This window comes from Zingiber officinale, chromosome 9B (assembly GCF_018446385.1).
Source record: "Zingiber officinale cultivar Zhangliang chromosome 9B, Zo_v1.1, whole genome shotgun sequence".
Lineage (NCBI taxonomy): Eukaryota > Viridiplantae > Streptophyta > Magnoliopsida > Zingiberales > Zingiberaceae > Zingiber > Zingiber officinale.
The window spans coordinates 66,733,461-66,877,639 of NC_056003.1; the positions used below are offsets into that span (position 1 = coordinate 66,733,461).

General features: G+C 40.0%; 1 non-coding gene across 1 annotated transcript; it reads right to left on the reverse strand.

Annotated features, from left to right (window-relative positions):
• Positions 1-8,225: 8,225 nt before the first annotated feature.
• On the reverse strand, positions 8,226-8,331 carry LOC122025824. The gene has a single exon (XR_006123850.1). It is a non-coding gene; the product is annotated as a small nucleolar RNA R71 (small nucleolar RNA).
• Positions 8,332-144,179: the final 135,848 nt, after the last annotated feature.

A 144,179-nucleotide genomic window follows, 5' to 3' on the forward strand; every position in this document is an offset into this window, starting at 1 on the left:
AACCATTGGAATATTCATAATGTAATTAGGTATTAGTTTATCTTGACTAATAAATTACAATAGTACACTCTAAGTATATTGAGTAGGACCATTTTAGGTAAGTTCTTTTTATACTGACTTGATAAAAGAACTAGACCTTAGTTATTATGGAAGTGTGTGCTCTTAATCCTAATATAATAACAAGCACATATATTTGATATTTATTTCTTTAATTTATCAATGGGTGAGATTTAGTTCGATAAATCAATAAACCCGATAAGTTGGGAAATGATATCACTTATAGTGTGTGTTGTTGATTATAGAAGGAATCTGTTCCTAATAATCTAGGTTGAGAATGACCCCAAGAGGAGCTCATAAGGATTGTCATGTTAAACCTTGCAGATGGACTTAGTCCAACATGACAATAAGGTTGAGTGGTACTACTCTTGGACTAAGATATTAATTAAATGAGTTGTCAGTAACTCACTTAATTAGTGGATATTCGCCATCTTAAATACAGGGAGACTAACACACTCATAATAAGAAGGAGCCCAAAAATGTAATTGTTAGCTAGAGCCCTAGAGCCAATCATTTGATGATTGTATTTTGGACTTGTTGTATCATATTATATATAAATAAAGGCATTTGGTTTTTGGTTATTATACTTACTTGTATTGGTGCCAAATAAACTAAGTATAATAACGTCCTTGAGTAGAAGGTTCTTACCTATATCAATCGATTGGTTGAATCGATAGTGAGATGATATAGGGAACACTACTCTTAATCATTCCTAGTCGAGTATTAACATTCAGGGACAATGTTAATGCAATAAGACTAGCATGTAGGTCAACTCGATGACTTGATCTCACAAGTCATGGATATGGAGATATCAAGTTGACACATGGGTATGCATTGGAGAATGTATACTGAATGACCCGCCATGAGAAAGTATCATGGATCGTTATATGAGTGTCATATACTTTCTTATGTGACTATTAGTATGACTACTAGTCCTTGGACCTGAAGTCACCATGGATCCCTACATAAGGAGTTATGTACTTTGGTTTCGTCAAACGTCACCTGTAACTGGGTGGACTATAAAGGCGATTACTGGATATGTAATGAATTATGCAGAGGGATGTGAGTGATGTAGATGAGATCTATCCCTCCCATATGATGGGAGCGACATCGGTATTCTTGATAGAGTTAGACCATGAAGTGCATGGCCATGCCCAAATGAGTCAACATGTGATGTTGAGCTCATTTGATCGAGTGAGTCTACTTGGAGTTCAAGATTTTGATTGATTAGAGGATGACACGGTCTATGCCTCACATTGATCAATCTAGATGTCTAGGATAGAAGGACAATGCCACATATTGTGAGGAGTCACAATTAGTAGTCACAAGGTGATGTTGGATCTCAACATTCTTGTAACTTGGGTAGCAATGATGTATTGCTAGATGCCACTCGTTGCTTATGGTTCTAAAGGTGTTTAGAAACATTGCCAACGTTACAAGAACCTATTGGGTCACACACAAAGAACAAGTGGATGGAGATTAGGTTCATATGATGAACCAATTGGATTAGGTTCATATGATGCACCAAAGATTGGATTCAAATTAGACTTAATGAGTTAGACTCAATTAGATTCAATTGTTGAATGAGTCTAATTTAAATTTGATTCATTGAGTCAATTTATATTAATGAATTGAGATTCATTAAATTCGAATTGACTTGATTCAAAGGTTGGATTTGACTCAACAAGGAAGAGAATTCGTCAATTTTGACTTGACCAAATGGAAGTTGAAACATCAAGTTTGACTTGATGCATTGCCACATCATGAAGGTTGATTCATCCTACATGGCATGACTAACCTTGCCACATCATCTCCACCTCATGAGGTGTGCCACCTCATGGAGGTTACACCTCCCATTCCATTTAATGTGGCCGGCCACATTAAATGAGGGTGTTATGTGTGTGGCCGGCCACACTAAAGGGTGGAGGGGGTTTTCATTTGGTGGCATTCATGTGTGGTAATAGCTTCTTCTTCTTCCTAGCTTATTCCTCCTCTTTGCTTGTTGTTGCCGTGAGTTTTCATGGAAGGAGAAGGTGGTTGAGTGAGTTCCAAGAGAATAAGGAAGAGTGAAGGTCACAAAGGAGGATACTACTTCTTGAGTGTATGAGATTCTTTTTGCATCCTCTCTTTTTCTTCCTTTCAAATCCTACCCGAGAGCCCTAGAAAGTGTTAGCACACTTGTGGTGCTCTCTTCTCCATCCTTGAGTGTTAGAGAACACATCTTGTTCATATGGATATCACTAGAGAGTTGTCTACGTTGACAACTTCGAGATTCGGCGTACCTTGGACGAGCGGGATTTGAGAGGGCAAGCTTCAAAGGTATAACCTTTTCTTCATGTAGATCTAGGTGTAGATCTAAGTTGTAAACTCGTACTCATAAATTTTGCAATATAAACTTCGCACGGATCCAGTGGCCGGGGCTTTTGGGGTTTCCGCGACGCGAAAAAGCGGTTTTCGCGGTCCGAAAAATCCAACAGTGGTATCAGAGCCACGTGCGAAGACGAATACGAGTTTATTTCGTGTTTTATGAAAACTTTTCAGTTCTATAATATTCTGTAAATTTAATATTTTTATAGTTTTTATGGGTATTTTTCTCGTAGAAGCGAAGCACATGTGTTTCGACACTTGTAGGCTTCGACTACCGAGAAGAATTTTCCAAAACGGCCAAGTTTCGCCCCAAAACTTTTTGGGACAGCGGGCTAAGGCGCTGTTAGATCGAAATGGAACCCTCGCGATGGTTAGATCGCGGGTAGGGGCGCTGCCCCTGGCCCCGCAAGGGGATTCTTTCCGCGATTGCGCCCGAAAACCGCTAAACGGAACCGCCGGGAAATTGTACTCGTAAAAAATTGTAAAAATTATAAAAAAATTATAGAAAATTATAGAAATATATAATTTTGAATTATATATTATTTTGTGATAGTCATGTCCCAAAGACCCAATTCGATTGGATAATTCGTGTTGTAATTTATAATACGACCTGCGTGCCGTGGTGTGATGTGCGTGTTGTATTTTATTTTTTATCGCAACCTGTGCGTCGTGCCTTTCTCCTTTATTCTTGTTGTAAATTAGATTTAGACTCGAATGTAACTCGAGTTTCAAAATGTAATGTAAATTTTGAAGCGGTGGAAGGTCCACTCAAGACGGAGTTACGAGGAGGGTGCGAGCAACACTGGGTGGTCAAAAGGAAGGCGCTTGAGAAGCTTTGACCTTAGGTTGACCATCCGATCTTCTCATTGGCTTGAGAAGATCGTAGTAGGGCCATGACATAATCACAAAATTTAGTTAATTACTTGTGTATGTGATGCATGTTTAATTAAGTAATTAATTAGTGCCTAACGATTAAGATTAGATCTAAATCGTGCACAAGATGCACCCTTACGATTAGATTAGATCTACATCGTGTACAAGATGCACCCTATCGATTAGATTAGATCTATATCGTGTATATGATACAACATCGACGTTTAGATTAGATCTAAATCACGTCAACTCTAATGCCTACCGTGCCGTGATACCTACCACTACCTCGATTGCATGCTGTTGTTGAATCTGCCAAAGCAGAGCAACACATACTATCTTGGTAGGGTACGGAGAGACAATCTTGGTCCCGCCTATCAACACATGGGTGAGTACAACTCAATTAGATTGAGTAACTAGTTAACTCGGTTGGATCAAGTACAACTATAGGCATTCTTCCAACGGTTGGAAAGGTAGGACAAAATCACGTTTATATTAATTCTCGGGCGTATTAGCCAAAGCTAACTCGAGTTTTAATATAAATGCGGATTTTGATCCTATAAACAAGAGTTGCATAGAGATGTAATTGGTAATCGTTACCTACCGATCATACTAAGTCTTGGGCGTATTAGCCAAAGCTAACTCAAGGCGTAGTATGATGTGGATCTTGTCCCACATGAATTATAGAATTCAGTGGGAGCATCATTTAGTTAAAGGCCTAATTAAATGATTTAAAAGAATATGATACTTATTTCTGCATTTATTTATGTTGTAGAATTTCCATGACGTCAAACACGAACAACTTCTCTCTGTGTTCTGTCCTTAAGAAGGACAAGCTCAACGGAGCAAATTTCCTGGATTGGTACAGGAACCTGAGAATATTTCTCACCCAAGAACGTAAACTGTACGTTCTGGAGCAGCCCATTCCGGAGGCTCCTCCTGCCACTGCCACGCGAACAGACCGAGATGCTTACAAGAAGCATCAAGATGACGCATTAGATGTGTCCTATCTTATGCTCGTAACCATGAAATCTGAGCTTCAGAAGCAACATGAGTTGATGGGCGCTTACGATATGGTTGAACATCTTTGTCACCTATATCAAGGACAAGCAAGACACTGGAAGAGGAACTCTAAAGAATACCTGGAAGATCTTAAGAAGAAGAGAAATAAGATTTCTACTTCAGGTATACATGTTATAGAAGTCAACCTCTATATTTCTTCATCATGGGTATTAGATACCGGATGAGCTTCGCACATTTGTACTAATGTACAAGCGCTGAGAAATAGCAGGGCATTGACGAAGGGTGAGATAGACCTACGAGTAGGCAATGGAGCACAGGTTGCCGCTGTTGCTGTAGGAACTTATCATCTATCTCTGCCCTCTGGGCTGATACTAGAATTAGATGATTGTTGTTATGTGCCTGCATTAACTAAGAACATTATATCAGTTTCTTGTTTGGACAAGAAAGGTTTCTCGTTTACAATAAAGAACAAATGTTGTTCCGTCTATTTAAAAGATATGTTCTATTGTAGTGCACCTCTGATAAATGGACTCTATATTCTAGATCTTGAAAGCCCTATTTATAACATAAATACCAAGAGGTTCAAGTCAAATGACCTGAACCAAACCTATCTCTGGCACTGTCGCTTAGGTTATATAAATGACACACGCTTATCCCAGCTCCATAAGGATGGTTTGCTGGACTCATTTGATTTTGAATCTTATGAGACGTGCGAGTCATGCCTACTAGGCAAGATGACCAAGACACCCTTTAGTGGGCACAGCGAGAGAGCGACTGATTTGTTAGGACTCATACATAGTGATGTATGCGGCCCTTTCAATGTCACTGCTAGAGGAGGTTATAGATACTTCTTCACATTTACTGATGACTTCAGTAGATACGGTTATGTGTACTTGATGACACATAAGTCTGAATCCATTGAAAAGTTCAAAGAATTCAAGAATGAAGTACAGAACCAGCTTGGCAAGAGTATTAAGATACTTCGATCAGATCGAGGTGGAGAATACCTTAGCCATGAGTTTCGTGACTACCTAGCTGAGTGTGGGATTCTATCCCAACTCACTCCTCCTGGAACACCACAGTGGAATGGTGTATCCGAAAGGAGGAATCGTACCTTATTAGATATGGTACAATATATGATGAGTCACACAGATCTTCCGATATATCTTGGGGCTATGCTTTAGACACGACAGCTTTTAGACTCAACCAAGTTCCATCCAAGGCCGTGATAAAGACACCATATAGGATATGGACTGGGAGAGATGCCCAAGTGTCTTTCATGAGGATTTGGGGTTGTGAGGCTTACGTCCGACGTCAAGTCTCAGACAAATTAGGACCCAAATCCGACAAGTGCTACTTTATTGGATATCCCAAGGAAACTAAGGGATATTACTTCTACATTCCTGATGTGCGTAGATTATATACTCTTTTATGCATGTTTTTACGCACATTTACATACTTTGAGCATGCTTGATCTATGCATTTTTATACTTCCAGCTTTCCTTTTAGCATATTTACTCTTTTGGTTCGGAGATATGCTTTTTGTGCATTTTCTGTACATAGGAGTCGATTTGGTGAAGAATCTACATCTTTGGGCAAGCATTGGAGGAAACAAAGGGAGAAAGCACTGGGCCGTGTACCTCACACGGCCCTGCACTGGTATGGAGCTCGGGCAGTGTGGAGTTTGGCACCAACAGAAGTGGAGAATGACATGGCCGTGTGAACTTCACACGGCCGTGTCAAGATTTGAAGCCAACCAGAGCAGAAGCCTTACATGGCCGTGTGGATCTACACGGCCGTGTGAGGTTTCCAGAGACTAAGCAGGCTGTGGCCGTGTGCACCACACGGCCGTGTAGCATTTCCAGAGACTAAGCAGGCTATGGCCGTGTGCACCACACGGCCGTGTAGCATTTCCAGAGAGCAGAAGGGTCTTTGGCCGTGTGCACCACACGGCCGTGTCGAGGGGCCGTGTGGCGCCCGATTCCCTCCTTTATTTAAACCTTCCTTCATGAATTGAAAGGGGATCTCTCCCCCTTTGGGAGAAGACAAGATTTGGTGGTTTCCTCCCATTCTTGGGAGGATTTCTGGGCGATTCAAGGGGAGTTCTTGGCGATTTCGGCTCCGGAGCGAGGATTGGATCCTAAGACGAAGCTTCTTCGTAGATAAGTTTTCTCTTTTCCCCCTTTTCTTGGTTTCTTGGATTGGGGATTTAAGGAATGCTTATATTCTCTATTTCTTCGAGTTTTCTTCCTCGATTCATGGAGTAGATCTTGTATTCTAGGATGAAGGGAGTATTTGTATGATGGATTGATGTAATCTCTTATGGATTTGCCATTCTCTTGTTTCAATGACATTATCTTGCTTGTATCAATTGGATCTTGAACGATTAAAGATGATTTGTGCTTAATTCTCATTCTTGATTAATTGTTTGAATTTCTTATGGACTTTGTAAAGATAAACTCTCACTCGATTATCCGAGGGATCCACGTGACAGGTGCAAGCCCGTGTAAGGACGTTTGAGAGACAATCTTGAAGAGGAAATAGGAATATTCAAGAGAGTAGGATGGATTTTGTGATTAGTTTCTTGTATCTTGATAGATTGATAAGTCGTGGGCTTCTACGTTGATATCCGAGGAAGGCATAGTAATAGGTGCACTTCTGTGTAAGGACAACATAGGTTCATGTCTAATTAATCCTATTTAGATACATTTCTCAGTCCTTAGCCGGTTGTCTATTGCAAGAGAGAACCGGCAACTTTCTACATGTTTGGCAATTGAGGGATAAGAATTGGTGAACCACTTACATTCGAGAAATCATACAAAGAAACCGAAACTCCTAGAATCTCCCTTTATCATACCCCAAAACACTAAACTCTTGTTAGTTGATCTTTAAGATTAGATTTGTTTACCTTACTTTGCTTTTGAAACGATTGGATAGTTGTTTGGCTAATTCGCATTGAGACATTTCTAGTGCTTATTCCAGTCCCTGTGGATACGATAATCTTTTATATTACTTGCGGCATTTCCGTACACTTGCGGAGAGCGAACAAGTTTTTGGCGCCGTTGCCGGGGACTTCGCTATAACATTAGGAATTATCAATTGAGTTAGACTAAACATAATTTTTCTTTTTTTCTTTTGATTTGCATAGTTATAACTAATTGTTAGAATTCTGTTTTCGTAAGTTTTTCCTTTCTTGAATAACATTCTTGACAACTCTTTTTGTTGGAATTCTAATTCTAATTCTAACTTTGCATTCTTGATTTCTAGTACTCTAATCTAACTTTTCTCTGTTTTCTCTTTTGATCTTGTTTCTTTCTTCTTTTCTTTTGTAAACATATCTTGCAATTTTTAGCATATGAATTATTCTAGACATTTTTTTTTTTCTTTTATCTTTTCTTTCTTGTTTTCATTATGCACTTTCTTTCTTGCAATTTAAATTCTGCATTTGCTTTCTTGCTTTTCATATTGCATTTTATTTCTTGTTTTTGATTCTTGATAATTTTCTTTTTCTTCTTGAATATCCATGAGCACTAACATGTCAAGCAGGACCATGAGAAATTTTTCTACACCCTTTTCTGCAAGATTTTTATCTCCCATTGTGCAACCTCAAATTGAAGTAGAAAGTTTCCAACTAGACCCAGAGATAATTTTCATGATACAAGGTCACAAATTTGGAGGAGAAGTATCAGAAAGTCCTTATCTGCATCTTGAAACATTTTTAGAGATTTGTGATTTGGTGAAATGTGAAGGAGTATCAGCAAATGCAGTTCGATTGATGATATTTCCTTTCAGTATCAAGGATAAAGCAAGGACTTGGCTATATTCTCTCTGTCCTCAAAGCATCACAAGTTGGGAACAATTGGAGAAGCAATTTCTGAATCATTTTTTCCCTCCAAGTAGAACGGTGTATATGAGGAATTGCATAACAAATTTTTCTCAGGCATATGGAGAATCATTATTTGAAGCATGGGATAGATTCAAGAGTCTTCAAAGACAGTGCCCTCATCATGGTTTTGAAAAATGGTTGATTTTGCACATATTCTATGGGGAAATTTCTTTCTCAGACAAGACTTTATTGGATTCATCAGCTGGAGGTTCTTTTATGGACAAAAGTGTAGATGAAGCTTATTCGTTAATTGATCAAGTGACATTGAACCTCCATGAATGGTCGAACAAAAGTTGGATGGAATTTCCCTCAGATATTCAAAAAGTGCAAGCTATAAATGTAAGAGAGCCTGTCAAACAAAATGAAATTCAACCACCTAAAAATGTTGAAATTCACAAGTCACAGAGTGAGGAGTTCAAACATTTGGGGGCAAAGCTTGATAGCATTGTTTCAAAATGGTTTAAAGAAGATCCCCCTCCTACACAGTCAAGATCCAATGAAAAGTGTGATGATGTTGGGTTGAGAAGTGGAAAAAATCATGAAGAACTTCTGAAGAATGACATGTTTAGAATTGAGGAGAAGAATAATAGAAGATCACAAGAACTCAGTTCCATTTCTCTGGGAAGTTCCCAAAGGCCAGAAGTACCTTTCCCTCAACGATTAATCACACCAACATTAGATAAGCAAGTTGGACCTCCTCCAAATGCTCAAAGGGAATTTGGGAAAAAGGGAGTTCAGTCTTTCCCAAGACCTTCACTGAGGGTTCCTTTTCCACAAAGGTTAGTGGGGGTCAATGAAAATAAAGACTTCGGCAAATCCTGTGACACTAATATGGTTGAGTGCATATTTTTGAATATATATGAAGATGAAGATTTTTCAGATGAGGATTTTATTGATAATGCAGTGGTAAATAAGTTTTCAGATCTACCTTAAAATTTTATACGGTGTTATAGTGACATTGAATTTTCAGATGATGAATGTGATGTGGTAGATCAACTTAAAACTGCAAGTGAAGTTATTGATCCTCTTGTTACTGATTCTCCTTTTGAGGACATAGATGTTGGTTTATTTTTTGATGTATGTGTTGATGATGATGATATGGAAGAATGTGTAGGGAGCTGTGTTGTGGAAGCAGCATCTCAAGGATCACCACCTTTGTCAAGACAACCCTTAGAGGTTTTAAGAATTGATCATGTTGTGGAACAATGTGTAGGGACTTATACAGAGCTAGTAGAGTCTCGAGAATCACCATCATTGATATCATCAACACCTAAGCTAGAGCCAGAACCATCATTTGATTCAGAGGAAGTCACATCTACATGTTTAGAAATTTCAGGTATTTCTCAACAAAGTAAGGTTAGTATTTCTTGTGATCTTTTGGAAAACTTTATGGAGGTACCTATAATTGACTTTGTTGGATGTGATTCAGTTTTTATTACTTATTCATCTTATCTTGATATGGTTCTAGCTCTATACTATATAACATGCTTGTGGGAGATTTGTTTTTCTTTTGGATGTGCAGATTTCACATGGGCCAATAATTGGAAGCTCAATCTGAACCGTCTTTGACCACCTGAAAAAATTTCCAAGAAGACGAAGATGGAGAGAGTTATACTTTACTTTGTAGCTCCTTTGATGAAAGCTCCCTCCATAATAAGAGCCCTTGGTAGGAGGGTTCTAAAATATCTTACCCTCCAAGAGCAAGATTTAGATGAATCTAATGAGGTGGTCGAGCTAATGACCTTAAACAAGCGCTTCTTGGGAGGCAACCCAAGTTCATTTTCCTTATTTTCTTTTATGTCTTTAGTTCTCTCTTTATAATAAACATGTATCCTCTACTTAATTTTTCTTGTCTATCTTATTGTTGTAGAATTCAAAGTTGTGGAGGAATGTGAGTATTGGATGGAGGAGTATCTTTAAAAACATGAACGTCAACCATTTGGAGCTCATCACTTGGTAACTTCTTTTAAAATCTCCTCCACATTGTTTTTAGTTTTCATTGGGACAATGAAAAATTTAAGTCTGGGGGGATGCATTAGATGCATTTGATTTGCTTTGTTTGTTTTTGTTTTTGCTTATGTCTTGCATTTTGTTTTGATTTTTTGTGGCATACATCTTGAGAACATCAAAACTTCACTTATATGCTTTCTTGGATTCAAGTGAAATGTTAGCACGATTATTGTCTTGATTCATGATGTTCGAATGATGCTAGTAGTAAACTTTATGTACTTCTTTTCTCTATCTTGGGTAGCATGAAACAAGCCAAGAATCTTATGGTGATGAGTTTTAGTTTTGGTTCAACCTTAAGGATTTTATCTTCACTACACTTGTGCTTGATGCTTGAATAGTTGATGTCATTGAAATAGTCATGATTCATCTTGTTTGCTTAGTACTTGGTTTCCATGGTGATTTCTCAACTTTCATTTTGGTTACTGGATGAGGCTCAAATCATTAAAGCTCATTTGGAAAAATCAAAATATCCCAACATGTGTGCTAAAAATTACATTTGTGAATAAGTTTTGCACAATGCAAACACTTATAAAAAAAAAAGAAATAAGGGATATAAAAAACAGTTGTCATGAGTGGAATCTAGCAAGTCACCCCTTTGAGACCGAGTTAGGTTACTGGGGAAATGACTGTTTAGCTTCTCTTGAGATTGAGCACACCTTTGAGACCTTGGGTTAGTTGAGAAATATGAACCAAGTGAATGGTGAGTAAGTGCCTATCACTGGTTACTTGTCTTTCACTGGAAACACTAGGAATTCAAATTTGATGACGACTTGACTAGGACATGGATTGAAACTTGAAGAGTGTTGAGTTACTTTTACATTGTGCACAGGATTCTTATGCTTGAACCATACTTTACTTGTTTCTATGATCATGCTTTCTAATGAAACTTTTTGATAGAGTTAGGAAAGTGCACTAGGTTTTATGAATGTGTTGTAGAACATATGAATTTAGACTGGGGCATTTTGCTTGAGGACAAGCAAAGGTTTAAGTCTGGGGGTGTGATGTGCGTAGATTATATACTCTTTCTTTTATGCATGTTTTTACGCACATTTACATACTTTGAGCATGCTTGATCTATGCATTTTTATACTTCCAGCTTTCCTTTTAGCATATATAATCTTTTGGTTCGGAGATCTGCTTTTTGTGCATTTTCTGTACACAGTAGTCGATTTGGTGAAGAATCTACATCTTTGGGCAAGCATTGGAGGAAACAAAGGGAGAAAGCACCGGGCCGTGTACCTCACACGGCCCTGCACTGGTATGGAGCTCGGGCCGTGTGGAGTTTGGCACCAACAGAAGTGGAGAATGACATGGCCGTGTGAACTTCACACGACCGTGTCAAGATTTGAAGCCAACCAGAGCAGAAGCCTTACATGGCCGTGTGGATCTACACGGCCGTGTGAGGTTTCCAGAGACTAAGCAGGCTGTGGCCGTGTGCACCACACGGCCGTGTAGCATTTCCAGAGACTAAGCAGGCTGTGGCCGTGTGCACCACACGGCCGTGTAGCATTTCCAGAGAGAAGAAGGGTCTTTGGCCGTGTGCACCACACGGCCGTGCAGCATTGGCAGAGAAGGAACTGGACATGGCCGTGTGGATCTCACACGGCCGTGTCGAGGGGTCGTGTGGCGCCCGATTCCCTCCTCTATTTAAACCTTCCTTCATGAATTGAAAGGGGATCTCTCCCCCTTTGGGAGAAGACAAGATTTGGTGGTTTCCTCCCATTCTTGGGAGGATTTCTGGGCAATTCAAGGGGAGTTCTTGGCGATTTCGGCTCCGGAGCGTGGATTGGATCCGAAGACGAAGCTTCTTCGTAGATAAGTTTTCTCTTTTCCCCCTTTTCTTGGTTTCTTGGATTGGGGATTTAAGGAATGCTTATATTCTCTATTTCTTCGGGTTTTCTTCCTCGATTCATGGAGTAGATCTTGTATTCTAGGATGAAGGGAGTATTTGTATGATGGATTGATGTAATCTCTTATGGATTTGCCATTCTCTTGTTTCAATGACATTATCTTGCTTGTATCAATTGGATCTTGAACGATTAAAGATGATTTGTGCTTAATTCTCATTCTTGATTAATTGTTTGAATTTCTTATGGACTTTGTAAAGATAAACTCTCACTCGATTATCCGAGGGATCCACGTGACAGGTGCAAGCCCGTGTAAGGACGTTTGAGAGACAATCTTGAAGAGGAAATAGGAATATTCAAGAGAGTAGGATGGATTTTGTGATTAGTTTCTTGTATCTTGATAGATTGATAAGTCGTGGGCTTCTACGTTGATATCCGAGGAAGGCATAGTAATAGGTGCACTTCTGTGTAAGGACAACATAGGTTCATGTCTAATTAATCCTATTTAGATACATTTCTCAGTCCTTAGCCGGTTGTCTATTGCAAGAGAGAACCGGCAACTTTCTTCATGTTTGGCAATTGAGGGATAAGAATTAGTGAACCACTTACATTCGAGAAATCATACAAAGAAACCGAAACTCCTAGAATCTCCCTTTATCATACCCCAAAACACTAAACTCTTGTTAGTTGATCTTTAAGATTAGATTTGTTTACCTTACTTTGCTTTTGAAACGATTGGATAGTTGTTTGGCTAATTCGCATTGAGACATTTCTAGTGCTTATTCCAGTCCCTGTGGATACGATAATCTTTTATATTACTTGCGACATTTCCGTACACTTGCGGAGAGCGAACAATTCCCAGTCAGCACAAGGTAGTTGTGGCAAAGACTGGGGTCTTTCTAGAAAGGGACTTTGTTTCTAGAAAGACTAGTGGGAGCACGTTCGATCTTGAAGAAGTTCAAGATGCGAAAAATAGTACTGATGCCTCGATGGAAGTTGAACTGGAACCACAAAGTGTTGTGGATGATGTTGTTCCACAAGGAGTTGAGGAACAACAACCAGTTCAAGTAGACATACCTCTTCGCAGGTCTGATAGGGTACGTCGTCAGCCTGAGAGATACTCATTTCACTTGTCTGACCATGATGACGTTGTGCTCATAGAGGATGAGCCTACCACCTATCAGGAAGCTGTGATGAGACTAGATTCCGAGAAATGGCTAGAGGCCATGAGATCCAAGATGGAATCCATGTACACCAACCAAGTATGGACTTTGGTTGATCCACCAGAAGGGGTAAAACCCATAGGGTGTAAGTGGGTCTTTAAGATAAAGACTGACATGGATGGACTTATCTATAAGGGTCGCTTGGTAGCTAAAGGTTTCAAGCAAATTCATGGTATTAACTATGATGAAACCTTTTCTCCAGTAGCGATGTTTAAGTCCATTCGGATCATGCTTGCTATTGCAGCTTACCACGATTACGAGATCTGGCAAATGGATGTCAAAACCACGTTTCTGAATGGAAACCTACTCGAGGATGTATACATGACACAACCTGAGGGTTTTTGTAGATCCATAGGATACTAGCAGAGTATGCAAGCTGCATAGGTCCATTTATGGACTAAAGCAAGCTTCTCGGAGCTGGAATCTTAGATTCGATGATGCAATCAAACAGTTTGGTTTCATCAAGAACGAAGATGAGCCTTGTGTCTACAAGAAGATTGTAGGGGATATAGTTGTCTTCCTTATATTGTATGTGGATGACATACTACTCATTGGGAAGGACATCCCTATGCTTCAGTTTGTCAAGACCTGGCTAGGGAGTTGCTTCTCAATGAAGGACTTAGGTGAGGCATCCTGCATTCTAGGGATACAGATCTATAGAGATAGATCTAAGAGATTGCTTGGCCTAAGTCAGAGTACATACATTGACAAGGTACTCCTACGGTTTGTCATGCAGAACTCCAAGAAGGGATTTCTGCCGATGTCACATTGCGTGAGTCTTTCGAAGACTCAAGGTCCCTCTTTTAGAGAGGAGAGAGACTGCATGGATCAGATCCCTTATGCCTCAGCCATAGGATCGATCATGTACGCCATGCTATGTACTCGACCTGATGTCTCGTATGCTTTGAGCATGACGAGCAGATACCAGTCAGATCCAGGTGAAAGTCACTAGATAGCGGTCAAGAATATTCTTAAGTACTTAAGAAGGACTAAAGAATATTTCTTGATATATGGAGGCGATGATGAGCTAGCTGTAAAGGGTTACAGTGATGCTAGCTTCCAGACCGACCAGGATGACTATAGATCGCAGTCGGGGTTCGTGTTTTACATTAATTGTGGTGCTGTGAGCTAGAAGAGTTCGAAGCAGGACACAGTAGCTGATTCTACGACAGAGGCCGAGTATATTGCTGCGTCAAAGGCAGCAAAGGAGGCAGTTTGGATTCGCAAGTTCATCACTGAACTTAGGGTGATTCCTAGCATTGCTGACCCTATTGAGCTCTATTGTGACAACAATGGAGCTATAGCACAGGCGAAGGAACCTCGCTCACACCAGTGGACCAAACACATACTACGGCGCTTCCATCTCATTCGAGAGATCATCGAGAGAGGAGATGTGAAGATTTGCAGAGTACCTACAGAGGCTAACATCGCTGATCCCTTGACCAAGGCTTTGGCACAGAGGAAGCATGATGGTCACACTAGGTCATTGGGGCTTAGAGCCTACACTGATTGGCACTAGTGCTAGTGGGAGATTGTTAGCTAGAGCTCTAGAGCCAATCATTTGATGATTGTATTTTCAACTTGTTGTATCATATTCTATATAAATAAAGGCATTTGGTTTTTGGTTATTATACTTACTTGTATTGGTGCCAAATAAACTAAGTATAATAATGTCCTTGAGTAGAAGGTTCTTACCTATATCAATCGATTGGTTGAATCGATAGTGAGATGATATAGGGAACACTACTCTTAATCATTCTAGTCGAGTATTAACATTCAGGGACAATGTTAATGCAATAAGACTAGCATGTAGGTCAACTCGATGACTTGATCTCACAAGTCATGGATATGGAGATATCAAGTTGACACATGGGTATGCATTGGAGAATGTATACTGAATGACGCGCCATGAGAAAGTATCATGGATCGTTATATGAGTGTCATATACTTTCTCATGTGACTATTATTATGACTACTAGTCCTTGGACCTGAAGTCACCATGGATCCCTACATAAGGAGTTATGTACTTTGGTTTCGTCAAACGTCACCCGTAACTGGGTGGGCTATAAAGGCGATTACTGGGTATGTAATGAATTATGCAGAAGGATGTGAGTGATGTAGATGGGATCTATCCCTCCCATATGACGGAAGCGACATCAGTATTCTTGATAGAGTTAGACCACGAAGTGCATGACCATGCCCAAATGAGTCAACATGAGATGTTGAGCTCATTTGATCGAGTGAGTCTACTTGGAGTTCAAGATTTAGATTGATTAGAGGATGACACGGTCTATGCCTCACATTGATCAATCTAGATGTCTAGGATAGAAGGACAATGTCACATATTGTGAGGAGTCACAATTAGTAGTCACAAGGTGATGTTGGATCTCAACATTCTTGTAACTTGGGTAGCAATGATGTATTGCTAGATGCCGCTCATTGCTTATGTTTCTAAAGGAGTTTAGAAACATTGCCAACATTACAAGAACCTATTGGGTCACACACAAAGAACAAGTGGATGGAGATTAGGTTCATATGATGAACCAATTGGATTAGGTTCATATGATGCACCAAAGATTGGATTCAAATTAGACTTATTGAGTTAGACTCAATTAGATTCAATTGTTGAATGAGTCTAATTTAAATTTGATTCATTGAGTCAATTTATATTAATGAATTGAGATTCATTAAATTAAAATTGACTTGATTCAAAGGTTGGATTTGACTAAACAAGGAAGAGAATTGGTCAATTTTGACTTGACCAAATGGAAGTTGAAACATCAAGTTTGACTTGATGCATTGCCACATCATGAAGGTTGACTCATCCTACATGGCATGACTAACCTTGCCACATCATCTCCACCTCATGAGGTGTGCCACCTCATGGAGGTTACACCTCCCATTCCATTTAATGTGGCCGGCCACATTAAATGAGGGAGTTATGTGTGTGGCCGGCCACACTAAAGGGTGGAGGGGGTTTTCATTTGGTGGCATTCATGTGTGGTAATAGCTTCTTCTTCTTCCTAGCTTATTCCTCCTCTTTGCTTGCTGTTGCCGTGAGTTTTCATGGAAGGAGAAGGTGGTTGAGTGAGTTCCAAGAGAATAAGGAAGAGTGAAGGTCACAAAGGAGGATACTACTTCTTGAGTGTATGAGATTCTTTTTGCATCCTCTCTTTTTCTTCCTTTCAAATCCTACCCGAGAGCCCTAGAAAGTGCTAGCACACTTGTAGTGCTCTCTTCTCCATCCTTGAGTGTTAGAGAACACATCTTGTTCGTGTGGATATCACTAGAGAGTTGTCTACGTTGATAACTTCGAGATCCGGCGTACCTTGGATGAGCGGGATTTGCGAGGGCACGCTTCAAAGGTATAACCTTTTCTTCATGTAGATCTAGGAGTAGATCTAAGTTGTAAACTCGTACTCGTAAATTTTGTAATATAAACTTCGCACGGATCCAGTGGCCGGGGCTTTCGGGGTTTTTGCGACGCGAAAAAGCGATTTTCGCGGCCCGAAAAACCCAACAGTAATTTGGGATTTGTGCGGTAGTTCAATAATAGTTCTTTATTGGAATGAATTATTATTGATGAAATTAAGTTATGTGTTCGGGGCGAACACGTGATGCTTAATTTCTTCGGGAGACCAAAACCAATTCCTCCTCTCGGTCCCTATCGTAGCCTCTTGTATATAGAGATTTATACTCACCACATTCCCACCTTCTTACCCAACCAATAGGGGTCGGCCAAGCCAAGCTTGAAGCTCAAGCTTAGGGTCAGCCAAGCCTAAAGGTTGAGCCTTAAGGTGGTCGGCCTATAGCTTGGAGCCCAAGTTTAGGTGGCCGGCCACATCATATTAAAAAGAGATTTTTGTTAAAATTATTTCTTATATGGATATCATGGTTTTAAAAGAGAGTTTAAAATTTAAATCTTTCCTTTTATAGCTTTCTACAAAAGATTAAGAAAAAATTTGAAATCTTTCCTTATTTGAAGATTGAAAGGTAGATTTTAATTTTGAGAAAACTTTCCTTTTTAACCATGTTCATGATTTAAAAGAGAGTTTCAAAATTAAATATTCTCTTTTATAAGTTTCTACAAAAGATTAAGAAAAGATTTGATATCTTTCCTTATTTGTAGATTAAAAGAGATTTTAATTTTTAGAGATAACTTTCTTTTTATCCACATGTTTAAAAGAAAGATTTTAATTTATAAAATTTCCTTTTTACAAACCACCATGAAGGGAAAAATTACTGAATTCATTAATGTTGAAGAAGCTCAGGCTGCACGCAGAAAAGAAGATACTACTTCTTCTCCTGCTCCTGTTAAGGAGAAGGCTCCCGCTCCCGTTCCTCCACCGATGGGGCCTCGAGTAATCCCTCCACCCCATCGTCATACAGAGTATCGTCCATAAGCCATACAGCATGTAGAGATGCAACAAGAAGCACCAAGAAGATGGTGCACTTATCACAAGACCAGCAGTCATCATACAGAAGACTGTTTTGTTTTTAAAAATAAGAAAGCAAATAGGGAGCGTTATCAAAGGCAAAACTACTATCAACAGCAATATCCCAGGCAGCAGAGTCCACTCAAGATAGAATACCGCCCGATAGAACCTCAACAAGGTGTATTACCAAACCCGGCCGGTACAACTCAGGTGCCTGAGAAAATTCAATCGGAGACCATGACAGCCCGACAAGAAGAGAACAGAAGCAATGCCGCTCGGGGTATCATTAATATGATCGCGGGCGGGCCCACTGATGGAGATTCCAACAGGGCCAGGAAGGCACACACAAGAAGACTTGAGATCCATGCTGTGGGATGCAGCATGGAAAGAGCAGGAGAGCCAGAAATCAGTTTTGGGCCCAGAGATCTTGAAGGGGTAGAAATACCCCATGATGATGCGTTAATAATTAAGGCTATGATAAACAATTACACTATTTCCCGTACCTTTATAGACATTGGTAGTTCCGTAAATATTAATTTCAAAAAAGCTTTTGATCAACTACAGATTAACCCAAGCGAACTTCAACAGATGGTGACTTCTTTATATGGATTTACTGGTGATGAGGTACAACTGCTTGGTCAAATAAAGTTGGCCATATCCTTGGGAGAGGAGCCCTTAATGAGAACAAGGAGATCTCATTTCATGGTGGTGGATGCCCCATCCGCCTATAATGTGATACTGGGTCGACCGACCTTAAATGAGTTTAGGGCGGTTGTTTCTACTTTTTGCTAGAAAATTAAATTTTCTGTTGATGACCAGGTCGGGGAAGTACGTGGTGATCAGAAGATGGCTCGTAAGTGTTATGTGGAGATTGTCAGAACTGAAGCTAGTGCTGCCCTAAAAATGCAAAGAATAGAGGTCAATGTCATCCAAGAGAAGTCACCTGTCCTGGTTTATGAGGATAAGGAAGAAGTCCAGATAATACGGGTCGACCTGAAGCTGCCACTTAAGTCACGACCGATCTTGATCCTACGCTGAAGACAGAGCTAGTTCAATGCTTAAAGAAAAACAATGATGTCTTTGCTTGGACGACCAAGGAAGTCACAGGTGTTTCTCCTTCAGTAATGGAACATTCTTTACATGTTTTCCCAGATGCTCGATCTATCATGCAAAGAAAGAGGAATTTCAGTACGGAGCAAAATCAAATCATTAAAGAAGAAGTGACTAAACTGATGGAGGTCGATTACATCAGGGAGGTACAATTCCCTAGCTGGTTAGCTAATGTTGTCCTGGTCTCTAAACCAAGAAATAAATGGAGGGTATGTATTGATTTCCATAATCTTAACAAGGCCTACCCAAAAGATTATTGTCTTTTACCCCGGATCGATCAATTAGTAGATTCCACAGCCGGGTATGAATATATTTCTATGCTGGACACCCATCAAGGCTATCATCAGGTCACTTTTTCTAAATAGGATCAAGAGAAGGGATGTAGAAGAAACTTGTGGGACATTGAGGCAGTATGGTCTCAAGTTGAACCCGGGCAAATGTCTGTTTGGAGCAAAAGGTGCAAAGTTCCTGGGCTATATGGTGTCCGAGCGGGGAATAGAGGCCCACCCAAGCAAAGTTAAAGCACTCTAAAACATGGAGCCACCATGTAATATGAGGGAAGCTCAAAGACTCACTGGCCGGATCATAGCCTTGTCCAGATTCATTTCAAGGTCAGCCGATCGTGGCTTCCATATCTTCAAAATACTCTGGAAGGCTAACAAATTTCAATGGGATGAAGAATGTGACAAAACCTTCCAGGAATTGAAAGATTACTTGTCCACCCTTCCCATGTTGGCTAAGCTAGTAGTAGGAGAAACCCTATGAGTATATTTGTCAGCCAATGAAAATGTTGTAGGCTTTGTGTTAGTTAGACAGGAAAGGAAAGAGCAACAACCTGTATATTTTTCTAGCTATTTATTAAAAGGAGCCAAGTGTAGATATACTACACTCGAAAAGTTGGTCTATGCATTAGTGTTAACTGCCCAGAGGTTGTTTCTATATTTTTTAGCACATGCAATTATTGTATTGACCAAGAGTACTCTCGGGCGGGTGTTGCTTAACCCATAGGCATCTGGTCGGTTGATTAAGTGAACGACCAAACTTAGTGAGTATGACATACAATACCAACCTCACTCGGCCATCAAAGCACAAGCTCTATTAGATGTCATCATAGAAGTTCAAGGTCCTGAGGAAGAGAGTACTTGGAAAGTTTATGTGGATGGATCTTAAACCAGACAAGGTAGTGGAATTGGTATACTCCTTATATCTCCAAGGGATAATAAGCTTCAACTTTCTGTCAGGCTGAATTATAGGGCCACTAATAATGAAGCAGAATATGAAGTATTGATAGTAGGGTTACAGGCCGCTCGGCATGTGGGAGCATCCCGGGTTTATATTTATTCTGACTCTTAGTTAGCAGCCCAACAATTATCAGGTAACTTCGAAATCAATAATGATAGACTCAGGTTATATGCTGAGGCATTTGATAAATTGAAGGCTCAGTTTCAAGAAGTAAATATATAAAAAATTCCTTGATCTGAGAATCAAGTAGCGGATGAATTAGCTAAATTGGCCTCTGTTATAACTGTTGGTGCGGGAAGCATCCGACGATCGAACCTTAGTTTTGATAATGGCAAAGGATTCAAAGTTCAGTTAGTGTGTGATCTAACATGTTTGAATGAGTGTTTCAGGAAAGTCCTAGCTGCAGTTAGGCAGGTGAAAAAATCCTAAGGGGTGGTAACCTTAGGTCCTAGGGGGCGGTAACCCTAGGTGGAGGAAAACCCTAAGGGGCGGTAACCTTAGGTCCTCGGGGGCGGTAACCCTAGGTGGAGAAAAACCCTAGGGGGCGGTAACCCTAGGTCCTAGGGGGGGTAACCCTAGGCGAAAAGTCCAGTCGGTCTGGAGGACCGGACTGGTATCAGGTAAATCTCCTGAGTGGAGTAGGTGAGGACGCGTTCCCCGTAGAGGGAACAGTAGGCGTCGGGTCGACCTAGGATTTCCGGTTGGAAATCCGAAGTCAGACTCGGATAGTCCGAAGACCGTCAACTCTTTTTCACTTATGAATTATCAGATTCTAACATTGTCTTGCAGGGTATGCAATTGCTCGGACTAACCTTGTTTTGCAGGAGAAGCGGCTCCTGGAAAAAGGAGGTCCGAGCGCCCGGGATGGATCCGGGCGCCCGGAACAGGTCCGGGCGCCCGGGACCAACTTTTATCCCCTGCGCGACTTCGCGACGTGGAGCAACCTAGTTGGCTGGCCACGTCACACTCCAGGCGCCCGGAAAGGTCCCAGGCGCCCGGAACCTCATATAAAAGGAGGGTTGAGGTGCAGCCTTAAAGATACAATCTTCTAAGCATTCTCCGTGCGACAAACTGCTAACGTCTTGACTCAGAAGTGCTGCAACGACAACTCGGAGCTTCAGTTTTAGTCTTTTTATTATCGGTACAATATTCTTGTCTGTTTAAATTGTACTTAGCTTGTAATAGCTTTTACGAATTATAGTTGTTGCCCACCGGAAGCGATCAAGGATCGCGGGCCTTCGAGTAGGAGTCGTCACAGGCTCCGAACGAAGTAAATCCTTCGTGTCCACTTTATTTACTTTCCGCTGCGTTATTTCTGAACAAGCTTTTACGATTTCGAAAAACGAAATAGCCACGAGCGCTATTCACCCCCCCTCTAGCGCTTTCGATCCATCAATTGGTATCAGAGCGGGGTCATTTTGAATCGGTGCAACCACCATTCAAAATATTTTTTCGTGGTATTTTTTAGATTTTCGGAGTCGATTAGAATTTAGCCTCATAGCTATATTCTAATTCTTTTTCCCTCGAATCGGTTTTTCTCGGAATTGGTGCAACACCACCCGAGTTCGTGATCCATTTTTTTTCCTTCCGCACTACTAAGCCAGGACCAAGTCCTGGGACATTTTTTTTGGTTGTTTTTCGTTTTAGGTTAATCTGAAATGGCCCTTCAAGAAGGCTACAGTACAGCCCGCCCTCCTCTATTCACCGGCGACGACTTCGGGTACTGGAAGGGTCGGATGGAGGCATATCTCCAGACTCACTTTGAAGTCTGGATGATTGTTAAAATCGGATTCCAACTACCATCTGATAGCGCTGGCAAACCACTACCGTACGAGGACTGGGATGCATCTTTGATCAAGAAGGTGGAAGCTAATGCCAAGGGAACTTGCACCCTCCAGTGTGGCCTATCAAAAGAAGAACTCCACCGCGTCGGCCCCTTCAACAGTGCCAAAGAGTTGTGGGAGAAGCTAATTGAACTTCACAAAGGGACATCCGACACCAAAGTAAGTAAAAGAGACCTAATTTTTAATAAATTATTTAACATCAAATTGCAGGAAGGTGAAACAGCTGCCCAACTCCATGCCCAGATTCAAGATCTGCTCAATGGTCTTCATGCAATTGGACAGAAGGTAGACAACCGAGACATCATAAGGTATTCTCTAAACGCCTTTCCAAGGAACACCTTGTGGGCATCCATGGTAGATGCCTACAAGGTCTCCAAGGACTTATCTACCATTAAACTAGATGAACTTTTTGCAGAACTCAAACTTCATGAACAGACTAATGCACGCCCGACCGAGAAAGGGTTGGCTTTAGTTGCAGGAACAGGGAGATCGCGTGAGTCAAAAATCAAGCGGAGAACCGAACCTGAGTCAGAAGAAGAACCAGATTCGGAAGACGACGATGAACTTACAACCGAGATAGTCAACTTAGTAAAGAAGCTCTGCAAAAAGAAGGGCTTCAACAAAAAGGATATCAGAAAAGCCATCTAGTCTAAAGAAGCCCAACCAAGCTCAAATTAGTAAAGAAGCTCTGCAATCAGAAGGGTCACATCAAGGCAAATTGCCCGAACCAGAAGGATCCAAAGAAACCCAAAAGAAAGAAGGCATTGAAGGCAACATGGGACGAGTCTTCTTCCGAGGAATTCGACGACGAAGAACTAGAACAGATGAACTTTCTCGCCTTGACAGCCCGGGACTACACCAACGGATCCGGAAGTGAGGACGAATCGGAAGCCGAGTCCGAGAGAAGCCACGGATCCGCATCCATTTCCGAAGGACCGAACCCCTCTGTAAGTAAAAATCGTTTATATAGCTTAATTAATTATTTAATGCATAAAGTAGCTAAGTCCAAGATTCGAATCAAATCGCTTCTAAAGGAGGTAACACTCCTTAAAGAAACGCCTAACAATGAATCCTTAACTGATCAAGTTCAGACTGGAACCTCAACTCAAGTTCAAAAACTTGAGGAAGAGAATTCCAATCTGAAAAGTCAGGTAAAGGATTTGAAAACAACCCTAGAATGATTTTCCTTGGGATCCAAGAATCTTGACTTGATTCTTGGAACACAAAGGGCAATCTACAATCGAACTGGACTAGGATATAAAAAGAAATATAAATCTTACCTATCCTTAATAAACAAACCAAATAGTAAATCGGTCCAAGCTTGGGTTGCCAAGTCCAACCTGATCAATCAAGTAGGACTTGGACATTATTGGGTTCCTAAGGATCAAATACATTATCTCGATAAACCTTATCGAGACTATGATCCAGGGGGAGCTAGCAGAAAAACAATTAAAATTAATAATTAAATTTAAATTTCAAAATTCGTAATTTAAAATTCAAGTTCAAAATTCGTAATTAAAATTTAAAATTCAAACTCAAAATTCAAAATTCAAAATTAATTACTAAAACTCAAAATTCAAAATTCGAAATTAATTTAAAACTCAAAATTCAAAATTCAAAATTAATTACTAAAATTCAAAATTCAAAAATTTGAAATTATTAAAATTCAAAATTATTCAAACTTAAAATTTAAAATTCGAAATTAATTTAAAACTCAAAATTCAAAATTCGAAATTAATTACTAAAACTCAAAATTCGAAATTAATTTAAAACTCAAAATTCAAAATTCGAAATTAATTACTAAAATTCAAAATTAAAAAATTTGAAATTATTAAAATTCAAAATTAGTAAAACTCAAAATTCAAAATTCAAAATCAATTCAAAATAGAAGGAGGGTCCAGAATAGCTGACAACTCCGAAACCTATCTACCCGAAATGGGTAAACAAGAGTAAATTACCCGACAGGGTAAGTAAGGATAGATTAAAAGGGTGAGGTTTAACTTGACCCATAGTACTGGTGAAGTTTTTGGATGATTGTACGTTGGGGAAGCTTGGGCATCGCATGTCTAGGAAGATATGGCTTCGACCTGATGCATTTGGCCAAGTGGAACTAACCGAAGCTACCCTTAAATGGATCCTAACTAGTTAGACCAAGGTTTAGTATTAAGTTCAATGGGTAGGACTATTTGGAAAACCTCAAAGGCTTGGTTACTTTAATGAGCTCCTTGTGACTCACCATAGCCCAGAAGTTTATCCAAAGAATGCTTACTTGTTTAACCCAAAGCTAAACCCGAATCTAACATAAAGTTAAACCAAGCCCTAAAAATTGAACTAATTCATCTCACAGAATAATAGGATCCCCTGATTGAAAACATAGATCGGGTGAGATGACTAAGCAAACTAAATTTTAAATGTTACTTAAGTTAAGTTAAATATTTTCAAAATTAAATTAACTTAAACATTTTTTTTAATCAAATCAACTTAAACATTGTTTAATAAATTAACTTAAATATTTTTAAATAAATTAACTTAAACATTTTTAAATAAAATTAAATTAAACATCTTCAAAATTGAACTAATTTAAATATTTCTCAATTAAAATCAAATCGCCAAACAAACCCCCATAGAGTACCCAGATCAGGTAACATGATCCCGGGCGACCGGAATAGGCCCGGGCGCCCGGACTCCCTTATAAATAGGGGGCAGGGGCGCCCCCTACCCTTGCACCTCCAAGTCTTCCTTAAGCTTTTTAGCTTCACTGCGAAGACTTTCAAAATTAAATTTTCCACGGTTGATACAAAGTCGCAACTCAACCGAGGTCGTCAGTTTTAAAATTTCTTACAATGGCTCCTCGGTAAAATTTCTATCCCTTCTTAAATCTTATTCCAAAACTTATAATGCTTGTTTATTTTTAGTATAATATTCGTTTGGAATTTAGGAAGCGTTCTAAATCTGGTGTTGGGTCCTCTATTTTGAAATTTTTTTTGGAATTTTGTTAGAAAATTATTTAAGCTGAAACTTTTTCGAAAATTCGTTAAAGTTAAATTTTTTTTTCTTAAATTAGAAAATTCTTTAAAGTTTGAAAAATTTTGTTAAGCTGCAATTAACTTCTTTAAGTTGAAAATTTTCCTTTGAAATTTTCTTTAAAAAAATTGAATATTTTTCTGGAAAATTTCTGAAGTTCAAAATTGTGTTTCGAAAATTTTTTCTGTGAAAATTTTTGGAAACTCCTCAAAATACACTAAGTTAAAAGAGCTCCTTTTTGCTATATCTCTTTAAGCAAAATCAATTCTAGGGTGTTGCCTTTCACTTGCTCCTTACCTAAGTTAAATTGTTTTCTGCTAAATTCTGTCTTGAAAAGTTAAGTTTTTCAAAACTAGCTCATTTTTGATATATGGCAAAGGGGGAGAGTAGAGAAATTCAAAGAAAATATTTTAAAGGGAGCTTGTATTAAGGGGGAGCTATGGCTATTTAGTAAAAAATTCAAAGAGAATAACTTATATTAAGGGGGAACAATGTTTATGCTTATCTTGCTATCACGCTTATCTTGTTTATTGTGCTTATACATAACTGCATATTTTTTACTTAACATTGAATTTCGGTTGCCATTATCAAAAAGGGGAAGATTATTGGTGCGGGAAGCATCCGACGATCGAACCTTAGTTTTGATAATGACAAAGGATTCAAAGTTAAGTTAGTGTGTGATCTAACATGTTTGAATGAGTGTTTCAGGAAAGTCCTAGCTGCGGTTAGGCAGGTGAAAAAACCCTAAGGGGTGGTAACCTTATGTCCTAGGGGGCGGTAACCCTAGGTGGAGGAAAACCCTAAGGGGCGGTAACCTTAGGTCCTAGGGGGCGGTAACCCTAGGTGGAGAAAAACCCTAGGGGGCGGTAACCCTAGGTCCTAGGGGGGGTAACCCTAGGCGAAAAGTCCAGTCGGTCGGGAGGACTGGACTGACACCAGGTAAATCTCCTGAGTGGAATAGGTGAGGACGCGTTCCCCGTAGAGGGAACAGTAGGCGTCGGGTCGACCTAGGATTTCCGGTTGGAAATCTGAAGTCAAATTCGGACAGTCCGAAGACTGTCAGCTCTTTTTCACTTATGAATTATCAGATTCTAACATTGTCTTGCAGGGTATGCAATTGCTCGGACTAACCTTGTTTTGCAGGAGAAGTGGCTCCTGGAAAAAGGAGGTCCAGGCGCCCGGGATGGATCCGGGCGCCCAGAGGTCCGGGCGCCAGGAACAGGTCCGGGCGCCCGGGACCAACTTTTATCCCCTGCGCGACTTCGCGACGTGGAGCAACCTGGTTGGCTGGCCACGTCACACTCCAGGTGCCTGGAAAGGGTCCAGGCGCCCGGAACCTCATATAAAAGGAGGGTTGAGGTGCAGCCTTAAAGATACAATCTTCTAAGCATTCTCCGTGCGACAAGCTGCTAACGTCTCGACTCAGAAGTGCTGCAACGACAACCCGGAGCTTTAGTTTTAGTCTTTTTTATTGTCGGTACAATATTCTTTTCTTCTTAAATTGTACTTAGCTTGTAATAGCTTTTACGAATTATAGTTGTTGCCCACCTGAAGCGATCAAGGATCGCGGGCCTTCGAGTAGGAGTCGTCACAGGCTCCGAACGAAGTAAATCCTTCGTGTCCACTTTATTTACTTTCCGCTGCGTTATTTATGAACAAGCTTTTATGATTTCGAAAAATGAAATAGCCACGAGAGCTATTCACCCCCCCTCTAGCGCTTTCGATCCATCAATAACACCATGGAGCTTAGATCGACCTGTTGAGCAGACATTGTTAGTATCTTGTATTGAGAGACAGGCTGAAATACAGATACAAGTTGATTGGAAAGCACAAATCATATTATATTTGTAGCAAGGTATTCTTCCTATTGATGCAGAACAAGCAAGAATATTTAAGAAGAGAGTTTCCCAATACACTATGATAGGGGAACAGTTATACAAAAGGGCTTTCTCTAGACCTTTACTTAAATGTATTGAAACAGAAGATATACAATTTATCTTGCAAGAGGTTCATAAGGGCTCATGTGGCAGTTATATAGGAGGAAGATCCTTAGCCCGCAGAATTTTACTAGCAGAATATTTCTGGCCTACTTTACATGAAGATGCTGCCAAATTTGTAAGAACTTGCATTTCTTGTCAGAAACATCAGAATATTCCACATCATCCTACACAATTATTAAGAACCTCTATAGTTTCCTGCCCCTTTGATCAATGGGGCATGGATATAGTTGATCCATTTCCTATGGCAACTGCACAGAGAAGATTTTTATTAGTAGCAGTAGACTATTTCTCTAAATGGGTAGAAGCAGAACCACTTGCTCGGATTACTGAAGATGCAGTTATTAAATTCTTATTGAAAAATATTATTTGTAGATTTGGTATTCCCCATAAATTAGTCTCTGATAATGGAAGGCAGTTTCTTGGAGACAGAATCTTAGATTGGTGTAAAAGCTACGGTATTACTCAAGCATTCACCTCTGTGGCGTATCCACAGAGTAACGGTCAAGCAGAAGTAACCAACAGAGAGATTATAAGAGGTCTAAAAACCAAACTGGATCATGTCAAAGGCAGCTGGGTGGATGAATTGCCTAGTGTTCTTTGGGCATATCATATTACACCCCGAGAAGCTACAGGGATTACTCCCTTCCAACTGATTTATGGAGGAGAAGCTGTAATTCCTATCGAGGTGGGAGTAGAATCCGACAGAAGACAACTATATGATGATGACAATGCAGGTAGACGACTTATGGAGCTAGATTTGATAGAAGAAATTCGAGACAAAGCTACAACTCGTCTTATATCATACCGACAACGAATGAGACAAAATTGTAACAGGAGAGTCATCCTGAGATTCTTTCAAGTGGGGGATCTAGTATGGAAGTGTGCCAAGCCTGCTGGGGATGTTAACAAATTAGCACCATAATGGGAAGGACCCTACAAGGTGGTAGAAAAATTGGTATCAGGCTCATATTATCTCGAAGACACAGAAGGAAGAATTCTCGGGCGCCCATGGAGTGCAAATCATTTACAGCCCTACCGAACTTAACAAGATTATATCGCTCGAGAAATATAGATATCCCTGAATGAGCGGACTAATGCCTCCTCAGTATATTCCAATCACCCAATCGCGTGAAACTTAGCACATCCAAAAGAACAAATCAAGTTTACTTTAAGTAGTTTTCCTTCGTTCGTCCCTACAAACAGATAACAAGTATGCTCATAATTTATATACTTCATTTAATTTGGTAAATACAATGCATGCCAAGTATCGCTCGAAAAATAAACACGGTTTAAATAGCGTGGTGATTACCGGGAAAACATTTTTATTCTGCTCAAGCGGCCGTCAATTGGGAGCTTTAAGGAGTGACCGATCAGGTTTCCTTAAGGAATCTCGAAGACGTTAAACCATCACAAGGTTAGTGAAAGCATTTTTAGTTTCACTCAAATCATAGTCGATCGAGAAATCTCTTGAATAAACCCGGACGGGTCTTCTTGGGAGGAACCGGAGACTTTAAACTAGCATAAACACAGTCGATTGGGAAATCTCTTGAAGTAACCCAGACGGGTCTTCTTGAGAGGAACCAGAGACTTTAAACTAGCATAAACATAGTCGATCGAGAAATCTCTTGAAGTAGCCCGTGTAACACCCATAGGGTTCTTAGAAAAAAAATTTTAGAATAATTTTTATCATGAATAAAAATATGCCTTAGTTAAATTTTTGCTCCTAGCCGAACACTTAAACAAACAAAATAGAAATAAAAATATATATAAGGTCTAGGATTTGAACTCTAGACCTCCCACTAGATGCATGAATAAGATAACCATTAGACCAAGAGTAATTGTGGTTGAAAAGAGAGGGAAACTATAGTTAAAGGTAAAGAGGTAAAAGCTCTTCTCTTGGGAAGAGAAGTTAGAATTGTCTTCTTCCTCTCTAATGAAGAGATGCTCTAGAATATTCTTTTCTTGCTCTCTAATAAGGGATGCATCTAGACAATGTTTTCATTAAGAAGAGAGTAAAGGAAAGGAGGAAGAAAAATATAGTTTTTCCTCCTCCTCTCATGATGAATAAAAGGGAGAAATGAAAAATGAGTTGGCATTTTACTCTCATTCTCTCCGACTCTCTCTTTCACCGTGACTCACCCTCCCTCTCCTCTTCTTGCCGAGACCAAGGAGCAAGGAAGCTCTCCTCTAGGAAGGATTCACAAGCAAGGTTCCCTCCTTAGAGAATTTAGTGAAGGATGTGAGTATCCCCTCACTGCAGTACAAGTAGCTTCGATCGGTTTCAATCGTAAACGTTTTCTTTTGAAATTTTAAAGATGTCTCTCTTGTAAATTTCAGTCAAGGTAAATATGGGTAGTCACTTAGGGCATGATAGAAAAAAAAAAAGAAAAAAAAAGACATACTTACCATATGATTCGGCCAAAATGATTTTTAGGCCTTAAGATTAGAATTTTGGATAGAAATCATGGTAGTTGTACTCCTTCATGATGTATAAAATTTTTTACATGTTGATAACCTAAGCTTTTATGTTTTATATGAAATGAAAACCATGAAGACCCTACTGATATGTTTCGGCCTAAACAAAATAAATGGTTTAGGGTTAGAGTTTTGAACTCAATCATGCTTATTCATGAAGTATAATGCCTTGTATGTGCTTAGATCAAGTTTACATGTTATATGGTTAAGTTTCATGCTTCATATGGAATAAAATGATATGAAACCCTACTGATATATTTCGTCCAAATTGAGATAAATAAGTTAGGGTTAGAATTTTGAATTCAAATAGTCTTATTCATGAAGTATGGTGACTTGTATGTGCTTGTACAATGCCTTGTATGTACTTAGATTAAATTTGCATGTTATATGTTTAAGTTTTATGCTTCATATGGAATAAAATGATATGAAACCCTACTGATATGTTTCGGCCAAATTGAGAAAAATAGGTTAGGGTTAGAGCTTTGAACCCAAATAGGCTTATTCATGAAGTATAATGCCTTGTATATGCTTAGATCAAGTTTGCATGTTATGTGGTTAAGTTTTATGATTCATATGGAACAAAATGATATGAGAACCCTACTGATAGGTTTCGGTCAAATTAAGATAAATGAGTTAGGGTTAGAGTTTTGAACTCAAACATGCGTATTCATGAAAAATAATGTCTTGTATGTGCTTGGAACAAATTTGCATGTTATGTGTTTAAGTTTTTATGCTTCATATGGAATAAAATAATGTGGAAACCTACTGATGTGGTTCGGCCAAGATGGATTAATTGGGTTAGGAAAGAGTTTAAACCTAACTAAACATGCTTATGTATTCCCATGATATGTAGCCTTTGATATATGAGCATATTAAGCTTTCATGCTTCATGATATGATGAAAATATGCCTTATGATATGTTGCATTTCTATGTCTTATGATATGATAGACTTATGACATGATGTGCCATGTTAATGATATGATATGCTAGACTCATGATATGATATGCCATGTTCATGATATGTATGCTAAGTTCATGAGATGATATGCTATGTTTGATGATTTGAAAATAACATGTTATACTTTATGTTATGATAGGACCATGTTATGTTTCATAATGCATGTATGAATGGCTTATGTAAGAGTAAAAGCCTAAAGAGTTGCTTCCCTTAAGTTGGGACCAAGAGCACTCTTCATGTTATGAAAAAGAGTTGCTTCCCTTAAGTTGGGACCAAGAGGACTCTTCATGTTATGAAAAAGAGCTGCTTCCCTTAAGTTGGGATCAAGAGCACTCTACATGCTATGGTAAAGAGCTGCTTCCCTTAAGTTGGGATCAAGAGCTCTCTTCATGATATGACAAGAATTATGACAAGTATGATATGATATGACATGCATGATATTTTACTTTGTAAGGCTTGTACCAAGGGTGGGCTCCATAAGCGCCCCGGGGTCGACGGACTATGAACGGATCTCGTTAAGGGATGGGCTCCTTAGTACGCCCCTAGGTCGACGGACTATGAACGGACCTAGATCCCTAGTAGGTTCGGGGCTAGCTACCCTGTCCTAGGGATTGCGCGCATTTATGTTTACATGTGGTACAAGCCGGGGCCCTTCTCATGTTGATGATATTATGTTCAAGTATATGTATACGATATGTTTTACAAGAAGCATGATGCAGACGTTCATTCCATGATGCATGTTTTGAAAATCATTCTACATCTTGCATCTACATGTTCACATGATATAAAATCCTTACATGAAAATAAAAAGGAGGTATGATATGCTCACCTGACATGATACATGTTTTGATAGGTGTTTCTATGATACGTTTCATGATATGAATTCACATGACATGATAGATTTTCATGAGACATACTTATATGATATGATATGTTATGATGTGTACTTACAAGCTATGACACATTTTATGCCATGCTATGTTATGTTCCTTATATGATAGGAGACGATTATGTTATGTTCTTCCATACCATTTGATGATATGATATGTTTGATTTCATGTGTCACTTTATGTATTATTGTAATTTGGATTTATGAGTAGGAAAGGAGCTCACTAAGCCCTTTGGCTTATAGCTACACGTTTTCCTTGTACTACAGATAAAGGCAAGGAATGGATCAGTTAAAGGGAGCAGCAGGAAAGGCGATAAAGATGTGTGTGGAAGTGCTGGTGGATAGATCTATTTATGCTTTTGGGTTATCTAAGTTATGCATGTGAACAATGTTGGACCTATGCTTATGATAATGTTCAGCTAGTATGATATCCTACTCATGTTATGTTGGTACGTTTGATTTCACATGCCATGTTAAGTGAACTAGATGCATATGGTAGATGTCAAAAAAAAAAATATATAAGTCTTCCGCTGCCATGAATCCATATGCATTAGTAAATGATGTCTATGTTAAGTGACGTCCGTCCCTCTAGGGTAGCCTTAGGGGTACCTGGAAGGGCGGGCGTTACAGCCCGGACGGGTCTTCTTGAGAGGAACCGGAGACTTTAAACTAGCATAAACATAGTCAATCAGGAAATCTCTTGAAGTAGCTCGGACGGGTCTTCTTGAGAGGAATCAGCGACTTTAAACTAGCATAAACATAGTCGATCGAGAAATCTCTCGAAGTAACCCGAACGGGTCTTCTTGAGAGGAACCGGAGACTTTAAACTAGCATAAACATAGTCGATCGAGAAATTTCTTGAAGTAACCCAGACGGGTCTTCTTGAGAGGAACTGGAGACTTTAAACTAGCATAAATATAGTCGATCGGGAAATCTCTTGAAGTAGCCCGAACGGGTCTTCTTGAAAGGAACCGGAGACTTTAAACTAGCATAAACATAGTCGATCGAGAAATCTCTTGAAGTAACCCGGACGGGTCTTCTTTAGAGGAACCGGAGACTTTAAACTAGCATAAACATAGTCGATCGGGAAATCTCTTGAAGTAGCCCGGATAGGTCTTCTTGAAAGGAACCGGAGACTTTAAACTAGCATAAACATAGTCGATCGGGAAATCTCTTGAAGTAGCCTGGTTGGGTCTTCTTGAGAGGAACTGGAGACTTTAAACTAGTATAAACATAGTCAATCGGGAAATCTCTTGAAGTAACCCGGGCGGGTCTTCTTGAGACGAACTGGAGACTTTAAACTAGCATAAACACAATCGATTGGAAAGTCTCTTGAAGTAACTCGGACGGGTCTTCTTAAGAGGAACTGGAGACTTTAAACTATCATTAGCAAAGTCATGCAGGATTGAGTACCTGATCAAAATAGGATAAAGCACTGGACTCTATTGACTCAAATTAATCGGGATTACACGCCCGACTGAAAACTCAAAGGTTGATGAAATTCTTCATATTAAATCTTTCGAAATTATATGCCTGGCCTTGATTCAAAGTCATCCAGATTTCTTTATAAAGATCACTCGGCATTACACTCCCGACCGGGATTCAAAGTTCAAAAGGAATTCTTTGTATATATAATCCTTCAAAATTACATTCCCAATCAGAAGTCATAATCAGATGAAGTTCTTTATCTAAAATCGCTCGAGATTGTACGCCCGACCAAGAACACATAAATCCTATGGAGTTCTTCATATAAAGTTGCTCGGGATTACACGTCCCTCGGAAGCACTGAGGTCTTTGGAATTCTTTATATATAGTCATGCCTGAATGAAGATCAAGGAGTTTATGGAAAGTCTTATTGTTCAAAGCCATATGATCAATTAAGATACCACAAAAGGAAAAGCTTTTGAGCAAGATAGTACTTATTCTCAGGAGATAGCAGCGAGATAATAAAGGTCGGAAAAATAGGTAAGTATAAATTTTTACAAAAATTACAAGTACTTAATTACAAGTCTTTTATCAATACACCATCATGCTCACTTAAATTTGCTTGTCAAATTTTCGGGCAATTCTTTGTTAAGTTTGCGACGGTTTATGAATAGAAAAGGGGGTTCGCGAGATAGATAACCGCCTTCCCTTAATTGCCGAATAACCCTGGTCATGCAATGATTTAAAGTTCCAATGATATGGCAGTCATATTCGCTAGTAATTCCGAGGACCTCAGATAAGTTAAGCGCCTCTCTTTCCTCATGCTCCTTATAACTTTGAAATTCAGTTTGTAGTTTAGCAGGTTGGTGTTTGAAAGTGTTTCTTTCTAATTTAAGCTGCTCTAGTTCCTTTTGGAGTGAGGATATCTCTACATCTTGAGCCTTTCTCTGTTCTTGCTCTTGCAGAAGAGCAAACTCTCTTGAGGTTGCATCTTGAGCCTGCTCAGAAAGAAAGATATTATGAAGCCTCTCCACTTTCTCTAAAACAATGTTCTTATGAGAAACATCTGAAATAGCTTTGTCTTTCAAATCAGTTTCCACCTGGAGGTGGGAGTTTGACTGATCCACTTGTAACTCCAAGGTTTTCCTTTCAAGCTCTTTGTTTTCCAATAACTGCTGACTATGCTGTAGTTCCTTCTTTATAGCCTCTAATTGTTGAGTCTGTAAAGCTATCCTCTCTCATGATTGAGTAAGATCAATATGGAAAGAAGGAAGAGTGGTTTTCAGTGCCTCTACTTGAGCCCTTAATTTGCTATTATCCCTTTCCAAAGTAATAAGTAGCTGGTCTAGATGAAAACTTGAGGCAAAGAACTAAACAAAATAATAACATAGTTAGAGGGAATAATAAGAAGTTAATAACATATAGTTAAAAATGCTTACAGCAGCAGCTTGATGGCTATGACTATCAACGCGACTTGAAATACTCATGCCCTTTAATAGCTCTTAGTTATGTAGCCAAGATTCGGCCAACGGGCCCTGTTGCTGTATAGAGTCGAAAATAGGAGGATCCGAGGTTTGTCCTAATTGAGAGGGCAAACCAAAAGCTTGCCTAAAAAGAGAAGTAGGGACAGAAGGTGAAGGAGGCCGGGTAGAAGTAGAAGGTAGGGAAAGGAGGGGAGTAGTAGAACTGGGGACAACAGAGGAAGAGCTAGATGGAATGGAAGATGGCAAAGCAAGGAGAGTGGAGTTAGTTGTTGTGGCACGAACAGTTGATGGCAATGGACTCGGAGAAGATCCCCTGCAGGGTGTTCTTTTAGCTCGAGGTCCAGAAACTAGGGAAGGTGAGACTAAAGAAAGGGGTTGAGAGGAGGCAGAAGCAGTAGTAGTCATCTGGGAAGCAGAAGTAGCTGAAACAATAATAGAAGAAGAAGGAATAAGCTTACCCGGTCTCATCATATTAAGAGAAATATTGGAGATAATGTGGGTAGGGAGCATTGATGCCTTACCTCTCTCATAAGAAATAGCTAAAGGAGCAATAGGGGTCTGCAGAAAAGTACCAAAGGTATCATGAAAGGGAACCTCTGTAGTAAGCCTGGGCTTCTTGTGTATGGCAACAAAAGGTTGTTCCTCTTCCTCTTCCAGGAAGCAAGAACTTCCGTTGCTTGTTCTTCCTTAGATAACAAACCCAGAGTAGAGGTAGTAGGATTAGCTCGACGAGCCTGTAGCAATTCTTCTCCAAGTTTATTCAAAAAAGATTTGGTCATAGTTGTATTCTTGTACATGAAAGTAGGTAGAAGAGCATCAGCTGAAATATAAGAATTAGGCGTTATTATAGAAAATAATTAACAAATGACTAATAAACATAGTCGAGAATGTCTAAACATACCAAAAGAGACCTCTAAGGGGGTTTCGATGGGGCTTATTCCAAAGGAAAACATTAGACCCTCCACAATCAAGGCCGGTAAGCAAAATTTAGCCCCCTTTAGCTTGGATAAGGCGAAAGAGATAGAGAGATCAGTGAGGAGGTTGTCAGTGTTAGGAACTGGGTGTTGGTGCAACCTTAGGTCAAGGTTGACCTGGTTGACCTGACTCGAGTTGACCTGACTCGAGTTGTATTTTGATGTTTGACGAGAATAGAAAAGTTCTATTATGATGTTTGACGAGAGTAGAAAAGTTGTATTATGATGTTGGACAGAATACAAACTTGGGAGATTATAGGTGCAATCTTTGGTCAAGGTTGACCTGGTTGACCCAAGGTAAGTCGACCTGATTCGGGAAATTCTGGTGAGTGAAGCCAGGTGAAAGTCCTGGTGAGTGAAGCTAGGCAAGGGAAAGTCCTGGTGAGTGAAGCCAGGCAGTTGGAAAGTTCTGGTGAGTGAAGCCAGGCAAGGGAAATCCAGATAGGTTAAGGTTGACCAGACATCTGGTGAAAAGTCCAAGCAGGAAGCTTGGCACGAGAAAAGTCCAAGTATGGAGACTTGGCACGGAAAAGTCCAAGCAGGGAGCTTGGCACGGGAAAAGCCCAAGTATGGAGACTTGGCACGGAAAAGTCCAAGTATGGGGACTTGGCACGGAAAAGTCCAAGCAGGGAGCTTGGCACGGGAAAAGACCAAGCAGGGAGCTTGGCACGGGGAAAAGTCCAAGTATGGAAGCTTGGCATGGGAAGGTCAGAGAGGGCTCGGTAGCTCGTTCTCTGGACCGGACGAAGTCGGAGAGGGCTCGGCAGCTCGTTCTCCGGACTAGGTCAGAGAGGGCTCGGTAGCTCGTTCTCTGGACCGGACGAAGTCGGAGAGGGCTCGGTAGCTCGTTCTCCGTACTAGGTCTGAGAGGGCTCGGTAGCTCATTTTATGGACCGGACGAATTCGGAGAGGGCTCGTTAGCTCGTTCTCCGGACTAGGTAGGGTTTAGGGCTGGGAGCTCTAAACCTGGATCGGTCTGGTGACCGATCCAGTGATACGCTGGTTGACTGATCGGTCTGGTGACCGATCAGTAACCAAACAGTGTGTTTCTATGAATTACCTGATCGGTCTGGTGATCGATCAGAAGCGAAGAAGATCGGGAGAAGAAAGAGGGAGGATCGGTTTGTAGACCGATCCACCTGAGTCCTGATCGGTCCACAGACCGATCAGAGACGAGGCCAACTCTCACAGAGAGTTGGCTGATCGATCTGGGGACCGATCAGCCTAAGGCCTGATCGGTCCCAAGACCGATCAGAACACTCCTGGACCGATCAGGAGTGTGCCTGATCGGTCCAGGCCCTAGCCGTTGCGACACAACGGCTAGTTTATGTGTCTTCTTCTTCGCAGGTTATATATCGAGGTCGAGGGCCTCTACAGTAACAACTCTTCTTTCTCCTAACTGTGATTTGAGCTTTCCTGAGCTCCTCCTTGCTGAAGCTTCGTGTGAGCTTCCCTCGACTGGTTGATCAGCTGCTGTTGGCATCATCCGTGAAGTTGCTGCTTCATCAACAGACTCCAGTCGACGAGAAGAAGGCAAGCAAACTTGCTAGAGTGTATTTACATTCATATTATCCATTGTATCTTGCTTTATTTCTTGTACTCCTTTATTGCTGTTGCAAAAGAGATTGTGGCGAGGTTTCTCCACCCAGAAGGAGTTCATATTAGCCGGTTATCCGGGGTCTCATCCACCGACGGATTGATAGGCTTCGTCCACCTTACAGACACGCCGAGGAGTAGGAGTTTGATCTCCGAACCTCGTTACATCGCTGTGCTTGAGGTTTGATTTCTCCATTTACGTTTCTGTTGTTATTTTTTCGCTGCGCTAACTTGATTTGCAGAAAGAAACGCGAATTTGGGGTCAACTATTCACACCCCCCTCTCTTGCCGCGACCGTCGATCCTAACAAGTGGTATCAGAGCAAGGTCGCTCTTCGTTGGATTAACACTTGGGGGAGCACGAGCTAGAGAATGGATCAACTTGGAGAAGACGTCATGATTCCACCCTTCTACGATTGCGACTACTTCGCGTTTTGGAAGGTAAGAATGAAGTACTTTCTTATGACTAACTTAGTTAATTGGAATTGTGTACAAGTAGGTTTTGTTCCTCCAAGGGATGAAGAAGGAGAAATTCTTGAAAAGAAGAGGTGGACGAAGGAACAAATCCACCAATCCGTAATCAACGATGAGGTAATGAAAATTTTTGAATTCTCATTACCTAACGATATCTTGAGTAAGATAGGTGGTTACAACAATGCCAAGGAATTGTGGAACAACTTGGCCAAGTTCCATGAGGGAAGCTCCAATTCAAGTCATGAAGAGGAGTCAAGTGAGTCAAGTAGCTCACTTCATGGAGGTAAGGAATTAGAAGTTGAGGGCTACTCAACATCTAAGCAAGAGGAGGAGGAGAGTTCTTCTTCAAGATTGGAGCAAGAAGAAGAAGCCTCTACTTCTGGAAGGGATGAAGAAGAAAGCATACAACCATCCTCAACCCTAGGTAACTCAAGCAATTTACTTTCAAGTAAATCACATATAATGTGCTTTGAGTGTAGGGAATTTGGGCATTACAAGAGTAAATGTCCAAAGAGGATTAGGAAGACTCCACCGGCGCCAAAGGTCAAGGAAGCCGGAGTCCCGATACGCAAGGGCAAGGAGCGCGTGGTGTGTTTCCAATGCAAGCAAAGGGGACACTATAGGAGCCAATGTCCGAGGGGGAGGCAATCTCACAAGGACAAGAGACCGAGCACGTCTATAGGGGGAGCTAAGGCAAACCCTAAGGTAATCTCTAAGGTACATTCTTGCAATTCTAGTAGGATGCATGCTAGTAGCCTTATTGCTATTGTCAATAATAATAAGCATGATAACTATAGTAACCGATACACGTGCTTAGGTGTCAAACATGTTAGCCTAGGTAAGGACAATTCTAGAAATGCTAACCCTAGAATTAACTCATCTAAGGCTAAGAAAAACCTAGGTAGGAATCCCAAAACAACTAGACATATGCCTAGGAATACCTCAAAGAAAAATGACAAATTAAAACTTGAGGTATTAGAGAAGGAAAATCAAGTCTTGAGGTCAAGACTTGACACCTTAGAAAAGACCCTTAAGAATTTGGAGAAGTCAACTCTAGGGTCTAAGGGTCAAAAGCAAAAGCCCAAGGACATGAGAGGTTTGAGTCACAAACCTAAGTCTCAAGTGGTCAAGCCCACTTACCATAATGTTCCATTCGATTATGGAACAAGACCTAGGGCTAGGAAGACCTTCACCAAGGTTACAAGGGGAGTCACCCCTAGAGTTGATCTTGATGAGTCCCAAATGACCAAGGCTTTAAAGCCTAGGAGGGTCATTAGGAGGGTTGCTAGGGAAGTCATCCCTAGTGAATATTTAGTGAACCCAATGAGCTCAAATAGGTATTGGGTTCCTAGGAGCGTGATTCTTTCACGCTAGATGGTTTAGGGTGTGCCAACCTTAATTGGATAGGTAGTTAACCTACTCATGGCAAAAGGTGGCACTTTAGGAATGTTCAAGGTGTAATCAAGCCTTGAAAATGAGATTAAGAAATTATTCCTAAGGTGATTAGCATGTGCCAACCATATTCGAGGAATTCTCTAGGGTCAATCTAATTGGCACATAGTGATCTAAAAATCTTTAGTATATGATTTTAGATCTATTACACTTAGGAATATGGAATTTATGGCAAAATGATCAAAATTATCAAAAATGGCAACTAAGGCTAGAATTAGGTATTTTCTATACCTTTATATATTATTTACCATGTATTGTTTGCCATATGCCATGCCATGACATCATATTTAATTTATTATCATTTGAAATGTCATGATAATACTTAGGTTGGCTATATGTCATGCCTTATTTAAGTTTCATACTTTATGCCATGACATCATGACATTGGCACATGTTTTTACTTATGATATCATTATATGCCATGTCATCATCTTTTGCATTTATAATCAATTAATTTGATTTAAGGACAAAAACATAATTTGATATGGAAATCAAATTGTTGTTTAGAAAATGCATGAGAACTTAGCTTAAGATGACCTAAACCCATATCTCACATCAAAATTGACTTGGATGTGTTTGATACATCTTAGATGTGTGTGAGATATTAGGATCATGAGTTAGGATCAAGGTGCATAGTTCATGTACCTAGATGAGCCTAATTCAAAATGGAGGATCATAGGGAAAGCTTGTGTACAAGTCATGTACACTTAGTCCTAAGATTGTGGTCCTAAATTGAATGGTTTAAAATCATTTCAAAATTGATTTGAAAAACCTTGATGAAGCTTTTCTAGTGATAGCATTCATCATTGAGCAAGTTGATACAAAGTTGAGGTAAACTTGAACTATTTCAAAGTTTTTAAACTTTGTATCAAGATTTGAAAATGGAAGTTATTTTCATAGAAAACTATTTTTCCATGATAGTATATGTTATGAGGAATGTATCCTCAAAATTTTATAATTTTTGGAATTTCCTGTAATTTTGTAGGGGTTTCTGAATTTCGGGAGGAAGAAATTTAGAAATCAGACATGTGTGACCGATCAGGAGGTTCCCTGATCGGTCCAGGGGATGCTGGATCGGTCACTGGACCGATCTAGAGAAGTGTGGATCGGTCTGGTGACCGATCCAGTAAAGGCTGGGAGTGCCAAAATGCTGATTTTTGACTGTGTTGTCTGAAATTTCAGCTGAAAGTTAAAACACAGTTTGTGTTTTGGATTTCTAAAGGTTTGAAACTCTCCAAGATATTATTGGTGCAATGGTCAAGGGGGAGTTGACCTTTAGGGGGAGTTTTTACTTATTAGTCAAGGGGGAGTTGACTTTTAGGGGGAGTTTTTACTCTAAAGACTTGAGTGATATGGGATTATCACTAAGTTGATTGTTGACTTTAGTATCAAGGGGGAATTTAAGGGTTTCAATGAAAGGTATGGGACTTTCATTAGGAAGAAACTCTTGACCTTGATTCACTCTTTTTGATGTGTGTCAAAAAGGGGGAGAATGGGAGAGTGTCCGAAGAATATTCAAGGAAGAACATTAGAGTTTGGGGAGAATGTTCAAGAAAGAGCATTGGAAAACCTAAGTTAGGTAATCGGGTTAACCTAACTTGATTATGGTTTTGTCAAACATCAAAAAGGGGGAGATTGTTGGTGCAACCTTAGGTCAAAGTTGACGTGGTTGACCTGACTCGAGTTGACCTGACTCGAGTTGTATTTTGATGTTTGACGAGAATAGAAAAGTTCTATTCTGATGTTTGACGAGAGTAGAAAAGTTGTATTCTGATGTTTGACAGAATACAAACTTGGGAGATTATGGGTGCAATCTTTGGTCAAGGTTGACCTGGTTGACCCAAGGTAAGTCGACCTGATTCAGGAAATCCTGGTGAGTGAAGCCAGGTGAAAGTCCTGGTGAGTGAAGCCAGGCAAGGGAAAGTCCTGGTGAGTGAAGCCAGGTAGTTGGAAAGTTCTGGTGAGTGAAGCCAGGCAAGGGAAATCCAGATAGGTCAAGGTTGACCAGACATCTGGTGAAAAGTCCAAGCAGGGAGCTTGGCACGAGAAAAGTCCAAGTATGGAGACTTGGCACGGAAAAGTCCAAGCAAAGAGCTTGGCATGAGAAAAGCCCAAGTATGGAGACTTGGCACGGAAAAGTCCAAGTATGGAGACTTGGCACGGAAAAGTCCAAGCAGGGAGCTTGGCACGGGAAAAGACCAAGCAGGGAGCTTGGCACGGGGAAAAGTCCAAGTATGGAAGCTTGGCATGGGAAGGTCAGAGAGGGCTCGGTAGCTCGTTCTCTGGACCGGACGAAGTCGGAGAGGGCTCGGCAGCTCGTTCTCCGGACTAGGTCAGAGAGGGCTCGGTAGCTCATTCTCTGGACCGGACGAAGTCGGAGAGGGCTCGGTAGCTCGTTCTCCGGACTAGGTCAGAGAGGGCTCGGTAGCTCGTTCTCTGGACCGGACGAAGTCGGAGAGGGCTCGTTAGCTCGTTCTCCGGACTAGGTAGGGTTTAGGGCTGGGAGCTCTAAACCTGGATCGGTCTGGTGACCGATCCAGTGATACGCTGGTTGACTGATCAGTCTGGTGACCGATCAGTAACCAAATAGTGTGTTTCTGTGAATTACCTGATCGGTCTGGTGACCGATCAGAAGCGAAGAAGATCGGGAGAAGAAAGAGGGAGGATCGGTCTGTGGACCGATCGACCTGAGTCCTGATCGGTCCACAGACCGATCAGAGATGAGGCCAACTCTCACAGAGAGTTGGCTGATCGGTCTGGGGACCGATCAGCCTAAGGCCTGATCGGTCCCAAGACTGATCAGAACACTCCTGGACCGATCAGGAGTGTGCCTGATCGGTCCAGGCCCTAGCCGTTGCGACACAACGGCTAGTTTATGTGTGTTCTTCTTCGCAGGTTATATATCGAGGTCGAGGGCCTCTACAGTAACAACTCTTCTTTCTCCTAACTGCGATTTGAGCTTTGCTGAGCTCCTCCTTGCTGAAGCTTCGTGTGAGCTTCCCTCGACTGGTTGATCAGCTGCTGTTGGCATCATCCGTGAAGTTGCTGCTTCATCAACGGACTCCAGTCGACGAGAAGAAGGCAAGCAAACTTGGTAGAGTGTATTTACATTCATATTATCCATTGTATCTTGCTTTATTTCTTGTACTCCTTTATTACTGTTGCAAAAGAGATTGTGGCGAGGTTTCTCTACCCAGAAGGAGTTCATATTAGCCGGTTATCCGGGGTCTCATCCACCGACGGATTGATAGGCTTCGTCCACCTTACGGACACGCCGAGGAGTAGGAGTTTGATCTCCGAACCTCGTTACATCGCTGTGTTTGAGGTTTGATTTCTCCATTTACGTTTCTGTTTTATTTTTCCGCTGCGCTAACTTGATTTGTAGAAAGAAACGCGAATTTGGGGTCAACTATTCACACCCCCCTCTCTAGCCGTGACCGTCAATCCTAACACTGGGGGGAGATCGTATATCTAGGCAATAGGAAAAGCAGGGGGGTGGTGGTGGAAGGAAGACGCATAAAGAACAATTTGTGACGCCATTCCTCTTGAGGAGGAATCCCACTAAACAAAATAGCTTTAGGGCGAGACCGAAACTTAAAAATACCAAAGTCTACTTGTTGAGGAACGAAGAAATAATGAAAAAGGCGAGGGGATAAAGGGAAATCTAGTAGTTTAGATACCCCAACAAAACCCACAACGATAGAAAAAGATTGAGGAATAAGCTGATTAAGGGGGATATTGAAATAGATACTAACATTAGCGAAAAAGGAATGAAGAGGGAATAAGAAACCTTGTAAAGCTTGAGCCCAGAAGATCGATATACTTTCTAAAGGAGGAAGATGTGGACCATTCTGAGGAGCAGGGCGAACCATATAGGAAGGAAAACCATAGTTCGCTTGCAATTCCACTTCTTCTGAATCGATAAGGTTAGAAGCACACGAAAGAAATCACGTTGGGGAAGGAGTGGCCATGGCTGAATAGCAGAAGGAAGGTGAGCAAAGGAAGAAGAAGGAATAGTCGGGAAGCAGAAGAGAGTGTCTTAAACCTTTGCCCTTCTTCTGTGCCCTATACCAAAAACCCCTAAAAAGATAGAGGAAAACTGGAAAAATAAAAAACATGAAGATCAATAATAATTTGTGAAAAACTTAGGTACAAAAAAGAAGGGGATGTCATAATTGTCATAAACACAATAAAGAAGAGCACACGGAATTATAATTATCATAAAGAGGTGATGCCATCGAAGAAGGGGATCGAATTCAAAAAGAAGGCTAGATCCCAAGGAGAGGGTGATAAGCTTAGCAATCATCCTCAAAAAGTGCGATAGGTTTTTCTCTCTTCACACTTGATTTTTAAAAGATTCAAGGAGGTATGGGAGAAAATCGGTCGGGTATAAGGTCGATCGGGTAGCTTAAGACTACCTATCTGATTAAATAATAGACCTGGATGATTATACCAGATTGGACGAAATCTAGTCAGGTATAAAGTATCGGACGATATTTGTAAAACATAGTGATAAATCGACCGGTTGTAATAGACCAGTCGAGATTGAGGGTATTATAGTGTACTGATTAGAAATTAGAACCTTATTTAAATATAGTTAGCTTATAACAATAGATCGGCAATATTTGACATGCTAGGATAAGGGGAATAAAAGGAAGCCAGTTACGAAAAGGGGATAAATTCAAGAAGGAGGCAGTAAATCACCATAAAAAAAACAAGTTGGATAACAAGGGAAGAATAATTTTAAACATATATATACGAAAAGATAAAAGCATAAAATAAACATATAAACCAAGTGGTCGGGTATATTCATTAACACGAAAAATGTTTTAACACCAGAAATGAACAAGAAGTTTAACTTCACAAAAATAAACCAGTTTCTGATAAGAGTTGTCATAGAAAGTCATAGTTAACTTTACAATAATATAAATTAAAGTAAAAAAGGTTATTCTATAGATAATTGAGGAAACAGATTATCAGGCCTATTATCAATCAACTTGCGTCGGTCCAAGAAGTTAGGAGGAGGATCACGAGATAGGAAGCCTTGCTCCTGTAACTGCTTAATAACTCCCTCGCTCCGGCAGTATAAGCTGCCAAAATAGATTTTACAATCGACCTGTTGAATTCAGTAGATCTAATTAGGGTCGTGGCCCGATCCTTAAAGCGATCATCTTCACCAGCTTTGTAATCAACCAGAGCTGTCTAGGAAGACCTCAATTTAGCATTTTTATGGAGACCTCTGTTTTAGCTGTGTTCAAGGAAGTGTTTAAAGAAGCTATTTCATCATTCTTCAAATGTAGAGCTTTGAGTTTGTCAGCCAAGGTAGACTCGTAATCAGATTTCAGTTTGTTTGTCTCAGCAATCTGCTTCTCTAATTTGGAAGATAATTCAGTGTTGAGGTCCGTAGCCGATTTAAATTGAGACTGAAGGCTCTCAAGCTGGGTTTCATATTGTTTCCTAGATTCTTCTGAAAGTGTGGTAGAGGACATCTCAGCAACTTGTTGTTTCAGCTTCTCGTTCTCATAATATAAGTTATGCATTAGCCGAGCCAGACCCATATTGGTTATCCATTGCTAAGAATATAATAAGGGGCCATAAAATAGTCAAGGATAAATAATAAATAAGTAATAGCAAACATACCTTGGTTTCCTCATGAGAGAATTGATTGATTATCTCGGGAGGGGTAAGCTCTCCAAAGAGAGGGTGAATTTCCTCCCGAGCAGTAGTAAAAGAACCTCCCAGCACTATAGGAAGAACAAGGATAGAAGATGAAGTGGTAGAAAAAGAGGAAGTTGGAATAGAAGGGGGAACGAAAACTAAATAAGAAGAGTAGGAAGGAGGTAAAGACCCAGATTCTGGAATAGATAGGGGAAAAGTAAAAGAAGTACTGCCAGGGGCAGTATTGCTGGAAGAGGAAGAAAAAAAATAAGGGAAGGATAGAGATCAGCCAAAGTAGGCTCAGCAGAAGAAAGGGTAGCCGAAGCAAAACCTTCTAAGAGTAATTCCTCAGCAGGAAGAATGAGTCTCCTTTTAGAGGGGGGAGCTCTAGTGAGTTTGCGTCCCGGGCGTTTGCTAGGGGCAATTTCAGCAAGGGATTTTTCTGAGCTTACAGGGGATGTAAGCTCAGCAACGGGAAGGGAAGTGGCTAGTGAGGAAGCAACAACCACTGATGAAGAAACAGTTGGCAAAGGGACACCAGAAGTTCCTGCCGGAAGAACCTCAAGAACTTCAGGAACCACTTGAGAGCTAGAAGCTTCAACCAGAGGAGCCGAAGCTCCAATTGAAGATGGCAGATTAATTGCAGCAAGAAGTTGTTGCTCTTTAGCATGAAATTCGGCCTCTTCTATACGTAGTTCTTCATCAATCAGAGCAGCATAAAAACCAACCACTACACAAATGGAAGAAAATATTTTAGTTAGTAAAAATTGATAGAAGAAAATAGAACTTTACCTAAGGAGCCGTGTATCTTAAATTTGACCAGGCTCAAACCAAATAGATACAGAAGATCACTCCGTAGCCATTTAGTGATAGAAAGGCGACGACATAGTAACTTTTCATAATAAATGGAAAAAGAAGGGTGAAGATGAAACTCCTTGATATCAGGTAAAGGAGGTAAAGAAGATCTCCAAGCATGGGACAAAGGAATAGGTCCCGGAAACTTTATAAAGAAGAAGCGAGATTTCCAGGCTTTAAGAGAAGAAGGCATATCAGTAAAAAGGGCCATCTTAGTTCGAGATTGGAAAAGAAAAACACCCGGCTCCGCCCCCTTTGGGTAAGAAAATATGAAAAAATTTTGAGGGATAGGAGGAATGTCGAATATACGAAACAACATGTAAGTGCCACACAAATAATGAAAGGCATTAGGTGTAAATTGTTGAAGAGGAAGGTCAAAGTATCGGCTTATATCGATTAGAAAAGGGGGAATGGGAAACCTTAGACCACCTATTAATTGATCTCTGAAGAAAGTTACGCAGTTACAAGGAGGATGGTGGGGACGCTCATCTGGTTTAGGAATTATGATACCATATTCTCTAGGGATTTCGTATTGCCTGCGAATAGCAATCCTAGCATCCTTATTGAAAGAGGATGAAATTTGAACATACCAGGGGGCAATCGCTTATTCAACCATAGATAGAAGTAAGGGTTAATAGAACAACAAGTTACTTACTTAGAGTTAACAGAGAAGATCACTGGAAGACCATGAGCGCGAGGTTTAATCAAAGATTACAGCAAAGAAGAAACGCTAATGTAAGGAAAAAAGGGACAAAGTCGACAAGAAGATGAAGGGTTTAGAGTTTAAAAAATATATAATAACCATTAGATTAGAATACCTTTTTGCAACAGACATCGTTGATTATAGAAGCGTGCAAACGCTGGTGTTACAAAGAAGATGAGAAAAGACACGTGTCATATGACCATAAATGGGCATTTATGATGTACGCGATAAATTGAATCATGTAGGGGTTGGTGGCGCCTCGTCGTGCGCCTCCAACATTCTCTTACCGTTGAAAAGCCAATCATAATCAAAGAAATTCTGGAAAAAGGGTGTAGTTTACTGTGTACAATAAAGAAGGATGGATTGGGTTTGACAGATCCCGGGTCGGAGATAGAAAATAAAAAATAATAAGAGTTAGTCAGGCATGAAGCATTGTCTAAATTAATATAACTGTAAAGGGTAGGTTAACATCAGTCGGGATAATATGTCTATAATAGATAGGATAATATCGACCAGGATAACATGTCTACCATAGATAGGTTAGTATCAGCCATGCCAACTTACAAGAGATAGGCCAATACCGGCTGAGTTAACATGTTTATAAAAGATAGGTTAGTATCAACCAAGGTCAAAAGGGTTTGATTGAGTATAACATATCGATTGCATTTGAGGCATTTAGCCTTATATAGCTCGAAGTATATCATCAGTTAAATAAAAAACAAATAAGCTTTGCATATACTCAATAGGCAAAGCCTGATCGAGCACGTAATATTGCCCAAGCTATGTAACTCAACTAAACATAAACTCATGTCTAGTCAGTCGGCTGACACCTCCTTCGACTAGACTTGAAGGGAAGGCTACTGATATGGGTTAGGTTTAGTAGGTCCCCGGTGAAAAGGGGAAAGGAGATAGTAGAATTACGTAAACATGAATATCGGCCGGGGTAACATGCTTAAGAAAAATAGGTCAATATCGGCCGGGGTAACATGCTTAAGAAAAATAGGTCAATATCGGCCGGGATAATATGCTTAATAAAAATAGGCCAATATCGACCGGGATAATATGTTTAAGGAAAATAGGTCAATATCGGCCGAGATAATATGATTAAGGAAAATAGGTCAATATCGGCCAGTATAAGACCTTAAGAAAGATGGGCCAAGTATCGACCGGGTTTACACATTTAAGATAGATAAACTAAGATTGTTTGAATTAGTACATCTGGATGTATATTAGCATTGGGTAGACTTAAATGATCGCCTAGATGTAAAAAGATACAAGGCCTTACAAGATCTATAGTATATTATCGGACGATTAGGACGTATGTTGAACAATAGTAGTAACACGCACGGACATAACTTAGGTTCACTTCCATCTGATACAAATCATAGTATAAGATCGGACTATCTGTAACATAATAAGAACAGGGTAAGCAAGTATGGATGATAAATATATCTCCATATAGCTTATAAGATAGGGCGAGAACAAATATTTCAAGAATATTCATAAATAGCTTAATGAAAATATCTGTAGTATGTGATTGTATAACAGGTTTGCTAATTTTACGGGAAGAATGTTTCTAGACTCTTCTACAGGCACTAGACGACAAAGAAGGTACATCTGGGGTACAAAAAAAATTCCTTAAAAGCTATTTTCTGCAAGTACATGGCTTACGTCATCTCATAACAAACTCTAACAAATTGGGGCCCACTTCATGACTACGGTGGTTATATGAAGTGGAATAAAAAGGGGAATCCTCTCCGTTGGCCAGGTATGCTTACGCTCACCACACTCACAACTATCCATTACAAACCCTAATTTCAATCACTGTTCATCTTCTTTCTTCCTTCCACACTAAGAGAGATCACTGACTTGAGCGTCGGAGGGCCTAGCCAGGGATTCCCACCTCGGTCTTAGGTCACTGACAATAAATTTGGTTGGTCTCTTGTGTGCAGGAAGTCGTGGAAGCTTCAGATCTTGGTGTTCTTCAGTGGATCCCTCCTTTCATCCTTGAGTCTTCATATAAGGAGGGTGTTCGGTGACTTTATTCTTCTAGATCCACTTTGGTTTTCTCGGATCGGGAGTTCTCAAGTGTTCTTCTTCATCAGCAGTAAGTTCTCTCCCAAACTTTCCATTTTGTCAAACTTCTCAGACAGGATCATCGACCATCCAGAATAGGGCTCTCCCGAACCCAACTTCCGACCTTCGAGTAATCTTTTGCTTCTGCTTCTTGTCCCTCGGAAACACCTCACGTCTCCTTCTTGTCTGCCCACGTACTCTTCTGTAGCACCTCATCCCTCGAACGTACCGAGCTTGTCAGCTCTCTCCTGTGTCATCCTTCTCACTAGTTGCATCTTTCCCATGACTTCCTGTGCTCCTAAGTTCTTGCACACTCAGACATAGGGGCTAAAAACTAACATGACTTAATTTGACTCGGTTGATCACATAAAAACTACGTTGGGGTACTTACAATCTCTCTCTTTTTGATGTGAGCAACCAAAGTTAAGTTAGGGTAAAGAAACATAAAGAAATAATAAGAAGGTAATAAATTTATAAGTCAATAATGTGTAAAAATTAAATTACCCTCCTTCTATACTTAATCTTCCCTTCTCCCCCTTTGATCACAATAAATAAAGTACTTTTTAAAATAACTTTGGATAAGCTAAAATTAAAGTCTAAGGAAAATAAAAAAAATAAAAATTTAAATTTTAAATAGATTTTTAAAAGTTAGTATTTGGATAACTAATTCATAGAAAATTTTCTAATGGATTTTTTAAATAAAGTCTCATAGAAAAAGATTAAATTTGCTAACATAACTCTAACAAATATGATTTTTGTTAAATAAATTTAACGATCAGAATTTTTCTAATAGAAATTTTGACAAACTATTTAAAATATTAGTTAAAATGATTAAATTCTTCACAGTTAGTCAATTAAATATTTTATTTCAGTAATTGGCTTCCAAGCTATGGCGAGACACTATGCCTTCTTGGATATTGGAACAATAACCACTTTCTAGACAAACCTTTTAAAAAAGTTAATATTAAACTTTCTCTTTGGAAACCAAAAAAATAATTAATTTAAGCATGTTTTTAGAATCCAAAATAGGTTCTTTCCTACTGAATTAATTAAAAATTTCTAAGGAATATATTTTCTAGATAATTTTCTAAATTTTCCCTTATAATATTTAAATTATCAATTTAATCCTTTATAGTTCCTGAATGTTGAAGCAGACAAATTTAAATATGTAGAATTTTTAAAATTTTCTATTTGATCCTTTAAATTTGCATTCTCAATTTTTAATTTTTCAAGATCCTCTATTTCTATTTTCAGTTTTTTATTTTCAGTTTTAATCTTGTCGAGATCTTCTAATCAACAAGATATAGCTATGATTGATTTTAACTCTTTATTTTCTTTCTTTAATTTACAGTAATTTTTTGATAATAGTTTTATAAACTGAAATGACTTGTCAGGAGGAAGAGACCATACCTGACTTACCATATCGATCTTGCAATCTGAAACTCCCCCTGAAGTGCTACTTTCTTTCTATGTCACTCTCCCTTCATCGATACTCTCGATGCTCATTTCGGATGAGCTTGCTTCATCTTCATCTTCTTGGTGACTTGCCACTAGCACAAGTCCAGCGAGGGCTTCGATCTCTGACTCGGATGATGTTTCATCCCATGTCACCTTTAGAGTTTTATACTTGTTCTGGGCTGCCTTCTTATTCTGTTCTTTGTCCTTGCCCTTGCCCTTACTCTTTAATTTAGGGCAGTTGTGTTTCACATGCCTTTCTTCATTGCAGTGGTAGCATCTTATCTTTCTATTTCTTTTTGTACCATGTACTTGATTAAATCTTTTAGATTTAAATCTACTTTCCATGAATATCATTTCATCGTCCTTGAGAGAAGATTCAAAATCTCGTTCGCCCATCTTTGCCTTTAAGGCAATATTGTGCTTTGGCTCCTTCTTCAGATCTGCACATCTCATTTAATGGACTTCAAAAGTTGAAAATATTTTTTCTAAAATACTTGATTATAGATCCTTAGATATATAATAAGCATCTACTAATTATGCTCATTTAGTAGTTCTAGGAAATGCGTTAAGCGTGTACCTTAGTGAATCTCAGTTGCTTACTTTTTCTCCGAGATTCGTGAGTTCGGTGATGAGTTGCTTGATTCTTGAGTGGAGGTGTGCGATGGCTTCGCCTTCTTCAAATTGGAGGTTGTTGATCTAGTTTTGAAGCAGGTCCCGTCTCGCTAGTTTTGCCTCCAAGGTCCCTTCGTGTAGTTCCAAGAATTTCTCCCAGAGCTCCTTGGCTGACTCGTAGGCTCTGATACGATTGACTTCTTGAGATGGTAGAACGCTAAACAGATGAAACTCTACTTTATTGTTTGTCACGAATTCGACTTGCTCCTTTTTCGTCCACTGATAATCTTCTTTATCTTTCAAGGCTACAAAACTATATTTCATAATTATTAATAATTCAAAATCTATTTTAAAAAATACCTCCATCTTTTTCTTCCAGCTCATGAATTCCCCCTCAAACTTCGGTGGGTTGATGCTCGGTCTGGCCATCTCATGTGCTTCATTCGACGGTTAGTCCTCCTGAAGTGAACCCGCTCTGATAAAAATTGTAGGACCCTTAGCGGCCGACTAGAGGGAGTGAATAACCCTGAAATGAAAAACAAACCCTCCTCGAGCTTTATAGTTTTATTAAACTAACACTTGCATAAAATAAGTTTAAGAAGTAAACTAAGAGTAGAGGCATGAAGCAGTTACTTGGTTACAACCGGGGAGGTTGTTAATCTAAGGAAGTTGAAAGCTAAGTAAATAATCTCCTTCAGGTGAAGAAGCCTCTTACAACGTTGAGGGCTCACAAACAAGATGTAGAATAAACTAGAAGCATTTACAAATGTTGTTTTGAACCATTGGGACCAAGGCTATATTTATAGCCCTAGTCGGGGTGCCTGGAAGGGGTCCAGATGCCTAAAAGGGGATAAACTTTTATCCCCATCGTAACAGAATGTGCCACGTCGTGTTTTGGATAAAACTTTGGTCCAGGCACTTGGAAGGGTTCCGAGCACCCGGATTAAGTCCGGGCACCCAAGATAGGTCCAGGCACCTCGGACAGGTCCGGGTGCCCTGGACTAGGTCAAGGTGCCCCGGACCAAAAAGTCAACATTTTGTTGACTTTCGGTCCCAATCTTTAGCTCCACTTCCACTCGCATTATGTAACGCCCCGCCCCTTCCTGCTTAAGCTGACGGGGGTTACTTATCATTTCTCCTTAAAACAGCGGAAGTCTTATCTATAGTATAATTTTTTTCTTTAAAACCTTTTCTTTACTTTTCAAATCATCATCACTAACTACCTATCATATGAGTCACATAACATGCTTAACATAAATTTAAACCATAATACTAAAGAGCATGATGAAATGTCACGGAGTCATAAAAGAACGACATAAACATAATTCTTATTAACTAGAAGCAGGTCTTTCTCTTTAGCCGAGTCACTAGTACACACGTCCTTCTTGCCCCCTCCTGCTGCTCCCTTAGTACATCCATTCTTTGCCCTTATCTGTGGTACAAGGAAAGTAAGCTGTGAGCACACAAGGCTCAGTAAGATCCTTTCCTACTCACAAAAATCGTATAGCATAACTAAATCTCCAAGGCATAAAGTATAAATAGAACTCATCATATCATGTATAGAAGCATCATATCATAACATAATCGTAAGGTATCATGGCATATCATAACATGCATCCTACCATAACATACTCATAATCATAGCATATCATATCATGATCATAAAGTTCATCCTAGCATACATAACATAATCATAAGTATTATAGCATATCATGATATAACCATAATGTGCATCCTAGCATAACATAATCATGATCATAGCATATCATAACAAACTCATAAAGTTCATTCTAACATAACATGTCATAAGCATCATGGTATATCGTAACATAATCATAAAGTGTTATGCGAGATGACTTTCAAAAACATGATTCATGCAATAATATATGCAACATGTCCTTTGAAAACTTATTACATACATACTTAAATATAATCATAACATGATTAGGGCCCCGGCTTGTACCACATACATAAATGTGCGCGTCCTATGTAGGTCCAAGGTAGCAAGTCTTGAACCCTACAAGGCATACATACTAGGCCCGTTTCTTAGTCCATCGACCTAGGGGCACTTAGGAGCTCATCCCTAACGAGGCCCGTTTCTTAGTCCATCGACCCCGGGGGCGCTTATGGAGCCCACCCTTGGTACAAGCCATATAAAGTAAAGTAGCATGTCATACATATCATGGTTCTTATTATTTCATGCACATCATATTTCTTATTATATCATACCATATAGAATTTGGGCACACAGCTCATCATAATGGTATGAAAAAATTGAGCACACAGCACATCATAAATACATGCATAGTTTGGGCACACAGCTCATCATAAATAGCATACATAATTTGGGCACACAGCTCATCATAAATATCATGCATAAATTGGGCACACAACTCAACATAAAGGTTACCATCATACATAGATCATAAGTGCACATAATTAAACATAGAAACATAGCAAGTTCTTACCACATCATAAAACATTGCATGTGAGATACATGGAAAATTATATTTAGATTTCTAACCCTAATGTCATATAGTAGCCGAAACATATAGTGTGATTTAGGTAAAAACCCACATACAAGCATGTGAACCCTAAACCAATATCATTTCATATACCATAAAGAAACATCATGAGCATGTTTAGGTAGGGTTCTAGGTTTCCTAAGCTTATATACTCATCATGGCCGAAACTTATCAAGCATTACATTGGGTTAAAATCATCATACAAGCATGTGAAACCTAATCCAATTTCGTAGCAAATATTACAAGGAACATCATGAGCATAATTAGGTTAGGTTCCAAGTTTCCTAGGCCCTTAAACTTGTTGTGGCCGAAACCCTTAAGGCTTGGAACTAGGTTTCAAGTGTCATAAAAGCATGAGAACCTTAAACAACTTTCATAGCAATTATTTCAAGGAACAACATGAGCATAGTTAGGTTAGGTTCTAAGTTTCCAATGCCCTTAAACATGATGTGGCCGAGACTTATAAAACTCAAAGCTAGGGTTCAAGTGTCATAAAAGCATGAGAACCTTAAACAACTTTCATAGCAATTATTTCAAGGAACAACATGAGCATAGTTAGGTTAGGTTCTAAGTTTCCAATGCCCTTAAACATGATGTGGCCGAGACTTATAAAACTCAAAGCTAGGGTTCAGTTGTCATAAAAGCATGAGAACCTTAAACAACTTTCATAGCAATTATTTCAAGGAATAACATGAGCATAGTTAGGTTAGGTTCTAAATTTCCAATGCCCTTAAACATGATGTGGCCGAGACTTATAAAACTCAAAGCTAGGGCTCAAGTGTCATAAAAACATGAGAACCTTAAACAACTTTCATAGCAATTATTTCAAGGAACAACATGAGCATAGTTAGGTTAGGTTCTAAGTTTCCAATGCCCTTAAACATAATGTGGCCGAGACTTATAAAACTCAAAGCTAGGGTTTAAGTGTCATAAAAGCATGAGAACCTTAAACAACTTTCATAGCAATTATTTCAAGGAACAACATGAGCATAGTTAGGTTAGGTTCTAAGTTTCCAATGCCCTTAAACATAATGTGGCCGAGACTTATAATACTTAAAAATAGGGTTCAAGTGTCATAAAAGCATGAGGACCTTAAACAACTTTCATAGCAATTACTTCAAGGGACAACATGAGCATAGTTAGGTTTAACAATTTTTCTAGGCCCCTAATCCTAATCATGGCCGAAATACCTATGAACATGAAATGAAGTTTAAACATCATATGAGCATACCATGTTAACAACTTCCTCATCATGAGGCACATATCATAAAACAAACATAAGAAACATGCTTGGTTTAAGTCTTAGCTTACCTATCTTCTTTATTCATATTTGGCCGAAAGTCTAGGGGTGTGATTCTAAGTTCTAACCAAATATTTTAGTGTATGAACATTAGATAAATCCCTACCATAAGATACGTGTTACAAGAAACGTATTGAGCATGCCAAAATTTAGGTCTTTACATTTCCTAGGTCCTTCTTCTTAGTCTTGTCTTGGCCGAAAATTTCATAAAAGTATCCTAGGCCTTTAGGCAACCAAATCTCATAAAAAGAATACACAAGCTATTGTACCACAGGTGAGGGAAACTTACCTCCTTTCGCTTGTGGTTTTTCTTAAAGAAAAAGGTATCCTAAGTGCCAAGGAAGAAGAGAGCTTCTTCTTCTTGTACCTCCTTTTGCTTCTCTTGCTTGGAAAGTATAGATCTTGAAGGCTTCTTCTCTAAATTTAGTTTTCTTGGAGAGGAACTTAGCTTAGCTTTTGGAATGAGGAGAGGGAAAGGCTCTTGGTTTCGGTGAAGAATGAGGAAGGAGAAAGAAGGAGGAAGAAAAGAAATTTAATCTCTTGTTTTTCTTCTCCCAATCTATTTATTCCTTTGCCAATGAAACATGTCTTCATTCATTCCCTCAACTCCTCTTTTCCCCCACTCCTTTAATTCCCACGAAAAATAGAGAGAGGGAGGGAAGTAGGCAATTTACCTTTTGCTTGCTTCTTCTCTTAACCAAGAGGAAGAGGAGGTAAGCCACTTGATTTTCTCTTGCTCTTTTGTTTAGTTTTCTTTTATTTCCTTCTCACCTTTAACTAAATTTTTCATTCCTTTCTATCCAAATATTATTCATTATCCTAGTGGTTATCATACATAAATTTATCTCCATTATTTGTGGGAGGTTCAAGGTTCAATCCTTGACCTCACCTCTTCTTATTCTATTTTTTTGGTTCCTATTTTCCTTTATCTCTTATCCTTTTTATTTCTATGCTCTAAAGAAAATAATACCCATATACTTAGCTTAAAATTTCGTGGGTGTTACACATTAGTCCAAGTCTTCCTCTCTGGCTCCGCTAGCTTGGATGATCTCGGCCATCCAGAATCGTGCTCACCCGAACCCAACTTCCAGCCTTCGAGCAATCTTCCTCTCCGGCTTCTCGTCCCTTGGAAATGCCCCGCGCCTCCTTCTCGTCTGCCCTCGTACTCTTCCGCAGCACCTCGTCTCTCAGACGTACTGAGCCTGTTGGCTCTCTCCCTTATCGTCCTTCTCACTAGCTGCGTCTTTTGTGTTGGGATTTTTGGGCCGCGAAAACCGCTTTTTCGCATCGCGGAAACCCCGAAACTCCCTAGCCAACGGATCCGTGCGAAGAAAAACCATTCAAAATTACGAGTACGAGTTTCTACCTAGATCTACTCCTAGATCTACATGAAAAAGATTCATTACCCTCGTTGCGTGCCCTTTGCGTTCCCGCTCGTCTCGACGGTGCCGGATCTCGAGAGTGTTAAAGTAGACACTCCCCTAGAAGTATCCACATGAACACGTAGGTGGAGAAAACCACACAAAAGGGTGTGCTAGCACCTTGTGGGGTTCGGCCAAGGAGGAGGAGAGGGAGAAAGGAGGAGAGCACTTGAGGAAGAAGATGGAATAATGCCACTTGAATGAAAATGAATCCAATTCATTCAAAATTGTGGCCGGCCACATTTCCAAAATGTAACCCCCATTCTCATTAAATGTAGCCATTAAAGAGAATGACTTTGTAACCCCCATGAGGTGTAACACTTTGATGATGTGGCACATCATCATTAGTCCTCCTAATGCCAAATCACTAATGATGTGGCAAATAGTCAAGTCAAACTTGACTCTTCCTCTTCCTCTCAAGTCAAGTCAAACTTGACCAAATCTCTCCCATGGTTGATCTAATCTAACCATTTGATTCAAGCCAACTTAATATAATGAATCAAATTCATTTAATTAAATTGATTCAATGAGTCATAATCTAAATTAGACTCATTGAACACATGAATCAACTTGAGTCTAACTCAATTAGCCCAATTAGGATTACTCTTAATCTAATTTGATTCATCAAATGAATCTAATCCTCTTGGTTCATCATATGAACCTAATCTCCATCTAATTATCCTTAGTGTGTGACCCTATAGGTTCTTGTAACGTTGGAAATGCTCCTAAACCCATTTAGGAGCATAAGTAATGAGCGGTATCTAGCAACACATCATTACTACCCAAGTTACAAGAATGTTGAGATCCAACATCACCTTGTGACTACTAATTGTGACTCCTCACAATATATGACAAGTGTCCTTCTATCCTAGACATCTAGATTGATCAATGTGAGGCATAGACCGTGTCATCCTCTGATCAATCTAAATCTTGAACTCCAAGTAGACTCACTAAATCAAATGTGCTCAATATCTCATATTGACTCATTTGAGCATGGCCATGCACTTCGTGGTCTCACTCTATCAAGAATACCGATGTCTCTCCCATCATATAGGAGGGATAGATCCCATCTATATCACTCACATCCCTCCGTATAATTTGTTATATACCCAGTAATCGCCTTTATAGTCCACCCAGTTACGGGTGACGTTTGATGAAACCAAAGTACATAACTCCTTATGTAGGGATCAATGATGACTTCAGGTCTAAGGACTAGTAGTCATACTAATAGCCACATGAGAAAGTATATGACACTCATATAACGATCCATGATACTTTCTCATGGCGGGTCATTCAGTATACATTCTCTAATGCATACCCATGTGTCAACTTGATATCTCTATATCCATGACTTGTGAGATCAAGTCATCGAGTTGACCTACATGCTAGTCTTATTGCTTTAACATTGTCCCTGAATGTTAATACTCGACTAGGAATGATTAAGAGTAGTGTTCCCTATATCATCTCACTATCGATTCAACCAATCGATTGATATAGGTAAGAACCTTCTACTCAAGGACGTTATTATACTTAGTTTATTTGGTACAAATACAAGTAAGTATAATAACCAAAACCAAATGCCTTTATTTATATAGAATATGATACAACAAGTCCAAATTACAATCATCAAATGATTGGCTCTAGGGCTCTAGCTAACAATCTCCCACTAGCACTAGTGCCAATCAGTGTAGGCTCTAAGCCCCAATGACCTAGTGTGACCATCATGCTTCCTCTGTGCCAAAGCCTTGGTCAAGGGATCTGCGATGTTAGCCTCTGTAGGTACTCTGCAAATCTTCACATCTCCTCTCTCGATGATCTCTCGAATGAGATGGAAGCACCGTAGTATGTGTTTGGTCCGCTGGTGTGAGCGAGGTTCCTTCGCCTGTGCTATAGCTCCATTATTGTCACAATAGATCTCAATAGGGTCAGCAATGCTAGGAACCACCCCAAGTTCATTGATGAACTTGTGAATCCTAACTGCCTCCTTTGCTGCCTCTGATGCAGCAATATACTCGGCCTCTGTCGTAGAATCAGCTACTATGTCCTGCTTCGAACTCTTCCAGCTCACAGCACCACCATTAATGCAAAATACAAACCCCGACTGTTATCTATAGTCATCCTGGTCGGTCTGGAAGCTAGCATCACTGTAACCCTTTACAGCTAGCTCATCATTTCCTCTATATATCAAAAAATATTCTTTAGTCCTTCTTAAGTACTTAAGAATATTTTTGACCGCTATCCAGTGACTTTCACCTGGATCTAACTGGTATTTTCTCGTCATGCTCAAAGCATACGAGACATCAGGTCGAGTACATAGCATGGCGTACTTGATAGATCCTATAAATGAGGCATAAGAGATCTGATCTATGCGGTCTCTCTCCTCTCTAGAAGAGGGACCTTTAGTCTTCGAAAGACTCACGCCATGTGACATCGGCAGAAATCCCTTCTTGGAGTTCTGCATGGTAAACCGAAGGAGTACCTTGTCAATATATGTACTCTGACTTAGGCCAAGCAAACTCTTAGATCTATCTCTATAGATCTATATCCCTAGAATGCGGGATGCCTCACCTAAGTCCTTCATTGAGAAACATGTCCCTAGCCAAGTCTTGACAGACTGTAGCAGAGGGATATCTTTCCCAATGAGTAGTATGTCATCCACATACAATTTGAGGAAGACAACTATATCCCCTACAACATTCTTGTAGACACAAGGCTCATCTTCGTTCTTGATAAAACCAAACTGTTTGTTTGCATCATCGAATTGAAGATTCCAGCTCCGAGAAGCTTGCTTTAGTCCATAAATGGACCTATGCAGCTTGCATACTCTGCTATATGCTGTGGATCTACAAAACCCTCAGGTCGTGTCATGTACATATCCTCGAGTAGGTTTCCATTTAGAAACGCGGTTTTGACATCCATCTGCCATATCTCATAGTCATGGTAAGCTGCAATAGCAAGTATGATCCGAATGGACATAAACATCGCTACTGGAGAAAAGGTTTCATCATAGTCAATATCATGAATCTGCTTGAAACTTTTAGCTACCAAGCGACCCTTATAGATAAGTCCATCCATGTCAGTCTTTCTCTTAAAGACCCACTTACACCCTATGGGTTTTATCCCTTCAGGTGGATCAACTAAAGTCCATACTTGGTTGGTGTACATGGATTCCATTTCAGATCTCATGGCCTCTAGCCATTTCTTGGAATCTGGTCTCATCACAGCTTCCTGATAGGTGGTAGGCTCATCCTCTATAAGCACAATGTCATCATTGTCAGACAAGAGAAATGAGTATCTCTCAGGCTGACGACGTACCCTATCAGACCTGCGAAGAGGTATGTCTACTTGAACTGGTTGTTGTTCCTCAACTCCGTGTGGAACAACATCATCCACAACACTTTGTGGTTCCAGTTCAACTTCCATCGAGGCATCAGTGCTATTGTTCGCATCTTGAACTTCTTCAAGATCGAACGTGCTCCAACTAGTCTTTCTAGAAACAAAGTCCCTTTCAAGAAAGACCCTAGTCTTTGCCACAACTACCTTGTGTTGACTGGGAATTTAGAAGTAATATCCCTTAGTTTCCTTGGGATATCCAATAAAGTAGCACTTGTCGGATTTGGGTCCTAATTTGTCCGAGACTTGACATCTAACGTAAGCCTCACAACCCCAAATCCTTATGAAAGACACCTGAGCATCTCTCATAGTCCATATCCTATATGGTGTCTTTATCACGGCCTTGGATGGAACTCAGTTGAGTATAAAAGCTGCCATGTCTAGAGCATAACCCAAAGGTATGTCGGAAGATCTGTGTGACTCATCATAGATCGTACCATCTCTAATAGGGTACGATTCCTCCTTTCGGATACACCATTCCACTGTGGTGTTCCAAGAGGAGTGAGTTGGGATAGAATGCCACACTCAGCTAGGTAGTCACGAAACTCATGGCTAAGGTATTCTCCACCTCGATCTGATCGAAGTATCTTAATACTCTTGCCAAGCTGGTTCTGTACTTCATTCTTGAATTCTTTGAACTTTTCAAAGGATTCTGACTTATGTGTCATCAAGTACACATAACCATATCTACTGAAGTCATCAGTAAATGTGATGAAGTACCTATAACCATCTCTAGCAGCAACATTGAAAGAGCCACATACGTCACTATGTATAAGTCCTAACAAATCAGTCGCTCTTTCGCTGTGCCCACTAAAGGGAGTTTTGGTCATCTTGCTGAGTAGGCATGACTCGCACGTCTCATAAGATTCAAAATCAAATGAGTCGAGCAAACCATCCTTATGGAGCTGGGATAAGCACTTGTCATTTATATAACCTAAGCGACAGTGCCAGAGATAGGTTTGGTTCAGGTCATTTGACTTGAACCTCTTGGTATTTATGTTATAAATAGGGCTTTCAAGATCTAGAATATAGAGTCCATTTATCAGAGGTGCACTACAATAGAACATATCGTTTAAATAGACGGAACAACATTTGTTCTTTATTGTAAACGAGAAACCTTTCTTGTCCAAACAAGAAACTAATATAATGTTCTTAGTTAATGCAGACACATAACAACAATCGACTAACTCTAGTATAAGCCCAGAGGGCAGAGATAAAAAGTAAGTCCCAACAATAACAGCAACAACCCGTGCTCCATTGCCTACTCGTAGGTCCACCTCGCCCTTTGTCAATGCCCTGCTATATCTCAGCGCCTGCACATCAGTACAAATGTGAGAAGCACATCCAGTATCTAATACCCATGATGTAGAAATAGATAGATTGACTTCTATAACATATATACCGGAAGTGGAAGTCTCACTTCGCTTCTTCTTAAGATCCTCCAAGTATACCTTGCAGTTCCTCTTCCAATGCCCGGTCTGACCATAGTGGAAGCAGGTAGCATCCTTGGCGACCCCTCCTTTAGGCTTCAGTGCCTTGCCTTTGCCCTTGGCTTGGGACTTTCCCTTGCCTTTGGGCTTGCCCTTGCCCTTATGTTTCTGAACCATCAGAACAGTGTTGGGCTTAGCCTTCTTAAGGTTCAGCTCAGCAGTTCTCAACATGCTAAGTAGCTCAGGTAGTGGCTTGTCAATCTCATTCATGTTGTAGTTTAGAACGAACTGACTATAGCTATCCGGCAAGGATTGTAAGATCAGGTCAGTGGCCAGCTCTTGGCCAAGTGGGAACCCCAACCTTTGTAGGTTCTCTATGTACCTAATCATTTTGAGTACATATGGGCCTACCGGAGCCCCGTCTGACATCTTGCACTGAAACAGTGCCCTTGAGATCTCAAATCTCTCATGCATCACTTGACCTTGATTCAGTTGACGAAGATGTTCAACCATATCGTAAGCGCCCATTAACTCGTGTTGCTTCTGAAGCTCAGAGTTCATGGTTGCGAGCATTAGACAAGACACATCTAATGCGTCATCTTGATGCTTCTTGAAAGCATCTCGGTCAGCTCGCGGGGCAGTGGTAGGAGGAGCCTCCGGAATGGGCTGCTCCAGAACGTACAGTTTACGTTCTTTGGTGAGAACTATTCTCAAGTTCCTGTACCAGTCCAGGAAATTTGCTCCGTTGAGCTTGCCCTTCTCAAGAATAGATAACAGGGAGAAAGTGTTCGTATTTGACGTCATTGTTATCTACAACAAAAAAATGCAGAAAATAAATATCATATTCTTTAAATCATTTAATTAGGCCTTTAACTAAATGATGCTTCCACTGAATTCTATAATTCATGTGGGACAAGATCCACATCATACTAACCCTTGAGTTAGCTTTGGCTAATATGGCCAAGACTTAGTATGATCGGTAGGTAACGATTTACCAATTACATCTCTATGCAACTCTTGTTTATAGGATCAAAATCCTCATTTATATTAAAACTCAAGCTAGCTTTGGCTAATACGCCCAAGGGTTAATATAAACGTGATTTTGACCTATCTACCAACCATTGGATAATGCCTATAGTTAAACTCGATCCAATTGAGTTAACTAGTTACTCAATCTAATTGAGTTGTACTCACCCATGCGTTGATAGGCGGGACCAAGATTATCCCTCCGTACCCTACCAAGATAGTTTGTGTTGCTCTGCTTTGGCAGATTCAACAACAACATGCGATCGAGGTAGTGGTAGGTATCACGGCATGGTAGGCATTACGAGTTGTCGCGATTTAGATCTAATCTTAACGATGATGCGTATCATATACTCGATAGATCTAATCTAATCGAATGGTGCATCATGTGCACGACTTAGATCTAATCTAATCGTTAGACACTAATTAATTACTTAATTAACAAGCATGCATCACATACACACAAATGCAATTAATTAAATAATTTTGTGATTATGTCATGGCCCTACTACGACCTTCTCAAGCCAATGAGAAGATCAGATGGTCAACCTAAGGTCAACAGCTTCTCAAGCGCCATCCTTTTTGACCACCTTGTGTTGCTCGTGCCTTCCTCGTAACTCCGTCTTGAGTGGACCTTCCACCGCTTCAAAATTTACATTACATTTTGAAACTCGAGTTACATTCGAGTCTAAATCTAATTTACAACCAGAATAGAAATAGGGAGGCATGACGCGCAGGTCGCGTATCAAATACATCACACACAAACACATGACGACACATAGGCCGTATTATAAAGTACAACACAAATTATCCAATCGAATTGGGTCTTTGGGCCATGACAATCACAAAAATAATATATTATTCGAAATTATATATTTCTATAATTTTCTGTAATTTTTCCTATAATTTTTACAATTTTTACGAGTATAATTTCCCAGCGGTTCCATGTAGCGATTTTCGGGCGCAATCGCGGAATGAATCCCCTTGCGGGGCCAGGGGTAGTGCCCCTACCCGTGATCTAACCATCGCGAGGGTTCTTTTGCAATCTAACAGCGCCTTAGCCCGCTGTCCCAAAAAGTTTTGGGGCGAAACTTGGCCGTTTTGGGAAAAACTTCTCGGTAGTCGAAGCCTACAAGTGTAGAAACACTTGTGCTTCGCTTCTACGAGAAAAATACTCATAAAAACCATTAAAAACATAAAATTACAGAAATTCACAGAATGTTTATTTTTCATAAAAACCAAAATAAACTCATATTCATCTTCGCACGTGGCTCTGATACCACTGTTGGGATTTTCGGGCCGCGAAAACCGCTTTTCGCGTCGCGGAAACCCCGAAACTCCCTAGTCAACGGATCCGAGCGAGGAAAAACCATTCGAAATTACAAGTACGAGTTTCTACCTAGATCTACTCCTAGATCTACATGAAAAAGATTCATTACCCTCGTTGCGTGCCCTTTGTGTTCCCGCTCGTCTCGACGGTGCCGGATCTAGAGAGTGTCAAAGTAGACACTCCTCTAGAAGTATCCACACGAACACGTAGGTGGGGAAAATCACACAAAAGGGTGTGCTAGCACCTTGTGTGGTTCGGCCAAGGAGGAGGAGAGGGAGAAAGGAGGAGAGCACTTGAGGAAGAAGATGGAATAATGCCACTTGAATGAAAATGAATCCAATTCTTTCAAAATTGTGGCCGGCCGCATTTCCAAAATGTAACCCCCATTCTCATTAAATGTAGCCATTAAAGAGAATGACTTTGTAACCCCCATGAAGTGGAACACTTTGATGATGTGGCACATCATCATTAGTCCTCCTAATGCCAAATCACTAATGATGTGGCAAATAGTCAAGTCAAACTTGACTCTTCCTCTTCCTCTCAAGTCAAGTCAAACTTGACCAAATCTCTCCCATGGTTGATCTAATCCAACCATTTGATTCAAGCCAACTTAATATAATGAATCAAATTCATTTAATTAAATTGATTCAATGAGTCATAATCTAAATTAGACTCATTGAACACATGAATCAACTTGAGTCTAACTCAAATAGCCCAATTAGGATTACTCTTAATCCAATTTGATTCATCAAATGAATCTAATCCTCTTGGTTCATCATATGAACCTAATCTCCATCTAATTGTCCTTAGTGTGTGACCCTATAGGTTCTTGTAACGTTGGCAATGCCCCTAAACCCATTTAGGAGCATAAGTAATGAGTGGTATCTAGCAACACATCATTACTACCCAAGTTATAAGAATGTTGAGATCCAACATCACCTTGTGACTACTAATTGTGACTCCTCACAATATATGACAAGTGTCCTTCTATCCTAGACATCTAGATTGATCAATGTGAGGCATAGACCGTGTCATCCTCTGATCAATCTAAATATTGAATTCCAAGTAGACTCACTAAATCAAATGAGCTCAATATCTCATATTGACTCATTTGGGCATGGTCATGCACTTCATGATCTCACTCTATCAAGAATACCGATGTCTCTCCCATCATATAGGAGGGATAGATCCCATCTATATCACTCACATCCCTCCGCATAATTTGTTACATACCCAGTAATCGCCTTTATAGTCCACCCAGTTACGGGTGACGTTTGACGAAACCAAAGTACATAACTCCTTATGTAGGGAACAATGGTGACTTCAGGTCTAAGGACTAGTAGTCATACTAATAGCCACATGAGAAAGTATATGACGCTCGTATAACTATCCATGATACTTTCTCATGGCGGGTCATTCAGTATATATTTTCTAATGCATACCCATGTGTCAACTTGATATCTCTATATCCATGACTTGTGAGATCAAGTCATCGAGTTGACCTACATGCTAGTCTTATTGCATTAACATTGTCCCTGAATGTTAATACTCGACTAGGAATGATTAAGAGTAGTGTTCCCTATATCATCTCACTATCAATTCAACCAATCGATTGATATAGGTAAGAACCTTCTACTCAAGGACGTTATTATACTTAGTTTATTTGGCACCAATACAAGTAAGTATAATAACCAAAAACTAAATGCCTTTATTTATATAGAATATGATACAACAAGTCCAAAATACAATCATCAAATGATTGGCTGTAGGGCTCTAGCTAACATTTTGTTCAACTTCCTATGCTCCTATGTTTTTGAACACTTAGACACAGGGGTTAAAAACCAACAATACCTAATATGACTTGGTTGATCACATCAAAATTAGCTTGGGGTACTTATATAATCTATGTTTATTGTACCCTATTTCATTGTTATATTATACTTCTATTCTATTTTTCTCGGAGATCTGCTCTTTGTATGTTTTTATTGGCATGACATCATTTAGAGCAAAAATAGAGCAAAGACACACATTAAAGTAACTTGTGAAAATCTAGTAACCTGATCGTGCCCCTTGGCATGGCCAAGTGTTCTCTACCATGGTAAAATAGGGGTAGGCCATGCCTGAAGGCTTGACCATGCCTCCCACCAAAGGATATTCCAATGGCAGGCGTGTGAAATCACATGACTGTGCCCCCTTCCAGAGCTGATTCAAGGTTCATCCATGCCAATTGGCACAACCATGCCCCTCCAACCAAGTCCATCCATGCCACGGTTGTCCCTCCAAGCACGGTCATGTGGAGGAGAATACAAGGGGGTTGTGTGGCATGGATTCAGGGTCATATCGTGTGAAAATAGGGCTGTGTTGAATTTGGGCATACTGTAGACTAATTTTGAAACAGTCATAACTTTGCATTCGGTTGGAGTTAGAGCCTGTTCCAGGTACCAAATACATCTAAATTCAAGATCTACAAGTTTACTTTAGGTTCAATAGAGATAAAACATAGTCTAACATTGCTAAAAGGTACAGTCATGCCTCCATCCGTGGGCATATCACACCCTCTATCTAGACTGTAGACCAAACTTTGAACCACCATAACTTTTGACTCGGTTGGACACATGGCTCGATCCAAATATCCAAATGTATATAATTACAAGGAAACTAAAGGTGAAATACTATAAAACTAGTTTAAGGGGTGAAAAATCTATTTTGATAGAGCTTTGTAAACCAAGCTGATCTGGACAGTTTGGAGGAGGTATAAAAGGGTCTGGAAACTCATTCTTTGACTCATCTTGGGTTTGGAACTTCATCCCTCTCCTTGGTGAAGGGTTCTCCCCTTAAGGAGAAACCCTAGAGCTTCTATCTTTGTTGATATGCACAATCCATCCACCTCCGGAGTAAGAAGTACAAGAAAGAAGACTAGCGACACATAGATAAACATTCCTCTCTCTTGTTTATAAATCCTTCATAATAGAGTAGATCTCTAGATCTAGGATGTATAAAGTAGTTGTGATGTGATACGATGTATGAACTATGTATTTGAATAATTTCTTATTCAATGAAGTATTTATGTCATGTTCTATACGTCTTATGCTTTGTAAATATTTAATGAAATGTGTGAATGGTATAAAAATATTGATGTGAGGGATTAGTTACCATATAGAGAGGGTGCTTTGGTTTGTATGATCGAGGGGGAAATGACAGAGGGTAACCCTTTAACTGGACTTTCTGGAGTATTACCTTGAATTGGGGCTAATCCTCCATAAGGGATTATCTAATTAGAGCTTAATGAGTTTTTACCAATTCTATGCTAGGAAGTGATTCATGTAATCTAGACTGTATAATGGGGGGCCATGGGGGGTGGGGCTTAGTGACAAAGGGTAACCCTTTAATCGGACCTTCTACATTACCTTCTCTACTTAGTAGTACTGAATGTCAATGAGGAGAACACTTTGGTGAAACCATTGTAGGGTTGTACCGGTAACTTTATTAGAATTCCTACATGAGTGTAAACATGGAGTTAGGTAGATGAACAATGCATAGGAACATTAAATAGCATCATAATGAAGCCAAAATTCTAGCATCTCTCACCCCTAAATTTAACTTTACCTTCACTCACTTACGCACTCGCTCTCTCTACTCTCTTTTCCCTCTCTCACTCTCTTTCTCTCAACCTTCTCTCCCTCTCTTCAATCTCTCTCATTGGTTCATAAGCTCCAAAGCTAACTTTTGACAGTTTAGGTAGCTTATTTTGAGACATCTCTCATGCTTAATCAACAACCCTTGTGGATTCAATCATATTTTATATTACTAACGATGTTTTCGTGCGCTTACGGATCCATAATAGGTTTTTGGCACCGTTGTCGGGGACGGTTCACATTAACATTAGTAAACTAGCAATTTAGTTAATCTAAACTTATAAATAGTTTTTATTTTTCTATATACATAATCTAAAAAATATTACAATTTGTTTTTCTATATACATAATCTAAAAATATTCTACATTTTCTTTCTTGTTTTTAATTCTACATTTTATAGTTAGCAAATAATTTTTACTACGGTCTTTCCTTTATTGATTGTATATTTTAAGATGGCCCGTTTAGACTAAACACAAGAATGAAAGCTCTATTTCAAAGGTTTGACCAAATTTTTGTCGTGAATTCTGATACTATTTTTGTGAGATTTGTAGTGCAGTCGGTCATATATATGATAATTGTCCAACATTATTTGACCGTCCATATAGAATACACGTAGAAAGAGGGGTGTCTTCCCTAACTTCAATCAAAGGTTGGAGAAGAATTTTTGTAAATCTTGTAAAGGAACAGGAAATTCAATTGAAAATTACATTAGGATACGGAATTTGGAAAAATCATTGGATGAACTTAATAGAAAATTCGATGAAATGACCTCATCAAATTCACACCCACATAGCCCTACTAGGAAAGACCCTTAATTTTTTAAGTCACAATTAGGGATAAGATAACTATGTAGAAGATATGGAAGTTCAATCAGTTGGAACCTCAAGGTATTTTGATGTGATCAAACAAGTTAAGTTAGGTCTTGTTTGGTTTAACCCTTGTGTCTAAGTGCGCAGGAGCTTAGGAGCACAAGAAGTCGAGCGGAAGATGCGGCTAGCGAGAAGGACGACACGGGGAGAGAGCCGACGGACTCAGTGCGTCCGAGGGACAAGGTGTCATGGAAAAGTACACCGGTGGACGAGAAGAACGTACGCGACGTTCGAGGGACGAGAAACTGGGGAGGAAGGCTGCTCGAGGAGAAGGCCAGAACTTGGATTCGAGTGAGCCCTTTTTTGGATGGCCAAGATCACCCAAGCAAGCGAAACCGAAGTGGAAGACCCGGTTTAAGGTGAGCTGAACCGGAGCAGAGGGCCTAGACTGAAAAAGTCAACACTATTGACTTTCTTGGTCCGGGTGCCCGGAACTAGTCCGGGCACCCAGACCAGTCCGGGGCATCCGAACCTGGATTCTATCCAGATCACGATCAAACGAGATCTATGCGAAAAGGGATAAAGTTTTATCCCCTCCCAGGCGCCTGGAACCCTTCCAGGCGCCCCGACCAAGGCTATAAATATTGCCTTAGTCCAAGAAGTTGTATAACAACTTGTAATCCATTTCTGTTTGTTCTACCTTTCTCTGTGCGCTGTTAACGCTGTAAGAGGCTACTCCGCCCGAAGGAGATCTTTAGATAGTGCGCTTCATTCTCCTTGGATTAGCAATCTTCTGATTGCAAACCAAGTAACTCCTTTGTGTCTCCTATTTAATTATTCTTTTTATTTTTAATTACAATTATTCTTAATTTAGTTATAAGTCGAGAAAGGGTTGATTTATTTTTTCAGGGCAATTCACCCCTCCCCTCTTGTCAGCCTCCAAAGGACAAACAAGTGGTATCAGAGCGAGGACGCTTCAGAAGGACTAACCACCAATTGAAGCAAAGCAACCAATGGCCGGACCAAGCATCGTTCCACCAAAATTTGAGGGAGACTTCGCACACTGGAAATGTCGTATGGAAGTATTTCTGAAAACAGACTTTGAAATTCATTTAATAATAAAATATGGTTTTGTAGCTCCTACGAATCAAAATGGAGAGGAAAAAGAAGAAAGTCTTTAGACAAAGAAAGAAAAAAAATGATTCCGTAGCAAATAACCAGGCGGAATATCACTTGCTGAGCGTGTTGCCGCCTCAAGAAGTCAACCGCATCGGAAGCTACTTGTCGGCCAAAGAACTCTGGGAAAAATTCTTGAAACTCCACGAAGGCACGTCCGAAGGTAAACTTGCAAGAAGAGATATAGTTTGGAACAAACTGACAAATATTCATCTAGAAAAAGGTGAGAAGGTAGCCGATCTACACGCAAAGGTAAAAGAACTAATCACCAGACTCGAAAACCTTGGAGAAACGATAACCAACCAGGACACGATACGCTACGCACTCAATGCCTTTCCCAGGACTCTAGATTGAACCTCAATAATCGACGCCTACTACATCTCAAAGGACCTAGAGGTAAGTACCCTAGAGGAACTTTTTCCCACATTAGAATTACATGAAATCAGATGTGCAAGGACAACAAAAGAATTCAGTCAGATTATGGCACTAACTGCAACTAAGAAGGATGAACCCGAGTTAGACTCAGAAGAAGACCAAGAAGCTTATATGGTAAGGAATTTCAAAAAGTTCTTTAGATCTAATAAATTTAAAGAAATGCAGAATAAGAAAAATCTAAGAAATAGAAGAAGGGTTTGTTGCTACCAGTGTCAAAAGGAAGGACACTTAAAAGAGGATTGCCCAGAACTCAAGAAGGATAAAGTCAAGACACCGAAGAAGCATAAGAATCAGAAAGCTACTTGGGACGACAATTCATCATCTGAGTCCGAAATACAAGAATATGTCGGACTAGCATTGATGGCGAGCTATGAAGGGCAAAGTACATCAGAAGCCAATATCGATGAAGGGGGAGTGACTTCAGATGAATGCAGCAAAGCAGGGGGAGAGTTAGGCCTCTTACCTCTTGATCAACTTTATTATGGTATTAAATCTATGGCAAAATCTATGTACAAATTAAAAAGTAAAAATATTAAATTAAAGAATGAAAACTTAGAAATAAAAAGAATTTTAGCAAAATCATATCTGATAGAAGATTTTGATAAAGTAAGACTTGAAAATGATAAATTAAAAGAAGAAATAGAAAACTTGAGAAACTCTACTTATTCAAATATTTCTACTTTTAGAAACTACAGAGGATTAAACTGGTACTATAGGTTTCACAAAAGTCAGATCAGAAAAATATTAAAAGCTTATGTACCTAGAAAATACCTGATTAACCCTGTAAGAAGGAACCTCTATTGGATTCTAAAAATATGTTTAAATTAAAAGAACAATTAAGACTTAGGGCTTTTAGGTAGAAAATTGAATATTTGAATTCATTAAAAGGCTTTGTCTAGAAGTGGTTGATGATCCAATAACCAAGAAGGCCAAGTGCGTCGCCACAGCCCGGAAGTTGATTTCTGAATTAAATATTTAATTGACAAACTGATAAACATAAAATAGTTAATTTCTTTCAATATTTGTCAATGGTTTAACACTTATTGAAATTTCTTCAAAAAATTTCACTTAGAAAAATTTAATATTTAAATTATTTATGTTAAAAATATTTTTTAAGTTATTTATTCCGTTGCACAAAATTTTATTTTTAACTTAGAAAATTAAATTGTTCCTAATTAGAAATTTTCTTAATTAGAAATTTTTTCTTCCTAAAAATATTCTCACTTAAAATTTTTTTAACACTTAAATTTTTTTAATTTATTGTAAATTTTTTTTAAGTGTTAAAGTTAACCTTAGACTTGTTAAGAAACCCCATTTTTTATGTGATCAAAGGGGGAGAAGGATATTAAGTCTAGGGGGAGGTATGATATAATCCAATTTTTAAACTGAAAAATCTTTTTGCACTTATTTGCAAAATTAATTATTTTTACATTGCATTTGTTTACCCTAGCTTAACTTGAATTGCTTACATCAAAAAGGGGGGAGATTGTTGGAACCCCAAGGTGTTTTGATGTTATCAAACAAGTTAAGTTAGGTCCTGTTTGGTTTAACCCTTGTGTTTAAGTGTGCAGGAGCTTAGGAGCACAGGAAGTCGAGCGGAAGACGCGGCTAGTGAGAAGGATGGCACGGGGAGAGAGCTGACGGGCTCAGTGCATCTGAGGGACGAGGTGCCGTGAAAGAGTACATCGATGGATGAGAAACCGGGGAGGAAGGTATTAGTTGCTACTCGGAATATCGTACTAGTTCCCATGTACAAAAATTTTGTACAAGTCCCGAACCTTTCCTAACAACCTATTGTGTTCTTTAGAAATTAAACTTGGAATCACAAACAGAACTTAACATTATTGATTCCAAGTTCAACTTAACTATTATTAAAGGTTTAGACTTGGATCGCAAACGATGCTTAACATTATTAATGCAAATCCACCCACGTTACAAAGTTGATTAAATATTTATTTCAAAGATCGACTTCCATGTTAAACATGGAGAGGCACTAGGCCTTCTTGGTTATGGGATCATCCACCACTTCCTAGACAAAGCCTTTCAAAGAAATTTAATATTTAATCCCCTTATAGTAACCCTAGATTTAACCACTAAGAATAATCGAATCACAAGATCGAAAAACAAAAGAAACATAAAATCGAAATATAAAATTGATTGTCTAAAACCAATAGTCTCTTGTGTTTGGTATTTAAAAATTCATATAAAGAAAAACTAGTATGATGCAGAATAAAACTACTAGTTATACCTTTCTTTGTAAAAATACCTCTTAATCTTCTATTGTATTCCTCTCCTTCTCTTGGATGTTGTGTAGGCGATGATCTACCAAGAAGAAATCCACCAAAATCTTCTACTCTTTCATGTTTCGGCCACCACTACAATGCTCAAGGGATGCTAGAAAACAATGCCTTCTTTCTCTACTTCTTCACCTCCAAATAACCGGCCACCAAGAACTCTATAAGGGTTGATGCCGCCGGCCACCAAGAAGAAGAATAGGAGAAGAAGAGAGGGCCGACCACCAAGGATGGAAGAGAGGAACAATAGAAGAGGGTTGTCTCATGAAGGCACCTTTTACATCTCTTTTATAATCCTTGGTGAATCCAAAAAAGGAAAGTTTTATAAAAAATAAAACTTCCTTTTATTCCTCTATATGGCCGGCCACAACATGTTTAAACAATCAAGGAAAGATTTTAAACAAAAAATAAAATCTCTCTTTAAAAACATCCCTTATGTGGTTAGCTATAAAAGGAATGTTTTATAAATTAAAATCTCTCTCTTTTAAATTCTTTTATGGATATCTATAAAAGATAAGATTTTAAAAATAAAACTCCTTTTATATCATGGTGACAAAAAAGAAAAGTTTTCTTAAAAATTAAAATCTTTCTTTTAATATTATAGATATATACAAATAAGGAAAGATATCTAATTTCTCTTTTAATCCTTTGTAGAAAATCTATAAATGAAAGATTTTAAAATTTAAAACTCTCTTTTAAAACCATGTGGATAAAAACATAAAAGGAAAGATTTTATCAAACTTTAATTTTTAATAAAATTCCCTTTCCTTTCCTTACATGGCCGACCCCTTTCTTGGGCACCAAGAAAGGCTTGGCCGGCCTTAGCTCTAGCTCCAAGCTTGGCTTGGCTGGCCACTTGCTTGGGCTCCAAGTAAGAATAGAGGCTGACCCCTAGCATGGGCTAAGAGGCTAGGCTTTGGGTGGATATAAGGCTTTATATAAGAGGTTACAATAGGGACCGAGAGGAGGAATTGGTGTTAGTTAGAGCCCTAGAGCCAATCATTTGATGATTGTTGTATGGACTTGTTGTATCATATTCTTATGTATATAAAGGCATTTGTTTATGGTTATTATGCTTACTTGTATTGGTGCCAAATAACTAAGTATAATAGCGTCCTTGAGTAGAAGGTTCTTACCTATATCAATCGATTGGTTGAATCGATAGTGAGATGATATAGGGAACGCTACTCTTAATCATTCCTAGTCAAGTATTAACATTCAGGGACAATGTTAATGCGACGAGACTAGCATGTAGGTCAACTCAATGACTTGATCTCACAAGTCATGGATATAGAGATATCAAGTTGGCACATGGGTATGCATTGGAGAATGTATACTGAATGACCCGCCATGAAAAAGTATCATGGATCATTATATGAGTGTCATATACTTTCTCATGTGGCTATTAGTATGACTATTAGTCCTTGGACCTGAAGTCACCATGGTTCCCTACATAATGAGTTGCATACTTTGGTTTCGTCAAACGTCACCCGTAACTGGGTGGACTATAAAGGCGATTACTGGGTATGTAACAAATTATGCGGAGGGATGTGAGTGATGTAGATGAGATCTATCCCTCCTATATGACTGGAGTGACATCATTATTCTTGATAGAGTGAGACCTCTAAGTGCATGGCCATTCCCAAATGAGTCAATATGAGATGTTGAGCTTATTTGATTGTGTGAGTCTACTTGAGATTCAAGATTTAGATTGATTAGAGGATGACACGGTCTATGACTCATATTGATCAATCTAGATGTCAAGGATAGAAGGACACTTGTTATATATTGTGAAGGGTCACAATTAGTAGTCAAAAGGTGATGTTGGATCCTAACATTCTTGAAACTTGGGTAGTAATGATGTGTTACTAGATACCGCTCATTACTTATGCTTCTAAATGGGTTTAGGAGCATTGTCAACGTCACAAGAACCTATAGGGTCACACACAAAGGGAAATTAGATGGAGATTAGGTTCATTTGATGAACCAAGATGATTAGGTTCATGTGATGAACCAAATTGGATTAAGAGTAATCCAAAGTAAACTAATTGAGTTGGACTCAATTTTGTTCATATGTTTAATGAGTCTAATTTGGACTTAGAGTCATTAAGCCAATTTAATTCAATGAATAGAGATTCATTAAATTAAAATTGACTTGAACCAATGGTTAGATTTGATCAACCATGGGAGAGAAAAAGATCAAGTTTGACTTGACTTAAGTAGGAAGATAAAGAGTCAAGTTTTGACTTGACTTTGACTTGACCAATGCCACATCATCAAGGCTTCTTCATTTGGTCAAGTTTGACTTGACCAAATGCCACCTCATGGAGGAGATCAAAAGACTTGACTCTTGATATTCCATGGGGGTTTAGAAGCATAAAGTGGTCGGCCACTTTGGTGGGGGTTACAAGAGTAAATTGATTTTTCATTCAAACCTCCTTCTTCTTCCTCTCTACCTTTCTTCTCTCCCTCTCCTCCACCATTGCTGATCCTCTAAGGATTCTAGCACATCTTTAGAGGTTCTCTCCATCAATTTGTTCGCATGGGATTCGGGGTTTCCGCAACGCAAAAAGCGGTTTTTGCGGCCCGAAATACCCAACAGTGATATCAGAGCCACGTACGAAGCGTGTATGAGTTTCTTTTGTATTTTTATGAAAAATATCAGTTCTGTAACTTTCTGTAAATTTATGATTTTTATGTATTTTATGGGTATTTTTCTCGTAGAAGTGAAGCAACAAGTGTTTGAACATTTGTAGGCTTTGACTACCGAGAAATACCTTCCGAATCGGCAAAGTCTCGCACAAATGATTTGGGACAGCGGGATAAGGTGCTGTAGGATCGCTTAGGAACACTCGTGATGGTTATATCGCATGTAGGGGTGCTGCCCCTAACCCCGCAAGGGGCTTTGTTTCGCGATTGCGCCCGGAAATCGCTAATCAGGACCGCCGGGAAGTAGCGACTCATAAAATCATAAAAATATTAGAAAAATTACAGAAATTTATGGAAATCACATAATTTAGAATTATGTATAATTTTCTGATGGGCATGGCCCAAAGGACCCAATTTGATTGGAAATATGTGTTGTAATTCATAATATGGCCTACGCGCCATTTTGTGTGTTTGTGCGTGTTGTACTTGATTCGCGACCTGCGCGTCGCGCCTTTCTATTTATATTCCTATGGTAAAATAGTTTTAGACTCGAATGTAACTCGAGTTTCACCTTTTTGTAATGTACAAAATGAGGCGGTGGAAGGTCCATTCGAGGAGGAGTTACGAGGAGGGTGCGAGCAACACATGGCGGTCAAAGGGAGGAGCTTGGAGAAACTATTGACCCTAGGTTGACCAACCGATCTTCTCATTGGCTTGAAAAGATCGTAGTAGGGCCATGACTAATTACAAAATTTAATTAATTGCTTGTGTGTGTGTATGTGATGCATGCTAGACTAGTAATTAATTAGTGCCTTAACGATTAGATTCGATCTAAATCGTGTACTTGATACACATCGTCGATTAGATTAGATCTCAATCACGTCAACTCGAAATGCCTACCATGCCGTGATACCCATCACTACCTCGATCACATGTTGTTGTTGAATCTGCCAAAGCAGAGTAATGCATATTATGTTGGATTTTTCGGGCCGCGAAAACCGCTTTTTTGCGTCGCGGAAACCCTGAATCACCCTAGCCAACGGATCTCGTGCGAAGAAAAATTCGAAGACATACGAGTACGAGTTACAAAACTTCTAGATCTACATGATGAAGACCTTTACCTTCGATGCGTGCCCTTTTTCGTATCCCGCTCGTCCAAGATTCGTCGGATCTCGAAAGTATCAAGGATAGATACTTCCCTATATGTATCCACACGAACACACTAGGTGGAGATGACCAAAACAAGGTGTGCTAGCACCTTTGGATGGTTCGGCCAAGAGAGGAGAGGGAGAGCAAAATTGGAGCAAGGAAGAAGATGAAGGAATGAATGAGATTAATTCCAAAATGAAACTTATCTCACCCATTCATGTGGCCGGCCACATTAAGAGCATGAGTAACTCCCATGGAATGCCAAGAGTCACAACTCTTGGTAACTCCCATGAGGTGGCATTCCACATAAGCAACCATGATGATGTGGAGCATTATCATTGGTCCACATCTTGCCCACTCACTAATGAGGTGGCATAAAGTCAAGTCAAACTTGACTCTTCATCTTCCTCTCAAGTCAAGTCAAACTTGACTTAATCTCTCTCATGGTTGATCTAATCCAACCATTTAATTCAAGCCAATTTAATATAATGAATCTAATTCATTTAATTAAATTGATTTAATGAGTCATAACCCAAATTAGATTCATTAAACACATGAATCAACTTGAGTCTAACTCAATTAGTCCAATTAGGATTACTCTTAATCCAATTTGATTCATCAAATGAATCTAATCCTCTTGGTTCATCATATGAACCTAATCTCCATCTAAATGTCCTTAGTGTGTGACCCTATAGGTTCTTGTAACGTTGGCAATGCCCCTAAACCCATTTAGAAGCATAAGTAATGAGCGGTATCTAGCAACACATCATTACTACCCAATGTTACAAGAATGTTGAGATCCAACATCACCTTGTGACTACTAATTGTGACTCCTCACAATATGTGACATTGTCCTTCTATCCTAGACACCTAGATTGATCAATGTGAGGCAGAGACCGTGTCATCCTTTAATCAATCTAAATCTTGAACTCCAAGTAGACTCACTCGAGCAAATGAGCTCAACATCTCATGTTGACTCATTTGGGCATGGCCATGCACTTCGTGGTCTAACTCTATCAAGAATACTGATGTCGCTCCCGTCGTATGGGAGGGATAGATCCCATCTACATCACTCACATCCCTCTGCATAATTCGTTATATATCCAGTAATCGCCTTTACAGTCCACCCAGTTACAGGTGACGTTTGACGAAACCAAAGTACATAACTCCTTATGTAGGGAACCATGGCGACTTCAGGTCTAAGGACCAATAGTCATACTAATAGTCACATGAGAAAGTATTTGACACCCATATAACGATCCATGATACTTTCTCATGGCGGGTCATTCAGTATATATTCTCTAATGTATACCCATGTGTCAACTTGATATCTCTATATCCATGACTTGTGAGATCAAGTCATCGAGTTGACCTACATGCTAGTCTTATTGCATTAACATTGTCCCTGAATGTTAATACTCGACTAGGAATGATTAAGAGTAGTGTTCCCTATATCATCTCACTATCGGTTCAACTAACCGATTGATATAGGTGAGAACCATCTACTCAAGGATATTATTATACTTAGTTTATTTGGCACCAATACAAGTGAGTATAATAACCAAAATCCAAATGCCTTTATTTATATATAATATGATACAATAAGTCCAAAAATACAATCATCAAATGATTGGCTCTAGGGCTCTAGCTAACAATCTCCCACTAGCACTAGTGCCAATCAGTGTAGGCTCTAAGCTCAAATAACCTAGTGTAACCATCATGCTTCTTCTGTGCCAAAGCCTTGGTCAAGGGATCTGCGATGTTAGCCTCTGTAGGTACTCTGCAAATCTTCACATCTCCTCTCTCAATGATCTCTCGTATGAGATGGAAGCGTCGTAGTATGTGTTTGGTCCGCTGGTGTGAGCGAGGTTCCTTCGCCTGTGCTATAGCTCCATTGTTGTCACAATAGAGCTCAATGGGGTCAGCAATGCTAGGAACCATCCCAAGTTCAGTGATGAACTTGCGGATCCAAACTGCCTCCTTTGCTGCCTCTGATGCAGCAATGTACTCGGCTTCTGTTGTAGAATCAGCTACTATATCCTGCTTCGAACTCTTCCAGCTCACAGCACCACCATTTAAGCAAAACACGAACCCTGACTGCGATCGGTAATCATCCTGGTCGGTCTGGAAGCTAGCATCACTGTAACCCTTTACAGCTAGCTCATCACTGCCTCCATATATCAAGAAGTATTCTTTAGTCCTTCTTAAGTACTTAAGAATATTCTTGACCGCTATCCAGTGACTTTCACCGGTATCTGCTCGTCATGCTCAAAGCATACGAGACATCAGGTCGAGTACATAGCATGACATACATGATCGATCCTATGGCTGAGGCATAAGGGATCTGATCCATGCGGTCTCTCTCCTCTCTTGAAGAGGGACCTTGAGTCTTCGAAAGACTCACGCCATGTGACATTGGCAGAAATCCCTTCTTGGAGTTCTGCATGGCAAACTGAAGGAGTACCTTGTCAATGTATGTACTCTGACTTAGGCCAAACAATCTCTTAGATCTATCTCTATAGATCTGTATCCCTAGAATGCGGGATGCTTCACCTAAGTCCTTCCTTGAGAAGCAACTTCCTAGCCAAGTCTTGACAGACTGAAGCATAGGGATGTCCTTCCCAATGAGTAGTATGTCATCCACATACAATATGAGGAAGACAACTATATCCCCTACAACCTTCTTGTAGACACAAGGCTCATCTTCATTCTTGATGAAACCAAACTGTTTAATTGCATCATCGAATCGAAGATTCCAGCTCCGAGAAGCTTGCTTTAATCCATAAATGGATCTATGCAGCTTGCATACTCTGCTAGTATGCTGTGGATCTACAAAACCCTCAGGTTGTGTCATGTACACATCCTCGAGTAGGTTTCCATTTAGAAACGTGGTTTTGACATCCATCTGCCATATCTCATAGTCATGGTAGGCTGCAATAGCAAGCATGATCCGAATGGACTTAAACATCGCTACTGGAGAAAAGGTTTCATCATAGTCAATACCATGAATCTGCTTGAAACCTTTAGCTACCAAGCGACCCTTATAGATAAGTCCATCCATGTTAGTCTTTCTCTTAAAGACCCACTTACACCCAATGGGTTTTACCCCTTCAGGTGGATCAACCAAAGTCCATACTTGGTTGGTGTACATGGATTCCATCTCGGATCTCATGGCCTCTAGCCATTTCTCGGAATCTGGTCTCATCAAAGCTTCCTGATAGGTGGTAGGCTCAATCTCTATGAGCACAACGTCATCATGCCCAGACAAGAGAAACGAGTATCTCTCAGGCTGATGAGCACCCTATCAGACCTGCGAAGAGGTATGTCTACTTGAACTGGTTGTGGTTCCTCAACTCCTTATGGAACATCATCCACAACACTTTGTGGTTCCAGTTCAACTTCCATCAAGGCTTCAGTGCTAGTATTCGCATCTTGAACTGCTTCAAGATCGAACGTGCTCCCACTAGTCTTTCTAGAAACAAAGTCCCTTTCTAGAAAGACCCCAGTCTTTGCCACAACTACCTTGTGCTGACTGGGAATGTAGAAGTAATATCCCTTAGTTTCCTAGGGATATCTGATGAAATAGCACTTGCCAGATTTAGGTCTTAATTTGTCAGAGACTTGACGTCGTACGTAAGCCTCACAGTCCCAAATCCTCATGAAAGACACCTGGGCATCTCTCCCAGTCCATATCCTATATGGTATCTTTATCACGGCCTTGGATGGAACTCGGTTGTGAATGAAAGCTGCCGTGTCTAGAGCATAGCCCCAAAGGTATGTCGGAAGATCTATGTGACTCATCATAGATCGTACCATATCTAATAGGGTACGATTCCTCCTTTCGGATACACCATTCCACTTTGGTGTTCCAGGAGGAGTGAGTTGGGATAGAATCCCACACTCAGCTAAATAGTCACGAAACTCATGGCTTAAGTATTCACCACCTCGATCTGATCAAAGTATTTTAATACTCTTGCCAAGCTGGTTCTGTACTTCATTCTTGAATTCTTTGAACTTTTCAAAGGATTCAGACTTATGTGTCATCAAGTACACATAACCATATCTACTGAAGTCATCAGTAAATGTGATGAAGTACCTATAACCGCCTCTAGCAGCGACATTGAAAGGGCCACATACATCACTATGTATGAGACCTAACAAATCAGTCGCTCTCTCGCTGTGCCCACTAAAGGGAGTCTTGGTCATCTTGCCTCGTAGGCATGACTCGCATACCTCATATGATTCAAAATCAAATGAGTCCAGCATACCATCCTTATGGAGCTAGGATAAGCGCTTGTCATTTATATGACCTAAGCGACAGTGCCAGAGGTAGGTTTGGTTCATGTCATTTGACTTGAACCTCTTGGTATTTATGTTATAGATAGGGCTCTCAAGGTCTAGAATATAGAGTCCGTTTATCAGAGGTGTACTACAATAGAACATATCGTTTAAATAGACGGAACAACATTTGTTCTTTATAGTAAACGAGAAACCTTTCTTGTCCAAACAAGAAACTGATATAATGTTCTTAGTTAATGCAGGCACATAACAACAATCGACTAACTCTAGTACAAGCCCAGAGGCTAGAGATAGACAGTAAGTCCCTACAGCAACAGCAGCAACCCGTGCTCCATTGCCTACTCGTAGGTCCACCTCGCTATTTCTCAGCGCCTGCTCATCAAGACAAATGTGAGAAGCACATCCAATATCTAATACCCATGATGTAGAAATAGATAGATTGACTTCTATAACATATATACCGGAAGTCTCACTTCTTCTTAAGATCCTCCAAGTATACCTTGCAGTTCTTCCAATGGAAGCAAGTAGCATCCTTGGCGACCCCTCCTTTAGGCTTCGGCTTGCCTTTGCCCTTGGCTTGGGACTTTCCTTGCCTTTGGGCTTGCCTTTGCCCTTATGTTTCGAACCATCGAACAATGTTGGGCTTAGCCTTCTTAAGGTTTAGCTCAGCAGTTCTTAACATGCTAAGCAGCTCGGGCAGTGACTTGTCAATTGTAGTTTAGAACGAATTGACTGTAGCTATCCGGCAAGGATTGCAAGATCAGATCAATGGCCAGCTCTTGGCCAAGAGGGAACCCCAACCTTTGTAGGTTCTCTATGTACCCAATCATTTTGAGTACATATGGGCCTACAGGAGCCCCGTCTATCATCTTGCACTGAAACAGTGCCCTTGAGATCTCAAATCTCTCATGCCTCGCTTGTCCTTGATATAGTTGACAAAGATGTTCAACCATATCGTAAGCGCCAATTAACTCGTGTTGCTTCTGAAGCTCAGAGTTCATGGTCGCGAGCATTAGACAGGACACATCTAATGTGTCATCTTGATGCTTCTTGAAAGCATCTCGGTCAGCTCGCGGGGTAGCGGCAGGAGGAGCCTCTGGAATGTTCCTGTACCAGTCCAGGAAGTTTGCTCCGTTGAGCTTGTCCTTCTCAAGGACAGATCGCAGGGAGAAGGTGTTCGTATTTGACGTCATGGTTATCTACAATAGAATAGAAGCAGAAATAAATATCATATTCTTAATCATTTAATTAGGCCTTTAACTAAATGATGCTCCCACTGAATTCTATAATTCATGTGGGACAAGATCCACATCATACTAACCCTTGAGTTAGCTTTGGCTAATACGCCCAAGACTTAGTATGATCGGTAGGTAACGATTACCAATTACATCGCTATGCAACTCTTGTTAATAGGATAAAATCCGCATTTATATTAAAACTCGACTTAGCTTTGGCTAATACGCCCGAGAATTAATATAAACGTGATTTTGTCCTACCTTTCCAACCATTGGAAGAATGCCTATAGTTGTACTCGATCCAACCGAGTAAACTAGGAATACTCAATCTAATTGAGTTTGTACTCACCCATGCGTTGATAGGCGGGACCAAAATTGTCCCTCCGTACCCTACCAAGATAGTATGTGTTGCTCTGCTTTGGCAGATTCAACAACATCATGCGATCGAGGTAGTGGTAGGTATCACGGCATGGTAGGCATTTTGAGTTGTCGTGATTTAGATCTAATCTAAATGATGTTGTATCATATACATGAAATAGATCTAATCTAATCGATAGAGTGCATCTTGTACACGATGTAGATCTAATCTAATCGTAAGGGTGCATCTTGTGCACGATTTAGATCTAATCTTAATCGCTAGGCACTAATTAATTACTTAATTAAACATGCATCATATACATAAGTAATTAACTAAGTTTTGTGATTAGTCATGGCCCTACTACGATCTTCTCAAGCCAATGAGAAGATCGGATGGTCAACCTAAGGTCAACTTCTCAAGCGCCTTCCTTTTGACCACCTTGTGTTGCTCGCGCCTTCCTCGTAACTCCGTCTTGAGTGGACCTTCCACAACTCCAATTTTTTGTACATTACAACTTTGAAACTCGAGTTACATTCGAGTCTAAATCTAATTTACAACCAGAATAAAAGAAAGGCACGACGCGCAGGTCGTGAAAAATAAAATACAAGCACGCACATCACATAACGGCACGCAGGTCGTATTATGAATTACAACACAATTGTCCAATCGAATTGGGTCTTTGGGCCATGATTATCACAAAATTAATATATAATTCAAAATTATATATTACTATAATTTTTCTGTAATTTTTCATAATTTTACAGATTTTATGAGTAAATTTTTCCCGGCGGTCCTGATTAGCGATTTCGGGCGCAATCGCGGAGCAAATCCCCTTGCGGGGTTAGGGGCAGTACCCCTACCCGCGATCTAACCATCACGAGTTGCTCCTAAGCGATCCAACAGCACCTTATCCCGCTGTCCCAAAAAGATTTGGGTCGAAACGTTGCCGTTTCGGGAAAAACTTCTCGGTAGTCGAAGCCTACAAGTGTATAAACACTTGTGCTTCGCTTCTACGAGAAATATTACTCTTAAAACTATAAAAAACATAAATTTACAGAAATGTACAGAAGCTTTAATTTTTCATAAAAATCAAATTAAACTCGTACAAGCTTCGCACGTGGCTCTGATACCACTGTTGGATTTTTCGGGCCGCAAAACCGCTTTTTCGCGTCGCGGAAACCCCGAATCACCCTAGCCAACGGATCTCGTGCGAATAAAAATTCGAAGACATACGAGTACAAGTTACAAAACTTCTTGATCTACATGATGAAGATCTTTACCTTCGATGCGTGCCCTTTTTCGTATCCCGCTCGTCCAAGATTCGTCGGATCTCGAAAGTGTCAAGGATAGATACTTCTCTATATGTATCCACACGAACACACTAGGTGGAGATGACCAAAACAAGGTGTGCTAGCACCTTTGGATGGTTCGGCCAAGAGAGGAGAGGGAGAGCAAAATTGGTGCAAGGAAGAAGATGAAGGAATGAATGAGATTAATTCCAAAATGAAACTTATCTCAACCATTCATGTGGCCGGCCACATTAAGAGCATGAGAAACTCCCATGGAATGCCAAGAGTCATAACTCTTCGTAACTCCCATGAGGTGGCATTCCACATAAGCAGCCATGATGATGTGGAGCATTATCATTGGTCCACATCTTGCCCACTCACCAATGAGGTGGCATAAAGTCAAGTCAAACTTGACTCTTCATCTTCCTCTCAAGTCAAGTCAAACTTGACTTAATCTCTCTCATGGTTGATCTAATCCAACCATTTAATTCAATCCAATTTAATATAATGAATCTAATTCATTTAATTAAATTGATTTAATGAGTCATAACCCAAATTAGACTCATTAAACACATGAATCAACTTGAGTCTAACTCAATTAGTCCAATTAGGATTACTCTTAATCCAATTTGATTCATCAAATGAATCTAATCCTCTTGGTTCATCATATGAACCTAATCTCCATCTAAATGTCCTTAGTGTGTGACCCTATAGGTTCTTGTAACGTTGGCAATGCCCCTAAACCCATTTAGAAGCATAAGTAATGAGCGGTATCTAGCAACACATCATTACTACCCAATGTTACAAGAATGTTGAGATCCAACATCACCTTGTGACTACTAATTGTGACTCCTCACAATATGTGACATTGTCTTTCTATCCTAGACACCTAGATTGATCAATGTGAGGCATAGACCGTGTCATCCTCTAATCAATCTAAATCTTGAACTCCAAGTAGACTCACTCGATCAAATGAGCTCAACATCTCATGTTGACTCATTTGGGCATGGTCATGCACTTCATGGTATAACTCTATCAAGAATACCGATGTCGCTCCCGTCATATGGGAGGGATAGATCCCATCTACATCACTCACATCCCTCTGCATAATTTGTTATATACCCAGTAATCGCCTTTATAGTCCACCCAGTTACAGGTGACGTTTGAAGAAACCAAAGTACATAACTCCTTATGTAGGGAACCATGGCGACTTCAGGTCTAAGGACCAATAGTCATACTAATAGTCACATGAGAAAGTATATGACACTCATATAACGATCCATGATACTTTCTCATGGCGGGTCATTCAGTATACATTCCCTAATGTATACCCATGTGTCAACTTGATATCTCTATATCCATGACTTGTGAGATCAAGTCATCGAGTTGACCTACATGCTAGTCTTATTGCATTAACATTGTCCCTGAATATTAATACTCGACTAGGAATGATTAAGAGTAGTGTTCCCTATATCATCTCACTATCGGTTCAACTAACCGATTGATATAGGTGAGAACCATCTACTCAAGGACATTATTATACTTAGTTTATTTGACACCAATACATGTCAGTATAATAACCAAAATCCAAATGCCTTTATTTATATAGAATATGATACAATAAGTCCAAAAATACAATCATCAAATGATTGGCTCTAGGGCTCTAGCTAACATATTATCTTGGTAGGGTGCAGAGGGACAATCTTGGTTCCGCCTATCAACGCATGTGTGAGTACAACTCAATTAGATCAAGTTTAACTATAGGCATTTTCTAATGGTTGGTAGATAGGTCAAAATCACATTTATATTAACTCTTGGGCGATTTAGCCAAAGCTAAGTCAAGTTTTAATATACATGCGGATCTTGATCCTATAAACAAGAGTTGCATAGAGATGTAATTGGTAATTAGTTACCTACTGATCATACTAAGTCTTGGGCAATTTAGCCAAAGCTAACTCAAGGCGTAGTATGATTTGGATCTTGTCCCACATGAATTATAGTTGGTTAGAATTATAGTTGGTGTGGTTTGACCACATCCATGACTTGATTCTACAAAAGTTCTATAATTCAGTGGGAACATCATTTAGTTAAAGGCCTAATTAAATGATTAGTGGAATATGATTATTTATTTTCTGCATTTTTCTGTTGTAGATTACCATGTCATCAAACACGAACTCCTTCTCCCTGCGTTCTGTCCTCGATAAGGACAAGCTCAATGGAGCTAACTTCTTGGACTGATACAGAAATCTGAATATCCTGGAGCAGCCCATTCCCGAGGCACCTCCTGCCACTGCCACGCGAGCTGATCGTGATGCTTACAAGAAGCATCAAGATGACGCATTAGATGTGTCATGTCTTATGCTCGCGACCATGAACTCTGAGCTTCAGAAGCAACACGAGTTAATGGGCGCTTATGATATGATTGAACATCTTCGTCAACTATATCAAGGACAAGCGAGGCACAAGAGATTCGAGATCTCTAAGACACTATTTCAGTGCAAGATGCAAGATGGGACTCCCGTAGGCCCATATGTACTCAAAATGATTGGGTACATAGAAAACCTACAAAGGTTGGGATTTTCACTTGGCCAAGAGCTGGCCACTGACATGATCTTACAATCCTTGCCAGATAGCTATAGTCAATTCGTTCTAAATTATAACATGAACAAAATTGACAAGCCACTGCCCGAGCTACTTAGCATGTTAAGAACTGCTGAGCTCAACCTTAAGAAGGTTAAGCCCAATTCCATTCTGATTGTACAAAAGCATAAGGGCAAGGGCAAGCCCAAAGGTAAGGGAAAGTCCCAAGACAAGGGAAAAGGCAAGACACTGAAACCCAAAGGAGGGGTTGCCAAGGATGCTACCTGTTTCCACTGCGGTCAGACTGGCACTGGAAGAGGAACTACAAAGTGTACCTGGAAGATCTTAAGAAGAAGAGAAGTGAGACTTCCACTTCAGGTATATATGTTATAGAAGTCAATCTATCTATTTCTTTATCATGAGTATTAGATACTGGATGTGCTTCTCACATTTGTACTAATGTGCAGGTGCTGAGAAATAGCAAGGCATTGACAATTGGCGAGGTGGACCTACAAGTAGGCAATGGAGCATGGGTTGCTGTTGTTACTGTAGGAACTTATTCTCTATCTCTGCCCTCTGAGCTTGTACTAGAATTGGATGATTGTTGTTATGTGCTTGCTTTGACTAAGAACATTATATCAGTTTCTTGTTTAGACAAGAAAGACTTTTCATTTATAATAAAGAACAAATATTGTTCAGTTTATTTAAATGATATGTTCTATTGTAGTGCACCTCTGATGAATGGACTCTATATTCTAGACCTTGAGAACCCTATCTATAACACAAGTACCAAGAGGTTCAAGTCAAATGACATGAACCAAATCTATATCTTACATTGTCGCTTAGGTCATATAAATGACAAACGCTTATCCCAGCTCCATAAAGATGGTTTACTGGACTCATTTGATTTTGAATCATATGAGACATGCGAGTCATGCCTACTGGGCAAGATGACCAAGACTCCCTTTAGTGGACACAGTGAGAGAGCGATTGACTTGTTAGTACTTATACATAGTGATGTATGTGGACCATTCAATGTCGCTGCCAGGGGTGGTTATAGGTACTTTATTACATTTACTGATGATTTCAGTAGATATGGTTATGTGTATATGATGACACATAAGTCAGAATCTTTTGAAAAGTTCAAAGAATTCAAGAATGTAGTACAAAACCAGTTTGGCAAGAGTATTAAGATACTTCGATCAGATCGAGGTGGTGAATACCTTAGCCATGAGTTTCGTGACTATCTAGTTGAGTGTGGGATTCTATCTCAACTCACTCCTCCTGGAACACCACAGTGGAATGGTGTATCCGAAAGGAGGAATCTTACCTTATTAGATATGGTACGGTATATGATGAGTCACACAGATCTTCCCATGTATCTTTGGGGCTATGCTTTAGACACAGCAGACTTCATTCTCAATCGAGTTCCATCTAAGGCTGTAATAAAGACACCATATAGGATATGGACTGGGAGAGATGCCCAGGTGTCTTTTATGAGGATTTGGGGTTGTGAGGCTTACGTTCGACATAAAGTCTCGGATAAATTGAGACCCAAATCCGATAAGTGCTATTTTATTGGATATCCCAAGGAAATGAAGGGATATTACTTCTACATTTGCAGTCAACACAATATAGTTGCGGCTAAGACTGGGGTATTTATAGAAAGGGATTTTGTTTCTAGAAAGACTAGTGGGAGTACGTTCGATCTTGAAGAAGTTCAAGATGTGGACCATAGCACTGAAGCCTTGATGGAAGTTGAACTGGAACCACAAAGTGTTCTGGATGATGTTGTTCCACAAGGAGTTGAGGAACCACAACCAGTTCAAGTAGACCTACCTCTTCGCAGATCTGATAGGGTACGTCGTCAACCTGAGAGATACTCATTTCTCTTGTCTGACCATGATGACGTTGTGCTCATTGAGGATGAGTCTACTTCCCATCAGGAAGCTCTGATGAGACCAGATTCTGAGAAATGGCTAGAGGCCATGAGATCCGAGATGGAATCCATGTACACTAACCAAGTATGGACTTTGGTTAATCCACCTGAAGGGGTCAAACTCATTGGGTGTGTGTGGGTCTTTAAGATAAAGACTGACATGGATGGACTTATTTATAAGGGTCGCTTGGTAGCTAAAGGTTTCAAGTAAATTCATGGTATTGACTATGATGAAACATTTTCTCCAATAGCTATGTTTAAGTCCATTCGGATCATGCTTCATATTGCAGTGTACCACAATTATGAGATCTAGCAAATGGATGTCAAAACTGTGTTTCTCAATGAAAACCTGCTCGAGGATGTGTAAATGACATAACCTGAGGGTTTTGTAGATCCATAGTATACTGACAGAGTATGCAAGCTGCATAGGTCCATTTATGGACTAAAGCAAGCTTCTTGGAGCTGGAATCTTTGATTTGATGATGCAATCAAACAGTTTGGTTTCATCAAAAATGAAGATGAACCTTGTGTCTACAAGAAGGTTGTAGGAAAAATAGTTGTCTTCCTTATATTGTATGTGGATGACATACTACTCATTGGGAAAGACATCCCTTTGCTGCAGTCTGTCAAGACTTGGCTAGGGACTTGTTTCTCAATGAAAGACTTAGGTAAAGCATCCCACATTCTAGGCATACAGATCTATAGAGATAGATCTACGAGATTGCTTGGCCTAAGTCAGAGTATATACATTGACTAAGTATTACTTCGATTTGCCATGCAGAACTCCAAGATGGAATTTCTGCCGATGTCACATGGTGTGAGTCTTTTGAAGACTCAAAGTCCTTCTTCTAGAGAAGAGAGAGACCGCATGGATCAGATCCCTTATGCTTTAGCCATAGGATCTATAATGTACACCATGCTATGTACTCGTCCTGATGTCTCGTATACTTTGAGCATGATGAGCAGATACCAGTCAGATCCAGGTGAATGTCACTGGATAGCAGTCAAGAATATTCTTACATACTTGAGAAGAACTAAAGAATATTTCATGATATATGGAGACGATGACGAGCTATCTGTAAAGGGTTATAGTGATGCTAGCTTCCAAACTGATCAGGATGATTATCGATCGTAGTCTGGGTTCGTGTTTTGCATTAATGGTGGTGCTGTGAGCTGGAAGAGTTCGAAGCAGGACACAGTCACTGATTCTACAACAGAGGCTGAGTATATTACTGTTGGTGCAACCTTAGGTCAAGGTTGACCTGGTTGACCCAACTCGAGTTGACGTGACTCGAGTTGTATTTTGATGTTTGACTTGGGAAGATTGTCGGTGCAACCTTAGGTCAAGGTTGATCTAGTTGTGTTGCATGTTGATGTTTGACACTCGTGAGAGAGTTCTATTCTTGATGTGGGACAAGAATAGATGTTTGGGAGATTATTGGTGCAACCGTAGGTCAAGGTTGACCTGGTTGACCTGATTCGGGAAAAGTCCAAGTATGGAGACTTGGCATGGAAAAGTCCAAGCAGGGAGCTTGGCACTGGAAAAGTCCAAGTATGGAGACTTGGCACGGAAAAGTCCAAGCAGGGAGCTTGGCACTGGAAAAGTCCAAGTATGAAGACTTGGCAAGAAAAGTCCAAGGAGCTTCACGAAAAGTCCAAGTATGGAGACTTGGCATCGAAAAGTCCAAGTATGGAGACTTGGCATGGGAAAGTCCTAACCGGGATGTTAGGCGGTTGGAAAGTCCCGGTGAGTGAAGCCGAGCAGGAAAGTCCTAATGGGATGTTAGGCGGTGGAAAGTCCCGTGAGTGAAGCCAGGTGAGAAAGTCCCGTGAGTGAAGCCAGTGCGGAGAAAGTCCTAACGATGTTAGGCGGTGGAAATCGTGAGTGAAGCGGTGAAAGTCCTGAGTGAAGCCAGGCAAGGAAAATTCAGATGGATCGGGATGATCGGACTTGTGTTGAAAGTCCAAGTAGGTCAAAGGATTGACCGGACACTTGGCAGGGAGTTCTAGGTCAAGGAGTGACCGATGCTAGGGATGAAGTACCAATAGGTCAAGGTTGACCGGATATTGGTTTGAAGTCTTGGGACTTGGTTTGGGCAAAATTGCTCGGATCGGTCACCACCGATCCGGTGATACTGTTGCTCGATCGGTCGGTGACCGATCGATATCGAACAAGCTCTTCGATCGATCGGTGACCGATCGATTAGTTCCTGATCGGCCGCACCGATCGGACAACCATCGAGGCGCAAAGTTCGGGAGAAGAAGCTCGATCGGTCTACGGACCGATCGAGGTTCCCCGATCGGCAGGAGCTTCCCGATCGGTCCATGGACCGATCGGGGACCCCAGTTAGGAATGGATCGGTGTGGACCGATCCACATGGAGCCACCGATCCAGGCACTAGCCGTTGCGATACAACGGCTAGATTTCTTCTGTGTTTTCTTCGCTTTCTTCGCAGGTTATAAAAGGAGGGCTGCTGCTGCGAGCCTCACTCTTCTTCTTCTTCTTCTTCCTCCTTCCTGTTGCTAAGTGCTGCTGTGCTTGAGCTTTGTTGAGCTCGTCCAAAGCTTCGCGTGAGCTTCTCGACTGGGATATCCTGCTGTTGTAGTTGTTCTGAGGAGCTGCTGCTTCAACGAAATCCAGTCGGCGAGAAGGCAAGAAAACCTGTGTTTTTACATTCATTGTTCTTGTCTTCTTGTATTTCTTGTTGTATTCCTTTCTTGCTGTTGCAAGAATATTGTGGCGAGGTTTCTCCACCCACAAGGAGTATATTGTATTAGCCGGTTCTCCGGGGACTCATCCACCGACGGATTGACTGGACTCGTCCACCTTACGGACACGCCGAGGAGTAGGAGCCCTAATCTCCGAACCTCGTTACATCGACGCGTTGAGGTTTGATCTTCTTGTTTTCATTTCCTTGTTTGTTTTTCCGCTGCGCTAACAAATTGTAGGAAGAAAAACGAGAAATTGGGGTCGGCTATTCACACCCCCTCTCTAGCCTCGTACAAAGGATCCTAACAAGTGGTATCAGAGCGAGGTCGCTCTTCATCGGATCAACACCCGTGGGAGCAAAGCTAGAGAATGGATCTCTATGGAGAAGATGTCACCATTCCACCCTTCTACGAATGCGGCGACTTCGCGTATTGGAAGGTAAGGATGAAGTACTTTCTTATGACTAACATAATGAATTGGTTTTGTGTACAAGAAGGTTTTACTCCTCCGGTGGATAAGGAAGGAAAACCACTTGAGAAGAAGGAGTGGACAAGAGAACAAATTCACAAATCCGAAATCAACGAAGAGGTAACGAGAATAATTGAATTTTCATTGCCTACTAACATCTTGTGTAAGATAGGTTACAACAATGCCAAGGAATTATGGGATAACTTGGCCAAGTACCATGAGGAGAGCTCCACTTCAAGCCATGGAGAGGAGCCTAGTGAGCCAAGTAGCTCACATCATGGAGGGAGCAAATTAGAAGTTGAGGGTTACTCAACATCTAAGGACGAAGAGGAGGAAAGTTCTTCTTCAAGTTCGGAGCAAGAAGAAGAAGCTTCTACCTCCGAAAGAGATGAAGAAGAGAGCTCGCATCCACCCTCAACCCTAGGTAACTCGAGCAATTTAAGTTCAATTAAATTACACATTATGTGCTTTGAGTGTAGGAACATGGACATTACAAGAGTAAGTGTCCAAAGAGGGTAAGAAAGACTCCACCGGCGCCAAAGGTCAAGGAAGCCGGAGTCCCGATACGTAAGGGCAAGGAGCACGTGGTGTGCTTCCAATGCAAGCAAAGGGACACTATAGGAGCCAATGTCCGAGGGGAGGCAACCTCACAAGGGCAAGAGACCGGGCACATCGATAGGGGGAGCTAAGGCAAACCCTAAGGTAACCTCTAAGGTTCATTATTGCAATTCTAATAAAACTCATGCTAGTAGTTTTGTTGCAATTGTTAATAATGATAAGCATGTTAACTTTAGGAACCAATACATGTGCTTAGGAGCTAAACATGTTAGCCTAGGTAAGGATAACACTAGAAATACCAACCCTAGGATTAACGCTTCTAAAGTTAAGGAAAACCTAGGTAGAAATCCCAAGAAGACTAGACACATGCCTAGGAATATCTCAAGAGAAAATGACAAATTAAAACTTGAGGTATTGGAGAGGGAAAATCAAGTCTTGAGGTCAAGACTTGATAATTTAGAAAAGGCTCTTAAAAACATGGAGAAGTCATCTCTAGGGTTTAAGAGTCAAAAATCCAAGTCCAAGGACAAGAAAGGTTTGGGTCACAAACCTAAGTCCCAAATGGTCAAGCCCACTTACCACAATGTTCCATTTGATTATGGAACAAAACCTAGGGCTAGGAAGACCATTACCAAGGTTACAAGGGGAGTCACCCCTATAGTTGACCTTGATGAGACCCAAATGACCAAGGCTTCAAAGCCTAAGAGGGTCATTAGGAGGGTTGCTAGGGAAGTTATCCCTAGTGAATATTTAGTAAACCCAATGAGCTCAAGTAGGTATTGGGTTCCTAGGAGCATTTTCTCTACCCCATAGATGGGTTAGAGAGTGTCAACTCCAATAAGAAGGGTAGCTAACCCAACTTTGAGGAAATTGACACTCAAGGAGCATTTTCAAGGTTTTTGGGAACCTTTGAAAATGAAATGGAATAATCTTTATCATTCACTCCTTGGAAGAGTAAAGTGTGCCAAAGTGAGAATATATTAATCTTACTTTAAATTGACACAATGTGAAAAACCTAGAGAAATATCAAATTGGGATTTTTGATATTCTCTTAGGTAATCAAGGCAATCCGGGCCTTAATTTAGAAGTGCTACTCTTGTAAAATTTTTAAAATGGTATAAATCAAACAAGAGATCAAGAAATGCCAATTTGGGTTTTGACATTTTCTTGGAGCACTTTGGGCAATCTAGGATTAGAATTTAAGTTAACTAAGTGATTAAGGATACTTAGATAGGTAATCTAGGTATTTTATTTGTGTTAACTTACCATGGTTGTTTGCCATATGACATGTCATGACATCATGTTTAGTTTTATCATCATTTGAAATGTCATGATAGTGCTTAGGCTAGTTTATATGTCATGCTCTATTTAAGTTTTCATACTTTATGCCATGACATCATGACATTGGCACATGTTTTCCATTTATGATATCATTTATGCCATGTCATCATCTCTTGCATTAATAATCAATTGAATTGATTTAAGGATGAAGAACACATCTTGATATTGAGATCAAATTTGTGTTTAGAAAATGCATGAGACCTTAGCCTAAGTTGACCTTAACCCATATCTCACATCAAATTGACTTGAATGTGGTTTGATGCACCTTAGATGTGTGTGAGATATTAGGATCATGAGTTAGGATCAAGGTGCATAGTCATTGTACCTAGATGACCCTAATTCAAGAAATTAAGGATCATAGGGAAAGCTTGTGTACAAGTCATGTACATCTAGCCCTAAGATTATGGTCCTAAATTCAAATGGTTTTAAAAACATTTTAAAATTGATTTGAAAAACCTTGATGAAGCTTTCCTAGTGATAGCATTCTTCATTGAGCAAGATGATACAAAGATGACTTAAACTTGAAATATTTCAAAGTTTTTGAACTTTGTATCAAGATTGAAAAATGGAAACTATTTTCATAGAAAACTATTTTTCCTTGATAGTGTATGACATGAGGAATGTATCCTCAAAGTTTCGTAATTTTTGGAATTTTCTGGAATTTATTAGGAGTTTCTGAATTTCCGGGAAGGGAAATCAGAAATCTCTGATTTCAGAGTGTGGATCGGTCACCGGACCGATCCAGGGAAGTTCTGATCGGTCTGGTGACCGATCAGTGACGATCCTGCGCGATCAGTGAAGGGTGGATCGGTCTGGGGACCGATCCAGGGGGATTCTGATCGGTCTGGGGACCGATCAGTGCATGCCAGTTTCTGATTTTCAGATGTTGGTCTGAAATTTCAGTTGGAAGTTGGGTTTTGTGGATTTCTAAAGGTGTGAAACTCGCCAAGACATTGTTGGTGCAATGGTCAAGGGGGAGTTGACCTTTAGGGGAAGTTTTACCTAATTGTCAAGGGGGCGTTGACTTTTAGGGGGAGTTTTTACTCCCGAAGACTTTTAAGGATTAGTGATATGGGATTATCACTAAGTTGATTGTTGAGTTTAGTATCAAGGGGGAAATTAAGAGTTTCAAATGAAAGGTATGGGACTTTCATTAGGAAGAAACTCTTGACCTTGATACCCTCCTTTTTCTTTTTGATGTGTGTCAAAAAGGGGGAGAATTATTGGGGAACCCAAGTTAGGTTATCGGGTTAACCTAAGTTTGGGGGAGAAACGTTCAAGGGAGAATATTGGAGTTTGGAAAGAATGTTCAAGGAAGAACATTGGAAAACCTGAGTTAAGGTTATCGGTTTAACCTAACTTGATTATGGTTTTGTCAAACATCAAAAAGGGGGAGATTGTTGGTGCAACCTTAGGTCAAGGTTGACCCGACTCGAGTTGACGTGACTCGAGTTGTATTTTGATGTTTGACTTGGGAAGATTGTCGGTGCAACCTTAGGTCAAGGTTGACCTAGTTGTGTTGCATGTTGATGTTTGACACTCGTGAGAGAGTTCTATTCTTGATGTGGGACAAGAATAGATGTTTGGGAGATTATTGGTGCAACCGTAGGTCAAGGTTGACCTGGTTGACCTGATTCGGGAAAAGTCCAAGTATGGAGACTTGACACGGAGCAGGGAGCTTGGCATTGGAAAAGTCCAAGTATGGAGACTTGGCACGGAAAAGTCCAAGCAGGGAGCTTGGCATCGGAAAAGTCCAAGTATGGAGACTTGGCACGGAAAAGTCCAAGCAGGGAGCTTGGCACTGGAAAAGTCCAAGTATGGAGACTTGGCACGCGAAAAGTCCAAGTATGGAGACTTGGCACTGGGAAAGTCCTAACTGGGATGTTAGGCAGTTGGAAAGTCCGTGAGTGAAGCTGGGAAAGTCCTAACGGGATGTTAGGCAAGGTGGAAGTCCGTGAGTGAAGCCGTGGGAAAGTCCCGTGAGTGAAGCCAGAGAAAGTCCTAACGGGATGTTAGGCGGTGGAAATCGGTGAGTGAAGCTGTGAAAGTCCCGTGAGTGAAGCAAGGAAAATCCAGATGGATCGGGGATGATCGGACTTGTGTTGAAAGTCCAAGTAGGTCAAAGGGATTGACCGGACACTTGGCGGGGAGTTCTAGCAAGGGAGTGACCAGATGCTAGGGATGAAGTACCAATAGGTCAAGGTTGACCGGATATTGGTTTGAAGTCTTGGGACTTGGTTTGGGCAAAAACCAAGCTCGGATCGGTCACCGCACCGATCCGGTGATCTGTTGCTCGATCGGTCGGTGACCGATCGATACAAGCTCGTTATCGACGGTGACCGATCAGATTATTCCCGATCGGCCGCGGACCGATCGAACGATCGAGGCGCAAAGTTCGGGAGAAGAGCTGATCGGTCTACGGACCGATCAGGAGGTTCCCTGATCGGTCCATGGACCGATCAGACTGATCGGTCCATGGACCGATCAGGAATCTAGCCGTTGCGACGCATCGGCTAGTGCCTGGATCTCGCAACGGCTAGATTTCTTCTGTGTTTTCTTCACTTTCTTCGCAGGTTATAAAAGGAGGGCTGCTGCTGCGAGCCTCACTCTTCTTCTTCTTCTTCTTCCTCCTTCCTGTTGCTAAGTGCTGCTGTGCTTGAGCTTTGTTGAGCTCGTCCAAAGCTTCGCGTGAGCTTCTCGACTGGGATATCCTGCTGTTGTAGTTGTTCTGAGGAGCTGCTGCTTCAACGAAATCCAGTCGGCGAGAAGGCAAGAAAACCTGTGTTTTTACATTCATTGTTCTTGTCTTCTTGTATTTCTTGTTGTATTCCTTTCTTGCTGTTGCAAGAATATTGTGGCGAGGTTTCTCCACCCACAAGGAGTATATTGTATTAGCCGGTTCTCCGGGGACTCATCCACCGACGGATTGACTGGACTCGTCCACCTTACGGACACGCCGAGGAGTAGGAGCCCTAATCTCCGAACCTCGTTACATTGACGCGTTGAGGTTTGATCTTCTGGTTTTCATTTCCTTGTTTGTTTTTCCGCTGCGCTAACGAATTGTAGGAAGAAAAACGAGAAATTGGGGTCGGCTATTCACACCCCCTCTCTAGCCTCGTACAAAGGATCCTAACAATTACTGCATCAGAAGCAGCAAAGGAGGCAGTTTGGATCTGCAAGTTCATTACTGAGCTTGGGGTGGTTCATAGCATTGTTGATCCCATAGAGCTCTATTGTGACAACAATGGAGCAATAGCACAGGCTAAGGAACCTCGCTCACATCAGCAGACCAAACACATACTACGGCACTTCCATCTCATTCGAGAGATCATCGATAGAGGAGATGTGAAGATTTGTAGAGTACCCACTGAGGCTAACATGTTAGTTAGAGCCCTAGAGTCAATCATTTGATGATTGTTGTATGGACTCATTGTATCATATTCTTATATATTAATAAAGGCATTTGTTTATGGTTATTATACTTACTTGTATTGGTGCCAAATAACTAAGTATAATAGCGTCCTTGAGTAGAAGGTTCTTACCTATATCAATCGATTGGTTGAATCGATAGTGAGATGATATAGGGAACACTACTCTTAATCACTCCTAGTCGAGTATTAACATTCAGGGACAATGTTAATGCGATGAGACTAGCATGTAGGTCAACTCGATGACTTGATCTCACAAGTCATGGATTAGGAGATATCAAGTTGACACATTGGTATGCATTGGAGAATGTATATTGAATGACCCGCCATGAGAAAGTATCATGGATCGTTATATGAGTGTCATATACTTTCTCATGTGGCTATTAGTATAACTACTAGTCCTTGGACCTGAAGTCACCATGGTTCCCTACATAAGGAGTTACATACTTTGGCTTCGTCAAACGTCACCCGTAACTGGGTGGACTATAAAGGTGATTACTAGGTATGTAACAAACTATGCGGAGGGATGTGAGTGATGTAGATGGGATCTATCTCTCCTATATGACAAGAGTGACATCAATATTCTTGATAGAGTGAGACTACAAAGTGCATGGCCATGCCCAAATGAGTCAATATGAGATATTGAGCTCATTTGATTGAGTGTGTCTACTTGGAGTTCAAGATTTAGATTGATTAGGGGATGACACGGTCTATGCCTCACATAATCAATCTAGATGTCAAGGATAGAAGGACACTTGTCATATATTGTAAAGAGTCATAATTAGTAGTCACAAGGTGATGTTGGATCTCAACATTCTTATAACTTGGATAGTAATGATGTGTTGCTAGATACCGCTCATTACTTATGCTTGTAAATGGGTTTAGGAGCATTGCCAACATTATAAGAACCTATAGGGTTACACACAAAGGGCAATTAGATGGAGATTAGGTTCATTTGATGAACCTAAAGGATTAGTTTCATGTGATGAACCAAATTGGATTAAGAGTAATCCAAATTTGGCTAATTGAGTTGGACTCAATTCGGTTCATGTATTAAATGAGTCTAATTTGGCCTTAGACTCATTGAATCAATTTAATTCAATGAATCTCAATTCATTAAATTAAAATTGACTTGAACTAATGGTTAGATTTGATCAACCATGGAAGAGAAGTGGTCAAGTTTGACTTGACTTGAGAGGAAGATGAAGGGTCAAGTTTGACTTGACCATTTGCCACCTCATTGGTGAGTTGGCATTAAGTGGGCCAATGATGATGCTCCACATAATCATGGTTGCTTAAGTGGGGTGCCACCTCATGGGAGTTACCAAGAGTTGTGACTCTTGGCATCCCATGGAGGTTACAAACCACCTAAAAGTGGCCGACCACTTTCATTCAAGGGGTAGTTTTCATTTTGTGTTGAAACTCCCATCTTCTTCCTCAAGCTCTTCTCTTCTCTCCCTCTCCTCCATGGTTACTGATCTTCTAAGGTTGCTAGCACATCCTTAGAGGCTCTCTCCATCAACTTGTTCGTGTGGATACACATAGAGGGTTGCACACTTGACAACCTCGAGATCCGGCATCACTTGGACGAGCGGGATACGCGAAGGGCTTCGCATCAAGGGTAACCTTTCTTCCTTGTAGATCTAGTGTAGATCTAGGCTTAGAAAACTCGTACGTGAAAGTTTTTATGCAATTTTATTCTTTGCACGGATCCGGTGGTGGGGGTTTCGGGGTTTCCTCAACGTAAAAAGCGGTTTTTACGGCCCGAAAAACCCAACAGTGGTATCAGAGCCACGTGCGAAGCGAGTATGAGTTTTAATTTGTATTTTTATGAAAATTAAAGATCTGTAACTTTCTGTAAAATTATGATTTTTGGTATTTTTATGGGTATTTTTCTCGTAGAAGCGAAGCATAAGTGTTTAGACACTTGTAGACTTTGACTACCGAGAAGATTTTTCCAAAATGGCAAAGTTTCGTCCCAAATCGTTTTGGAACAGCGGACAAAGGTGCTGTAGGATCACTTAGGAACACTCGCGATGGTTATATCGTGGGTAGGGGCGCTGCCTCTTACCCCGCAAGGGGTTTCATTCCGCGATTGCGCCCCAAAATCGCTAAATGGGACCGCTTGGAATTTTTACTCATAAAAATTGTAAAAATTGTAATAAAAATTATAGAAATTGCATAATTTAGAATTATGTATTATTTTGTGATGGTCATGTCCCAAAAGACCCAATTAGATTGAAAAATTATGTTGTAATTCACAATATAGCCTGCGTTGCCATTTTGTGTTTGTGCCTGTTGTACTTGATTCGCGACCTGCGCGTCGCGCCTTCCTCTATTTTATATTTTCTATTGTAAATTAGTTTAGACTCAAATGTAACTCGAGTTTCACTATTGTAATGTACGAAATGGAGCGGTGGAAGGTCCACTCGAGACGGAGTTACGAGGAGGGCGCAAGCAACACAAGGTGGTCAAAGGGAGGAGTTTGAGAAGCTGTGACCTTAGGTTGACCATCCGATCTTCTCATTGGCTTGAGAAGATCGTAGTAGGGCCATGAATAATCACAAAACATTTAATTAATTTCTTGTGTGTGTATATGTGATGCATGCTAGAATAAGTAATTAATTAGCGCCTTAAAGATTCGATTCGATCAATCGCATATATGATACACCTCGACGATTAGATTAGATCTAAATTGCATACATGATGCACCCTAATGATTAGATTATATCTAAATCGAGTATATGATACACCTCATCAATTAGATTAGATCTTAATTGCGACAACTTGTAATGCCTACCATGCCGTGATACCTATCACTACCTCGACCACATGTAGTTATTGAATATGCCAAAGCAGAGCAACATATATTATCTTGGTAGGGTACGGAGGGACAATCTTGGTCCCGCCTATCAACGCATGGGTGAGTAAAACTCAATTAGATTGAGTATAACTAGTTAAATCAAGTTTAACTATAAGCATTTGTCCAATGGTTGGTAGATAGGTCAAAATCACGTTTATATTAACTCTTGGGCGTATTAGCAAAAGCTAACTCAAGTTTTAATATAAATGCGGATCTTGATCCTATAAACAAGAGTTGCATAGAGATGTAATTGGTAATTAGTTACCTACCGATCATACTAAGTCTTGGGCGTTTTAGCCAAAGCTAACTCAGGGCATAGTATGATGTGGATCTTGTCCCACATGAATTATAGAATTCAATGGGAGCATCATTTAATTAAAGGCCTAATTAGATGATTAATTGGAATATGATATTTATTTTTCTGCATTTTTTTCTGTTGTAGATTACCATGACGTCAAACACGAACACCTTCTCTCTACGTTCTGTCCTTGATAAGGACAAGCTCAACGAAGCTAATTTCCTGGACTGATACGGGAATTTGAGAATTGTTCTCACACAGGAACGTAAACTGTACGTTCTGGAGCAGCCCATTCCGGAGGATCCTCCTGCCAATGCCACGCGAGCAGACAAAGATGCTTACAAGAAGTATCAAGATGATGCATTAGATGTGTCATGTCTCATGCTCGCAACCATGAACTCTGAGCTTCAGAAGCAACACGAGTTGATGGGTGCTTATGATATGGTTGAACATCTTCGTCAACTGTATCAAGGACAAGCAGGGCACTAGAAGACGAACTGCACAGGATACCTGGAAGATCTTAAGAAGAAGATAAATAAGATTTCTACTTCAGGTATAAATGTTATAGAAGTCAACCTCTCTATTTCTTCATCGTGGGTATTAGATACCGGATGTGCTTCTCACATTTATACTAATGTACAAGCGTTGAGAAATAGCAGAGCATTGACGAAGGGCGAGATAGATCTACGAGTAGGCAATGGAGCACGGGTTGCTGCTGTTGCTGTAGTAACTTACTATCTATCTCTACACACTGGGCTTGTACTAGAATTAGATGAATGTTATTATGTGCCTGCTTTAACTAAGAACATAATTTCAGTTTCTTGTTTGGACAAGAAAGGTTTTTCATTTATAATAAAGAACAAATGTTGTTTAGTTTATTTAAATGATATGTTCTATTGTAGTACACCTCTAATGAACGGACTCTATATTCTAGACCTTGAGAACCCTATCTATAACATAAGTACCAAGAGGTTCAAGTCAAATGACATGAACCAAACCTATCTCTGGCATTGTCGCTTAGGTCATATAAATGACAAACGCTTATCCCTGCTCCATAAGGATGGTTTGCTGGACTCATTTGATTTTGAATCATATGAGACATGCGAGTCATGCCTTCTAGGGAAGATGACCAAGACTCCCTTTAGTGGAAACAGTGAGAGAGCGACTGACTTGTTAGGTCTTATACATAGTGATGTATGTGACCCTTTCAATGTCACTGCTTGAGGTGGTTATAGGTACTTCATTACATTTACTGATGACTTCAGTAGATATGGTTATGTGTACCTGATGACACATAAGTCAGAATCCATTGAAAAGTTCAAATAATTCAAGAATGAAGTACAAAATCGGCATGGTAAGAGTATTAAGATACTTCGATCAGATTGAGGTGGAGAATACCTTAGCCATGAGTTTCGTGACTATCTAGCTGAGTGTGGGATTCTATCCCATCTCACTCCTCCTGGAACACCACAGTAGAATGGTGTATCCGAAAGGAGGAATCACACCTTATTAGATATGGTACGGTCTATGATGAGTCACACAGATCTTCCTATGAATCTTTGGGGATATGCTCTAGACACAACAACCTTCATTCTCAACCGAGTTCCATCTAAGGCTATAATAAAGACACCATATAGGATATGGAATGGGAGAGATGCCTAGGTGTCTTTTAAGAGGATTTAGGGTTGTGAGGCTTACGTTCGACGTCAAGTCTCGGACAAATTGGGACCCAAATCCGATAAGTGCTATTTTATTAGATATCCCAAGGAAACGAAGGGATATTACTTCTACATTCCCAGTCAACACAAGATAGTTGTGGCTAAGACTAGAGTATTTCAAGAAAGGGATTTTGTTTCTAGAAAGACTAGTGGGAGTACGTTCGATCTTGAAGAAGTTCAAGATGTGAACCATAGCACTGAAGCCTCGATGGAAGTTGAATTGGAACCACAAAGTGTTGTGGATGATGTTGTTCCACAAGGAGTTGAGGAACAACAACCAGTTCAAGTAGACCTACCTCTTCGTAGGTCTGGTAGGGTACGTCATCAGCCTGAGAAATATTCATTTCTCTTGTCTGACCATGATGATCTTGTGCTCATAGAGGATGAGCCTACCTCCTATCAGGAAGCTATGATGAGACCAGATTCCGAGAAATGGCTAGAGGCCATGAGATATGAGATGGAATCCATGTACACTAACCAAGTATGGACTTTGGTTGATCCACCTGAAGGGGTCAAACCCATTAGGTGTAAGTGGGTCTTTAAAAGAAAGACTGACATGGATGCCCTTATTTATAAGGGTCGCTTGGTAGCTAAAGGTTTCAAGCAGATTCATGGTATTGACTATGATGAAACCTTTTCTCCAGCAGCGATGTTTAAGTCCATTCAGATCATGCTTGCTATTGCAGCATACAATGACTATGAAATATGGCAGATGGATGTCAAAACCTCATTTCTGAATGGAAACCTGCTCGAGGATGTGTACATGACACAACCTGAGAGTTTTGTAGATCCACAACATACTGGCAGAGTATGCAAGCTGCATAGGTCCATTTATGGACTAAAGCAAGCTTCTCGGAGCTGGAATCTTCTATTCGATGATGCAATCAAAAAGTTTGGTTTCATCAAGAATGAAGATGAACCTTGTGTCTACAAGAAGGTTGTAGGGAACATAGTTGTCTTCCTTATATTGTATGTGGATGACATACTACTCATTGGGAAAGACATCCCTTTGCTGCAGTCTGTCAAGACTTGGCTAGGGACTTACTTCTCAATGAAGGACTTAGGTGAAGAATCCCGCATTCTAGGCATACAGATCTATAGAGATAGATCTAAGAGATTGCTTGCCCTAAGTCAGAGTACATGCATTGACAAGGTACTACTATGGTTTGCCATGCAGAACTCCAAGAAGGGATTTCTGCCGATGTCTCATGGCGTGAGTCTTTCGAAGACTCAAGGTCCCTCTTCTAGAGAGGAGAGAGACCGCATGGATTAGATCCCTTATGCCTCAACCATATAATCTATCATGTATGCCATGCTATGTACTCGTCCTGATGTCTCGTATGCTTTGAGCATGAAGAACAGATACCAGTCAGATCCAGGTAAAAGTCACTGGATAGTGGTCAAGAATATTCTTAAGTACTTGAGATGGACTAAGGAATATTTCTTGATATATGGAGGTGATGACGAGCTAGCTGTAAAGGGTTACAGTGATGCCAGCTTCCAGTCCGACCAGGATGATTATCGATCGCAGTCAGGGTTCGTGTTTTGCATAAATGGTGGTGTTGTGAGCTGGAAGAGTTCGAAGCAGGACACAGTCGCTGATTCTACAATAGAGGCCGAGTATATTATTACATCAGAGGCAGCAAAGTAGGCAGTTTGGATCCGCAAGTTCATCACTGAACTTGGGGTGGTTCCTAGCATCGCTGACCCCATAGAGCTCTATTGTGACAACAATGGAGCAATAGCACAGGCCCAGGAACCTCGCTCACACCAGCAGACCAAACACATACTACAGCGCTTCCATCTCATACGAGAGATTATCGATACAGGAGATGTGAAGATTTGCAGAGTACCCACAGAGGCTAACATCGCAGATCCCTTGACCAAGGCTTTGGCACAGAGAAAGCATGATGGTCACACTAGGTCATTGGGGCTTAGAGCCCACACTAATTGGCAATAGTGCTAGTGGGAGATTGTTAGTTAGAGCCCAAGAGCCAATCATTTGATGATTGTTGTATGGACTCATTGTATCATATTCTTATATATTAATAAAGGCATTTGTTTATGGTTATTATACTTACTTGTATTGGTGTCAAATAACTAAGTATAATAGCGTCCTTGAGTAGAAGGTTCTTACCTATATCAATCGATTGGTTGAATCGATAGTGAGATGATATAGGGAACACTACTATTAATCATTCCTAGTCGAGTATTAACATTCAGGGACAATGTTAATGTGACGAGACTAGCATGTAGGTCAACTCGATGACTTGATCTCACAAGTCATGGATTAGGAGATATCAAGTTGACACATTGATATGCATTGGAGAATGTATACTGAATGACCCGCCATGAGAAAGTATCATGGATCGTTATATGGGTGTCATATACTTTCTCATGTGGCTATTAGTATGACTACTAGTCCTTGGACCTGAAGTCACCATGGTTCCCTACATAAAGAGTTACATACTTTGGCTTCGTCAAACGTCACTCGTAACTGGGTGGACTATAAAGGTGATTACTGGGTATATAACAAATTATGCGGAAGGATGTGAGTGATGTAGATGGGATCTATCCCTCCTATATGACGGGAGTGACATCGATATTCTTGATAGAGTGAGACCACGAAGTGCATGGCCATGCCCAAATGAGTCAATATGAGATATTGAGCTCATTTGATTGAGTGTGTCTACTTGGAGTTCAAGATTTAGATTGATTAGAGGATGACACGGTCTATGCCTCACATTGATCAATCTAGATGTCAAGGATAGAAGGACACTTGTCATATATTGTGAAGAGTCACAATTAGTAGTCACAAGGTGATGTTGTATCTCAACATTCTTATAACTTGGGTAGTAATGATGTGTTGCTAGATACCGCTCATTACTTATGCTTCTAAATTGGTTAAGGAGTATTGCCAACGTTATAAGAACCTATTGGGTCACACACAAAGGGCAATTAGATGGAGATTAGGTTCATTTGATGAACCTAAACGATTAGGTTCATGTGATGAACCAAATTGGATTAAGAGTAATCCAAATTAGGCTAATTGAGTTGGACTCAATTCCGTTCATGTATTACATGAGTCTAATTTGGACTTAGACTCATTGAATCAATTTAATTCAATGAATAGAGATTCATTAAATTAAAATTGAATTGAACTAATGGTTAGATTTGATCAACCATGGGAGAGAATTGGTCAAGTTTGACTTGACTTGAGAGGAAGATGAAGGGTCGAGTTTGACTTAACCATTTGCCACCTCATTGGTGAGTTGGCATTAAGTGGGCCAATGATGATGCTCCACATCATCATGGTTGCTTAAGTGGGATGCCACCTCATGGGAGTTACCAAGAGTTGTGACTCTTGGCATCCCATGGAGGTTACAAACCACTCAAAAGTGGTCGGCCACTTTCATTCAAGGGGTAGTTTTCATTTTGTGTTGAAACTCCCATATTCTTCCTCAAGCTCTTCTCTTCTCTCCCTCTCCTCCATGGTTATTGATCTTCTAAGGTTACTAGCACATCCTTAGAGGTTCTCTCCATCAACTTGTTCGTGTGGATACACATAGAGGGTTGTACACTTGACAACCTCAAGATCCGATATCACTAGGATGAGCGGGATACGCGAAGTTTTACTACTTTTATTTTTCGCACGGATCCGGTGGCGTGGGTTTCGGGGTTTCTGCAACGCAAAAAGTGATTTTTGCGGCCCGAAAAAGCCAACATAACATCGCAGATCCCTTGACCAAGGTTTTGGCACAGAGAAAGTATGATGGTCACACTAGGTCATTGGGCCTTAGAGCCTATACTGATTGGCACTAGTGCTAGTGGGAGATTGTTAGTTAGAGCCCTAGAGCCAATCATTTGATGATTGTTGTATGGACTCGTTGTATCATATTCTTATGTATATAAAGGCATTTGTTTATGATTATTATGCTTACTTGTATTGGTGCTAAATAACTAAGTATAATAGCGTCCTTGAGTAGAAGTTCCTTACCTATATCAATCGATTGGTTGAATCGATAGTGAGATGATATAGGGAACGCTACTCTTAATCATTCCTAGTCAAGTATTAACATTCAAGGACAATGTTAATGCGATGAGACTAGCATGTAGGTCAACTCGATGACTTGATCTCACAAGTCATGGATATAGAGATATCAAGTTGACACATGGGTATGTATTGGAGAATTTATACTGAATGACCCGCATGAGAAAATATCATGGATCGTTATATGAGTATCATATATTTTCTCATGTGGCTATTAGTATGACTATTCGTTCTTGGACCTGAAGTCACCATGGTTCCCTACATAATGAGTTACAAACTTTGGCTTCGTCAAACGTCACCCGTAACTGGGTGGACTATAAAGGCGATTACTGGGTATGTAACAAATTATGCGGAGGGATGTGAGTGATGTCGATGGGATCTATCCCTCCTATATGACGGGAGTGACATCATTATTCTTGATAGAGTGAGACCACTAAGTGCATGGCCATGCCCAAATGAGTCAATATGAGATGTTGAGCTCATTTGATTGAGTGAGTCTACTTGGGATTCAAGATTTAGATTGATTAGAGGATGACACGGTCTATGCCTCATATTGATCAATCTAGATGTCAAGGATAGAAGGATACTTGTCATATATTGTGAAGGGTCACAATTAGTAGTCACAAGGTGATTTGGGATCTCAACATTCTTGTAACTTAGGTAGTAATGATGTGTTGCTTGATACCGCTCATTACTTATGCTTCTAAATGGGTTTAGGAGCATTACCATATCACAAGAACCTATAGGGTCACACACTAAGGGCAATTAGATGGAGATTAGGTTCATTTGATGAACCAAGAGGATTAGGTTCATGTGATGAACCAAATTGGATTAAGAGTAATCCAAAGTAAACTAATTGAGTTGGACTCAATTTGGTTCATGTGTTAAATGAGTCTAATTTGGACTTAGACTCATTGAGACAATTTAATTCAATGAATTGAGATACATTAAATTAAAATTGACTTGAACCAATGGTTAGATTTGATCAACCATCGGAGAGAAAAAGATCAAGTTTGACTTGACTTAAGTAGGAAGATAAAGAGTCAAGTTTTGACTTGACTTTGACTTGACCAATGCCACATCATCAAGGCTTCTTCATTTGGTCAAGTTTGACTTGACCAAATTCCACCTCATGGAGGAGATCAAGAGACTTAACTCTTGTTATTCCATGGGGGTTTAGAAGCATAAAGTGGCCGGCCACTTTGGTGGGGGTTACAAGAGTGAATTGATTTTTCATTCAAACCTCCTTCTTTTTCCTCTCTACCTTTCTTCTCTCCCTCTCCTCCACCATTGCTGATCCTCTAAGGTTGCTAGCACATCTTTAGAGGTTTTCTCCATCGATTTGTTCATGTGGATATACATAGAGGGTTATATACTTGACAACCTTGAGATCCGGCGAACCTTTGGACGAGCAGGATTTGCGAAGGGCTTCACATCAAGGGTAATCTCTTTTTCTTTGTAGATCTAGTGTAGATCTAAGTTAGAGAAACTCGTACACGTAGAAAAGTTTTGTTTTATAACTTCGCACGGATCCGGTGACATGGGATTTGGGGTTTCCGCAACGCAAAAAGTGGTTTTTGCGGCCCGAAATACTTAACAAATGGTTTTGGTCTCCCGATGATCTTGAATTTCCCGTGTTCGCCCCGAACACCCAACTCAAGTTCATCAATAATAACTCATACCACTAAAGAGCTACTATTGAATTACCGCATCAATCCCAAATTACATTATGGGCTCCTTCTTATCATGAGTGTGTTAATCTCTCTGTGTTTAAGATATTGAATGTCCATTAATTAAATGAGTTACTGACACTCACTCAATTAATATCTAGCTTCAAGAATAGTACCACTCAACTTTATTGTCAAGTCGGACTAAGTCCACCTATAGGATTTACATGACAATCCTTATGAGCTCATCTTGGGAACATCATCAACCTAGATCACTAGGACACAGTTTCCTTCTATAACCAACAACACACCATATAAATAATATTATTTCCCAACCTATCGGGCCTTTTGATTTAACGAGCTAAATCTCACCCATTGATAAGTCAAAGAAATAAATATTAAGTATACGTGCTTGTTGTTATATTGGGATTAAGAGTACACACTACCATAATAACTGAGGTTTTATTCTTTTATGCAGTCAGTATAAAAAGAACAACCTCAAATGGTCCTACTCAATACACTCTAAGTGTACTAGTGTAATTTTATAGTCAAGATAAACTAATACCAAATTACACAACTGCCGTTCCAATGGTTTGTCCATTTCCATTTTGGTTGTGAGCTACTATTTATAATTTATAAGGAACTGATAACATGATCTTCTGTGTCACACCAAACACCATGTTATTTATAATATAGATTAAATGGACAACTACATTCAACATAAAGTAGTTAAATGTTTGTTTAAAAAATTAGCAAAATCGAAAAAATAAAATAACTTGTTACTTAAGGAAATAGACCACCTTAAGCAACAAGTTAACTTGAGTGACTCGATTAACCGAGTTCAACTCAGAACTTCAACTCAAGTTGAAAAACTTGAGGAAGAAACTTTCGATTTGAAAGGTCTAGTCGAGCGACTCAAGAAAACGTTGGAAAGGTTCGAAATGGGATCCAAGTGTCTAAATATAGTACTCGGATCGCAACGAGCCGTGTACAACAAATCTGGACTTGGTTACAAACCCAAACAAACAAACAAACCATACTTATCCTTAATCAGTCAAAATACTAGAAGTCATGTCCAAGCATGGGTTCAAATAAAATTTTTAACCAAACAAATTGAACCAAACCACTACTTGGTCCCTAAGAGTCAAATCCATTACTTAGATAAACCTTATCTAAGCTATGACTCAGGGTGAGCAAATAGAAAAACAATCCAACCAACTTGATTAAACCAAACTCAATACTTAGGCTTAGGATTATTTTTCTGCTTAGAACGGTTAGATGAAAAAGGTTTACCAAACCCTACAACATAGCACTGGAATGGATCGGGATGATAGTATGTCAAGGAAACTTTGTCGAAGGCATGTCTAGGCTGAATATGGAATTCTACCTGGTGCATTACACTTAGTGGATCTGACCGAAGCTACCCCAGTCAAACATGGGCTAGTTAGACCAAAATTTAGTATTAAGTTTTTTGAGCGGGAACAGTTTGGAAAGCCTTCAGCAAGTGGTCTAATGATATTCAAGTAGGTCGTATGCCTCGCCACTGAACTGAAAGCTTATCTTTAGGACGCTTGCTTGATTAACCCAAAGCTAAGTATGAATCTAATATGGGTTCAATAACCTCTTTCAATAAATTCAAAATTAATTGAAATCTAATTCAAATCTAATTCATTCAATTTAAAACTTATTTAAAACTATTTTAAAATTAATTAAAATTAAAACTTATTTAAAACTACTTTAAAATTATTTTAAATTTTTAATTAAAATTACATAAAACTATTTTAAAATTCTAAAAACTTATTAAAGATTATGCTAAACCTAATAAAAATTATTTTAAACCTAATAAAAATTATTTTAAACTTAATAAAAATTATTTTAAACATAAAAAAAAACTTATTAAAAATTATTTTAAAACTAATAAAAATTATTTTAAACTTAATAAAAATTATTTACACTTATTAAAAATTATTTAAAACTTATTAAAAATTATTTAAAACCAAATAAAAATTATTTTAAACTTAATAAAAATTATTTTAAACCTAATAAAAATTATTTTAAACTTAATAAAAATTATTTTAACCCTAATAAAAACTTATTAAAAATTATTTTAAAACTAATAAAAATTATTTTAAACTTAATAAAAATTATTTTAAACTTATTAAAAATTATTTAAAACTTATTAAAAACTATTTAAAACCTAATAAACATTATTTTAAACTTAATAAAAATTATTTTAAACCTAATAAAAATTATTTTAAACTTATTAAAAATTATTTTAAACCTAATAAAAATTATTTTAAACCTAATAAAAATTATTTTATACTTAATAAAAATTATTTTAAACCTAATAAAAATTATTTTATGTAACAACCCAAATTTCCTCATTTTGAGTCCCAAAAATAATTTAAAAATGTTTTAAAATGCTATAGAAATATTCTAGAGATTTTTAGAAATTTTTAGAGTATTTTTATGTAATTTTTGGAGGTCGTTTGGTATTATTACAAAATGAAAGAATTTTGACAAAAATAATATCCAAGCCGAGATTCGAACCAAAAACCTCGGACCCGAACCAAACCTTAACCGAACCTAGCTAGCCAACTATTTCGCAAACATTTTGTGAATGAATATGGAACAAAATATATTTAAGCAGTAGTTAGATAATAAAAAACCTAGTTTTAAATGAGAACTTAGGTTTTCTTTTTACCGAACCTGAAAACCCTTCTCTTTTTCCTCCTCACGTGGCGTCCGCGACTCCTTCTCGGGCGAAATCGTAGCCGTAGCTAGGATTCCTCCCTCCGGTGGCCAGCAAAGGTCTCCTTCCGGTGGATCTTCACTAAATTGAGACCACCTCGGCAGGAGGGCCCGTAGGCACAAGGAAGAGGCCGGGGAAACTCAAGCTTCTCCGCAAACCCTCGAAACCTTTCTTGCTCGGTTGTAAGTCTAAGAACAGCGATGTAAGTTGCTAGTCACCTGCGGTAGGATAGCTTCAAAGTTTATTTCTTGTTCCTTTTCTTGTTCCCGAAGCTTTGTATAAAACCTTAGAACTTGCTTGTAGGTGAATTGATAAGGTATGGTTGCCTCACAGCATGCTCTTTTGTTTCGGATTGTGTTGTGCCTAATTTATTATGCTAGGGATATAGTTTCTCTTGTTTGGATCATGTGTGCAGAATTTAGGGATTAAGGGAAACTTCCGAGATTTGTTTTCTTCCTGTTATTTCTGCAGTAGCATTCTATATCATGCTTAGAGAATTCTATACGAGATTCTCTTATTTCTTTTTAATGTGGCAGTAGCATACTTTAAGAATTGATTGCTGGAAGTTTAAGAGTAATTCCCAAGAATTGCTTCCTGTGCCTTATTTCTGTTGAAGCATGTTTAAGGAATCCAGATTTCTTGTTCCTTTGACTTATTTCTGTGGAACATGTTTAAGGAATCCAGATTACTCGTTCCTTTGTTTTGTTTCTGCTGTAGCATGCTTAAAGATCTCTATTGCTCTATAAAAGTATAGCTTTGAACAGGTTTTACACAGATTTTTTTTTATTAAGTGTAGATTTTATTTTTTTGTCAAGCTTATTATGCAGATTTAATTAATTCCATGCTATCCAATGAGTATGAGCAGTTTTATTTTAGAGCATGCAATTACTGAATTTATGCTACTTTCATGAACCTGAACGGCTCCTCATTTTGTGCATGTAGTTCTAGATTTTTTTGTGCCATTTAATAAGCATGAACAACCATGAATTTTAGTGTAGTGTTTTATGTGTTCCATTAAACTTTTTTTTTTTGAGGATTATGAGTAGCTATAAGTAAGAAAAGACCAAGGTCTTGCTAGGATCCCTAAATTTTAAGTATTGGGATCAGCAGCACACCAAGTGCTCAAAAAAATGCCAAAGCATTTTATTATAAGAATAATCAAAGATAGCAAGTATTTTATTTTAAAGAAAGGCTAGTACCCGACTTCCAAGGTTGTCATTAAACAAATCTAGGTGATCAATTCCAAGGTCTTGGTCCTGGTAAGACCAAGGTCTTTACCCTCGTAGGACTGGTGACTAGCTACCACAGTCTCTATTAGGGAGCGCGCAAGTAACACCCACGAAATTATAAGATATGGGTATTATTTTTCGTTAGAGCATAAAGGTAAGAGGAAATCAAAAGAAATAATAGAGATAAAAAGAAAGAGAGGGAAGGTTTGAACCCCGAACCTCCCACAAATAATAGAGTTAAATTGGTGTATAATAACCACTAGAATAATGAATAATAGATAGATAGAAAGGAATGAAAATTATAGTTAAAGGTGAGAAGAAAGAACTAAGTAAAAGAGCAAGAGAAAACCAAGTTGCTTACCTTCTCTTCCTCTTGGTTAAGAGAGGGAGCAAGAAAAAGGCAAATTGCCTTCCCACCCTCTTTCCTTCTAATTTTCGTAGGAATTAAAGAGGGAAGAAATAGAGGAGTCAAGGGGGAATGAATAAGGACATGATTCATTCCATGATGAATAAATAGGATTTAGAGGAGAAAAGAGAAAGAGAATTTGCTAATTCTTCTTCTTCCTCCTTCTTCCTCCTCCCTTTTCCTTCTCCACCGAAACTTAGAGCTCCTCTCCCTCATTCTCAAAAGTCAAGTTAAGGTTTTCTCTCTAAGAAAACAAATTTCCAAGAAGGAGTCTCAAGGTTTACCTCTTACAAGAAGAAGAAAACAAAAAGGGAAAACTAGGAATAGAAGCTTCTTCTTCCTCCTCACAAGGGTATCATTTTCTTAATGACAAACAAGAGAAAATATGTAAGTATTCCCTCACCTGTGGTACAAGTAGTTCATGGATGCTTTTCTTTATGAAATAGATTTCTAAAAACCTAAGCGGTGATCCATGGTAAACTTGGCCAACAAGAAGAGAGACCCTAGGAAAGATTAGATCCTAAATATGCTCAACATGTTATTTTATGATATGTATCTTTGATAAGAGAGTTGTTAACATTTCTCATACTTGTATGTTGCTTGGAATTAAGATTTCTCTCTTTCAACTTTCGGCCATGATAAGATTAAGGGCCTAGGAGAACTTTAAACCTAATTTAAGCATGCCATGATTTTACTTAAGATAAGATATGAAGTTAACATGATATGCTCATACTTGTATGTTGATTAGAACTTTATTTCATGCTCATGAACATTCGGCCATGATAGGATTAAGGGCCTAGGAGAACTTTAAACCTAATCTAAGCATGCCATGATTTTCCTTAAGACAAGATATGAAGTTAACATGATATGATCATGCTTGAATGTTGATTAGAACTTTATTTCATGCTCATGAACATTCGGCCATGATAGGATTAAGGGCCTAGGAGAACTTTAAACCAAATCTAAGCATGCCATGATTTTCCTTAAGACAAGATATGAAGTTAACATGACATGCTCATGCTTGTAGGTTGATTAGAACTTTATTTCATGCCTTATGAACTTTCGGCCCCAACTAGTTTAAAGGCCTAGGAAACTTAGAACCCAACCTAACTATGCTCATGATGTTCCTTGTAATAAATACTATGAAAATGGTTTAGGGTTTTTCATGCTTTTATGCCACATGAAACCTAGTTCCATGATTAACAAGTTTCGGCCATGACAAGTTTATAAGCTTAGGAAACCTAGAACCTAAACTAAACATGCTCATGATGTTCCTTATGATATATGATATGATATTGGTTTAGGGTTCACATCCTTATATGTGATTGTAACCAAATGTGATGCTTGATAAGATTCGGCCATGACAAGTTTATAAGCTTAGGAAATCTAGAATCTAAACTAAACATGCTCATGATGTTCCTTATGATATATGATATGATATTGGTTTAGGGTTCACATGCTTGTATGTTGATTGTAACCAAATGTGATGCTTGATAAGATTCGGCCATGACAAGTTTATAAGCTTAGGAAACTTAGAATCTAGATTAAACATGCTCATGATGTTCCTTATGATATAAGATATGATATTGGTTTAGGGTTCACATGCTTGTATGTTGATTGTAACCAAATGTGATGTTTGATAAGTTTCAGCCATGTCATGTTTAGAGACTTAGGAAGCTTGGAACCCAAACTAAACATGCTCAAGATGTTCCTTATGATATATGATATAATAATGGTTGAGGGTTCACATGCTTTTGTTTTGCTTGTTAACCTAGTCTACAACTATATGTTTCGGCCACTATATGATATTAGGGTTAGAGACCTAATTATGATTCCCATGTGTCTCACATGCAATGCTTCATGATATGATAAGAACATGCTATGCTTCTATGTTTATTTATGTATGCTCATGACCTATGCATGTTGATAACCCTTATGATGTGCTGTGTGCCCAAATGATGCATGTTTTATGATGTGCTGTGTGCCCAAATTATGCATGCTATTATGATGAGCTGTGTGCCCAAATTATGCATATTTTTATGATGTGTTGTGTGGCCAATGATACATGCTTCATGATATGTTAAGAAATATGATATGCATGATATGATAAGAACCACGATATGTATGACATGCTACTTTACTTTGTATGGCTTGTACCAAGGGTGGGCTCCATAAGCGCCCCGGGGTCGATGGACTAAGAAACGGGCCGCCTCGTTAGGGATGGGCTCCTAAGTGCCCCTAGGTCGATGGACTAAGAAATGGACCTAGTATATATACCTTGTAGGGTTCAAGACTTGCTACCTTGGACCTACATAGGACGCGCACATTTATGTATATGGTACAAGTCGGGCCCTCCCTTATGTTGAGATTATGTTTAAGTATGTATATAATAAGTTTTTCGAAAGACATATTGCATATATTTTCATGATACAGATTTTGAAAGTCATCTTGCATATACTTTATGATTATGCCATGATACGCCATGATACTTATGATTATGTTATGATATGTCAGGATGCACTTTATGATTATGTCATGATATGCCATGATACCTTACGATTATGTTACGATATGCCATGATGTAGTATATGACATGATATAATTTGATGCTCTTTTTGAATATGACATGATATGACATGATGTTCTGTATTTTATGAAAGTTACGATATGATGCTTCTATACATGATATGATGAGTTGTCTCCATGCTTTATGCCTTGATGATTATGCTATGTTATACGGTTTTTGTGAGTAGGAAAGGATCTTACTAAGCCTTGTGCTTATAGCTTACTTTCCTTGTACCACAGATAAGGGAAAAGGCTGGATAAACTAAGGGCGCAGTGTTAGTTAGAGCCCTAGAGCCAATCATTTTTTTGATGATTGTATGGACTCATGTATATCATATTCTTGTATATTAATAAAGGCATTTATTCGGTTATTATACTTATTTGTATTAGTGCCAAATAGACTAAGTATAATAGCGTCCTTGAGTAGAAGGTTCATACCTATATCAATCGATTAGTTGAATCGATAGTGATATGATATAGGGAACACTACTCTAAATCATTCCTAGTTGAGTATTAACATTCAGGGACAATGTTAATGCAATAAGACTAGCATGTAGGTCAGTTCGATGACTTGATCTCACAAGTCATAGATATAGAGATATCAAGCTGACACATGGGTATACATTGGAGAATGTATACTGAATGACCCGCCATGAGAAAGTATCATGGATCGTTATATGAGTGTCATATACTTTCTCATGTGGCTATTAGTATGACTATTAGTCCTTGGACCTGAAGTCACCATGGATCCCTACATAAGGAGTTATGTACTTTGGTTTCGTCAAACGTCACCCGTAACTGGGTGGACTATAAAGGCGATTACTGGGTATGTAACGAATTATGAAGAGGGATGTGAGTGATGTAGATGGGATCTATCCCTCCCATATGACGGGAGCGACATCGCTATTCTTGATAGAGTGAGACCACTAAGTGCATGACCATGCCCAAATGAGTCAACATTAGATGTTGAGCTCATTTGATCGAGTGAGTCTACTTGGAGTTCAAGATTTAGATTGATTAGAGGATGATACGGTCTATGCCTGACATTGATCAATCTAGATGTCTAGGATAGAAGGACAATGTCATATATTTTGTGAGGAGTCACAATTAGTAGTCACAAGGTGATGTCGGATCTCGACATTCTTGTAACTTGGGTAGTAATGATGTGTTGCTAGATACCGCTCATTACTTATGCTCCTAAATGGGTTTAGGGCATTGCCAACGTTACAAGAACCTATAGGGTCACACACTAAGGACAATTAGATGGAGATTTGGTTCATATGATGAACCAAGAGGATTAGATTCATTTGATGAATCATATTGGATTAAGAGTAATCCAAATTGGGCTAATTGAGTTGGACTCAAGTTGATTCATGTATTTAATGAGTCTAATTTAGATTATGACTCATTAAATCAACTTAATTTAATGAATTAGATTCATTATATTAAGTTGGATTGAATCATATGGTTGGATTAGATCAACCATGAGAGAGAATTGATCAAGTTTGACTTGATTTGAGAGGAAGAGAAAAAGTCATGTTTGACTTGACTTTTTGCCACATCACTAGTGAGTTGGCAAGATGTGGACCAATAGGATTGCTCCACATCATCAATGTGTGCCACCTCATGGAGGTTACAAGCCTCCATAGCATTTAATGTGGCCGGCCCACATTAAATAAGGAGGTTACACTTGTTGCCATGTCATTTAGTGAGGTGGCAAGATGTGGACCAATAGTGTTGATCCACATCATCCTAGAGTGCCACCTCATGGGGGTTACAACTCTTAATGGTCTCCACATTAATTGGAATTAATGTGGGGAGTTACACCTCCAAGATGTGGCCGGCCACTCTAGTGGGGATGAAAAAATATTCATTTTTCATTCAAGTGTGATTAAGTCATCTTCTTCCTCTAGAGCTCTCTCTTCTCCCTCTCCTCCTCTCTTGGCCGAACAAGACAAGGTGCTAGCACACCTTTGTTTGGTCTTCTCCATCAAGGATTGTTCGTGTGGATACTTCTAGAGGACCGTACACTTGACGGTCTAGAGATCCGGCACCTTGGACGAGCGAGATTCGCTACAAGGGTAATGATCTTAACTTTAGTGTAGATCTAAAGTTTTTACAAACTCGTACAAGAAAAAGGTTTTTCGAAAAGTTTTGTTTACGAATCTTTGCACGAGATCCATGGCTTTGGGTGACTCGGGGTTTCCGCGACGCGAAAAAGCGATTTTCGCGGCCCGATGAACCCAACAGTGGTATCAGAGCCACGTGCAAAGACTTGTACGAGTTCGTTTGTATTTTTATGAAAAATAAACCTTCTGTAATTTTCTGTAAAAATTGAGTTTTTAGAGTTTTTATGAGTAATTTTTCCGTAGAAGCGAAGCACAAGTGTCTCGGCACTTGTAGGCTTCGGCTACCGGAAAGTTTTCTTTTAAACGGCTTCGTTTTGCCCCAAATCCGTTTGGGACAGCGGGGTCGGGTGCCATTAGATCGCAAAGGAGCAACTCACGATGGTTAGATCGTGGGTAGGGGCATAGCCCCTAACCCCGCAAGGGAATTTGCTTCGCGATTGCACCCGAAATCGCTAAAAACGAACCCGCCGGGAAGATTTTTCCGAAACGGCAATGTCTCGACCCAAATCGTTTTGGGACAGCGGGTTTAGGTGCTGTTGGATCGCAAAGGAACCCTCGCGATGGTTAGATCGCGGGTAGGGGCGCTGCCCCTGGGCCCCGCAAGGGGATCCGTTCCGCGATTGCGCCCGAAACCGCTAAACGGGACCGCCGGGAAATTTTATTCATAAAAATTGTAAAAATTATTTTAAAATTATAGAAAATTATGAAAAATATGTAATTTTGAATTATATATTAATTTGTGATAGTCATGGCCCAAAATACCCAATAAGATTGGATTTGTGTTGTAATTCATAATACGACCTGCGTGCCGTCATATGATTGTGTGTGCTATATTTTTATTTTTTTCCATGGCCTGCGCGTCGTGCCTTTCTCTTATTCTGGTTGTAAATTAGATTTAGACTCGAATGTAACTCGAGTTTCAAATTGTAATGTACAAATTGGAGCGGTGGAGGGTCCACACGAGACGGAGTTCCGAGGCGGGCACGAGCAACACAAGGTGGTCAAAGGGAGGAGCTTGGAGAAGCTGTTGACCCTAGGTTGACCAATCGATTTTCTCATTGGCTTGAGAAGATTGTAGTAGGGCCATGACTAAATCACAAATAGATTAATTAATTAATTGTTATGTATCTGATGCATGTTTAATAATTAATTAATTAATTAGTGCCTTAACGATTAGATTAGATCTAAGTCGTGCACATGATGCACCCTTGCGATTAGATTAGATCTAAGTCGTGCACAAGATGCATCCTTCTCGATTAGATTAGATCTAGATCGAACCAACTCTAAATGCCTAACCGTACCGTGATACCTATCACCACCTCGATCACATGTATTGTTGAATCTGCCAAAGCAGAGCAATACATATTATCTTGGTAGGGTACGGAGGGACAATCTTGGTCCCGCCTATCAACGCATGGGTGAATACAAACTCAATTAGATTGAGTATTCCTAGTTACTTGGTTGGATCGAGTCAACTATAGGCATTATTCCAACGGTTGGAAAAGATAGGTCAAAATCACATCTATATTAACTCTCGGGCGTATTAGCCAAAGCTAACTCGAGTTTTAATATAAATACAGATATTGATTCTATAAACAAGAGTTGCATAGAGATGTAATTGGTAATCGTTACCTACCGATCATACTAAGCCTTGGGCGTATTAGCCAAAGCTAACTCAAGGATTAGTATGATGTGGATCTTGTCCCACATGAATTATAGTATTCAGTGGGAGCATCTTTTAATTAAAGGCCTAATTAAATGATTTTTAAAAGAATATGATATTTATTTCTGTAAATTTTCTGTTGTAGATAACCATGACGTCGAATACGAACTCTTTCTCCCTGCGATCTGTCCTTGAGAAGGACAAGCTCAACGGAGTGAATTTCCTGGACTGGTACAGGAATTTGAGAATAGTTCTCACCCAGGAACATAAATTGTACGTTCTGGAGCAGCCCATTCCGGAGGCTCCTCCTGCCAATGCCCCGCGAGCAGACAAAGATACTTACAAGAAGCATCAAGACGACGCATTAGATGTGTCCTGTCTAATGCTCGTGACCATGAACTCAGAGCTTCAGAAGCAACATGAGTTGATGGGCGCTTTCGATATGGTTGAGCATCTTCGCCAACTATATCAGGGACAAGCGAGGCATGAGAGATTTCAGATCTCGAAGGCACTGTTTCAGTGCAAGATGTCAGACGGGGCTCTTGTAGGTCCTTATGTACTCAAGATGATTGGGTACATAGAGAACCTACAAAGAATGGGGTTCCCACTTGGCCAATGACTTGATCTTGCAGTCCTTGCCGGATAGCTATAGTCAATTCGTTCTCAACTATAACATGAACGAGATTGATAAGCCTTAGTATGTTACGAACTACTGAGATTAACCTTAAGAAGGTTAAGCCCATTCTGATGGTCTAGAAGCACAAGGGCAAGGGCAAGCCCAAAGGTAAGGGAAAGTCCCAAACCAAGGGCAAAGGCAAGGCAATGAAGCCTAAAGGAGGGTCGCCAAGGATGCTACTGCGGTCAGACCAGGCACTGGAAGAGGAACTGCAAGGTATACTTGGAGGATCTTAAGAAGAAGCAAAGTGAGATTTCCACTTCAGGTATATATGTTATAGAAGTCAATCTATCTATTTCTACATCATGGGTATTAGATACTGGAAGTGCTTCTCACATTTGTACTGATGTGTGAGAAATAGCGAGCATTGGAAAGGCGAGGTGGACCTACGAGTAGGCAATGGAGCACGGGTTGCTGCTGTTACCATCTATCTCTGCCCTCTGGGCTTGTACTAGATTTAGATGATTGTTGTTATGTGTCTGCTCTTACTAAGAACATAGTTTCAGTTTCTTGTTTAGACAAGAAAGGATACTCTTTTATAATAAAAGACAAATGTTGTTCTGTTTATTTGAAAGATATGTTCTATTGTAGTGCACCACTAATAAACGGACTCTATATTCTAGACCTTGAGAGCCCTATCTATAACATTAGTACCAAGAGGTTCAAGTCAAATGACATGAACCAAACATACCTCTGGCACTGTCGCTTAGGTCATATAAATGACAAGCGCTTATCTCAGCTCCATAAGGATGGTTTGCTGGACTCATTTGATTTAGAATCATATGAGATATGCGAGTCATGCCTACGAGGCAAGATGACCAAGACCCCCTTTAGTGGGCATAGCGAGAGAGCAACTGATTTGTTAGGACTCATACATAGTGATGTATGTGGCCCTTTAAATGTTGCTGCTAGAGGCGGTTATAGATACTTCATCACATTTACTGATGACTTCAATAGATATGGTTATGTGTACTTGATGACACATAAGTCTGAATCCTTTGAAAAGTTCAAAGAATTCAAGAATGAAGTACAGAACCAGCTTGGCAAGAGTATTAGAATACTTCGATCAGATCGAGGTGGTGAATACTTAAGCCATGAGTTTCGTGACTACCTAGCTGAGTGTGGGATTCTATCCCAACTCACTCCTCCTGGAACACCACAGTGGAATGGTGTATCCGAAAGGAGAAATCGTACCCTATTAGATATGGTACGATCTATGATGAGTCACACAGATCTTCCGACATATCTATGGGGATATGCTCTAGACACGGCAGCTTTCATTCTCAACCGAGTTCCATCCAAGGCCGTGATAAAGACACCATATAGGATATGGACTGGGAGAGATGTCCAGTTGTCTTTCATGAGGATTTGGGGTTGTGAGGCTTACGTACGACGTTAAGTCTTAGACAAATTAGGACCCAAATCCGACAAGTGCTATTTCATCGGATATCCCAAGGAAACTAAGGGATATTACTTCTACATTCCCAGTCAGCACAAGGTAGTTGTGGCAAAGAGACTTTGTTTCTAGAAAGAGTAGTGGGAGCGCGTTCGATCTTGAAGAAGTTCAAGATGCGAACAATAGCACTGATGCCTCGATGGAAGTTGAACTGGAACCACAAAGTGTTGTGGATGATGTTGTTCCACAAAGAGTTGAGGAACAACAACCAGTTCAAGTAGACATACCTCTTGGCAGGTCTGATAGGGTACGTCGTCAGCCTGAGAGATACTCATTTCTCTTGTCTGACCATGATGACGTTGTGCTCATAGAGGATGAGCCTACCACCTATCAGGAAGCTGTAATGAGACCATATTCCGAGAAATGGCTAGAAGCCATGAGATCCGAAATGGATTCCATGTACACCAACCAAGTATGAACTTTGGTTGATCCACCTGAAGGGGTAAAACCCATTGGGTGTAAGTGGGTCTTTAAGAGAAAGACTGACATGGATGGACTTATCTATAAGGGTCACTTGGTTGATAAAGGTTTCAAGCAAATTCATGGTATTGACTATGATGAAACCTTTTCTCCAGTAGCGATGTTTAAGTTTATTCGGATCATGCTTGCTATTGCAGCCTACCATGACTACGAGATATGGCAGATGGATGTTTAAACCGCGTTTATGAATGGAAACCTACTCGAGGATGTGTACATGACACAACCTGAGGGTTTTGTAGATCCACAGCATACTAGTAGAGTATGCAAGCTGCATAGGTCCATTTATAGACTAAAGCAAGCTTCTCGGAGCTGGAATCTTCGATTCGATGATGCAATCAAACAGTTTGGTTTCATCAAGAACGAAGATGAGCCTTGTGTCTACAAGAAGGTTGTAGGGGATATAGTTGTCTTCCTCATATTGTATGTGGATGACATACTACTCATTGGGAAGGACATCCCTATGCTTCAATCTGTCAAGACTTGGCTAGGGAGTTGCTTCTCAATGAAGGACTTAGGTGAGGCATCCCGCATTCTAGGGATTCAGATCTATAGAGATAGATCTAAGAGATTTCTTGGCCTAAGTCAGAGTTCATACATTGACAAGGTACTCCTTCGGTTTGCCATGCAGAACTCCAAGAAGGGATTTCTGCCGATGTCACATGGCGTGAGTCTTTCGAAGACTCAAGGTCCCTCTTCTAGAGAGGAGAGAGACCGCATGGATCAGATGCCTTATGCCTCAGCCATAGGATCGATCATGTACGCCATGCTATGTACTCGAGCATGACAAGCAGATACCAGTCAGATCCAGGTGAAAGTCACTGGATAGCGGTCAAGAATATTCTTAAGTACTTAAGAAGGACTAAAGAATATTTCTTGATATATGGAGGCAATGATGAGCTAACTGTAAAGGGTTACAGTGATGCTAGCTTCCAGACCGATTAGGATGATTACCGATCACAGTCAGGGTTCGTGTTTTGCTTAAATGGTGGTGCTGTGAGCTGGAAGAGTTCGAAGGGACACGATGGTGATTCTACAACAGAGGTAGTATATTCGCATCGGAGGCAAAGAGGCAGTTTGGATCCGCAAGTTCATCACTGAACTTGGGGTGGTTCCTAGCATCGCTGACCCAGTTGAGCTCTATTGTGACAACAATGGAGCTATAGCACAGGCAAAGGAACCTCGCTCACACCAGCGGACCAAGCACATACTACGGCGCTTCCATCTCATTCGAGAGATTATCGATAGAGGAGATGTGAAGATTTGCAGAGTACCTACAGAGGCTAACATCGCAGATCCCTTGACCAAGGCTTTGGCACAGAGGAAGCATGATGGTCACACTTGGTCTTTAGGCCTTAGAGCCTATACTGATTGGCACTAGTGCTAGTGGGAGATTGTTAGTTAGAGCCCTAGAGCCAATCATTTTTTTGATGATTGTATGGACTCATGTATATCATATTCTTGTATATTAATAAAGGCATTTGTTTGGTTATTATACTTATTTGTATTAGTGCCAAATAGACTAAGTATAATAGCATCCTTGAGTAGAAGGTTCATACCTATATCAATCGATTAGTTGAATCGATAGTGAGATGATATAGGGAACACTACTCTAAATCATTCCTAGTCGAGTATTAACATTCAGGGACAATGTTAATTCAATAAGACTAGCATGTAGGTCAGTTTGATGACTTGATCTCACATGTCATGGATATAGAGATATCACGCTGACACATGGGTATACATTGGAGAATGTATACTGAATGACCCGCCATGAGAAAGTATCATGGATCGTTATATGAGTGTCATATACTTTCTCATGTGACTATTAGTATGACTATTAGTTCTTGGACCTGAAGTCACCATGGATCGCTACATAAGGAGTTATGTACTTTAGTTTCCTCAAACGTCACCCGTAACTGGGTGGACTATAAAGGCGATTACTGGGTATGTAACGAATTATGCAGAGGCATGTGAGTGATGTAGATGGGATCTATCCCTCCCATATGACGGGAGCGACATCGCTATTCTTGATAGAGTGAGACCACTAAGTGCATGGCCATGCCCAAATGAGTCAACATTAGATGTTGAGCTCATTTGATCGAGTGAGTCTACTTGGAGTTCAAGATTTAGATTGATTAGAGGATGACACAGTCTATGCTTCACATTGATCAATCTAGATGTCTAGGATAGAAGGACAATGTCATATATTTTGTGAGGAGTCACAATTAGTAGTCACAAGGTGATGTCGGATCTCGACATTCTTGTAACTTGGGTAGTAATGATGTGTTGCTAGATACCGCTCATTACTTATGCTCCTAAATGGGTTTAGAGCATTGCCAACGTTACAAGAACCTATAGGGTCACACACTAAGGACAATTAGATGGAGATTTGGTTCATATGATGAACCAAGAGGATTAGATTCATTTGATGAATCATATTGGATTAAGAGTAATCCAAATTGGGCTAATTGAGTTGGACTCAAGTTGATTAATGTTTTTAATGTGTCTAATTTAGATTATGACTCATTAAATCAACTTAATTTAATGAATTAGATTCATTATATTAAGTTGGATTGAATCATATGGTTGGATTAGATCAACCATGAGAGAGATTTGATCAAGTTTGACTTGATTTGAGAGGAAGAGAAAAAGTCATGTTTGACTTGACTTTTTGCCACATCACTAGTGAGTTGGCAAGATGTGGACCAATAGGATTGCTCCACATCATCAATGTGTGCCACCTCATGGAGGTTACAAGCCTCCATAGCATTTAATGTGGCCGACCCACATTAAATGAGGAGGTGACACTTGTTGCCATGTCATTTAGTGAGGTGGCAAGATGTGGACCAATAGTGTTGATCCACATCATCCTAGAGTGCCACCTCATGGGGGTTACAACTCTTAATGGTCTCCACATTAATTGGAATTAATGTGGGGAGTTACACTCAAGATGTGTTGGCCACTCTAGTGGGGAATGAAAAATATTCATTTTTCATTCAAGTGTGATTAAGTCATCTTCTTCCTCTAGAGCTCTCTCTTCTCCCTCTCCTCCTCTCTTGGACGAACAAGACAAGGTGCTAGCACACCTTTGTTTGGTCTTCTCCATCAAGGATTGTTCGTGTGGATACTTCTAGAGGACCGTACACTTGACGGTCTAGAGATCCGGCACCTTGGACGAGCGGGAACGCGAAGGGCTTCGCTACAAGGGTAATGATCTTAACTTTAGTGTAGATCTAAAGTTTTTACAAACTCGTACAAGAAAAAGGTTTTTCGAAAAGTTTTGTTTACGAATCTTTGCACGAGATCCATGGCTTTGGGTGACTCGGGGTTTCCGCGACGCGAAAAAGCGGTTTTCGCGGCCCGATGAACCCAACACGCAGTAGGAGAGGCAAGAATGATGTGTGTGGTAGTGGCTTGGCTAAAAGAGAAAGACCTGCTTTTGTTTAATAAGAATTATGCCTAGCTTATGTTATTGTTTCATGACTCCATGACATTTAATTATGCTTATTGGTATTATGACTTAAAATCATGTTAAGTATGTTATGTGACCCTACATGCCTAGGTAGTTAGTCATGGTGATTAAAAAGAAAAGAAAAATTTTAAAAGAAAATTTTATAAACAAGACTTCCGCTGTTTTAAGTAGAAAAGAATATTAATATGCAAGTAAGTAAGTAAGTAAGTAAAGTAACCCCCGTCCCTTGAGCAGGAGGGGCGGGGTGTTACAGGTTGGTATTTGAGCCAGGTTTCAGCCTTTTCACTACAAACATGTCAAGCCTCCATCCTGCCGCTCCAAGTAAGAATCTATATGCTTAAATTTAATTCTTTTATGATGCTTTAATATTGCGCATGTCTACTTATTCTTTTTGATTATGATAAGTCATAGTTCTAGTTTAAATACGCATGATGGTAGGATAGGAATGATAATAATAATCTTATGTTAGCCTGAATTGAAATAACGATAAATTATTGTCATTAATGAAGATAAGCATGGCTAGGAGACGCACTATCCGAGCAGACGAGACAGCGACCCCACCGGATCTGACCCAGGTAGTCACCGACCTCCAGCGTCAGATGACCGAGCAACAACAGCTGATCACGACTTTAATGGGTCAGCAAGGAAATCCTGCCACCCCGCCAGTAAATCAAAATGCAGTGCCCATCATACCAATAGTTGCACCAGTAGCCCCTGCCCCAGTGGTCCGGCAGGAGAACTTCTCGGGTACTTGCGAGCCATGGGACGCCCAGGCCTGGTTCAAGACAGTGGAAAGCATAGTGGAATTACTGGACTGGCCCGTATCAGAAAAGATCAAATGCGTGTCTTTCTGCTTTTCCGGCGACGCAAGAATGTGGTGGGAAAGAGTTAAGGCTAAGAGACAAATTAATCTGATGGACTGGACGGACTTTGAGACAGAATTCTTCGAAGAGTTCTTCCATATGCAAGTGACAAACCAGCATTACGACGAGTTCACCGAGTTCCGGTAAGGTGACTTATCAGTGAACGAAGCGATAAAGCGCTTCAACCGTCTGGCACGCCTTTGTCCAGAGTTGGTCCGCACGGAAAGAGAAAGGGTCAGACTGATGCTGAAGATGCTTCGACCCGAGATAGCACTGAATGTGGCCGGTGGAATTAATAGACCACAGACTACAGAAGAACTGGTCAGCAGTGCCCTAATCACAGAACATTATCAGAAAGCGATGAACGAGAATAAGAATTAGGCACGAACAGAAGGACTGAAACCTTCAGGTACCAGAACAGGCTGGAAAGGGACCTCGACCAGAAAAAGGAACAATGGGACAATACTAAAGGTGGTCCAGTGAATAAGCAACCGAAATACCCTCAGTGTACTATTTGTAGGAAGCTACATTCCGGAGTATGCCACAAGGGTACAAGAAAGTGCTACAATTGCGGAGGGGAAGGACATCTGGCCAGAGACTGCACGACCTGATTTCAGGCACCACCCCAGTAGAATAATCAGAATAGGAGTGCTCCCTCGCAGCTACACCAGATGCAAGCTGCTATTGAAGGAACACCGATTAGCCAAGGGAGATTGGAAGCCCCGCCAACAGCAACGAACGCCAGGGTTTTCTCGCTTACCAAAGAAGATGTGGCGAGTGCCTCTACTGTCGTCATAGGTCAGCTGCCTATTTTCAGTCAGTATGCTATAGTATTATTTGATACTGGGGTGACACACTCGTTCGTCTCAACACCATTTATAAAAAAATTAGATATGCCACCACAAACAATAAATGGCACGTTCTTAACAACCCTACCATCCGGGGAAGTTATGCCATCGGATCATATGCTGCGGGCCGTACCCATCCGAATCGCAGACAGATAACTCTACTGCAATCTGATAGTACTCGACATGCAAGATTATGTGACATTATACTGGGCATGGATTTCCTGAGGAAGTACGGCACTTCGATCGAGTGCCGTAAGAGAAAAGTAGTCTTCCGACCTGAAGCTGAACCGATGTTTGAATTTGTTGGAGAACCCGGGAAAGAAACTAAAAGATTCTTATCAGCTATAAAGGCACAGAGGATGCTAGACAAGGGGTGTACTGGATTCCTAGCGCACGTGGTCGATACAAGACAAACCGGGGGCCAGAAGCTAAAAGAGGTCAGGGTGGTATGCAACTATCCAGAAGTGTTTCCCGATGAACTACCGGGATTAGCCCCTGATAGGGAGATAGAATTTATGATCGAATTAGTTCCTGGTACTAAACCTATCTCTAAAGCACCTTACCAGATGGTGCCAGTTGAGTTGAAGGAACTTCAAGAGAAGCTACAGGACTTACTCGACAAGGGACTTATTCGCCCTAGTCACTCGCCATGGGGAGCTCCAGTACTGTTTGTGAAAAAGAAGGATGGGTCTATGCGAATGTGTATAGACTATCTAGCGCTGAACAACGTGACAATCAAGAACAGGTACCCCCTTCCGCGGATCGACGACCTGTTCGACCAGTTGAAGGGAGCAACCGTTTTCTCTAAGATTGACCTAAGGTCCGGCTATCATCAAGTGAGAGTGAAACAAGATGATATACCAAAGGCAGCCTTTCGAACAAGATACGGACACTATGAGTTCGTAGTTATGCCCTTCGGAGTGACAAATGCCCCTACCGTGTTTATGGATTTGATGAATCGAGTATTTGCGACATATCTCGATAAATTTGTGATCGTCTTCATTGACGATATTCTCATCTATTCAAGAACCCAGGAAGAACATGCTGAACACTTGGGTATTGTACTGCAGATCCTCTGAGAGAAACAACTATATGCAAAGTTCTCCAAATGCGAGTTTTGGCTAGACCGAGTAACATTCTTGGGTCATGTTATCTCCAAGGAAGGAGTCATGGTAGATCCAAGCAAGATCGAAGCTGTAAGTAACTAGAACAGACCAAAGAGTGCTAGTGAAATCAGAAGTTTTCTCGGACTAGCAGGCTACTACAGGAAGTTCGTAGAGGATTTCTCCAAAATTGCAGCCCCTGTGACAGTTCTCACCAAGAAAAACAGAAAGTATGAATGGACAGACGACTGCGAGAAGAGTTTTACGGAACTGAAACGGAGACTGACCAGTGCTCCGATCCTTACTCTTCCGGAAAGTAACAAAGGCTTTGATATGTATAGAGATTCTTCCTTACTAGGACTTGGAGTTGTACTCATGCAAGATAGCAAAGTCATCGCCTATGCCTCTAGACAACTCAAAGAGCATGAAAGAAATTACCCCATTCATGATTTAGAGTTAGCAACTGTGGTCTTCGCTCTAAAAACATGGAGGCATTACTTATATGGAGCCCAGTGCAGGATTTATACTGACCACCAGAGTCTAAAAGATTTCTTCACGCAGAAAGACCTAACTATGAGACAACACAGATGGCTCGAGCTAGTCAAGGACTACGATTGCGAAATCTTTTATCATCCCGGAAAAGCGAACAAGGTGGCCGATGCACTCAGCAGGAAGTCCGGTACCACCTGACGTCGCTATTCTAAGTTCAAGGACGAATTTTCTATAAGGTATGGGGTACTTACTGTAACACCCACGAAATTATAAGATATGGGTATTATTTTTCGTTAGAGCATAAAGGTAAGAGGAAATCAAAAGAAATAATAGAGATAAAAGAAAGAGAGGGAAGGTTTGAACCTTGAACCTCCCACAAATAATAGAGTTAAATTGGTGTATGATAACAACTAGAATAATGAATAATAGATGGATAGAAAGGAATGAAAATTGTAGTTAAAGGTGAGAAGAAAGAACTAAGTAAAAGAGCAAGAGAAAACCAAGTTGCTTACCTTCTCTTCCTCTTGGTTAAGAGAGGGAGCAAGAAAAAGGCAAATTGCCTTCCCACCCTCTTTCCTTCTAATTTTCGTGGGAATTAAAGAGGGAAGAAATAGAGGAGTCAAGGGGGAATGAATAAGGACATGATTCAATCCATGATGAATAAATAGGATTTAGAGGAGAAAAGAGAAAGAGAATTTGCTAATTCTTCTTCTTCCTCCTTCTTCCTCCTCGCTTTTCCTTCTCCACTGAAACTTAGAGCTCCTCTCCCTCATTCTCAAAAGTCAAGTTAAGGTTTTCTCTCTAAGAAAACAAATTTCCAAGAAGGAGTCTCTTGGTTTACCTCTTACAAGAAGAAGAAAACAAAAAGGGAAAACTAGGAAGAGAAGCTTCTTCTTCCTCCTCACAAGGGTATCATTTTCTTAAGGAAAAACAAGTGAAATTATGTAAGTATTCCCTCACCTGTGGTACAAGTAGTTCATGGATTCTTTTCTTTATGAAATAGATTTCTAAAAACCTAAGAGGTGATCCATGGTAAACTCGGCCAACAAGAAGAGAGACCCTAGGAAAGATTAGATCCTAAATATGCTAAACATGTTATTTTATGATATGTATCTTTGATAAGAGAGTTGTTAACATTTCTCATACTTGTATGTTGCTTGGAATTAAGATTTCTCTCTTTCAACTTTCGGCCATGATAAGATTAAGGGCCTAGGAGAACTTTAAACCTAATTTAAGCATGCCATGATTTTACTTAAGATAAGATATGAAGTTAACATGATATGCTCATGCTTGTATGTTGATTAGAACTTTATTTCATGCTCATGAACATTCGGCCATGATAGGATTAAGGGCCTAGGAGAACTTTAAACCTAATCTAAGCATGCCATGATTTTCCTTAAGACAAGATATGAAGTTAACATGATATGCTCATGCTTGAATGTTGATTAGAACTTTATTTCATGCTCATGAACATTCGGCCATGATAGGATTAAGGGCCTAGGAGAACTTTAAACCTAATCTAAGCATGCCATGATTTTCCTTAAGACAATATATGAAGTTAACATGACATGCTCATGCTTGTAGGTTGATTAGAACTTTATTTCATGCCTTATGAACTTTCGGCCCCAACTAGTTTAAAGGCCTAGGAAACTTAGGACCCAACCTAACTATGCTCATGATATTCCTTGTAATAAATACTATGAAAATGGTTTAGGGTTTTTCATGCTTTTATGCCACATGAAACCTAGTTCCATGATTAACAAGTTTCGGCCATGACAAGTTTATAAGCATAGGAAACCTAGAACCTAAACTAAACATGCTCATGATGTTCCTTATGATATATGATATGATATTGGTTTAGGGTTCATATGCTTGTATGTGATTGTAACCAAATGTGATGCTTGATAAGATTCGGCCATGACAAGTTTATAAGCTTAGGAAATCTAGAATCTAAACTAAACATGCTCATGATGTTCCTTATGATATATGATATGATATTGGTTTAGGGTTCACATGCTTGTATGCTGATTGTAACCAAATGTGATGCTTGATAAGATTCGGCCATGACAAGTTTATAAGCTTAGGAAACCTAGAATCTAGACTAAACATGCTCATGATGTTCCTTATGATATAAGATATGATATTGGTTTAGGGTTCACATGCTTGTATGTTGATTGTAACCAAATGTGATGTTTGATAAGTTTCAGCCATGTCATGTTTAGAGACTTAGGAAGCTTGGAACCCAAACTAAACATGCTCAAGATGTTCCTTATGATATATGATATAATAATGGTTGAGGGTTCACATGCTTTTGTTTTGCTTGTTAACCTAGTCTACAACTATATGTTTCGGCCACTATATGATATTAGGGTTAGAGACCTAATTATGATTCCCATGTGTCTCACATGCAATGCTTCATGATATGATAAGAACATGCTATGCTTCTATGTTTATTTATGTATGCTCATGACCTATGGATGTTGATAACCCTTATGATGTGCTGTGTGCCCAAATGATGCATGTTTTATGATGTGCTGTGTGCCCAAATTATGCATGCTATTATGATGAGCTGTGTGCCCAAATTATGCATGTTTTTATGATGTGATGTGTGCCCAATGATACATGCTTCATGATATGTTAAGAAATATGATATGCATGATATGATAAGAACCACGATATGTATGACATGCTACTTTACTTTGTATGGCTTGTACCAAGGGTGGGCTCCATAAGCGCCCCGCGGTCGATGGACTAAGAAACGAGCCTCGTTAGGGATGGGCTCCTAAGTGCCCCTAGGTCGATGGACTAATAAATGGACCTAGTATGTATGCCTTGTAGGGTTCAAGACTTGCTACCTTGGACCTACATAGGACGCGCGCATTTATGTATATGGTACAAGCCGGGGCCCCCCTTATGTTGAGATTATGTTTAAGTATGTATATAATAAATTTTTCAAAAGACATATTCCATATATTTTCATGATCAATATTTTGAAAGTCATCTTGCATATACTTTATGATTATGCCATGATACACCATGATACTTATGATTATGTTATGATATGCAAGGATGCACTTTATGATTATGTCATGATATGCCATGATACCTTACGATTATGTTACGATATGCCATGATGTACTTTATGACATGAAATAATTTTATGCTGTTTATGAATATGACATGATATGACATGATGTTCTGTATTTTATGAAAGTTACGATATGATGCTTCTATACATGATATGATGAGTTGTCTCCATGCTTTATGCCTTGATGATTATGCTATGCTATACGGTTTTTGTGAGTAAGAAAGGATCTTACTAAGCCATGTGCTTATAGCTTACTTTCCTTGTACCACAGATAAGGGAAAAGGCTGGATAAACTAAGGGCGCAGCAGGAGAGGCAAGAAGGATGTGTGTGGTAGTGGCTTGGCTAAAAGAGAAAGACCTGCTTTTGTTTAATAAGAATTATGCCTAGATTATGTTATTGTTTCATGACTCCATGACATTTAATTATGCTTATTGGTATTATGACTTAAAATCATGTTAAGTATGCTATGTGACCCTACATGTTTAGGTAGTTAGTCATGGTGATTAAAAAGAAAAGAAAAGTTTTAAAAGAAAATTTTATAAACAAGACTTCCGCTGTTTTAAGTAGAAAAGAATATTAATATGCAAGTAAGTAAGTAAGTAAGTAAAGTAACTCCCGTCCCTTGAACAGGAGGGGCGGGGCGTTACAGTGCATTTGTACTATGCTTGGTCCCAAGAAAGAAGTTGTTTATTATTTTTAAGTATTAAAGTATAAGTTTTTAACCAAGAGAAACTTTATTATTGTTTTGAAGTAATAAAGAATAAGTTTTGGAACAAATGAAACAAGTTTCACTTATGATTAGAGTCAGCAAGTTTAGCTTCTTTTAATTCGAAGCATGCAGTATTAGTTTTATTTGTTTCCTGATTAGTTTTCTGAGCATGATTAGCTTTATCTTTCAGCATGCAGCTTTATTCTTGTGTATCATGAGTATGCAGATTATTTTCAGAGTTTTGCTATTAGTTGAGCATGAGTAGCTTTTCTCTTTAGCATTTCAGTTTTAGCATTCTTCATATTATATGCTCTTTCGAGTTTTTGTGAGTTAGATAGTGCTTACTAAGCATTGGCTTATAGTTTGCATTCCTCCTACTGCAGATAAAGGAAAAGCTAAAGTATAAGGAAGAAGGCGACAAGATGGTGGGGATGGTGTGTGATGTTGGACTATGGAAGCCTCGGGACTTGGCTAAGAAGTTGTTTAGAGTCCTTCTTTAATGTTATTAGAAAAGTTGAGATTGTTAAAGAGTTGTTTCCTTTTTCTTATGTTGCTAATTGAGTCTATTCCGCATTGTTAGGTTGGTTGTTTTCCACTGTTAGAGCTTTATTCATTTGCTATTGCTAAAATAGTTTTTTTTTAAGTTGTTGTGTCTTATTACTGCATGGTTGTGAAGTATATATACGAGCCGCATGTGGCTGATTGTTTATTTTGCATGTATTGATGATTATTGTCACCGGTACAGGGGAGACTCTGCCGAAATTTTTCGGTAGAGACTCCTCGTGGTTTCAATCATACCGGTTAAGTAGAGTTAGTAGTTAAGTAACGGTCACCCTTAGAGAGTAATAGTAGTAAGAAGGGTGGGTCGTTACAAGTTAGTATCAGAGCAGGTCTCATTCTCCAGCATCACACACACATCAGCATCATCCTTGCCATCTTCAAGTAAGAAAGTATTTAAGTTTTCCTTTTATGCTTTCTTTATTATTTGCAGTATGGAGTAATTGCTTATATGCGCTTTAGTAAGATAGAAGTTTTGTTTTTCTTTTATGCATAAACATAAGTGTGTTTAGAAAGGATAGAAAAGATATCAAGTCTTTTTCTTTGCATAATTAGATGTCAAAAAGAGGACGTCCCCGTACCGCTCGTACTGAGGACCGAGCTCAGGAGAACGAAGAGCCCAGAACAACTGAGCCTAATCTTTCTGAAGTTGTTGCTCAACTCCAGAGACAAGTAGCAGAGCAACAACAAGTGATCATCAATCTGATGGTGAATCAGCAGCCAGTCCCTCCCACTCCTCCAACTATTAATGTGGAGACTCCAGTGGTGACTGAGGTTCCACCAGCCGCCCTGGAAGTTCCCATGAAGCCAGAAAGCTTCTCAGGCACGACTGAGCCCTGGGATGCTCAGGCTTGGTTCAAGACACTGGAGAGCACCATGGAGCTTCTTGACTGGCCAGAAGTCGAGAAGGTCAAGTGTGCTTCTTTTTGCTTATCTGGAGATGCTCGTATGTGGTGGGGGAGAGTAAAAAGCAAGAGAGCAGTCAATCAAATGAGCTGGGCTAACTTTGAAGCAGAGTTTTATGAAGAATTCTTCCGCCAGCGGATCACCAATAAGCACTATGAGGAGTTCATAGAATTCAGACAAGGTGACCTGTCAGTGAAAGAAGCAGTAAAGAGGTTCAACAGGCTAGCTCGTCTCTGCCCATAGCTAGTAAGCACGGAGAAGGAATGAGTCAGACTGATGCTCAGGATGCTGAGGCCAGTGATAGCACTTAATGTGAGTAGTGGAACTCACCAGCCCTAGACTGGCGAAGAGCTGGTCAGCAGAGCATTAGTTGCTGAGCACTATCTGGACAGCATCAGGGCACAACGAGTGAAACATAAGCCAGTCAAGATCGAAGACAAGACAGCTGGGAGTCAGAAACCTTAGGCAAATAAGTAGCACTGGAAGGGCAAGGGTCACAAGAGAAAGCAGTGGAACTCAGGAGGTAACCAGTAGGGAGGACCAGCAGATAAGCAGACTAAGTTCCCTCCTTGTCCTAAGGACCCCAGAGGAGCATGACACGCACTTGAGAATAGTACTGCAGACCCTACAGCAGAAACAGCTTTATGCTAAATTCTCAAAGTGCGAATTCTGGTTAAAACAGGTGGCGTTTCTAGGTCACATCATTTCTAAAGAAGGTATCTGAGTGGATCCTGCTAAGATAGAAGCAGTCAACGATTGCCATAGGCCCAAGAACGTCAGGGAGATCAGAAGTTTTCTTGGTTTAGAGGGATATTACAGAAAATTCGTAGAGGACTTTTCCAAAATAGCCTCTCCACTTACAGCCCTGACCAGAAAGAACAAAAAGTTTCAGTGGTCAGACAAATGTGAGCAGAGTTTCCAAGAGCTGAAGAAGAGACTGACCAGTGCTCCCATTCTGACTAATCCAGCTAGTGACAAGAGTTTTGACATCTACAGTGATGCTTCCAAGATGGGCCTAGGAGTTGTACTCATGCAAGAAGGAAAAGTTATAGCTTATGCTTCTAGACAACTCAAAGACTACAAGAAGAACTACTCCACTCATGATCTTGAGCTGGTAGCTGTGGTCTTTGCACTGAAACTCTAGCGACACTACTTGTATGGAGTCCAATGCAGCATCTTCATAGACCATCAGAGTTTTCTTTACCCAGAAGGACTTAAACATGAGACAGCGTAGGTGGCTAGAGTTGGTCAAGGACTATGACTGTGAAATCCTCTACCACCCAATCAAAGCTAACAAAGTGGCTGATGCACTAAGCAGAAAATCCAGTGCATCCCTGATGTCTTTGTCATCATTAGCCTTGCCACTGTAGAAGGAGTTGTCAGATTTTGGAATGGAAATTATTTATGAGCAACTCTTCGCATTGACCTTAAAGTCAACCTTCCTTGAGGATATCCAGAGAAAGCAAAGTAAAGATCCAAATATCCAGAAGATCAAGCAAGGGATACAGAAAGAAGAAGATACAGAATTTCGAGTATCAGACAATGGAGTTCTTTATCAGGGAAACCGCCTTTGTGTTCTCGATGATGAGGAATTAAGAAGGAAGATTTTAGAGGAAGCTCATAGCACACCGTACTCCATGCATCCTGGTTCCACCAAGATGTATCAAGATGTGAAACAGAGATTCTGGTGGTCTGGACTCAAAAGAGATGTAGCTAAATATGTTAGTACCTGCCTGACATGTCAGAGGGTCAAAGTAGAACACCAGAGACCAAGAGGAGATTTACAGCCTCTTCCAATACCAGAGTTGAAGTGGGAAGACGTATCCATGGATTTTATAACAGATCTTCCAAGAACCACGAATGGATATGACGCGATATAGGTAATAGTGGACCGATTGACCAAATCTACTCATTTTCTAGCCATCAAGGTGTCCCACTCTATAGAGCAGTTGGCACAGCTGTATGTTAAGGAGGTGATCAGACTTCACGGAATTCCTAAATCTATTGTTTCTGATAGAGATGGACGTTTCACCTCTCACTTTTGGGAGTGTGTTCAGAATGCACTAGGCACCAAACTCAAGTTCAGCATAGCCTTCCATCCTCAGACTGATGGACAGACAGAGCGAGTAAATCAGATTTTAGCAGATATACTCAGAGCTTGTGCGCTAGATTTCAAGGGAAGTTGGTGCAAGTATCTATGTTTAGCTGAATTTGCCTACAACAACAGCTATCAGGCCACCATCAAGATGGCACCGTATGAAACGTTATATGGCAGGAAGTGCAGATCACCCATTTGCTGGCAAGAAGAAGGTGAAAGGAAAGAAATGGAAGTGGAGCTGGGCATTCAGACCGAGCTGATAGATGAGACTACTCAGGCTATCCAGAAGATCAGACAGAGAATTGAGACTGCCCAGAGTAGACAGAAGAGTTATGCTGACACACGCCGTAGGCCACTCGAATTCCAAGTAGGGGATTCAGTTTTTCTCAAAGTCGCTCCTATGAAGGGAGTGATGAGATTTGGCAAGAAGGGAAAATTAAGTCCTCGCTATGTAGGACCCTACCTGATCACAGAAAGGATTGGGAAAGTAGCATATAATCTGGACTTACCACAAGACATGTCAGCAATACATAATGTATTTCATGTCTCCATGCTAAAGAAGTGTCTCCATGACCCTAGCCAAGTGATTTAGGCTCAGTCAGTGCAGATCCAGGAGGATCTTAGCTATGAGAGCAGCCTACACAGATAGTGGACAGAGCAGTCAAGAGACTAAGAAACAAAGAAGTATCACTAGTGAAGGTCATCTGGAAGAACCAGAAGCACGAGGAAGTCACTTGGGAGTGTGAGGATAGTATGAGATAGAAATATCCAGAGTTATTCTAAGTTCGAGGACGAACTTTTTATAAGGTATGAGGAATTGTAACAACCCAAATTTCCTCATTTTGAGTCCCAAAAATAATTTAAAAATGTTTAAAAATGCTATAGAAATATTCTATAGATTTTTAGAAATTTTTAGAGTATTTTTATTTAATTTTTGGAGGTCGTTTGGTATTTTTACAAAACGAAAGAAGTTTTGACAAAAATAATGTCCAAGCCGAGATTCGAACTGAAGACCTCGGACCCGAACCAAACCTTTACCGAACCCAGCTAGCCAACTGTTCCGCAAACGTTTTGTGAATGAATATGGAACGAAATATATTTAAGCAGTAGTTAGATAATAGAAAACCTAGTTTTAAAAGAGAACTTAGGTTTTCTTTTTACTTAACCCGAAAACCCTTCTCTTTTTCCTCCTCACGCGGCGTCAGCGACTCCTTCTCGGGCGAAATTGCAGCCGCAGCTAGGATTCCTCCCTCCAGTGGCCGGTGAAGGTCTCCTTCCGGCGGATCTTCACCAAATTGAGACCGCCTCGGCAGGAGGGCCCGTAGGCACGAGGAAGAGGCCGGGGAAACTCAAGCTTCACCGCAAACCCTCGAAACCTTTCTTGCTTGGTTGTAAGTCGAAGAACAACGATATAAGTTGCTACTCACCAGCGGTAGGATAGCTTCGAAGTTTATTTCTTGTTCCTTTTCTTGTTCCCAAAGCTTTGTATGAAACCTTAGAACTTGCTTGTAGATGAATTGATAAGGTATGGTTGCCTCACAGCATGCTCTTTTGTTTCGGATTGTGTTGTGCCAAATTTATTGTGCTATGGATATAGTTTCTCTTGTTTGGATCATGTGTGCAGAATTTAGGGATTAAGGGAAACTTCCGAGATTTGTTTTCTTCCTATTATTTCTACCGTAGCATTCTATAGCATGCTTAGAGAATTCTATACGAGATTCGCTTATTTCTTTTTAATGTGGGAGTAGCATACTTTAAGAATTGATTTCTGGAAGTTTAAGAGTAATTCCCCAGAATTGCTTCCTCTGCCTTATTTCTGTTGAAGCATGTTTAAGGAATCCAGATTTCTTGTTCCTTTGACTTATTTCTGTGGAACATGTTTAAGGAATCCAGATTACTCGTTCCTTTGTTTTGTTTCTGCTGTAGCATGCTCTCTATTGCTCTATAAAAGTATAACTTTGAACATGTTTTACACATATTTTTTTTTATTAAGTGCAGATTTTATTTTTTTGTCAAGCTTAGTATGCAGATTTAATTAATTACATGCTATCCAATGAGTATGAGCAGTTTTATTTTAGAGCATGCAATTACTGAATTTATGCTACTTTCATGAACCTGAACGGCTCCTCATTTTGTGCATGTAGTTCTAGATTTTTCTGTGCCATTTAATAAGCACGAACAGCCATGAATTTTAGTGTAGTGTTTTATGTGTTCCATTAAACTTTTTTTTTGAGGATTATGAGTAGCTATAAGTAAGAAAAGACCAAGGTCTTGCTAGGATCCCTAAATTTTAAGTATTGGGATCAGCAGCACACCAAGTGCTCAAAGAAATGCCAAGGCATTTTATTATAAGAATATTCAAAGATAGCAAGTATTTTATTTTAAAGAAAGGCTAGTACCCGACTTCCAAGGTTGTCGTTAAATAAATCCAGGTGACCAATTCCAATGTCTTGGTCCTGGTAAGACCAAGGTCTTTACCCTCGTAGGACTGGTGACTAGCTACCACAATCTCTATTAGGGAGCGCGCATTGGTACTACGCCTGGGCCCAAGAAAGAAGTTGTTTATTATTTTTAAGTATTAAAGTATAAGTTTTTAACCAAGAGAAACTTTATTATTGTTTTGAAGTAATAAAGAATAAGTTTTGGAACAAATGAAACAAGTTTCACTTATGATTAGAGTCAGCAAGTTTAGCTTCTTTTAATTCGAAGCATGCAGTATTTGTTTTATTTGTTTCCTAATTAGCTTTACCTTTCAGCATGCAGCTTTATTCTTGTGTATCATGAGTATGCATATTATTTTCAGAGTTTTGCTATAAGTTGAGTATGAGTAGCTTTTCTCTTTAGCATTTCAGTTTTAGCATTCTTCATATTATATGCTCTTTCGAGTTTTTGTGAGTTAGATAGCGCTTACTAAGCATTGGCTTATAGTTTTCATTCCTCCTACTGCAGATAAAGGAAAAGCTAAAGTATAAGGAAGAAGGCGACAAGATGGTGGGGATGGTGTGTGATGTTGAACTATTGAAGCCTCGGGACTTGGCTAAGAAGTTGTTTAGAGTCCTTCTTTAATATTATTAGAGAAGTTGAGTGTAAGATACCGTAAAATTAAATAATAAATATTATTGGACGAAAAATCTGATAGGATTTTTCAGAAATTTTTAGCAATTTTTCGGGATTTAAATGGAGTCCGTATGACTCATTTTGAGGGGATGATTCGATAGGTTAGGTGGAAGCCTATTTGGGATACCCATTTAAGTGAGGAAAAGTTTTAAATTATAAATTATTTTCCTTTATTTTTCCTCTCTCCCCCAAACAACGATCCACCCAACCCGAACCTTTCTTCCTCTCTTCCCCGACGCCGAATTCCCCCTTCCTTCTCCAGCGATTCCTCCTCGCCCGATCGCCGACCACCGTGAGTTCATCGCCGGAAACAATCTTCCTTCTCCTCCAGCGTGCCTCAGCAGAGTCTCCCTCCTCCTCTCACGACTCTGCCCTAGGTCGCCGATTGCGCCTCCTCACGCCACCGCACGTCGACGCCATCGTCGATCTTGTGTTCCGATTTCCCCTCTACCTCTCCTCTACCGACACAAGCCACTCGCGGGATGATTCCGCCGCTCCGATCCAGTGCCAGACCTCTCCCTCTCGTGTCTCTGCTGATGCCGTGGGAGCCCGATGCCGAGCCACAGTGCCGTCGACTTCGATCAACCCACCACTGATCAAAAGGAAGAGGTTCTGAATCCTAGATTCGGTCCCTCATTTCCTCAACCGCGTGCTGTGTGTCGGCCAATGGAGCCTCTGTTCCAGCCGAGATTGTGTTTCCATCTACACTGTCATCGGCCATTTGTTTCAAGAAATGCTTACTAGGCCAGTGAACCATTGGAGAAGGGGTCATTGTCATGGAATTATGGTATGATCTATTCAGTACCGAGTTAATAGGGGATTGTTCTGTTGCTGTATTGGCTTGATTCTTGAAGGAATGGATTCTTTGCTAGGGTTGATATCGCAAGAGCAATGTTTGGCTGAGGCATAGACATCTGATCGCTATTTGCACATCAGGGTAAGTGTGCTTCTTCTGATCTCTTATTGGTCTGTTTTGTTGGGATTGCTAATGGTTATGAGATTTTGTGGAAGGATTATGAAAAGGGGATGGGTTTGGAATTGGGATGTGAATTAGACTAGGAAATGATTGAGTTGATTGAGGATTGTTGGAGTTTGTGGTTGATTATGGTTTGATGGTTTAGTTGATAGGTTTTCTGCAACTCCTTTGTTGTATATTCCATTTTTCTGGATTGATAATTAGAGTTGGTGTATGCTTGACTGTTGTAGTTTCTGGACAGTGGAGTGTAGCACTGTTGAGCTACTAGATTTGCCGCCATCCCTCAAGGTAAGTGTCTACCACTAGTTTTCTTCTTAGTGCGAACTAAATTCTTGGTTGTTTAGTGCATTGGATTGATTTCATTATGGAATTGGAAGTCAGTTTGCATTTCGGTGATGAATTGGTGGAGTGTTGATGATGGTATTGGGTTAATATAGCGTGTATCAGATTTCATTTAAGGTTGTAATCTGTGTAGTTTGGTTGATGAGTGTTTGATTGTGTGAAGTCATGGATTAAATGATGGATTATGTAGGGTGGATGAATATCATGATTTCATGTTTGTCATTGGGATCATTAGATTAATTATTAGATGTGGGGTGTTTAGTTTATGATTAGAAGGATTTATGATGAGTTTGGATTTAAGATGTGTTGATTAATGAGTTTTGGATTGATTAATAGATTATGGATTACGTTGGGATCTAGAAGGAGTGTGATCAAGGATTATTTGGAGGATTAATCAGAGATCAAATTTGCATGGAGTTATCCTGATTGGGTAGGGATTTTATTTAGCTATTTTAATTCATATGAATTTAGCTAAATAAAAAATATATATATATTGATTGATGCAGGACCTTGATATGGGATGATTATCACGACGTGGGATTTATTCTGGACACGATCTACGTATCAAGGCGGGTATTTCTTCCTTGACTCTATGTAGATTTTATTGAGCTTAGTGCATGGTTTTATGTGATGTTTAGGATGCTTTACCTTATATCGTGTTTGTTTGTTGTTTTCCTGCTTGATACCGATGCTTGACCCTTGTGATGATCTATTTTATTCTTATACAGTCTGCACTTTGGTTATATATACTCTGTGGTATTTTTACATGTAGAGTATGTATGGTAGGGGATACTTCGTTGGTGGTATTCATATGAGGTTTCTCCATTGGTATGTCGTGTATACTTCTGTCTGGTGTGATGATTGGAGTTGTGTTGATTGTATGTCAATGGTTTATACAAGTGTTTGATGTGTTTTTACTGGAGGATACATGTTGATTGTACACGTGGGATTGTGTATGTCTGTCTGTTGGGGTTATTGGAGATTTTTGGTTGACTATACATGTGTAGTTATATACATATGTTTGGTGGGATATATGGAGGTATCATGATGATTATACTCATGTTGTGGGGTACTTAGGTGGATTTAGAGTTGCATGGATGATGACGGTGTTCGTATCATGATTATATATATATCATGTTCATTATTCATTGCATTGCTGACGACTATTGTCTTCCTTGTGGTGGAGAGAGTCGTCAGTCGTTTGTAGCTGTCCTTTCGACCACTGTTGGAGAGTGGTAGCTTGGAGCTAGTCCTGTCGCGCTCATTCAGCCGCTCAGTGTTCTGTCAGCCTCGACCACTCTGGAGTAGTGGGTCTTGAGGGTACAGTAGGCAGAGGGTTTGAGTTATGAGTGGTCAGGGACCCTTAGCTATGTAGTTATATAACTACTTAGCTGACCATCCGCTTCGGCCGCCTATAGCGGTGCATGTACTGGAGGCTAGTACGGTTTGTCACGGACCCAAGCCTTTCGGCATTACAGGGGTCGTGGTGTCTAGAGAGGTAGCGGGGGTGACCATGGAACATGCATGCACATTTACATTTGATGCACGGTGCATCTTTGGAGATATATTTGCATACATGCCTAGTAGATACTAGTTGCATGTGTTTGTGGTATGTTGCATTTGTTTGTGATATGATTGTTGCATATGGTTGTCATGCTGCATAAATGTCATTTATTTTACATGTATTTGCAGTCGTATTTATATTGCACAGGTGTCACGAGTAGGTCTGTTGCAGATATGTGTGAGTTTATTGATCATTGTACCAGGTGTTGATTCCAGATTGGGTATGTATCTATCATTATGTCGGTTGTGGTTTGTATAGTATGTATGTCAGGTTAGTAGGTCTGATATGTTCAGATGCATTGATTATGATAGTAGGCTCATATTCTTTGATTCCCTACTGAGACTGTATACCTTTGATCTCTATATTTATGTATAGACCATGCACTATCTTTTCTATTACCCGCTGAGTTACCTATACTCACCACCGCATGTATATCTTTATTTTTTCAGGTAGATGGTTGGAGTGTCGCTCGGAGTATCCTGTCTGCCGGGTCCTACGTCACATCCGAAGGTCGTTTCTGGTTTTGTATATGTTTTATTTGTATTTGTTGTATTTGGTGGGTTGTTGTATTTGTTGTTGTGGTTGTTGTATAAAGCCTAGCCGGCTAGCAGTGTGTTGATTGTGTTGTATTGGGCTTTCCATTTTCATTTTTCCGCTGTGTTGGTTTTTAGTACAGCCGTGTGGGCTGTTTTATATATAACTGCGTGGTTGTGATTGTTTCATTCCAACCGTGTGGGTTGTTATTATAACTGCGTAGTTGTGTATATAAATATTCCAGCCACATGTGGCTGATGTATTTTGCTTGTATTGATGCTTCAGATTATCACCGGTACAGGGGAGATGCTGCCGGATTTTTTTCTGGCAGAGACTCCTTTAGGGCGTGACAATTTAGTGGTATCAGAGTAGGTACGATGCCTGTTATTCGTGTTTTGGATTTCATGATTTGATTTTTTGATGTGACTTTCGGGCTTTGGGACCAGGCAACAGCAGGACATCTCCAGGCTATAGGAGGTATGTTTGCATATTGTTATCATACATTTCTATTGGTGTATGTATTGTTGCCCATGATAGTTAGTTATGACATGTGTTAGTATTCTCTGGTTAGTACATGCCTATTTGTTTGTAGCATGCATTGCATGTGTTGGGTCAATCACTGATCACGGTTGACCTAATGGAGATCAAGGATTACAGTCTCAAGGGATTTGTCATATCATACTACCAGTAGTTTTAGTGTCTGTTACTACTAGTTGGTTGAGAGATTGAGGCACATACTAGTCCCTGTTATTATTAGCTGGGTATTGGACGATATCTGTATACTCATGTTGACTCAGTTAGTAGAGTACCGATTTACTCCTGTTTTGGGATTGATTTACCTGTTTGACTTGGGCAAGGGAGTTGGATATAACTTAGTTGGTTTTGTCAGTAGCGTACTGATTTACTCTTGTTGGATCAGATAGTAGTTGATCGATTTATTTTATTGGTCCGATCAGTAGGGGACTGACTTACTCTATTTTTAGAGATTCCTATCTTTGGGTTATTCCGAGCTTGGTTAGATATTTTGGGAGGCATATTTGAGTACATGACTTGTACCGTCATGGAAAGAACTGATTTAGTCGTATACCATTGTTGACTTAGTCAGTCTATAGAGGATCGATGTATCCTATTCCGTGGGGACTTTGATCATGGATTGTCTGTATCTGATTGGATGATTTGGAAGGTACATTCAGATATGATACCCCAGTGTTGTGGAAAAGTGTAAAGCTACTTGTTTAACACTTTGACATACAACTGTTACTAAGGTATAACTTGGAGAGTACATTCGGATATATGATTTGTACTGACGTGAGAGAGTTGAAGTTAGCTGCTTAACCTTTACGTGACCCGGTACCACGTGATGGAAGAAGCAGAGAATGCTTTTTGGAGATCAGGTCATCACTTAGTGATTTCTTTGAGGTGTTTGGAGAGGGAGTACTTCTTTACCTCTTTCAGTAGCATGATGGTTTATAAGGCGATGATCAGTCGACTCGCCTAACGTTGTTCCATGGGAGATCCTGACTCATGGAACTATTGGATATAATTAGATATCCATGATGTACTAAGTGATATATACCCCGCAATGGTGTGGAGGAAGTGGTATTAGTTGAGTAATACCTAGGAGGTCTGACCGTAACTTGGTATAATTTCAGATAATGATCTTCGAGGGGGTAGAGCGTCGATTGACGGATATTTTGATCAGCTATTTAGTTGTAGCATTCCTCTATCTTTGTGTTTATTGCTCGATACTGGAGGTTGCTGAACCTCTGTAACGACCCACCTCCTACTGACTAGGCTGCGAGGCCGATCGTTACGTAATGTTGTGCTAAGTTACTATTGCGGAAAAAGTTGGATTGATTAAAATTTTTACTAAACTAATTACTGTAAACTAAACTTAATATTCTAGGTGTACCTAGGAGTCGTACACATGCTAGGGGAGATATTCTATGCCTTTCGGATGTCCTGCTAGCTGTAATCAGGCATTTCAATCCATCCATGGATCGATTTGGCTGTCGGATCGATCCCATGATCGATCCAGCTTGATACTGGCACGGAAGAAGGCTCTGGACCGATCGGCTGACCGATCCACAAGCTTCATCGCTACTATACGCGGCTGGATCGGTCTACCGACCGATCCAGGAGCACACTGATCGGTCGGTAGACCGATCCAGTGGCTTACTGATCGGTCGGCTGACCGATCAGTGAGTTGCTGCACCTTCTGTTCGCATTTGGATCGGTCGGCTGACCGATCCATAAACTCTCTGTTTGTGACAGGATCGGTCAGCTGACCGATCCAGTGACACAGCTCAACTCTGATAGATCCGTAGATTGATCGGAGTTTCTGATTTCGCACTGGAACTCTGATTTCAGCACTCTGGCGTGCCAAAACCTCACACAACAATTCTAAAATCAATTGGAATATATTCTAGCAACTATTAACCAGCATTCTAACATACTTACTAACAAACTAAATAAATCTCCCATGGTTTAAACATTCTAAGGTCTAAAAATGCATGAAAGAAGAAATACTAAGAATTCAACTATTTAAGCTTGCTAAAACCCCTGAGGATCTTTTATTCTAGTTCCTGCCACACACACCATCTTTGCATTGAACTCCAGCTTCCTCTGTTAGTCCATTTTCCCTTTACCTTTATCTACAGTATAAGGAAAGTAGAATCTGTAAGCTTAAAGCTTAGTAAGAAACCAACTACCTCACTAAAACATGCAACGATGCAAACATGCTTTTAAAGAATGCTATTTGAAAACATGTACTGGCATGGCATACTCTAGTTGCAAGCATAAACTGAAATAACTGAACATGTAAGCTGAAGCATGGCATAGCAGGCTAATCACATAGAACAATAATAGAGAACTAAGATAACTCAAACTAACCTGAAGCTGAAATCAAACTCAACTAACATAACTGATTTTATGAGTTTTGAAAACTAATAGCATAGTAGATCAAAATAATTATCATGTTCTGTTGGGCCCGGCAACTGTACTTACTGTGCGCGCACAAATTAGTACGGTTTACTAGGTTATCTGAACCTAGGGACGACTGTGGGAGTCCAACCCAATGGATATCTAATCCGATGCAGTGCCAACTGAAAAGTAAAATACTGAATATAGCTAAACTGTTCTAATTTGTTGTTTCTGGACCTAGAGCTAGGTTGTCTGAACCCAGAGGCGACTGTGGGAGCCCACCCATTGGACCGTAGTCCCATATAAGCTAGAATAAACTGATTTACTGATTTAGATGCTTCTAATGCATTCAACTGAGCTGTTAAAATGCCTAGTTTGCATTTTTACTTAACTAGCTATTTTATCGAACACTTAGTGTGCCCCAACTCTCCTCTCTATTAGGGAGACCACTTCTAGGCACCCGACAACGTCTAGAAACCCCCACTGAAGAGGGATTACGTGTCCGGCCCGTCTAGAAGTGCTCACTAAATCTCTAAACCTGCGAGGAGGGTCAATTTCACACTATGCGTCGATAAAAATCTGCATATTGCTAAACTAATGCGTAGAAAACCCAAACGGAGCTACTTATACTGCAGGTGAGTGGTTTCTTACCTTGTACGCTAATTTCCTTACAATACTATTCGCTAGAATTCCGGTGGAGACGACTTCTCGATGATCTTCTCGCGTCTAAGCGTTCCTCTCGCAGAGGGGAGCGTCCTCGTGCCCTTGATGTTGCCGGGAGGTGCTCCTAGAAGCCCTTGGCTTGATGCGCCGAGAGAGGGAGGAGAGGAAGGGGGCGGCGTGAGGTTAGGTCTCGGTGGAGAAGTTGCCGAACCAAACCAAATCAAATAATCCAAACCCCACTTAAACTTCCTATTTATATTAAGTGGGTACTTTGGCCCAACTCTAATATAAATTAAATTGAATCCTCTTTCTTTCAGCACGGCCCTGCTGGGTTCAACTGGTTACTAACATTATCCGTAAACTGTAGGTCTCGGGTTCAATTCCCGGTTATGCCGTTTTTCGCTTATACTTATTTTTGCTACTTCCGCTACTCTAAAAATTCCGGAAAAATATCTAAAAATTCCAGAAAAATCATACTATATTTCTAAAATTTTTGTGAAAAAGTTCATCCTCGAACTTAGAATAATTCTGGGTACTTCTGTCTCATGCTGGCTTCTGTCTCCCAAGTTGCCTCTTCTGCTATGTGACTTTGCCAAATAACTTTCACCAATGGTAGTTCCTTGTTCTGCAATTTCTTAACTGCTCGGTCTATTATCTGAATAGGTCGACTGTCATAGCTGAGGTCTTCGCGGATCTGTACCAACTGGGGCTCAATCACCTGGGTGGCATCTGGGGTATGCTTCTTCAGCATAGAGACATGAAATACATTGTGGACAGCTGACATTTCCTGAGGTAGCTCTAGCTCATATGCTACCTTGCCCACTCTTCTGCTGATAAGGTATGGTCCCACATATCTGGGACTTAGCTTGCCCTTCTTCCCAAAACGCATTACTCCCTTCATGGGAGCTACTATGAAGAACACTGAATCTCCGACTGAAAACACTAAGGGTCTGCGCCGTGTATCAACATAGCTCTTCTGGCGGCTCTGAGCTGTCTCTATCCTCTGGCGGATCTGTTGTATAGCTACTGTGGTATCTGCTACTAGATCTGTCTGAAGCTCTAGTTCCTTCTGTTCACCACTCTCATACCAGCAGATTGGAGATCTACACCTCCGCCCGTAGAGAGCCTCGTAAGGTGCCATACCGATAGTGGCCTGATAGGTGTTGTT